At 26.4% G+C, this 109481-nt stretch overlaps 15 protein-coding genes, 1 long non-coding RNA gene and 1 pseudogene across 18 annotated transcripts; 8 read left to right on the top strand and 9 right to left on the bottom strand.

The window, feature by feature from the left end:
- Nucleotides 1–759: 759 nt before the first annotated feature.
- On the bottom strand, nucleotides 760–2064 carry LOC112599937 (annotated as a pseudogene).
- A 1431-nt stretch (nucleotides 2065–3495) lies between these two features.
- LOC112599931 (glutamyl-tRNA(Gln) amidotransferase subunit B, mitochondrial) lies at nucleotides 3496–7669 on the top strand. Its single transcript, XM_025347063.1, has 10 exons — nucleotides 3496–3656; nucleotides 3817–3961; nucleotides 4032–4145; nucleotides 4534–4706; nucleotides 5168–5316; nucleotides 6253–6485; nucleotides 6551–6709; nucleotides 6996–7132; nucleotides 7224–7347; nucleotides 7433–7669. Exons 1-10 carry the CDS (start codon nucleotides 3559–3561, stop codon nucleotides 7649–7651), a joined length of 1551 nt encoding a protein of 516 aa, XP_025202848.1. The 5' UTR covers nucleotides 3496–3558; the 3' UTR covers nucleotides 7652–7669.
- Nucleotides 6024–8432, bottom strand: LOC112599932. The gene is made up of 3 exons (XR_003114977.1): nucleotides 8247–8432; nucleotides 6832–6934; nucleotides 6024–6165 (listed from the first exon to the last, which is right to left on the bottom strand). It is a non-coding gene; the product is annotated as an uncharacterized LOC112599932 (long non-coding RNA).
- A 13134-nt stretch (nucleotides 8433–21566) lies between these two features.
- Nucleotides 21567–43368, top strand: LOC112599940. The gene is made up of 10 exons (XM_025347070.1): nucleotides 21567–22641; nucleotides 35962–36006; nucleotides 36087–36278; nucleotides 36346–36499; nucleotides 36656–36762; nucleotides 37643–37800; nucleotides 39895–40138; nucleotides 41352–41461; nucleotides 41538–41684; nucleotides 42676–43368. The coding sequence occupies exons 1-10, from the start codon at nucleotides 22590–22592 to the stop codon at nucleotides 43264–43266; spliced, it is 1800 nt and encodes a 599-aa protein (XP_025202855.1). The 5' UTR covers nucleotides 21567–22589; the 3' UTR covers nucleotides 43267–43368.
- Nucleotides 43369–43727: 359 nt separating this feature from the next.
- Nucleotides 43728–52310, bottom strand: LOC112599920 (integrator complex subunit 8). Its single transcript, XM_025347042.1, has 16 exons — nucleotides 52193–52310; nucleotides 51370–51583; nucleotides 51023–51244; nucleotides 50677–50878; nucleotides 50385–50609; nucleotides 50042–50299; nucleotides 48427–48673; nucleotides 48225–48364; nucleotides 47872–47982; nucleotides 47562–47712; nucleotides 47216–47458; nucleotides 46910–47153; nucleotides 46681–46799; nucleotides 45156–45310; nucleotides 44900–45082; nucleotides 43728–43921 (listed from the first exon to the last, which is right to left on the bottom strand). The coding sequence occupies exons 1-16, from the start codon at nucleotides 52308–52310 to the stop codon at nucleotides 43799–43801; spliced, it is 2955 nt and encodes a 984-aa protein (XP_025202827.1). The 3' UTR covers nucleotides 43728–43798.
- A 450-nt stretch (nucleotides 52311–52760) lies between these two features.
- On the top strand, nucleotides 52761–58160 carry LOC112599935 (ribonuclease Z, mitochondrial). The gene is made up of 13 exons (XM_025347067.1): nucleotides 52761–53181; nucleotides 53264–53450; nucleotides 53747–53913; nucleotides 53977–54122; nucleotides 54204–54446; nucleotides 55130–55274; nucleotides 55380–55540; nucleotides 56155–56254; nucleotides 56313–56522; nucleotides 56578–56893; nucleotides 56971–57154; nucleotides 57249–57475; nucleotides 57990–58160. Exons 1-13 carry the CDS (start codon nucleotides 52925–52927, stop codon nucleotides 58125–58127), a joined length of 2481 nt encoding a protein of 826 aa, XP_025202852.1. The 5' UTR covers nucleotides 52761–52924; the 3' UTR covers nucleotides 58128–58160.
- Nucleotides 58161–58933: 773 nt separating this feature from the next.
- On the bottom strand, nucleotides 58934–62171 carry LOC112599947 (E3 ubiquitin-protein ligase RING1-like). The gene is made up of 3 exons (XM_025347078.1): nucleotides 61975–62171; nucleotides 61294–61913; nucleotides 58934–60053 (listed from the first exon to the last, which is right to left on the bottom strand). Exons 1-3 carry the CDS (start codon nucleotides 62169–62171, stop codon nucleotides 59848–59850), a joined length of 1023 nt encoding a protein of 340 aa, XP_025202863.1. The 3' UTR covers nucleotides 58934–59847.
- Nucleotides 62172–62177: 6 nt separating this feature from the next.
- LOC112599945 (DNA topoisomerase 3-alpha) lies at nucleotides 62178–71918 on the bottom strand. The gene is made up of 20 exons (XM_025347076.1): nucleotides 71555–71918; nucleotides 71271–71480; nucleotides 70876–71009; nucleotides 70681–70799; nucleotides 70444–70614; nucleotides 70199–70374; nucleotides 69731–69911; nucleotides 69545–69652; nucleotides 68702–68811; nucleotides 68370–68574; nucleotides 67987–68170; nucleotides 67832–67919; nucleotides 67506–67766; nucleotides 67220–67427; nucleotides 67046–67132; nucleotides 66543–66579; nucleotides 66048–66262; nucleotides 65922–65966; nucleotides 65757–65798; nucleotides 62178–62232 (listed from the first exon to the last, which is right to left on the bottom strand). The coding sequence occupies exons 1-19, from the start codon at nucleotides 71732–71734 to the stop codon at nucleotides 65767–65769; spliced, it is 2751 nt and encodes a 916-aa protein (XP_025202861.1). The 5' UTR covers nucleotides 71735–71918; the 3' UTR covers nucleotides 62178–62232; nucleotides 65757–65766.
- LOC112599946 lies at nucleotides 62741–64921 on the top strand. The gene is made up of 7 exons (XM_025347077.1): nucleotides 62741–63185; nucleotides 63279–63473; nucleotides 63548–63751; nucleotides 63828–63981; nucleotides 64052–64193; nucleotides 64251–64417; nucleotides 64483–64921. Exons 1-7 carry the CDS (start codon nucleotides 63107–63109, stop codon nucleotides 64718–64720), a joined length of 1179 nt encoding a protein of 392 aa, XP_025202862.1. The 5' UTR covers nucleotides 62741–63106; the 3' UTR covers nucleotides 64721–64921.
- Nucleotides 71919–72158: 240 nt separating the features above from the next.
- LOC112599925 (developmentally-regulated GTP-binding protein 2) lies at nucleotides 72159–74454 on the top strand. The gene is made up of 7 exons (XM_025347048.1): nucleotides 72159–72373; nucleotides 72475–72632; nucleotides 72814–72984; nucleotides 73063–73206; nucleotides 73267–73532; nucleotides 74041–74242; nucleotides 74304–74454. Exons 1-7 carry the CDS (start codon nucleotides 72310–72312, stop codon nucleotides 74388–74390), a joined length of 1092 nt encoding a protein of 363 aa, XP_025202833.1. The 5' UTR covers nucleotides 72159–72309; the 3' UTR covers nucleotides 74391–74454.
- Nucleotides 74455–74456: 2 nt separating this feature from the next.
- Nucleotides 74457–76147, bottom strand: LOC112599926 (ragulator complex protein LAMTOR2). The gene is made up of 3 exons (XM_025347049.1): nucleotides 75926–76147; nucleotides 75295–75457; nucleotides 74457–74685 (listed from the first exon to the last, which is right to left on the bottom strand). The coding sequence occupies exons 1-3, from the start codon at nucleotides 75991–75993 to the stop codon at nucleotides 74539–74541; spliced, it is 378 nt and encodes a 125-aa protein (XP_025202834.1). The 5' UTR covers nucleotides 75994–76147; the 3' UTR covers nucleotides 74457–74538.
- Nucleotides 76148–77406: 1259 nt separating this feature from the next.
- LOC112599933 (ATP-dependent DNA helicase Q1-like) lies at nucleotides 77407–81389 on the bottom strand. The gene is made up of 12 exons (XM_025347064.1): nucleotides 81248–81389; nucleotides 80796–80960; nucleotides 80528–80707; nucleotides 80073–80203; nucleotides 79397–79571; nucleotides 79174–79340; nucleotides 78981–79114; nucleotides 78642–78837; nucleotides 78340–78494; nucleotides 77877–78055; nucleotides 77627–77809; nucleotides 77407–77549 (listed from the first exon to the last, which is right to left on the bottom strand). Exons 1-12 carry the CDS (start codon nucleotides 81264–81266, stop codon nucleotides 77449–77451), a joined length of 1785 nt encoding a protein of 594 aa, XP_025202849.1. The 5' UTR covers nucleotides 81267–81389; the 3' UTR covers nucleotides 77407–77448.
- A 289-nt stretch (nucleotides 81390–81678) lies between these two features.
- Nucleotides 81679–84213, top strand: LOC112599934 (surfeit locus protein 1). Its single transcript, XM_025347066.1, has 7 exons — nucleotides 81679–81783; nucleotides 82461–82565; nucleotides 82645–82766; nucleotides 82829–83026; nucleotides 83085–83258; nucleotides 83380–83523; nucleotides 84060–84213. The coding sequence occupies exons 1-7, from the start codon at nucleotides 81718–81720 to the stop codon at nucleotides 84133–84135; spliced, it is 885 nt and encodes a 294-aa protein (XP_025202851.1). The 5' UTR covers nucleotides 81679–81717; the 3' UTR covers nucleotides 84136–84213.
- A 375-nt stretch (nucleotides 84214–84588) lies between these two features.
- On the bottom strand, nucleotides 84589–89546 carry LOC112599914 (G-protein-signaling modulator 2). Of its 2 annotated transcripts, none has more exons than XM_025347035.1 (12): nucleotides 89316–89546; nucleotides 88829–89061; nucleotides 88531–88666; nucleotides 88306–88448; nucleotides 87583–87706; nucleotides 87405–87520; nucleotides 87165–87331; nucleotides 86668–86765; nucleotides 86449–86604; nucleotides 86097–86174; nucleotides 85879–86026; nucleotides 84589–85224 (listed from the first exon to the last, which is right to left on the bottom strand). In XM_025347035.1, exons 1-12 carry the CDS (start codon nucleotides 89337–89339, stop codon nucleotides 84875–84877), a joined length of 1773 nt encoding a protein of 590 aa, XP_025202820.1. In that variant the 5' UTR covers nucleotides 89340–89546; the 3' UTR covers nucleotides 84589–84874. The 2 variants fall into 2 exon arrangements, with proteins under 2 accessions (XP_025202820.1, XP_025202819.1); XM_025347034.1 differs by having other exon boundaries at nucleotides 84590–85224; nucleotides 86410–86604.
- A 2965-nt stretch (nucleotides 89547–92511) lies between these two features.
- Nucleotides 92512–94085, top strand: LOC112599916 (ubiquinone biosynthesis protein COQ4 homolog, mitochondrial). The gene is made up of 6 exons (XM_025347036.1): nucleotides 92512–92720; nucleotides 92799–92895; nucleotides 92986–93088; nucleotides 93159–93288; nucleotides 93394–93487; nucleotides 93552–94085. The coding sequence occupies exons 1-6, from the start codon at nucleotides 92561–92563 to the stop codon at nucleotides 93715–93717; spliced, it is 750 nt and encodes a 249-aa protein (XP_025202821.1). The 5' UTR covers nucleotides 92512–92560; the 3' UTR covers nucleotides 93718–94085.
- On the bottom strand, nucleotides 93811–95435 carry LOC112599936 (E3 ubiquitin-protein ligase CCNB1IP1-like). Its single transcript, XM_025347068.1, has 5 exons — nucleotides 95223–95435; nucleotides 94905–95106; nucleotides 94719–94810; nucleotides 93898–94009; nucleotides 93811–93839 (listed from the first exon to the last, which is right to left on the bottom strand). The coding sequence occupies exons 1-5, from the start codon at nucleotides 95433–95435 to the stop codon at nucleotides 93811–93813; spliced, it is 648 nt and encodes a 215-aa protein (XP_025202853.1).
- Nucleotides 95436–95909: 474 nt separating this feature from the next.
- On the top strand, nucleotides 95910–98013 carry LOC112599913 (lipopolysaccharide-induced tumor necrosis factor-alpha factor homolog). 2 transcript variants are annotated; one of them, XM_025347033.1, is made up of 4 exons: nucleotides 95910–96046; nucleotides 96297–96403; nucleotides 96469–96628; nucleotides 97620–98013. In XM_025347033.1, exons 2-4 carry the CDS (start codon nucleotides 96301–96303, stop codon nucleotides 97723–97725), a joined length of 369 nt encoding a protein of 122 aa, XP_025202818.1. In that variant the 5' UTR covers nucleotides 95910–96046; nucleotides 96297–96300; the 3' UTR covers nucleotides 97726–98013. The 2 variants fall into 2 exon arrangements, with proteins under 2 accessions (XP_025202818.1, XP_025202817.1); XM_025347032.1 differs by having other exon boundaries at nucleotides 96288–96403.
- The last annotated feature ends 11468 nt before the right edge of the window (nucleotides 98014–109481 follow it).

Raw genomic sequence — 109481 nt, 5'->3', positions numbered from 1 at the left:
CCCAAATTCTTCTATCATTATTTTCTTTAGAAATTTATTTTCCTTGATCGTTAAAAATAATGGATGTAATCATCATGTTGATGGTGTTGGGATTGTCTTGTTAGCAGCTATAGATGATGATGGTAAAAAGAACATATTATGCCATAAATATTGAGATATCCTGGTAAGTACTAGGTACCTAACTATATCTTTATTTGATTTTAGATTCACAGTAACATTTGAAGAAGCCCAGAAAGAGTCTGGAGAAAATTCAATTCAAAATGTTTTCTTGTATTTGATTTTAATCTAAATTAAAATGTATTTCAGCAAGTATACTTTGTAACATAAAAGTAGGTAGATGTATATAACATAGTAGTTTCCAGCAATACGTAACTGAACGGCATACTGTGTCCTTCATACATACGAGTAGTAGTTAAAGGATGTGGAAATGTAGAAATCAAATATTGTAAGACACATAAAGGGCATAACAATGAAGTAAAATATCTTCCCATTCCTAAAAAAGTACAAGAAACAATTGCTGATAAATAGTGTCTTCTATTAGTATATTAAATAATACATTTAACATATTAACTATATTATTTATCCAGACAAAGTAAAAAGTAGAGTACTATTTCATTAAATAAAAATCGTGATCCAGTCAATAAAAATGTTGAAAAGCAGTTAAGATTTTTTTCAACAAAGAAACTTAATTATATTATTATTCATTTTAAATTTAATATTCATGTTATAATTAATAATTATATATTAATGTGATGGCATTTTGTTAATAAATAGTTACTTTTTGAATTTTTTTTCTAATTATTAATTAGTAGAGTGAAAACTCTTAACATTGTTGTTAGTGCAACAAGGTTGGCCATATACCGAAAAACAATCTGGGCCTTTTCTGGTAAGCCAAAAACTAAATCACCAGTTAAATTACAAGCATTATTTAAATAATAATACTTCAACAAAAACTAGATTTTATAACAATGTAGTTTCTATACAGGTACAATATAATTTACCTAGACATATAAGTGAAGAATCTGGGTAATAATATTCCATTATTTTGAGCATGGTCTTTAATTTCTTGAAATTCCATTTCAATTTGATGTGCAAGTGATAAAGCTAAAACTGCATACATTTTTAAGCACATCTTTGCCTCTCTATCCTGTTCTATATAACGTGAGTAGCCCATTTTCTTTATGTTTTTTTTTTGTAAACTCTAAAATTAAATTTATATTTCATAAATACATCAAGTGAGAACACGAAAATAAATTTATGCAATATGGAATTTCAGAAAAGGTTTTAAATTTTATACCTACACATAATGGAACCAGCACGAATACACGTGTGCTTCTGGATACGTGTCAACAAAAACTTGGCGTAGGGCAGTCTCAAAGTCGATCATTATAGAGACTGGTCTGACCTCTGGATATTTCATTTTGAATCTCTCCAATACTTTTCTGTATGATGCTTCAGTTTTGGCCTCCATTAGCACATAACATACGGGTATGGACTAAAAACACATTGAAATTGACATTACGATTCATTTTTAATATTTAATGCAAAATAACTATTTAATCTTACGTGATTTTGTAGGATCAAGTGAATAATAAACAATTGTCGACATTGAGGCGTTGATGGAACTACTTTAAACGTTCCATCAGCATGTAATTCTGTGGCACCTTGGTTAGCTACAGCACTAATAAGATCATTGCAACAAAACATTACGCTGTACTTGCCATCTCTGTCAACCATCTACTCTTGATAAAATGTAGAATTATTACATTGATATCTATAAATGGAAATACTTAAATTACTATAGTGAGTAATTTTATAATTAATCAATTTTAATCTTACTTGTCAGCATTCAAATCTAAATGTTCGCCCAACTCTTGCAATGTATGTGATAATTCTGGACAAACAATTCTTCTAGACTGTCGCATGGAAAACTGCTGTTGGCCAACTATAATTTAAACCAGCTTCTGGATCTCTATCAGGTTTATTATAATATATTATAATACGTAACATGACTTGATGAAGTGGAAACCCGGCATTTTTAAATCCCGGAGTAACAATGTTCATAGTAATATCAAAATATTTCATATTTAGTACCCGGTGGCGGATCCAAGGGGGGATGGGGTGTAATAGGGTAAATATCCCCTTGAGTTTATTATATAAAAATGTATTACATTGCGACTTGTGAAAAACACTGGTTATATTCAGCGTTACGCATCGTTATAATACAAAAATATAACGAAAATAATGTACCGAATACCTAAAAGAATTACAATAAACTATGAATTATCGATAAAACAATGATGATCAAAATGAAATGAACATAGCTTTCGGTTAGGAAAAATATCAGATTCATTATATTTACAAGCTTCCAACCGTTTTAATCTAATTACTGGATCTTTAGGAAATCTAAATATATTTGAAGACATTTATTTCTTTAGAAATATTCATTAAATGTTTATGCCACTATAAATAAATATTAATTATCTAATGTCTTACACATGCAGAGTTAATCCGGAATTTAATTTAACTGATTTTAAGCAAAAAACACACGCATTAAAGTTACTCATGAATTCATGATTAAAAAAGGAAATTATTTATTCAATAAATAAATAAAAAATAATATGGGTACAGAATAATTTGTTAAGTAAGTACTCAAGTAAAATTTAAGACAGAATTTTTTTTCTACAAAGGTTCTAGATTCACTATTATGAATTATCATAGCCAATAGGATTGTTATATACTCTTTCGGTTAAGGCCAAAAGGTATATGTATGTTGTAAAAGAGTTCGTTCACTTACGGGTTATATTCAAAACACTACACAAAATCTGTTTAACTTTAAGAAATTATTTTATTAATAATTTTATTATAAGAATATTTTAACAACACAGTATTATGCGAATCGGCTACTTATTCACGACTAACTCTTGCTTATTCTACGTTCTTGTTTTGGCGACGCAGTCGCTTGCAAAAAAAATACACATATTGCTTACACTACTATATTATTGTATAATATGCTTATATGCTTACTAATCTAAAGTGTGTATGCAAGGGTTCCTAACGGGATAATAATTATAAATTTTGCTACCGGTGTCTATGACATATTACAATGTGGGCCGCGGCTCGCGGGTTGATGAAATGCTGATTGGCGATTGCTGACCCCTTAGATCATATTATTTAGGTTAGTTATCACTATGATAAACATGCGACGAGTAACTTTACGCATGCGCACATAAAGGACCTCATCAAGAGACTCGTCGCTGATATCGGCAACAACTTTTCGTTTGGATACAATACACCGTGGCTCCATCCATAGTATAATATGATCTAAGATCCATAAACTAGTTATATAAGTTGATAACATTATCAATATACAGATAAGTGATAACGCTAAAATTCACCGCTTTATATTACTTTAAAAATTTAAAAATTAAAAACTATTTATTAATTCAATATTTTAAATGTAATTATTTTTTTTTTATGATACTTATAATAATTTAACATTGATAAGTAATAATAAATGATACAATAAATAACTAAGAATCGTATTAAAATAATAAAATGTATGTCAGAAAATTATCGATGAAACATACTTTACAACAAGTTATAAATCATCTTAAGCTTTCAAGATATAAGAGCACAAAAACTTTTGATAAACAGTAATATTTCATATTTTAGTTCTTTATCTTATAAATCATTATTTTAGTAAACAATAAAAATATTATTTGTTTATTTTTAATTTTTTACCAATATATTTATTTGGAAAAAAATTGAAAACTAATTTCCTACATATCTTTTAAAACAGTTTATATTTTGCAGTAAATGGAAAAGTGTTGTTGGATTGGAAATACATGCTCAAATTTCAAGTGAATCAAAATTGTTTAGTGCAGCCGGCACTAAATTTGATGCAGTGGTAAATTCTCAAGTGGCATTGTTTGATGCTGCAATTCCAGGAACACTTCCCGTAAGGTTTAGTTTAATTATAAATAACTTAAATAAATGTATGATAAAATATAAATATAAATTGTTTGCAGAGAATTAATGAAAAGTGTGTTGAAGCAGCCATATTAACTGCCTTAGTATTAGGATGTAATCTAAATACAGTATCATCATTTGATCGCAAACACTACTTTTATGCAGATATGCCGGTAAAATTATACCTTTTTTACATATTTATTCAAGCATTTTTTTGATCAAAAATCTCTATTATAGTATTGAATTTATGCACAGCTAAACTTATTGTAAAGGATATGTTTTGTTAGAGAAATAGTTTAATGATATTTAGTATTAATTAAAATATGTGATATTTGGTGCTAAATAACATTTAATTTAACTTAAAATGTTAATTACTTAATAAAATACAAAATTATTTGGAATTTATGTTATTCAGGTGTTAAACTGACATAATGTATGAATTTAACTCTGATAAAACGTTTATTTTAATTGCTTCTCTAAGTATAATGTCTAAGTTCTATATAATTCATATTTCTTTAAAACAATTATATTTTAATTACTTATCATTTTTAATATTTTTAGGCAGGTTACCAAATAACTCAACAATTTCATCCATTAGCAGAAAACGGACAAATTAGTTTTCATGTTATAGATCAAAATATAAATAAAATTCCTTACTGTAAAACTTCTTTAATTAAACAAATACAGTTAGAACAGGACAGCGGCCGCACAATTTATGATGATTTTTCTAAGAAGTAATTTCTTTTATTATAATTTTTAATTACATTTTAGGAAATTCATACTATTTCTGTAATTTAAATTCTTTAAGCTAGCTATTTATTTTAAAATTAATCAAATTATGCGAATTAAATCTTTATTATTAAATATTTTAGTTACTTTAATAGTGTATTTTGTAGACCAAAGCATTGAGTCATAATCATTTTTTTCTTTGTTTCAAATTAGTAATAGTAATGAAATATATTATATTGTAATAACTTAATCTAAAATTTTTAGTTTAAAATATAACATGGTGACTGCACATCACTACTTCAGTAATGATTGTCAATTTGAATGTTTTTTTTTTTTTTAATTTTGCATATTTTTTTAGTAAAAAATATATTAATTAAATTTAATTTAAAATGTTTTCAAATAAAAACATTTCATCCTGTTACATTTTATATTAATTTACTTTTAAAAAGCTTAAATGTATTTTTAGTACACTTGTAGATTTAAATCGTGCTGGAACAGGGTTGATGGAGCTTGTGTTTGAACCTGATTTGTGCAATGGTCTTGAAGCTTCTGCTTTAGTCAAAGAATTATTACTGATATTTGAACGTATCAAAACGTGTTCTGGTCAAATGGAAGGTAACTAGTATAATTTTTAAATTATTTCTTACATTTTTATATGTATTATAGTCTTGTAGAATTTAAATCTTTATAAGAAACTATAAAATATATATTTATGTTAAAATTTATCAAAAATAGGAATTTTCAGTAGATAATTTAATAAATTACTTTTGTTTTAAGAAAACCATGACTCTTTATTTTTATATAAATTAAGTAAATAACAAAAAAAAAAAATGTTGAAAATGTATAAACAAAATAAAAATAGTTATTAATTTGTTTCACAAAATATTCTTTAATGAAAAATATTTATCAAAATACATTTGCAAAAATAAAAATGACATAAATACTTCCATAGTTTAATATTTTAAAAATTCTAAGTCAAAATTTTTTTAATATGTAATATTTATAAATTATAATAATTAGTATGTATAGATGTTCTATTTTATTAATAAAATATTACCTAAATAATTATATTAGTAAAATACAATTAATTAGAGAAATATGCAAATGCATAAAATGCATTGCATAGTATAGCCCCCATGGCTAAGTATTGCAATAAATTAATATTATTAATGAAATACATTTATTAGTATCCCTGTGGTAAATAAATTATAGGTACATAATAATAATTTAATTAAAATTATTAAAATGAAAAGTAAAACAACTTTTTTTTTTACTATGATTTTTTATGGTATTGTTTCAAATATTATTCCTATTAAAAACAATCCACGAAGAAACCAAATGCTTTTATAAAAGATTCCACAGCCATATTTCTTCTTACTCAAACCCTTTAATTAAAAACTTTTCCACCTTCATGATTTCAGGTAGCTTAGCTCTAGTTGCTTAAAACACAAATAGTGTAGAGATCTATTAAAAAAAAAAAAAGAATTTTATAATTGTACTTTTTATTTTAATATTTATTATTGTATTAATGTTGTATTCTGTATTAAATAGAGGGTGCTTTAAGAGTTGATGCAAATGTTTCAATTACTGATAGTGATCAACTAGGCACACGGACTGAAATAAAAAATCTGGGAAGTATACGAGCAATACAGTTAGCAGTTGATTATGAAATTTTTCGTCAATTAAACCTAATAAAAGAAGGTAAAGAAGTAGTGAACGAAACAAGAGGATGGGATTCTATTAATAATAAAACTATATCAATGAGGGATAAAGAAGTTTTACAAGTAATTTAGAATTAAATTATACTATTTTATTTAATAATAAAACAATTAAACTTTACTCTTTATAGGATTATCGGTTTATGCCAGAACCAAACTTATTACCACTTAATTTAAATATGTTTGATATTAACAAATTACAAAAAAATATACCTGAATTACCAACTGTAACTCGTAATAATTTAATGAGTAAATATGGTTTAAATATAAGGAAAACTACAACATTAATGGTAATTATATTTAAAACATGTTTAAAAATTATACTTTGTCCAGCAAAAGATTATACTACCCCTCTACGAGAATCTGTTTGTTTTGCACATCTTCGCACATCATCCAGCAATAGCATACTTACCTAGAACACAGGCTGTAACTAGTCTAGTTGTTTAGAAGGGAAAATAAGGTCTTGGAAATAGCTCTGTTGTCAGTTTCATGTACATATTTGGTGTATTCTCTTGCTGGAAAAAGTATAAGTCTTATGTTATTTATAATTTTTACATTAAGTTCAATTTTTTGTAGAATGAACCCGTTTTATTATCAATGTTTATTGATATAATGAATAATGATACATTTAGAAACCCATCAAGGGTTTGGAATGTATTAACCATTGAATTTTTGACTGAATTAAATAAAAGATGTATCAAACCTAAGAAAAGGTGTGTTATACTGTTTTAAATATTTTTCTCAGTAAAATAAAAACTTTAATAACATACAAAATATTAATTTTAAATGGTTTTTTATTTAAAGTGAAATTCCATCTTCTGTCATTGGTGAAATTGTGGATTTACTAGATAATAAAACTGTGAATTTGGTTCATGCAAGAAAAGTTATTTCTAAAATATTTGATGAAAAAAATAAATCTCCATCACAAGTAAGTTTATATTTTTAATGTTATTAATGAAAAAAATAAGCACAGTTTTACTTAAAATTTTAATTCCAATCACTTTGATTTTTAGATTGTTATGGAAAATAACTGGGAACAAATTTCTGATATAGAAGAAATAGAAAAATTATGTAAAGAAGTTATGCTTGAGAATCCAAAGGCTGTTAAAGATTATCGTAGAGGAAAACAACAAGCCATAAAATTTTTAATAAGTCATATTGCAAAAAAAACAAATGACCGTGTAAATTTAGCTCTTGTTTCAAAAAAATTAGAAGAATTCTTAGTAAAATGATTAGTTTGTTTTTAATATATTTTATTATTGTTTTGTATATATTAAATTTATAGTCTGAAATTTGTTTGAATACTCATTAAGAACAATAAATTCAATCAGGGAGTGAATTTTATTTTATTTGCATTTAAATTTTATAAGTTTTACATAATCAAAGTTATCATCATCATTGTGTGTCACTTTTGCTACCTATTTGTTCAAATAACTGAGTTATTACTAGATACTATCCCTTATGGCTTATACCTTAATTTAGGTATATTACTGCTGTTCTGTCCATAGACATATAGGTGCGTATTTTATATTAGAAAAAATTATTGACTGTGTTGCATATACACTACAAATTCTGATAAACAAGTTGTTCGTTTTTGAGTATTATGATCTAAGAGTAGTGATTTATTACAGAACCATCATTGAATCATTTTTTTAGAACTCATTGTGATTCATTTACATAAAAGCACTTAATGCATTTGAATTAAAATATCTGTGGTGATAAATAAATAAAATTAATTTTATGTAAAGCTAAGTTAGGTAGGTTAACCTACAAATATCAATAAATAAACTTAAAAAAATAAAAAAATGAATTTAATATTAACCTTACCTTTCTAATTTGTGGTTATTAATGCTGTAATTAAATATTTCAGACTCTTGTAAGAAAATATTTTAGATGCCTATATAAGTATAATGTAGAGCGTCGGTGTGAATAAGGTGTAATTTTTCCTATAGTCTGTAGGTATTTAATACATAACTTAACATTAATTAATACTGACTGGTTAACGTTGTTATAATCAAAATAATATTAATACAGTGATACTTCCACTAACGGACATTTTATTAGGAAATTTTTAAAATAATGGTAATCCTTAATAATTATTTGAAAATAATACGTATTCACAATATTCACATACGTATGCACTCTCGTAATAATGTAATTACGATAACAAACTCGTTATGGGACGATACGATTACGACAAATTCGGTTATCGGTGAAGCGGTTATGTGTTAATGCGTTATGACAAAAGTATGTCAGTTAGTGACGGTTTTCGACGCGATGACTACGTTAATTGTTAATTATAAACAAAGCTCACCGATTTTTTCAAACAAAAATAATTTAAAAATACATGTACATGATTTTGATTTTGATTGTAAAAATATACTTTAAATAATAATATGTAATTAATAATAATTTGTAAAAATATAAAAATATAATAATTTACAATAAATAATAAGTAATAACATTATATGTATGTATATATACATACATAGTACATTATTATACAAATAGATTTCAAAAATGTATCCCCTCTGAATAACGGACAAAATGTTGGTGACCAAGAGGCAAGAGTGTCCGCTATTCAGAAATTTCACTGTATTTCATATTTATAAAACTAAAAATTACAGATTAGTCATAAGGCATGGCTAATATCGACATTAGCCGGCCAACGTCGACAATGTCTAAATGTTAACATTACCTGTAAGTTGTAACATATTAATACATTCGTCTGATTGCTAATTTTAGTTTATCAGTAAAGTTTTGATATCTTATTGCAATTATTATCTCGTACAAAAAAAGTTATTGTCGTGTCACTTTTTAACAAATAACAATAATACATAATAATTCAAAATTATTACTATTGGGCATTGGCCGAGGAGAAAATCATGTTATTGCATCGTTGAGGATGAACGTAATTGGTATGGGGTGAGGAAGAATACCGAAGATACCGATTGGGTTGAAGCCGTTTCAGACTAATCCTTAAACGTGGGAAATGTTTGACGTTACTGGGCGAATCCCGAATGCTGGTAGTAAAGTATATTCCTGCGATGGCCGCTGTAAACGAGGTAGGCAAAGGAATAAGATGTAACATTTCCATATAACACTATTATAATAATAAATTATTTCATGTTATGAACCACATAAATATAAACCCAAAACGGACATATTATTTAATATTTTAGTTTTATAACATACGTTCTTAAAACACATTAAATAAATTAAATTTTTATTTTTTGGGAAGGACGGTGTAATATTTTAGACATTAGTTTTTGGACATAAGGTTTAAGTTTACTCGATAGCTTTAATCATAGTATGGAATAGTTTTGAATGCAGTTTAGAAACTAGATTCTAATATCAACAACAGCGGTGAATGTATTTCCGTGTAAATAAAATGTGGAGAATTTAACTAAACTTTAAGTGCTGTATTGGTACTTGATATTTCTGGATAATTTTTTCGTACGTGAAATCAGTAATTTTGTTAACGGTCCAATATGCGACCTACACATTAACTTACGTTTCCATACGCAATTTACGTCATAAATTTAAAATACAAATAAATGTCTCCACATTATAATCGACCACGGTTAAACAGTACACTTCCTTTTACCTCGAAAAAGGAATTCGTCAGTTTGAACAGCATAACCATGACCACCCATTTTTTCTCTTCTTGAAAAACAATATACTGACATATTTCTGCAAATATTATACCAATCAATAATGGTGTTTTTGCTTCTACCAATTTACGGTTTGATTTACTGGAACTAAATTAACCCATTTCAAAACTACTTCTATTAGGTATTTCGCAAAATTATAGTTGATTATTACGTTAAGATCCGTGTATGTAAAAAAGTTATTATTTTTACGAATCGATTGGTAAGTAAGACTGAAGACACTGAAGGCATGTATTAATAATTGTAATTATTAAAGAACAAAAATAAAATATAATTAAATTCCCATAACGACAATAACGAATAACCGCAATAAAGAAACCTGTAGAAGTAAAACGTAGATCAACACAATTTTATCGGTAGGTCGCATATTGAACTGTTTAATATAATTTTTATTACTATTTTATAAATGTCTATAATACTCGTATGCTATGTTCTTCCGATAATGTAAATTCTTTTATTCGATGAATATATTTAATAAAATATGTTATATGGACATTGGACATATGATTATCACCGAGAAAGTTTCACGGACTAAATAAGTATTAGATTCGAGGATCCCCAAAATTTTTTGTAATTATCTTGATCGGATTATTTTTTATCAGAATATAGGAAATAAATCGAATATCAAATATTAATTTTCAGTTTTTCTTTATTATCTATAATATGTTTAAGCTAATAAAATAACTGAAAATTATGTTTAAACATTCTTCAAATAACTTTTTGTTTGAATAATAATTATGTCTGAAAATTATTATTCAAATAATTAAAAAATAACGAACTGAATAGTTTTTAACTCGATTAATGTTCTACTCTAATATAAAAGAACATGAACTAAATGATATGAATAATTCATGAAATAAGTATGGTTCCTTAAATTTTACTTAAAAAACAAAAGATAGTTATCGAACAATATACTATAATAAAGTTTTTTAATAAGTAGTTTTTATTTTATTAAATAAAATTTATAAATGAGAATATATTATTTATATAATAATTGAAATAAATAATCTTCATAATAATTATAACCGAATCATCTTAAACAATAAATTATAATAAGTATAAAGTACTTAGCTCATTTCCATTGAAATAAAAAAAAAAAATTCAATAAAATTTAAGGTTATATAATATATACATAATACATATATTTATAATGTTTTGTTTGATTCTCTAAAAGTTCTTTTAGATACTGATTGAAGTGATTTTTTGAAGGTTTTTGTTTGAATTAATATATTTTTATTATTATTTTACATTAATTATACTATTCATTAAAATATAATATATGAATTTCAAAATTTTCTATGATGTCTATAAGTTGAACTTTTTTGATAAGATTTGAATTGAATACATAAAAAAAAAATAATTAAATTTAGAATAGATAGTTTCACAGGCATTAGTGGTTTTTAAAAGGAACTTTGTATTTTGCCCATATACACAAGAAAATTGTTTAGAATTTTCAGATATATATATATTATGTTTATTACCATGGAAATACGAGTAGTTTGTAAATTATTCATTAGTGTAATGAACATAAACTCATAGGCCATAGCCACATATATCATTCACCATTTCTGTGGTAAAAATATGATATTCTAAAAAAGCATATTTATAAGAAATATATACTAATTATTATTATGTTTATAATTAAAATTGTAATTCGGCGCAATAGTTATGCAATTTCATAACACCAGCGAGTAGAAACCCAATAAAATATACATGATTTAATGATGCTTCTTACACTATTATATCGTCTAGCGCAGCGTTTCTCAACCTTTTTACTGTGGCGACCCCCTTTTTGAATTTCAATTTTTTAGCGACCCCCTATATATATTATATTTTTTTGTATACTCGCATAGATTATTATTAATTACTATGATAATAGGTAGTGTACACGATAAAGTGTTTTATATTTATTGATTTTATTTTTCCATTACTTTATTTTATTGTTTGAACTTTAAAATTTTTGTATTTAAATTTTAAATAATACGTTAGCGACTCTAATTAATAAGTTGGCGACCTCTAAGGGGGTCGCGACCCCCAGGTTGAGAAACACTGGTCTAGCGGACTTAATTTAATATGCCTACCAAGGTACCGCGAGTATAAATAAATTACCTGTGACTTTTCATTAAACAGCATCTTCAAAGTTAAAATTTAAAAAATAAATACATTCAACTGTTTATATAGTATTATAACTTAGGGCTAGGGACTTAATGCTCTAAAATAACTAAAAAATGCATGTATTTACGTTCTTATATTATTATGCATTCTCTAAAAATATGTAAAATTGATATAATATGCTCTTAAAAATATTTTATTTTTCATTAAACAATCAAAAATTACAAATTTATTTATTAATAAATAAGACATTTTTAATTTGATTTTTACAAAAAATAAAAATTGTACTTAGTCTAGAGACTAGAATATTATATTAATTATATTAACGCCAGACGAAAACAAATACGATACCAACAGACGAATTGACATTAACTGACTGTACTCAACAGATCTTATGTTTTTTTCCAACACATAAATAATTGGGAAAACACACGGTAGATAGATTATTTAATCATTTATATATTTAATTTAAAAATAGTTTTTCAATTTCTAGAAAATTAATATTAAATTTTGTATTGTACGTTTACGTATGAAATATTATAATCTATGTCATATAATACTCATATATTGTTTTAACTTTTTTTTTTAAATATGTGAAATATGCACTTAAAATACAAAATATAACAAAATATGCACTTAAGGAAAAAAAGAGCTAAATATGCAAAACATGCAAAATAAAAATGATTGCTTTAAACTTTTAGTACTACGAAACAAATTTTTACAAAACTTAGCTATGCTTTGAATAATTATTGAAAAACTTACAGATTCCTATAAGCTCTTAGCTTTAAATTTATAGCATAAGTAAATACTTATAATTTTTAGTACTGTGTCTAGATATTTAAATTTTTATCAAAAGTTTATATTTTTTTAATTATACAAACTTTGTTTGACTACTCAGTATTCATTTACATAATTAATTTTATTAAAGTATCATTGGAGAGTTACACTTTAACAAGACTATTATGTTTTATTTTGACCACTTATATGTACTTAACTGTACTTGTTAACTTACCAATATACTTTAATGTCCTTTATTCTGAATCAAAAACTTGATTTGTATCTATTCTTCATAATTTTTAAGCTGAAAAATCTTATTCATATCAAAAGTTTTCATTGTTTTAGCTAGTATACATACATGCGATTCATTGTTATTTCACAAGTTTATGAGATTTTAAATATTTTAATTGTTAGTTCAAAAACGTGCCATCAATACGAAATCTCATTTGCGTAAGTGTTTTTTTTTTCATCAAGCGACTTTTTAGTAGAGTACAAATATTTAAATCTGCGTGGCCTGAAATTAACACAGTACTTGTTACACTTTAAATTTATTTTCTTTTTACTTGCAATTTTCACAAAATGTAACTATTTTTTAGTCAAGTATAATTTAAAATTTTAGATATCTAACTTAACTCAAATTCTTTAAAATTTGTTTTAAGTTGGCTGGTTAATATCATAACGTTATCCTAAAACTCCAGTACCTTACCAAACGAATTGTAGAATTTGAGCGGAGCAATGAATGTATTGATTTTACAATGATATTTGTTTTTTTGTGATCTGTACATGTTTTATAGTATAAAAAATGATTAGATTTTCAACGTTTAGGGTAGTTTTTGATATAAAATTAAACCTAGTTGGTACTTATAGAAAGCCAAAATGTGCTTTTCAAAATAATTGGGAAAACGGAATGTTTTAAATGAAACTAAATTTTGATAAAATAATTTTTTTTTATCTAACTTTAATTTAAAAACAAATAACTATATGATATAATATGAAATATTAACTATATGTTAATATTAGCGATTATTTTTCTACATTTATTTGTATAATTTTCAAATTCTTTTACCTTTTTTAGTTACTTTTTAGTTATTATTATACTATACTCAACATTTGAAATTCTTGATTTTTTTCTAGGTTCCTCATCAATTCTTACACTGGAATTAAAATAAATTTGAACGTAAATATATAGTAATTTTTTGTGAGCATTTAAGTTTTTAGTTAGGTTAAGTCTTTAGGCACAAACTTATCAATAATATTTAATACAACCGTATAAAATGAGTTAATTACTGTTTTTACACTCATGACATAATCTGAATTTTTGAAGTGCGGATATTTTGTGAGCTATGCTGAAAAAAAGGTTTAACAATAGTTATTAGATCACAATAAATGGTTAATACCGAATAGTAGCTATTAATTGAAAGAAATGTGTCAGATGCAATCGGCACCGAAGTATTTGAGATATTTGAAAAACTTAATATAATTGTGAACCATATTTATTCGATAATATATCGTGTTGATAGAAATCAAAAAATGTAAAACCATTAAACAGGATGTCAGTTTGAGGCGAACGTTCACCAATCACCGGTGTAAACAAAGCCGTTGTTATTATCGTTGCGGAGAAATACATTTCGTAAATTGTAATCGCTTACTATAATTTATGCTGTAAACGTGAATACTGATGATAAAATGAATTCTAATTATTCAACATTGCTTTTATACATATTGGTTGCACTGGATGTTCATAACTTAACTCAAATCCCGTAAAAACTGTTATAAGTTGGCCAGTTGGCCAGGTGCCAGCTTCACATCATACCAACACCTCGATACCCTTTAAAACGATTTTTTTAACTAAATTTAGGTATGTATTAAAATTCATAATTTTTAATATTACTCGAGTATCGTAAAAATGATTTTTAAGTAACATCAACATCGTGGAATCGTGCGTGTACCTACTCCCGCACTCTTTAAATAACTTTTTTAATTTTTAGTTCCACCTATAATTTAATTATTGATTTGTAAAAGTTTTAAAATATAAGTAATTCTTAAGAATATTTATATTTATAATTTATAATTAATTTGACCAATTCTAACAATGTTTATTTCGTATTAAAAATAATATATATATATATATATCGCTTTAAGAAACTTATAGACAATGTGTCAATATGACTACTGTTAACTATGTCAAGTATAAATGTTGTTTATCAATTTTACATGATTACATATTTACCTATACCTATGTCATTTTTTCTGTAAAATCTCATCTTCTTAGTTTATTACTTTATGTCTTTATAAATTGCTCTAGTTTATTTATAAAAAATTAATACCTATTACATACAATTAATATGTAACTCAAAACAAATAATAATAATGTAAAGTCGTTACATTTTAGTTACTTTTTTGTATTAGAAGTAAAACATTTTAAATACATGAAATGTATTTATGTATCTACCAACTCAGTGTGACCTAAAATAGAACTTAAATCGTTGTGCTGTTGTTAAATTATGCACTCATTTTGATAGATAAGTTACAGTTCGTATTGAGGAAATTGATCCTCGTGGAAATGCACATAAAATTTATATTTTAAAATCTTCAAAAGTTCAAAAACACAAAATTTAAGAGTTTTGAAGTATATTATTTAAAAACCGAAAATTTCAAAATATAGGTACGTCAGAATTAATAGATGGAAAACGCGAACTTTAAAATGTGTTTACTATAGACTATAATCTACCAAAGTAAATGTTGCCATGTCAGGTGAAGTAAATTAATACTTATTTACATATTGATTAATCTATAATTTTAATTATTAATATTATAAGAATTAAATTCTAAAAAATATGTACCTATCAATAAATAATACTTTATACGAAATCGATACTACGAGGTCTAATCAAAAAGTATCGAGACTGATACGATTAATCGTAAACCGGTTTGAGTATGAACTTGCACGTTTATAGTATGCTCCTAAAGGACAGACTATAACAAAGGAGTACTACATTGATGTTCTTCGCCGTTTACGAGACGCTGTACGAAGAAAAAGACCCGAGTTTAAAGAGTCTGGTAGTTGGAAATTGCATCACGATAATGCACCAGCCCATTCAGCCCATGTTGTGCAGCAGTTTTTGGCTAAACATGGTATCCCAGTTGTTTCTCAACCCCCCTATTCACCAGACCTAGCTCCATGTGATTTTTTTTTACTCCCAAAAATAAAAATGGCGCTTAAGGGTAAACGTTTTCAAGATGTAGATGAAATAAAACAAAATGCGACGGAGCAGCTACGAAGAGTTTCTAAAAATGACTTCCACAGGTGTTTTCAAAAATGGCAGGAACGTTGGAGAACATGTATGGACTCAGAAGGAGCATACTTTGAAGGAGATTGAATGTAAATAACTTTATCTAATATATTTTTTTTTTTTTTTAACAGTCTCAATACTTTTTGATTAGACCTCGTATTTTATTTGTTTGCATATTAGTTGAAATAGTTCATCACAATAAACTATAGGTTTAGACGTTTTTATTTTTGTAGCCTGATCTTAAAATAAAATTTCAAGAACGTTCTAAATCAGGATTCTTGAAATTTTTAAGTTTCCAGTATTACTATAGGTACCTTAACAAAAACACATCAATGTTCTTTTTATATGGTTTCTTAACATAATATAACAGTCAAATGTTGCTATAATTAAATTTAAATTAGTTTGATTTTTTAATTATTCAGAGTATCAAAACAATACTTTTTTAAATGAATAAAAATTTTATCATCTACATTTAAATAAATGGCAATTAAAATAATTTTGTTTCAAATTTTAACATTTTTATAACGGCTCACATAACCTAACTTAACCTATAATTTATGGGTATGCAGTAAAAAAGATCGTTGAAAAACTCAAATACAGATGGTTGGGAAAATATCGACTGTCGATGGTTGATTTAAAATCGTCCGTTATTTTTTTTGTGTAGACGTGTGAGAAAAATTATAATGCAATAATATATGTATTAAAAAGAAAATAAACTGCACAATATAAATTATAATATTATAAATTACTGTGTACATAGAGTATTAGCGCTTATAATAAATATAACAACGTAAATTGTGGCCTGGTGTGGCGCGGTGATTGGTCTCGATCACTAATGTGTATTGAGTCAAGTATCGGCCGGCGTTGCTAACTCTCGGATGGGTGACCAATCCGGGTTATTAGCAACGGATCCATGTTCGCACCACATGTGTGTTCCTCCAACCTTACAAAATATAAACTGTATACAAAAATGAATGGCCTTAGTTGCCGGACTTTAAAATTAGATCAATAATAAAAAAAATAAATAATAAAATGTTACATATTATAATTAGTGTGTACTATTATTTTTATTTATACATATATATGTTTCTAATATACCAAATAATTTTTCAATGTAATTAATAACATATGATAGTGGTATAACTAGTCAAACTAGCCATCCAATGTTACTTATAATGAAAGAGCCCGGATTGAAGTTTTTTCTCATTTTTGAAAATAAAACTTGAAATCAATAAATTTTTTATTAACTGAAATCCAAATAAATGTTTTTAAATTAAAAAAAAATAAATATATATATATAATTATATCAAAATTTTTTGTTTCTATTTTGTATTAATATAAAATAACTATTTTATATACTACTATTAATAATTAATCAGCACATATTTTATTTACATTCTGAGCTTTTTTTTTTTTAAAGAATTTTTTGATTTATCTAGATCCTGCATAAAAAATGAATTTATTAAATACCCAATGGCGCTTTCAACTTCCAAGAACTAGATATTTCAACAAAAAAAGTATATATTTTATCTTTTTAATTTTGAACCAATGACTAATCTAAGTTAAGAATACAAAACTTTGGTAATAACTAATAACTAGTTTTTACCCGTTTAAAAGATATCATAATATAGATATTCTTATTATCTTACTAATTTTGAAAAATTCAAAGTACATTTTTTAGCATTAGGTTTAGTAAATTCATGTGTAATGAATCTTAAATTTTTATTATTTTTTCGTATAGAATTAAAAACGACCTTCGAAAATTACAAACCATACATTTATTTAATTTGCATAATAAGAGGTAAAATAAAATAATTACTATGAGCAAAGCAATAAAGGTTTTATTTTGTTAAATAATAAGATTTTTTACCCTTGTCACCTATATAATACTTATTATCTATACGGCTATAAGTGAAAAAAGGCCTTGTTAGGATACCGAAAAGCCAGTATCTACGAATTTAATTAAATTTTTTTAATAAACCTTTAGGGGTGACCGGGAAACTAGTCTCACAGATCTTATATTTAATTTATTTTGCAAGACGCAATTGTTTTTTTTTTTTTTTTTAGGTTTCTTTTTCACATTTTTCAAAATACCATCTTGAACAAAAAAAAAAAAAAAATATTAAACACTTATATTAAGTAAGAATACTTTTTTAAGATTTTTTTTAAAAACATAGAATTTGTGATATTTGTATTTGTAAAGTATGTATAAATGATACTTATTCTTTTTTTAATATTACATATTTCAGTGAAAAGTTTTCAAAAACTTTGATAAGTAATAATAATTTTATTTTTAATAAAGTTAACACTAATCAGCTTTTTACAATGGTTTAAGCAAAATATATACAATAACATAGTTTATAGTTAATATATTATACAGTATGCATATACATACTCAAATTTAATGAAAATTAATGTGCTTGTTCTGATTAATATAAGTAATAAAAAATAAAAAGTATAGTAGAATGGCATAGCTTTGTACAACGAAAGTATTAATTTATCAAAGTATATTGTAGTTATGCATTATTTTTGATAGTTTAGCGTTCATAAAAAAGTTATAATTAGTATAGTTAGTATTTGAGAGATAAAACATGTCCTGAAACCCAGTATTAGTAGAAATTTGGATCCTTAGTCGATCAAGACATCAAGTACTCAGAATATCAACCACCTTCAATCAATCCTTGAATGAACCTTTTTCTAATTTCCTTATATCTATAATCTAGAGAATCAAGTTTAAGAATCAGATTAACTGTATTGGCCAATAGCCACGCTATGAATGAGGAATTTTTAGAGAATGGCCAGCATAACTCGAAACAGAAACGATTTTAGACTCAACTGATCCGCTGTAAATCGATGTGATATATATTATATATAAATAGGTATATAACTGAACGAACCAAGAAATTTTATTTGTAGAGCGTAAGAAAGTAATCAAGAAAATCGAAGTTTGTCGAATTTCGTTTATTAAAACCCAGAACACGTACACTGTACTACTAATAAAATCAATATGGAGAAAATAATAAATTAAGTGAAAGAACAAACAATATTCCTAAGTCTTCGACTTTGTTAACACGTTAAAGCCGTTAAAGGGACCATTTAATTTATAATCGAAACTAACTATTGTACGTGTACGATGAAAAGATATCATTTATTCACTTCTCATTAATTATTGGTGATGTTAAGAAATAGACATAGAAGTAGTATTATATCAGATAATGTCATAATGATCGAATCAAAAGTCTTATGAAAGATTTGGCAATCATTATATCGTCATAAGAGGATATTGTATGAAAGATCTTAACCCCCCCCCAATTGATTATTAACTGTTGAAATAATATCATTATAAACATTGTGAATTTAAATGCATCAAACAAGAATAGTGATATAATTTATTTAGTTATTCTACGAAATTGTAACGCAATTGCCCTTTCTCTCTGAACTTTATGTACCTTATAAATATTTTATAGTTTTTGTATATTTGCACATCAAATTTCTCCTGCTATCAGACAAGAAATTCAAAATAGTGCGAAAGGAAGAACATAAGAGATAACATACACATAAAAAAAAAAAAATTATGATCGCAGCGTTTATTGCAATTTTAAGAGTACATAAAGTGACCACATTTTTTACGCATACTAATTATCTGACGTAGGTACGTATTATTATTATTATTATTATTATTATTTATGCATACTCACGCGCACGCGAGCTTGTTGTGTATGTGTATAAATTAACCCTGAATAAATTCAGCCGCCGCTGAATAGGCCGCATAATAATTGTTTTTGGCGAGAACCCGAGCGTCCCGAGTGCACGGCCAAAGATATGAAGGGTAAAAGAAAATTCCGCCGACCCGATAGACGACGATGAGCGACACGTGACGGCGATCTGACCATTTTTGGTTTTTGCGCCGTCGTCGACTTATCACTCACGACCAATGTATTGAGTATATAACAACAGCTATGTATATACATCGTACAATAATATTTATACCCGACAGCATGTTAAGCCCCTTAGTCCTTACTGTGTATTAATGTATAGTATATTTTTATCCTTTTTATATACAAGAACAGGCCTTTTGTATGTTCTCACGTTGTGACGATACTATTTAACATTTTTCCGATTTTTTTCTTTCACAAAGTTATTCAAAATGTCTCCTTAAGTGTTATCGCGATGCCCGATTTTTCATATTTTTTGCCTGTTGAGAGGGGGAAGGATATTGAATTTTAAATGATTCAATTTTGAGACAACACTATTTTAATATTTATCCAATTTTTTTTTCATAGAGTTGTTCAAAATACTTCCCCGAGTGTTACCATGTCTCCCCGATTTTCATTTTTTTTTTTTTTTTTATCTGAATGGAGAGAGAAGGGGAATCGTATTTTCATCCTTATTTATATAAAACGAACTGCAGGTCTTTTTATGTTTCCGTTTTGTGACAACTCCATTTAACATTTTTCCAATTTTTTTTTTCACAAGGTTGTGCCAAATACTCCTACGAGTGATCTGCAATTACACACAATCGAATTTTGTTCGTCATTATACATTCATTTCGAGATTGTCACAAACTACACACGGGCGAAGTCGGAGGTAATTCGGCTAGTATTTTATATATATTATAATATACTATATTATTAAGACCGCATATATTATATAGGCACGTTTTGTGCACATCACCGTGTGCACTATACTGCAGTATAGAGTCGTTTCAATTTTTTTTTTTTTTTTTATTTCTAACACCACACGGGCGAATAATTATTCCGCGTGCGGACGTTTGCACAGACCTCGTCTATAGAATCTATTCAGACCTAATAACCAGCCGCGATTCGCGCGAGATCGAAAAGTGAGCTCGCAAACCGCTGCAAATCCGCAAACGACATTGGATTTCAAGCGCGCCATCGCATAGGTCGTCGCGCGGTCCAAACGGCGCTATATACCGCGGCCGCGGTCGCGTGCAGATCATAATAATAATAATATCATATACGCGCAGGCACCTAGTTTCGACGTGTCACGCGCGCGTCACACAAACGGATTGCGCGCCGAACGTTGATGTATGCATATATAGAGCGAGGCGTCCCATATTAATTGGAACGAGTTAAACGCGCGCCGTGGCTCTTGACCCATATATACACGAGATCGGGCGCACACAAACATAAGGCGGCGGCGGTGGCCACGGCTCATCTCTCTGGGGCGCGCGCAGACTCCCGAGCGCAGCCGCCGCCGTCAGCAGCGTCCGGCGTAGGCGCACGACGACGACGACGACGACGGCGGCAGCGGCGGCCGCTTTACGCGCACAGCTTTAGTGTGTGTGGTGCGCGCGCGTGTGTTCGACGTCTGCGGTGTCCCTTTGCCGCCGTTTTTCCGTCGCTCGTTTATATAAATAGAGAGGCGTCCCGACGTCCGCCGTCGTCGTCGTCGTCGGTCGCTATTGTCGCTTGTCGCTTGGCTATCTGGCGCGCGCGAACGTCTTCCGTAACGCTCGGCGGCGGCCCGGTCGTTTTATTATTAACGCGCGCGGCGTTCTCTACTCGCGTATAATATTATCCGCGTAACCGTCGCGTCCGCACCGCAACAATATCGTAATATATACAGACGCGCGACGCGTCGTTGCGCCCGTACGCGATCGTTTAATTTTTAGTGCACATAATAATAATAATAATAATAATAATACACCTACGCGTAGTGTCGCGTCGCCGCGCCTGCACGACGGCGTGTACAATATCATACCGTTAAGGACGTCGGCAGATACCGTTTTTTCAGAGGACCGGTGCCGCAATTATCGTTGCACTTTGCAGGTTCGCGCTTTCCCGTTAACGCGCCCGACCCGCCGTCGACCGTCTCGACGTTTGTATAACGGTGGTCCGTCGCCGGCCGACCGTGCAGTACACGAGACACGACGACGTCGCGTCGTCATTGCGCGCCGCGTGCCGGGTACCGCCGGCCACGATCGAACAGGAGTCCACGCGGCCGCACGCCGCCGTCGGGGAACATTGGACGCTGCGCTATCGGAGCACAGCGTGCACACACCGCGGGCGGCAAACGGGACGCGCAGCGATCGCGTCGCCGTCGTACCGATTTATGGAGACGAGCCGACGTCACGCGACGACCGTGCGCCGAGCCGGCGATGGTGACGGTGTGATCGCGACCGGCACGACCACCTGCAATCACATCACCGCGTCCACTGCGGCGGCACGGACGTGGACCGCGTACCCAATCGCATACGACCACTGCTGTATAGGTTCGTCCGGTGCAGTCTCGGCGCGGCGGCGGTCATAAAGGCGTTAAATGTCATCGGTTCCGGCGGAACGGGTTTCGGAACTATGTCGCCGCTGGTGGTCGTCGCGGGACAACGTAGTAGTGGTCCGGCGCTGTGTAAGTAAAACGCGACGGCGTGATATATGTATATATATATTATTATTATTATTATTATTATTATTATCATTATTATTATATCGTAGGTATGCGCCGCGTATAAATAAATCAATGCCAAAAATGTTTGCCAAAAAGAAAAAAAGAAAGAGAGCGAGAGCCGAAACATTGTTCGGCGCCGGGGCCCGGCCAATATGTCCCGGTTCGCGCATAATATAACACACACACACACATATACATATATTGTAAATATAAGCACGTATTATAATATAATATATGGTGTGGGTCAGAAATACTAAAAAAGTCTTAACACTTCTCCACGCGCGCGCGTACAGTGTATAGGGTATACATATAATATGATATGATAATATATTATTGTCGATTTCAAAGATAAATAATTACGCATCACAAGTTATCGGGGGTGGATGGGGGTGGGGGTGGAGAGAATTGATTCAAATATATTATATGTTGTTTGGGTATACGCAAAAAAAAAAGGAAAACGTCTAGTTCAGCTCTGCGTGTGTCGTCCCATGTCTTCGTATGTATAGTATATAATAATGGGTTTAACAGTTTCACCCATTGTCGGCGGTACAGAGAGGAAAAAAAATAATATAATAAGGTCTCTCTGTGTCTCGCACTGTGTATGACATATACAGCGTGTGCGTGTACGAGTGTGAGTGACGTGTGTGTACGTAAGAGGGTCATTCGTCATCGCGAGCGGAGTGCGTGACACCGAAAAGATTGCTTTCTCGGAAACCGCACTCGTTTCTTTGCCCGAACTTTTCCGCCACCGCGGCTCACTACGCTCGGTGCTCGTACGTATCGACGTCTAAATTTAGTAGGTGTAGTGGCCTGTAGGTTAGGTGGTAGTTTGAGCAATTATTTTTAATAAGGATGCGAATCTCGAATATTAAGTACCTACAAATGATGCAATAATAACGTGTTAACAATGGTGTATCGAAGATGCATTTATGTGATATTATTACCTAATTATTATGACAGTGTAATATCGTCGGTCTCAAGCGTTCGTTAAAACACGTGGTCCGTGTGGATTATAAACGATTCGGCTAGAATAAACGTCGTTCCTATTCCGAATTTCCATTTTTAGACACGGACTAGTCGAGTTCAAGGTCATTCGTTGCATACTTTAGGCGCGACAATAGTTTCAACAGAATTTCCATCATATACTAGACACTTCGTTTTCGACCAATAAATAACATCGATTAATTCCTTTTCGTATAATTATAAATTTCCCTTAATGTCCTTTCTTTTGATCTGAATCATCTACGATTTGTTCTGGAATTAGTGAGTCATTCGATATTTAAAATTGTTAAATTGTTTAAATTACCGATTCACTTGTAACACATTGGTCGTCGGCCAATTTTTAACACGTCGCATTGAGGAAAACGACCGTTCACATGTAACTGAACTTATAGAAATAATTGTTATTGCAATTTATAATAACTATAAGTTAGGGGCCGTTAGGGAACACGTGCTTTTCAATTATTTGTCAAATGTGTTGTCAAGATCAAAATGACTATGTAAATTAGCCATGACATTATTTTTGCTTTTAAAAACCAATGATATTAATCTTTAAATTTCAATGATTTTTTTTAAAAATTTGTCAAAATTTAATGGTATGAATTTTAACAGATATTTTTATTTATACCCTTGTTAGTTTTGTATATTTTTTTGGAGCACTGGTAAAAATCATTAATATTATGTCATAATCAAATTTAACGATTTATAGAAAGGTATCTGTTAAACTAACCAATCGAGTTGAGATTCTATAAATAATCCATATTATTATTAGGTGATATTAAATTTTTTTTTAATGTTTAGGAGTGTTAGTAATACTGTTGTAAAAATGTCATGTTGAAAATCCCTTTTTTTAATGTTTTCAAAAACAGGATGTTATTTTTGATAAAATATCTGTGATTAAGTGAACAAAATAAAAACTAGAAACTGTACTGTCAATTGTTTTTCCGATATAATATACGGGTATATTACCGACTGGAACACTGAGTAATAACTTTCTTGTTTGTAAAACTTTTAGTTTTATCATTATAGCTCTTATATTAGGTACATGGTTGATCATTAAAGTCCTTGGGTAAATTCTATTACGCATAAATTTAAATAGTTTCAAAAATAGCATAAAAGTTAGCTACCCTAATTAATGAACAGTTCTTATTTGTAAGTAGTAAATTGTATGCTGATTTAGTGATTTTAAATCTAAAAGTATAAATCTTGTAAAAGAGTCGAAAAAAATAACTGTTACAGCTTTGAAGGTTAAGCACACGTCATGATTAGTAAGTTATAGTAATTCATAATTTTACCTATAGGTAATACATGCATCGCAAGCTTTTACAAAAATGTACTGAATATTTTTGATTTAGGTTCATAATAGCCTCAAGATATTGTCGTAATCTGTTATTTAAGTATACTATGTTTTTTTATTTATTTCATTGGAAAAAAAGATTTTTTAACACGAGGTCATGATACGCTCGTAATATATACTACTAAGTACTTTGTGTAGCTTCTCGAAAAATATATTTGATTTGCAGACCGAAACACATGCTAAAAAAAATAAAATGGTGATCTGATAAAGAAGTTTTGTTGCCGTATAAAATAAATGTTTATACCTACGGAAAATTGTAGTTGCCTCATGACCTGCTCCTAATTACACTACTGAAAACTTTTGTGTGATTAAATTAAAATGTTTGTAAATTGTAGCATATAGGTAACAGGACAGTGGTTTCAGCTGATTCAATTAAAACTAGTTAGTAGGCATATACTTTTTTAAAGCAATTATATAAATTATTTTACTGTATGTATGTTTTGGGCAGTTAATCGTTAATTTTTGCTTATTACTAAACTTTACTTAACCTAAAAAGCGGTAATCAGTTTTAAAATTATTTTACATTTTTGTTTAGGGATTATCTTTGTACAAACAATTTCAATTTAAAAATATAGTAATACCTATATTTGAAATAAAAAATATTATTTTTTATCATTAATTACCTATGACTAACTTTTATATGTTTTATTCATTTCTATTATTATTTTTACATCGCCGGATATTAAAGATATCTCATTAGTGTCATTACAATAGAGCTTATACATTATTTTTAAAACTTGAATATTAATAAGTTTCAACTGAAAATTCAATATATATGTAAGAATGAGCATCATAAAAAATAAAGAATTAGATACTAGATAATAATCTAAATATATCTAGACAGTCATTATTGAAATATCATACGTTGGACATAATTATTATCAACGATAAAATAAAATTCGCAGTTTATGGTCTTGTGGATTGCAAATAATTTTAATATACTTAAATGTACAATGGAAACAAATCAATTTTTTTACTAAACCTAATCGACCGTAATATGTAAACAGGAAAAACATTTTGAAAATAATTAATTTTTAGTGTAATATCATGTTGTTCATAAATTATAATCGTATAATTTTACCTGACAAGTATATAGTTGTCCAATGTACACTATAAAATTATAAATTATAATTTTTTTTATAATTTATTATTATTATTATTGCAGAATATGTAATATTTATGCAATTATCCAGAAATACACAATTAATATGCATTTTTATAGAAATTAATATGTAAAAACAAAATGAACCATAGAATCTACAGATTTCGAAACGTCAATATTTAAAATAAAAATTATTCTAGGTGAATTATAGAATAACATGCATTTGCATATAAATCCGGGCCCTAGTTATAATATGAATCAAACATCAAAATTCCAACACCTAATCATGTAGGTATATTGTAAAATAATGCATATGTTTGAAATATTTAATTATGTATTTAATATATAGTATTTATTAATCACAAGTTGCTCAAAAAAATGTATTTTTATATGAATTTGAAAATTTAAAAGTTACCTTGAAAAAAGTACCTATCTAAATAAGAAATATATATATCATCATAAAATAATATTTATTCCGGAGTATATCTAATATTCGATGGCGCCAAACCATATCGTAGGCTTTTTCTGTCAAGTGAAGTTAATAGAACATGTTGCTTTATGTTAAAATCTAAGTATATGTTTTCTGTTACCATCGTTAGGGCATCAACGGTAGATTTGTTCCTTTGAAAACCAAATTGTTGGTTGCTGATAAAATTATTTTGTTTTAGTGTCCAGTATCGTCTTTTGCTCACAATATTTTCAAGTAGATTGTTAAGGGTGCATATTAAAGATATAGGTCGGTAGAAAGTGACTTTGTGTCGATCTTTACTTGGTTTAAGTATAGGTATAATAATGGCCCTTTTCCAAGTTACAGGAAATTTTCTCTTTTTCCAAATTAAGTCGTAGATTTTTAATAGAATACTGATGACTCTGTTAGGGAGTTCCTTAATGAATATGTATGGGATTTCAACATGGCTAGTGCTATGTTTTACACTTGGAGATTGCATCATATAGCTCTTGTAAATTAATTGGTATGTTTATTGTTTGACTGTTCTCGTTTGTTAATATGATTGAATTTTCTGTTTCATTTTTTGATTTTGAGTTTTTGAATTTGGAGTAATAATTATCATTACTGCTGTTTTTTTTCAAAATATTCGCCGAGTGCTTGGGCTTTTTCTGAGAGAGAGTATAATATGTTTTATCTTTTTTTATAAGTGTTTGAGGGGTTTCATTGAATTGAATGCCTTCTACTAGTCGAATTTTTTTCCCATGCTTCTTTAATGGGAGTATTCGGGTTTATATCTTTTATGAGTTTTTTTTTCCAAGATTCAGTTTTTAGGTGTTTGATGATTCTCCTTGATTAAGCTTTGGCTTTTTTTTTTTTAGATTGATGTAGTCTGAAATTGTTTTTGTTTTTTTTTGTATTTATTGAGTGCTTTTTTATAGTTTTTTTATGATAATACTACATTCTTTAGATCATCAAGGGACAGGGATTTTATCGAGATATAAAATTGTTTTTCCAATGGTTTTAAGAGCTGCTTCTGTTATGATTGAAGAGAATTGATTTACGATTATATCAATGTCATCTGGATTTAGTTCGTTATTGAGAATTTGGTTTTCTGACACAAAATTATCTATTGTGTCTGAGTAGAGCGTCCAATTTGGGTTTTTTAAGTTCCATTTGTAAATTTTTATTTTTATTAAATATATTTTAATCATAAATAATTCTTGTATTTTTATGTTAGAAATGAGTATCAATTATTCTAACACTTAAACATACAAGATAATTTTTGTTTTTATTAAAAACGAGAAAAAAAAATTAAATAAAAAGCATAGTGTTTTGTGAGTAGAGCTGTAAAGAGATAAAATTTTTATGAATACATCAACACATAAAAGTTTGTTATGTTTATTTAATAGTTAACACATTCATGAGTGCTTGTGAATATTAATATTAACCCGTGTTTTTGTTATAAAATTACTTTAATCGAATAATTAATATAATTTTAAAACTACCTATTAAAAAAAGTAAAATGTAAAATAAAGATAAGTTTGTAAATACTAAATATTCTATAGGTTAGGTTTATATATAGCTATTATTTTGGTAATATTATACGTATGGTAGCTAATAACTAATAACCAACAAGCAAAATAATTAATATGAGCTTAATGTATCTGTAAATTTTGTATCATAATAAACTTTTACAATCTACAGTAAATATTTGATTGCGATTTAATTAATTATATAGTCACCGTGTACATAATTTCCTCACTAAATACAATTAACGTATACATTGTTATTTTTCATCTATGGCTAGATAAACTTTAGCCATGATAAAAAGTATAGTCTCTTTTTTTATTTCGTTTTTAAATGCGGAGTATATTTTTGGATAATAATATATCGTACATTAAAAAATATAATACCTATATAATATATTATTCACACCAAAATACTTACAGTTATTAAAAATGTGTTATTCATTTACAACCTCAACGGCTGTACTTAAATATAGTAGATAATAATATTGGTTTATTAGGTAAGTACAAATTTATTTGGTCGAGCATTTCGTTTTTAATATCCATCTTCTAAAGTAGCCAAGTATAACTAATTACACTACAATTAAAAGTGGTAATTCGATCAACTCTGCACTTATACATTATTAGTTTCTTTAATTATCTGTTAAAACATTTACGGATTATGAAGTGTTCAATATTTCCTCAAAATAATTGCTTTAAAATAAATTATTTACAAAAAAAAATTGTATATCAAGATTTTTTAAATAATTTTACTATACTCAGAATACGCCAAGTTGTATAAATCTCTTGTAATTTGTATCCAAAACTAAAATTTCTTAAACAAAAATTGCAATTTTATAAAAATAAATTTAAAACAAATTAATTATATTTATTAATAATCAGGTAGACGAATGGCATGTAGTAATTTTAGCAGTACTGAAGAGCGATTGGATACCGAAGTAGATCATGGGTAATTTTAAAATCAACTCATTATTATTATAAACCTATATAAGATTTATTTTAAGTAATTAGTAACCTATATTGATTAACATTGTGAGGAGGGCTTTTATTATATTTATTTTTGTCTCAGGTTTCTTATAAATCAACTTAAACCATTTAATTTTTTACTGTATTTATTGTTCTTTATAGTTTTATATAACAAATGATAATGAGGTTAAAAAAGAGTAGGTGTAAGTGTCCTATGACCTATATATATATATATATATATATATATATATATATATATAGGCAGATTACGTGCCAAATCCACTTTACTTTTAACCAGTATAGTTACTAATTATGTCTGAAAAACAAAATTGTATATAATAAACTATTTTCACATATAATATTTAAAATACTGCTTACTAGTAAGTAAATTAACTGATATACAGTTATAATATTAAACAAATATATTTTATGGGGTGAGTGAAAGAATAATAGTTCCTTAATATTAACTATACCTACCTAACTATATACAGTTTCTGTGTACTGTCTAGTATTTAGATTCCGTAGGTTTTAAGATGATTGAATGATATATGTCAAAAAAGTTATACTTGGCTACTGAAGATTTAAAGATGCTTTTACAACAAAAGTAACGCTTAAAATTTTAATATTAAAGGAGATTTTTGATAACGAATTAGATTTAATAAAAAATTCACAGTAGGAACTTTCTAAAATAATCGTAAAGACTATTAAAAATATAACAGAAAAGCAGAAATATTTATACAACACAACCGTAATTATTTGATTTTTTTTAAATTATATAATTTTCAAAATATTTTGGTTCTGTTTGAAATTTTTTTCGATTTAAGTTAATAACAATTTTTTCTAGATCATAACTCATAAGACTTAAAAGTTTATACAATAAGGTTTTTAAGAGTTTCTTTAAAACAATTTAAAAACATCAAATATACAAGGGCAATATTTTTTTAATAGACATTTTAAATTAAAATTTTAAAAAAATAGTATATCTAAACGAAAAATAACGATTTTAGTTTTTTTTTATGCGGTTCAAAAATATTATTTGTAAGGTCTTTTAATAGACAATAGTTGTAATTCGTTGCTATTATTTACTATACACAATCATATTTTTAAAAAATTAAATTAACTTAACCCTATTTATATCGTGAATCAAGAATGTTGTCAATTCACACCGTTTTATGGTAAGTTTCCAGTGACTTATTAGTTATAAAAAATAAAAACTGCTCTAGTAATACAATATATTTATATAAAATAGTACTATTTCCTATATAGTATATTATGTGACTAGCTTTTGTCGAAAATTAATTTAATTTACTGTAGTACTAATAGAAATTGAAATATTTAAGTATATTACAAAGTATTCTTTAAAGTTTAAAGTGTATAGATTGACAGACTCTCTTCAAAGACTCAGAATCGTTTTTCGTACACAATAATTTAACATATCGCCATAACAGTTACCTATAGAATAATGAGAAACGTTAAGAGAAAGAATCGTTATTTATCAATAATTTGGGAATCATCAGATACCGGTTCCAAAAAGTCGTGCATAGTTTGCAAATTGTCTGTTTTACCTTCATCAAAGTATAATACATCGTTTGCTCACATTATTTTACATAGAAGGATGTCACAAATATTGAAAAGTACATCACATATTTTGAAGAACTTACCAAATTCTAATTAAATTTGAAAATACAAATAATATAATAAATTAATAAGCATATTATTTATAATTAAAAGTTAATAAGCTTATTTAATTAAATTTTAAGCCATAATCAAAATTATAATACATAATATACTACGATAAAAATCTATGGGGTTAGTAGTTGTTATATGACTGACGAACTACAATGAATTGTACACAGTTGTTTTTGTTAATTACGATCGTAATTTACGTTAATATTTTTATACAGAAATACCTCAATATTTAAAAATCGAATACTATAAATAAATTTTAAGTTGAAATAAGTGAACAAAGTGCGATAGTATATTCCTGATCTTTTTCAATCCCATTGCTGAATATTCTAATACGTATACGTATAGTGTATAAAAATTTGACGTAAGGTAAATGGAATGTACAAACATTACAAACGATGCTTAATCCAAAAATAAATAAAACGATGCGCAACTGTCTTATGAAAATAAATTCGAAATTATTAAAAGTGATGCACAAACGATACACAACTAAATACTCAATACTTACAGCAAACCGAATTTCTCATATTTTAGATTTTGAATAGAGCGATAATTGTGTATTGATTTTACTTTACAATGATATATATATATTTTTTTTTTCTGTAAACACTATCATAAATTTTAATACAAAACTGCTCATATTTTGTGAATTATTCAAAAATAAAATATTGAATATCTAGTCACAATAAGCCTTCAAAGTTAGAATTTTGATAAAATTTATAAAAATTGTGAGGATTAGTAAATTTTTTGTAATTAAAATTTATATAAAAATCTGTTTTTATATCTGAGATTTGAAAATTGAATACATGGTTTTTAATAAGTTTTTAAACTGATTTATAAAAAAAAACTCAATTATTTATGAATATTTAAAGTTAAAATTTTTACAATACTGGATAATTCATCAGAAGAATAATTATTTTTTCTCAAACAAATTTAAAATTTTTTTTTCTATAACTGTTGATAAAAAAATTATTCACAGGGTCACATTTTTTGAAAATTTAATACAAGATTCTTCATATGTCCATAGTGAAACCATAAAACCTTATAATTATATATTTGAGGATTATTATTTTTTATATACATTTTAAGTTCAAATTTGAACGAAATTACTTATTTAAAAATAAGTTACAGTGCTAAGTATTTAGTTTTAATTTCAAAACATTGTTGATGTGAACTTATAACTTTAACGTATAATATCTTATTATAAATTTTACTATTCACAATGGCATTTTTAATTTCTTTTAAAATATTATTATAATTTTATGCTATGAATATATGTATACGGGGTTTTACCGTGTTTATGGAAGATTTTATTAAATTTTGAGTTGTATAACTTGGTATAATATCGTATAAATATATATTATTACAATAAATGCAATATTTTTGGAAAAAAATTCTATCAACCAACAATAATATTAAAAGTAAAATAAATGACTTGAATAATTATATTGAAAAAATTATATTATAAAATATACTTAGTGATATAGGCATGACATTACCACTCAGAATTGTTTTTCAAATACAATGATATATCATTGAATTAAAATTTATCACTTCCAAAATAGTGAATCTAATATACTGCATTAAAACAGTGCCATTTGCTTACCTTTATTTTTATTTTGTAAAAATATCGTATCAAACGATATTTTATGTATTATCACATTAAATATATTAATATTTACACGTGTATAATAATAACATTACATTTGATCAAGTTATACATTAACAAATTAATATGTACCTATATAATTATATGTAAATATTATTTAGGTATACCATTTTTTTAAAACAAAAAAAAAAAAATCCATCAACATTCAACATTAGAAAAATAATAGGGGAGAATAAAAATACAACGCCCTTTTATTGCGTGTTTTAATGTTTTAGTAAATTCCTAATATGTAACTATAATATTTTATCTAACATAATATATTTTTTTTAATAGTGAAAGATTTCCCCTTATATGCACATTAGGGAGGTATTAGATCATAAATTTGGTTGGGACAGATTATTAATCATTTATCGCCGTCGTTATGATAAAAATAATACATCCCTAGCTTTTAATTGAATGAATAGTGTATTAATTAAATTTAGTCAAAAGTAATCAAATATTAAAACTGTGTGTTGTCTCTGCAATATGCCGTCTCATGGATAAAATGAACACTATGTCTATGGTTTTAATAGAAATCACTTTGATTAAATATGTTATACTCTTAAAATGGCTTACAGAGGATTTGACTTCGAGTAGAGGATTTCTAGTAGTCGGAGTAGAACTTGACCAAGAGCAAACACTGATCGTTCTGTATTTTATTGAATGCTTTCTCTTAGTTTGTCAGCGGTTTGATTACTTTAGTCAGTTGATTCATTTTAGACTTTTAACTTTTGAGGTCTCAACGTATATTTATCTAGAATTCTAGACAAATTGTTGGAGAAATTATTACTCTACTGGTTTTGATCAAATTAAAATCAGTTAGCAGTGAATTAATTTATGATTAGATTTACTGCCTACATAGATATAAATGTCATCTATCAATATATATCCATCTAACCTACCTTATTAATTTTTTTGTGCTCATTTAAAAATGACTAAGAATTTATTTGAAAAATACCAATAAATGGTACATTGAATCAAAATATTTTTTTCTTTGTTGATATTTTTATTCATAATAATTATTTTTTCTCGTGGTATCACCACGTGGAAGTGAACCGTTTTCACAATACTTAGCCCCCCCTCTCCATATGACATTGTTTATTATTGAAAAAAAAAATTTAAATAACATTACAAATTTGACCCACCCATTTTGCCATAAATAGAGTGATCAGTCGTAGTCTATGGTATCTTAAACGTCTGGTTTGTCCAGTTTCTCGATACTTTTTCAGCCTCGTTAAATATTCGTTATAATATCATTGCGTACATTTTAAACACACGATTTATTATAATACATTAATATGTACATAACTGATTAAACAAAAATATTAAATAAGTACTTTTATATCAAATGTTTTTGTGCACCTGTATTATGATTGCAGTTTTAATAATCTAAATTAAGTTTAATGATGATACGTCGTGTAAAATGTACCTTCGATTAGCATGTGTCCATGTATGTTAAATTGAGCAATTTTATTAAAGCAAATTTTGTAAATAATAAAGACAAAACAACAATAATAAAATAATAACATATTATTATATAATGACAACTAACATTATAAAAAGTCGTAATTTATCGTTTGCATATAAACAGAGTTTTCAATTCAAGTAAACTCAACTATCGACATGCTTAAATATGTAAAACATAAATAAGGTTATGTCCCAAGAGATAAAAATAAAATAAATTATTAATCATCTGTTGAATGATAAAGAAAGAATAATTTATCAGGTATAGATATAAAATGAGAATTTAATGTTACTGTAGGGATAATAAAAATTCAATGTAAAGTATTAAACAGATGGTTTTTTTTCTCTTAGACTTTATACTAACTATTTTATCGAAAAAAAAAAGATAAATTACCATTTTAAATTCTAAAGTGAATATAAGTGTTATTAGTTTATTTTTAATTCTAGTAATTCATACATATATAAATATTTAGATTTTAAGATTATATGCTATTCACTGCAGTATTCAAATTTCTGAGGACTATACTATAAATTATTTAAAAATAAATTAATTTGAAATATAAATTATAATTTATAATCAATAATTATCAAAAAATATAATGTAGATTATTTCACGATGAGCTAACAGATTTCAAGTTTAATTTTTATTCAAAATTATTATATCATTCTGATATGCTTTCGGTATTATCAATTTAAAATTATGGTATCTTTATGATTTTTCTATTGTTTCGCACTATATAAATTATTTAAATAATATTATATAGGTGTGTGTATATAAATATATTCTGCAGTGTATTTGTTTATTGATTTAGTGATTTATTCGTGGGAAATGGAGATGCATATAAAGATTCATATGCTTCATATTCAATTTTTTTTAAGCACGATTTGTTGAATAGTGTTAAAATATATTAAATACCAAACAATATTGATAATAAACGTATTCGGTATTCCAAACCAGTAGTTTTTAGTAGGGTTATATCATTGATTATAGAATAATCAATAGTTATATTATTATTATAATATTATTCCGTTTAATTTTTCGAACATCCCCTTTAATATTCATAATACTTTTTCCTTCTTACTAAAAGAACATTATGTTCCTTATCTGATAATTTTTAAACACATAATAACGTTCATTTTTTAATTTTTAAAAATTTATATTATTCAAATTATTATTGTACATGTAATTACGACTTAATTATTGAAACTAATTATAACGCTAAGTTTAAAAAACAAAACACACTGGAATTCGTTTAAAACAACTTACTTATAAGTTATATAGTTGTATTTTTTTATCTGTAGATTTTAATGTTATAATCATAATTAAGTTCTAAGTATGTGTAATGGACAATTGGCTATTAGAAATTAGAACATTTCAAAAACTGACAAATAAATGAACAATTATAAACATTATTCTAGGTAGGTATCAAAAAAAAAATATATTTTTTTCGTACATTTCTCTATCTAAATGTATGACATATTATTAGATTTTATTTTTTCTAATACAAAAAAATGTTTCATTGCACATTTTTAATTGTCAACAGAAGTATAATACTTCACAATATTCCTTTATAAACTGCGATTATATATCTACATAAGAGTATCAGATTTAAACAAATCTATTTTATATTTGATCCACTCAGACACTAAAACTATATATTATATTTACAAATAAATGTTTTTAACTTTATGTAAGTTGTCCTCTTTATTTAATCTCTCCATTCCAGTACACTGCATCACTTTCAGTCAGTAACAATAGGTTAAAAAAAAAAAATGTAACATAGACTTATCCAATATAATTGTATATGTATAGTTCATACTATTCTATATTTTAATAAATTTTGTATTAATATTAACAGGTGATCGATTTTATAGATTTATTATTTTACCTATCTTTTTTCTTTCTAATACATCGAAACTACTAATTACTCAATAAAATAAATAAAAACATAAATTAATATTTGCATCGCATTTTCGCGCGATCCCAACAGTTATTTTAATGTTGGAAGGCTAATTCACTATTTAAAAATATATTATAATAATATAAGAAATTAAAAATTAGAATATTTTTTTTTCTTTTTTTAGGTATTGCGGTGTTTTTAATTATTTCAAAAAAAGTATTTGGATTGGGTAAATATTATATAATATAAAATATTTAATAATAAAAAAAAAATTGTTCATTATTTTTACTGTAAAAAATAAAATTTTAGAACCGGATACAATCGATGCTAATGTTACGTTAACAACTACTATTGATTATGATATACCAGTTCAGGATATGGCATCTGAAACTTTGATGGCTATTTCACCGTGTCATCAGTTTGAAACAGAATTTGAGTTTTACTCTCCCGGCTATCCTCAACCTTATCCCAATAATACAGAATGCATCAGATTGTTAGAAGGTAAGTGAACAGTAATTCGAATAATTCTGAATAAAACGTTAAAATTGAAATTAATCATTTTCCCTAGCTGGTCCTGGAGAGATAATTGAACTTGACTTTAGAGACTCATTCACTATAGAACCAAGCATTGGGTGTAAACACGATCTTTTGGAAATTCGAGATGGTCCATACGGATATTCAAATCCAGTATATCTCTATTGTGGAAATCAATTCCCACCGAAGTAAGTAGTTTTAATTTTCTAAATTTAAATATAAGTATTATTACATTGTAAACTGCAATACGAATATAATAGTCTTATAGCAATAGTGAAATGTTTTGGATATATAAGTATAATAATAATAATATTATATTATTCGATATCATGCTATTTTTCTAGAATAATTTCATCGGGCAAATACTTATGGTTAAGATTTCGGTCGGATGAAAATATTGAATATGAAGGATTCCACGCAGTTTACAAATTCATTAAAAAACCCCCACCAGGTAATAATACTTATAATAATATATACTCTTTAAGTTGTTACCAATATATTACTATCAATATTCTGTTTAGAAACATAAAATTAAAAATATATACTGTCATTTAAAAGGGTGAAAATATGATTTTTTTCTCTCTAAAAATGTTGTTTTGTGACAACTTGGTGTTATTTAAAATATATGCATATTGCATATTATCAAAAAAATAGTGTCTTTCTAAAATAATGAGTATTTTACGTTAAATGAATGTGTAGTATGATAGTAGGTATCATAAAAATTTTATGTGGAGCATGGTTCGTAATATTTTTCTAAAGGTTTATAAAAAAATCGTTTATAGATCTTTATGCATACCATCGAAAAAGATCATCAAACATAATATAGTAGGTATATATTTTTATATTATGTGTAAAATAAACAAAAAAAATAGCTAATTTCGATGATTTTTGAACTGTCCAAAATATCCTTTAATGACAAGGTGAAATTTGAATAATTCTAGGATTTACAGATAAACTGTAAATTTAGCTTAAAAATATACCTCTAATCATATTCAATCGGATCTAATAAAATTGATTTCACTTTTGCAGTTCAGATATAAATATTTTGATAGGAATGAATAAAATACTAATACATTGAACTATTAATATTTTTTTAAGTCAGGGATATTCAGACATGGAGTACCAAAAAAACCCAACCCAAAAAAATAAAAATAATATACCACTGAACCAAAGCAATAGTCTTACTATATGATTCATTATTTGAACAGACTCTACTAAACAAATTTAATGCAATAAATGTTGGAAAAAATACTATGATTCATATCATAAAATCAAAAATGAAATGTATCTTAAAATCTGTACCTAATTGTTGTATTGATTATATTTTACAGATATAGAGAAATCGGAGCTTCCGCCGTGTCGTAGATATGTGGATGGTTCACAGGGGTACATAAATAGCACTGATGTTGAAGATTTAAAGAATAAAACTCTTGTAAACCAAGTGCCTTTAGATTGCATGTGGATTATACGAGTAAAACCTGGTTGGAAGGTAACTATTCTATTTTGGAAACATCCGTATATATAATTAAACGTGTAGTATATGCTTAGCGCTGTATTTAGCTACATATTGGTATGAAGTGGATTTAGCTGATGATTGGAACTTTAGAGTAACCACTTAAACTTTTTGAATAGAAAAATCCTGCCGTTGTCACATAATCGTAAGACTTCAGCTAGTCTCATTTCTATTCACTTGTATTCTGTATTTCTGTAACTAATACTACAAATCGATATCTTTTCAAAATTTAAGCTAAAATGTTATTCTAAACACGAACTTTTGTCTTATATATTATTATATAAAAGTTAAAATATTTAAAATATGCAAATTTCGTTTAATTAGACATGTACCAAGGTCGAAAACTTGTATACTGAAAAACGGTTTATAGTCGAAAATATTAAAAGGATAAGGATTTTTGTGCACAAAAATAAATAATATCATATTATTATATTAATTACCTACTATTATATTAACTACTTATAATAACTTTAATTTTTAAAAACTAAAGACATCATACCAGAGGAGCATGGGGCTATATGACACACTTTTGGATTTTTTGTATTTTACACAAAACTGTTAAAGTAAATCAATTCCTAATTTTTATGATTGATATGATTATGATAACCAGTAAAAAATATATGTTTGGAAGTTAAAAATGTATTTGAAAAAAATAACAATTTGTATCATGTTACCCTAGGACGAGGCAATTTGTTACAATAGCTGATACAAATGATACAAGTTAGCTAATAAACAATTTTAGGTTATGATAGACCTTACTAAACTTGTTCAATCAGTAAGTAACTATATTAGCTACTAAAAAGTCCATATTGAAGATGAATATTTAACCAAAATGTATAATAATTTAGGTAGGTACGTTTTATATTAAAAGTAGGTATATGCAACATTTAGTTTCTAGTATTATTAAAATTATATTTATCATTGGTTTAACTAAATCACATTTGTACAAAACAAATGATTGTTTAAAACAAATTTTTAATAAAAATAAATAAATAAATAAATGAACACAAACACTAAAACAAATTGATTTAAAATTTAATCGAGTTTTACTATGATGTTAATATTTAACGTTGTAACAGTTTGCCCCGTAACATTAAGCCTCTATCGGCCATATTTAATGATGTTGGTTATAACATATAAGTTATAACGCAGTAATTAATTTGTACAAAAAGATAATTCCAGGAAAGTATCATTCTGCACACAAGGTAAACAGTAAAATTAAATAAAAAAAACTTACCTTTAAGAATAATTGTGGAAAAAAACTTAATCGATAAAATACGTTTTATTTTTTTTAACACATTTTAATTTTTTCAAATTATTTATAAAAATACATTTGTTATTAAACCGGTTTATCAATGATAGTACTACATGGTTATTGGTTGAATTATTCTGTGGTTGAAGCGTAATTATTTTGGTGTTACCAATTACGTAGTAGAATTAATAATTGTTACCGTAACACTTTTCACCGTGTAACACTATGCCTCATGCTCTCCTACCATATTCTTAAAAAATTTATGAGAATGGGAATAAATTAATATCTTATGTTTGAATATTTTTAATTTACGTGTAAAAGATATTCATTGGAGCGTAACGAGAACATTTATTAGGAATTTTGTAATAGGTAGGTACTAAAAAAGCATTTTAAGAGACCGGTAGGTATATACATTTAAGCATCGGAGACCCCTCCTCCACAAAAAAAAATCTCTTATACCATTTGCATCTATAAAAAAAACTTTTGACCAAGTTTTAAAAAAAAATATCAAACAATCTCAGGGCTATTGCGCAATTGAAATTGAAACCACAATTTTTCACAGCAAAAAGTATGATAATTATATTAAACTTAAACTTTTATTCTGAAATCAGTATTGTTGACTATTGTATTTGTTGTACAAATACTCAATAATACTTTATAACTTAATGCTTGATGTTTCTTTTTATTTTGGTTCGGAAAATTGTCTAGTTGTGTTTACAGTGTTGCTAGTAACCAGTTATATAATTATTGAAGATCGACTAGATGTGATCAACATAATCATTAATTACTCACTCAAAACCATTGTACATTTATTTTAGATTCAGCTTAACTTCAAAGAGTTCTCTCTAGAAAAACCTAACGATTGCGGATTGAACGTAGTGGAGATTTTTTCAAACCGCACAGACATGGCTTCGCGGCTCAAAGTGTTTTGTGGATCGATTGCTGAAATGGTACAATCATCGGGGGACACGTTGCACGTTCGATTCTTGGCAGAGGGAAAGGGAGTGAAATCTAAGTTCTCAGCACTTTACACTGCATACCGTACCAAGACTAAAGACGAAGGTATGATATAAGTAATATTAAACTATAGAATAAATTAAGGCAAAAGGAATCAATGCATCATATTGATATGTAGGTAGGTAGTAGGTACAATGTACCTGGTACATGTTGCATTATAATAGTTTTGAGATCAAAAAGTTTCTGTGAATATTATTATAAATCATTACCCAGTACCTTAACTTCATGTCTATATTCTATAGATATCACTTTAAAATACACTCGCAAAGTGATAGTTTTGTAATTTAATATGCTACTGCTTACTGCACTCGGATACTATATATAATAGTCATTGTACCATAGGCGTGTGCACGGGTGCAGCACATGCAGCCTAGGTTGCATCACTTGCATCTGCTCTTTCTGTAACGTTAATTTTTTTTTTTAATTTTTCTGCGTGTTCATGATACGATTATACTATGTATTTAAAATTAAAATAATAATAAAATAGATGTTTTTGGTGTTGACAAATGTACAATATACCCATTATCTAAAAATTTGCTGAATATGTTCCTTAAAATAAAATTTATCAACAGACATCAACAAAATAGAAATAATATGTGTTGCACCTGATCGGAAATTCTGCGCACACTTATGCATTGTACTAATAGTTAGGTTTCGTTCGAAAAATCATGTTAATATACCTATAGAGTATATAGGAACACTCGACATTGAGACATATCTATAGTTATCAAATGGTAGGACCCTATCATTAAATAACTACGTCTAATATACATCAAAGATATTATTTTTCAAAAACAAATTCATACAGAGATTAAACTTTTTACATTACGACTATTTTCACCAAGTTTCCTTAAATAATAATAAAAAAATTAATATTTTGACTATCAACTATGAAGTATCTTTAGCACCTAGTATACGCTTTTCGAATTTCCAAAACCCCCCTCTGACTTCAATTGCGTCGTTTTCTTGACTATAATGATGGAAATTTGTGTCAAAAAGTACTTTATAACACCTACTCGACATTACAACAGTATATTAATATGTATAACGATTAACGGTAAATTTAAATCTAAACATTCTAAATTTGATATTTTAAGTAAGCATTTATAACTTGAAAATATTTACAATGTCTAGCAGTAGTTTTTCAATTAAAATCAAAATAATCCTCCTCTCGATTCATCGCAAATTTTAAAATGTTTTAAGTTTACGTATATATGTTATATATTGTGTCTAACAGATTTTAAACTTTATTTTACAGCGTGCGGTAGTGATCAGTACGATTGTGAAGATTTAACATGCATTGCGTCCGAATTACGTTGCAATAAAGTCGAGAATTGTCGTTTTAGATGGGATGAAGACGGGTGCCCGGTATAAAATATATTAAATCATAATTTAATTTAATTTTGTTTTAAATTTGATTATTATTAATTAAAAATTATTTTAGCAAGAAGACAACCGATTAATGCAATTATTTTCAAGTTTTGACATAATAGTTATTCTGGTAGTATTTTTTTTAATATTATGCGGAATGTGTTCAGCATTCATTACCAATATTGTCCGAAAACTCGTGCACGATCACCGAATCATAAAAGTAAGTTGTATACAATTGTTTAATTATCAGATATAATGTAATTTATACCTTTTACGATTTGACTAGCAAATGTCAAATGGGAATAAATTGTATTATATTTAAATCAAGAGCTACGTTTATTATTATTAATTATTTTGATGTACCTATTTATGATCAAAATATAAATAATATTGAACATTAATTATAAAATCGAACAGTGTGAATAGGTTTATGATATAAATAGCTTAAAATAAGTATTAATATTTTATACGTTTTATTATTATAATGTATAAAAAATAATAATAAACCTATTATACCTAATGCAAAATTTTTTAGGGTCGTCATTTTTTTTTTTTCAATACAAAATAACTTATATGAAGTTCAAGTATAATTGTTATTTTTCGTTTAAATATTCAATTTGGTTCAAATTTCTTTAAGAACAGCTAATGAGAACTGCTTTAGTTATAAAATTGAACATTTCAGTAAATTTTGAGCTATAAAATATTTTAAAAATTATGTCACGACTAGAAAATGTTGAAATATTTTTAAATTTTTATCTTAAGTCTCATTATATATAAATATAAAAATCGATTTTTTTTTAATCACTTTTTGTGTAAATGTACCAATTTTTCCTTAATTTAAAAAAGTATTGAGAAAGTTTTGAGACTTTCCTAAGTACTAACTAGTTTTATTTTAAACTAGACACTATCCTCAAAATTAAAGTATGATAAATTTATACTGTTTCAAAAGGGATAATATAAAATTTAAAAAACATCACTGTAAAGTTACATTCATCGCCTCTATTTAGTCTAAAAACTTTATTTTTATATTCCTAAAACATTTGAGAAAAGTAATGGATTAGAATATCCTTGTGTATAAGGTAATATACATTGTACATTAGAAGCAAACCGTAATTCAAATATGTTTATCAATAATTTTGTATGCTTACATTAGTTTTGCTTTTATCTTTTTACTGTAAACAGTAAAATACTAAAAAACTTTTTTTTATCAGGAACATATGCGCCATTCAAGAGAAGATCATTTGGATCAAATTGGAAGAATGAATGTAACAGATGAACAATCACTTCAGTATTCTGGTCCACATGGACATGACTATCCGCAAAGTGACAACAGTAGTCAAACTACCAATTTAATTCAAAGCAAACATATTAATAACATATCTAGTTCTGATTGTTATGTTCCATCAGGTGACCTTATTCCAGTGTTAATGAAGCACGACCCTCCTCACCTTTATCCTTCAGTTGAAGACGAGGAAGGTGATGGTTTGATGAGTTCCTATCCAATAACAGCTGAAACTAAAGATATCGAATGTCAAACTAGAGAGAGCCTTTTTGACACTTCAGTAGTACCAAAAACTGCTGGCCATTATAGAGTGAGACCATCAGAATCACCTTTCAGACCGCCATTAGGATTTTCTACTTTTGGATATCGAAAAGATTCAGACAGTTCCACTGATGCAAAACCGTCAAAATTTAGGGCTGAGGCTGTTATTGAAATGGATAAGTTTTCATCAGAACTAAGTCAAAGGCCTTATAGTATTGAATCAACTAAATCAGCTCCAGATGTCATAGTTATGCATTGACTAATATACCATTGTAAACAATATTACTATTATTTTAGTTAATTTAAAGTAAGCTTGTTATTAAGAAAAGCCAAAAATTAAACAAAATGCTCAAATAATGAATTGGACTAAAATAAAAATAATAAAATAATAGTCATGAAGGATAATATATACATTAAATCTGAGTACAATCAATATTTTCAATAAATTAAACAAAAATATTTTTAAAAATTATTCTGAGACTTTAAAAAATTAATATAAATATAAATATATTTATCAGTGAAAATATTGTTCAACTTCTAGAAGCCTATATTGTCTAATATATTGAGTGATAATTGGAAACAATTGTATTGTAATAAATTATTCCTAATTAGTAAGTATTAATTTTTTTTTTTTTTTTTTTATCAAATTTACAATGTTTATTAAAATTTAGACATTACATATTTACAATCAATGTCCATTTTTTTTTTTTTTGTTTTTTTTTTTTTAGAAATTTAAATGTATAAAATCATTGTATGTATAATTATTGTAGATAGTCTTTCAGTTATTTTTTTTACGGATGTACATATTGCTGTGATAGTGCTCTTAAGAATTTTAGTTTTCTTATGTTGGCTGCTTCTCTTTTAATTTCTTCATTATTATTTGCATTTAACTCCAACGCACCAATTGTTTTCAACTATATGTGTAAAAATAAAAACACTCCATTTTAAATAGATATACGTATAAAATAAAAATTGTACTTTCAAAATGTATATAGAATTTATATTGCAATATATTATAATGTGTATATTATATATTATACTAAAGTACTTTTTTAGCAGTTAACACTCATTATCTTGAAAATAATTAAAGCTATTGAAAATAATTCAAGTTATGGAATAATATTTTCGAAAACATTTATTTCCACTAATTTTATTATAATCATTCTTTTTTTAATTTTTTAATTTAAGAAATGTCAATTATTTTTAAATTTATATTCTTAATTTAACCTCTGAAGCAGAATACTTAATCGAATATTTTTCTGTGTAAAAATCAAATTTTTGAATAAGTTATTAATAATTTATAACTTGAAAGTATTTAAACTTTCCTCCACTAGTTTTGATTAAATGAACTAAATTCTTATAAACTAATAGAATAATTAAAAGCTGGTTCAAAATTATTTATAATTCAAAATTATTTGAAAAAGTAAGAAACAGATAGTGAGTAAAAAAATGATAATGATAAAAAACTATAAAAATATATTTTTGATAACTTGAAATAATGAAAAAACGTATTATTATGAATGTCCTTAGTTAAAAGAATCATCCTATAAGTGTAAAATATGTACTAAATATTGACAGATAGCTTGTAATAATTTATTGTTTTATCTTGTAGGATAACTAAATAACTTAGAATATCACTAATAATCTCTAATTAGATACAAAATAATAAAGATTATGAAGGTGATACTATTCAAATTATAGATTTTATGTTCTTTTGTGTAATTAAGGAAGCTAAATTAAATGATAATAAAACTATAGGAAAGTTGTTAAGGGATAAGTATTTAAGTTATAAACTTTGAGTTTGAGCGACTGAACTGATATACATATTAATTTAATCTATTACCAATTAACATAGAATAAGCTAAATCAGCAATGAAAATATAATTACTTACAAGTTTTTGTCTGTGTTCCTGATGATTTAATTTAGTATGCCAATATATTAAAAATTCCAACAAATTTATATCCCATATGTAATCATAATATTCATCTAAAGCATCACACGAATTTGTCTCAGAAGCACATTTATATGCAGTTGCATAATCTATTTCTTCTTGAAACAGACATAATATTGCTGCCTAAAAAAAATAAAATAAAACTTTGTATAGTTTGAAACAAATTAAATTTCTTAAAGATTTTTTTTTTAATTACCTGGGTAAAATTTTGCATTTGCATGCAACACTTCATCATTCTTTTATAAACATAATCTTCTATCATTGGCTTTAAAACTGGCCGTGCAAAGTAATCGCTGACTATAACAATAGCTTCCAAATACCATTTCATTGCAGAACTGTAGTGGCCCATAACTATAAATTAATAATTAGTAATTTTATTAACTTTGAATTTTTAGCAAATTATGGATTGTTAATTAAAATGTTTAATTCTTTAATAGTTGAAAATTAAACAGATTAAAATTTCAGTCATAAAATATTGATAAAATTGGATAAATAAATTGTATTCTTAAAATAAGTGGATATCTATTATCAATATTATTATTAATTTTAATTCTAATATATTTAATCAAAATATTCCGATATGACTTCATGTGTTTATCTTAAAACTTTAGGACTCAGTTATATTATAAAAATCTAAAAACAAAATACGAGGAGGAATATAATACTACTAATATTTTTAATAAAATATATCTAAAAATAACATCAATATTTTCTTTCATATATGTATACAGTATAGTATACTATATAACAGTGATTTAGTGTTACACAAAAACACGAGGATATCTATATAAAATTATTTACATATTATTACAACTGATAAGAAAGATATTTTAATATAAAATATATTTTCAAAACAAATTCATAATTTAACAGAATCATTAAAATCAACTTTGATATCACTAGGAGATAGATTTAAATGCTCTAAAAAACAAGAAAAATGCCTTAAAAAATACAATATAATGCATTCACAATAGAATTTTTTTTTAAAATGCACTAAAAATTTTTTTCTAACATTGAAAAAATTTATTTAGTTATATAATTTTTTATTCTTAGATATTATTTATTCATATCATTGTATATACCTAATTTTCTATAAGTATCAACAATAATTTCATCTACCATCACATTTATCTGATCAGTAAAACATAATAAATAATAAAAATATAAGTATGGCATATTATACGATAAATAATATTTAATTATATTCTTTTAAAATGTATGTTCACTAAATTTTTATCAAATTGTATTCATTTCATCATAAAAATGACTTCACAACATAAAAAATGCAAAATAAAAGTTACATTTCATAATTTCTTGATTAATGAAATGAACTTTAAGCTTGAAAAGCAATTTTTTCTGACATTTAGAAAAAAGACAATTTGCATTTAAATCCGTTCCCTAGTTATTACTTTACTATTTTATAAATATTAACATGTAGGCATATTCATGACATATAGAAATCTCATTATTTAAAAGTGTATAAGACTTATTATTTATTGGATGACTATCAGACTACAATAATTGTTCTAAATTTAAAAAGAATATTGTATTTCATAATTTGAATGAACAGATATTCACTTTAACACATAATTAAAACTATGCCATAATTTCTTACTGAAAAAAAAAAGAGGAAAATTGATTGTCTTACATAAAAGTTTAACAACATTTTCAAGAAAAAATTTATACTTAAAATAAAATAAAAAATATGATAATAAAATTACCGTATTGCAGATCGCCTTTTAGTTTCAATAAAATTATATGATTTGGATGATACTTAAGTGATTCGGTTAATACAATTCCTAATACTTCTGTTATATTTCTAAGAGGAATATTCATACCACTAAAAAACAATAAATTTTTTAAATTAAATTCTTTAAATAACTTAATAACTTAAAATTCAACAAAATACTGTGCAATAACATATAATAGATATTAATATATTGAACAAACTTGGGAATAACTGGCCAAATATTCAGAAAAGGCATAATAAGTTCCATTGCAGATTCATCTCTAAGAAAATTTTGAATTTTTGCTAATAATGAAAGAACTATTTGAATGGCATTTTGGTCTCTTAAACTCAAAAATACACGCATCATGTCACTTTGACTTAAAACTCGATTTTGAGTACATTGAGGATCACCATCTAAAGGTCTTTTGTTAGTAGCAGAATAACCATAATCAAACACCGGAAGAACTATAAATATTTAACATAATTAATTACATAATTTTTTATTTTAAACATTTTTCAACACTTACTTAAATCCCATACTTCTTTGGCACTTTTTTTAGTGCCTTTAAATTTATTAACATCAAGACAAGTATAAGCAATAGCTAATGGTAATTTAAAGCAATTATAATGCCTTTTTGTCAAATATTCCCATTCACCGACATTTAATAGAGTTAATATACATTGCTCAGCAATTTCTTGACGAGGTATTAGATTATCATTTTGTACAAATTCTAGGCATTGCTTACAGCGATCTACCAGATCTCCAATGGCTGTAAAAGTATAAACATTTTAACTTTTAATTGACTAAATATAAATACATTATTATATTATTATTAATTTAATTTTTTTAGGTAACCAAAATATAATACTAACCAAAATTTTTGAACTCATGTTGAAACTGAAGCATTTCAGTATACAATCCTTCCCATAAAATCAGTTGTCTAATTTTAGAGTACATAATGTTATTATTAATTTTTGTTTCTGTTTCAGCTTCTCGTAGTAACAATTTTGCTCTTTCAAAGTCCTAATTAAAAAATATTTTATAACCTATTATTATTATTATTAATATTGTTTTTATTTTACACGCCTACACAGACATTCATTTATACATAACGTAAATATTTAAAATTTATCAAATATACAATAATTCTAATAAATTGTAATTAGTAATAACTTGACTTACATTTAACTTTATCATTTCTTTTGATTTGGCTATTAGTATAATAACCAAATATTTAAATAACCCATTAGGTAATCCTATTAATAAACTTTGCAAAGGTAATGGAACTTGCCACTGAAAAAAAAACAATGGTTGATGGTATTAAAAATGATACAATATATTCATATCAAATAATAATGAACTAATAGAAATGTTTATTTGCTATCAATAATGAGCATTAACTTAATTCAGAAGTTAAGTGCATAATAATTTCTTTTAATTTGATTGCTGACAATTAATTAACTTTACATTAACAATTGCATATAAACATAGCAATAGATAAAAGTAACTTTAAAATACTAAAATTAAAAACTTACTTCATAATTAATATCTAAAATACTAAACATTGGATCCATATCCATTTTGTGTAATTGTTGAAGCAAATTACGTAAGTTGCTTGAATCATATTCAATGCTTATTTTGTTTTTTAATAATAATTTTTGTACATTTGTATTATCTATAAACAAAATATAAAACAAATGAAACAATAAAAAAATAAATAAATAAAAGTATACATACTTATTTGAGTGATTTTTAATCGATTCAAACGTTTAGACATATCAATGTTAACAGTCGGTATATCTTCGGGTAACATTAATAATTGGTGTATATCTTCATCGCCAAATAATTCACGTATTTCTTCGTGATCATCTTTTAAGATATCTTTTACCAAGTTCTTAGGACATTTTAATAAAACATTACATACAAACATCTTTATGTTTTTTCTAAATTTTTTATCTTTAATCTGCATACAAAGTTTTAAATCCTATAAATTAAAAATTAAAATTAGGTTCATAATCATTCACTATAAATATACTAAGATATATATTATAATTTACAAGCATTATACACATTATGAAAACAAAGAACACTGGTAGCTCGATATTCTGATCAGTGATCAAAGTCAAGTTAAACATTTTTTTTTATAGATAGTGTTATGATAGAATACATCATAATACATAATCTTCAATAAATTAACTGTTGGTTACCTTCTACATCAATCACATTAAATAATAATTACAATATCCTTAGAAAATATAAAAAAATTGATAAACTTGTGAACTTGGCCAGTATTATTTATGTTTAGAATGATTCAAATATGATATATGTTAAGCTAAAAATACAAGATATTGTATTCCCTCATATATTTAAAATGTTTATACTATTATTGTATTTATTTTAAGGATTTTATAATTTAAAAAATGAAATAACTTGAAAAAAATCATAATTTAAATTTAAACTTGAATAGTTTAAGTATAATTAATTAAGTTCAAAATATTTGAGTATAACAGCAAATTAATTAAAAAAATGTTTTTGTTGGTTTTTATAGTTAATATTTACTGTATAGTATTTTATTTTAAAATTTTTATTATGATTAAATTTAAAAGGTTAAATAAGATTTAAATTTAAGTAAGAAAAATTTGAAAAAAAAAAATTTTTTATTGATCTATTCTTAATTGGTTTTATTTAATAGAAACTATATGCAAAATATTATTTACAAAATACTTGATCATAATTTATTTTTATAAATCATTGCAATCATTAACTATATTTTTTAATGCAATAATTTAATTTAAACTTGAATGGTATGATTACTTTTTCATTGTTATTTAAATTTTATAAAAATTATGTTCTTGTTTATATTATTATTTTAAAAACAGGCAATTTTTTTTTAATTCAATTTCTTAACTGTTAAATATTTTAATATCGGATATTTTTTCCCAGTAAATTGACTCTTACAAATGTATTCCTTGCCTCTCTCTTGTTTGTGCTTCACTACAAAAATTAAAAGCATCTCTTAATTTTCCATTCCCAATTGCTTTAAGTAGGCCAAGAGGTAAAAAATACACATTCACATGTATTATACCATAAATTAATTAAAATTGCAAAATTAGCTATTTAAGCAATACCAAAAAAATAACAAATTTTATTTGATTATAATTTTAAAACTAAATCTGACACACTAAAACAAGACAGAACAATTTTTGTTGTACACAAAATTAAAAATAAGTTAACTGTATAGTAATCAAAAACAATTTACCTATACATATATTTTTTCTGAATTAAGTATACTGAAATTATTAGTATTCTGAATAAATGATACTGTGATTTTAATTAAAAATTTATAAACTACCTTTAAAAATATATCCGGACCTCTCAGATTGAATTTAATTTTAGTAACATAATCTTCAGGAGGTAACAACACAATTTCTCCAGAAGTTACTGATGCTCTTCGAATAGCATTCAATGTATGTATATGAAGTAACATATCTCTTGATGCAGTGAATTTCCCTAAGGATAACATGGAAGCCAAATCAAGTTCCAACGAATCTCTTAAAAACATTGGAATCTCCATAATCTGGTTATCAGTTTCTAAAATTCTGAGAATTCCCTGTTAAACAATAATAATAAATAACTGTAATCAATCATATAAAAATCATGAATATGACGTAATGATAATAATATAATGTATTTACATTATAGTTAGTTTGAGTGGAGTACAAAAATTGCATTAATAAACTAGAATTTTCTGTTATTTCAGATGAACAGGCTGCACAGAATCCATTTAACTCTTCTAATTTTATTTTATAGAAAGAACTTGATGTTAAGTTCATATTTAATTCTTTACATTTTTTAAAATAAATACCAGCTTCTTCGTATTGTGCTTTAAAGAATTTATATTTTGCATAATCATACATAATCTAAATAAAGGTTAAAAATAAAAAATATTTCATACTTAATACAAATAAATATAATTACTATAAATACCTGAGAAAGAAATTCAGCTGATGACACAGTTAGGCCTTTAAACCAATGACAAGATAATGGTTTTAACTCATTAGGAGGATCAAATGTATTTATAGTTGGTATTGTATATGACGATCTTTTTAAATCTAAAAGTCTTAACAACATTTTTTCACTGAGTTCACTTTGCATTTCTAATTTTGATAAAACATCTTCATTTCCATCTCTAATTCAACATTAAAAATAATATGATGATAAGTATATGTAGTATATTTTAGTTTTTTATTTGTGTAAACAAAAGTTATTACAAAAAGGTTTTGGTAATATTTTGAGAATTTTTAAACACTGTAAATAAATAAATAAAACTTACTGTACAGGACCTAAAGTAAATGATGATTTTTTGGACAGTGTATAATTTATAATAACAGTTAATGTCCATCGATGAAATAGTGCAATAGCAAAAATTTGTTCATCTTTTAGCTGTGATAAATCTTCAATCGCACTATGAGACTCAAACTCAATTAAATTAATATCATTTGATACTAAACCTAAAAGATCTTGAACAAATATAACCTGAAGACAAATTGGTACCCTGAATAAATTAAATTAATTTTATTAATAAATAAAATAATAGATATTCGAGTATATAAATGTATGTAAATTTAAAATTTAAACAAGTATTTCCCAAAAAGTATTATCAACCAAAAAAAACATTACCTAGTTTCTAAAATGTTTAGGTCCCATTCCCAAAAACTAACAATTTTCATAGCCAATATTTTTAAACATTCATATTTTTTACGTTTGCGATATTCAAGTTTTTTGTCAATCCTTGAGCTGTCCATTAATTCATCTATATCAATCAGTGGCAAGTCTTTTGGCCTCTCCATGGATGAATAAAGAAATTTTATTAGTAGTTCTGTAGCACTAGGATCTGTATCAAAGAAATGTTATAAGTAACTATGTAAAAAATCATAAAACTTTGCTATTAAAAATATTTATTTTATTTATATTTGCAAAAAAAGTTTCATGTATTGTTCAAAACAAAAACCAAACTTTTCATAAAGTGAATTTTGAATAAAAAAAATAAGATTAATTTTCATGTATGTAGGACATTTGAATACATTGTAGATGCCTATTTAATTTAAAGAATAATTTTATAAACTAAATAGAAATACAACGCTTTATGCGTGTGTCTGTATTTTCTAGATTGGGAGAATTGGAGGTTCTACAGTGTGTCCTACAAAGTGTCAGATGATAGATCTCACTAAGATTAAACTATAATATTTTAAATTTGTGTTAACCACACAAAACACATAAGACTTGGAATGAAATATACCAAAATTCAATATGCATTTAAAAACATGTTTCATCATTGAACATAAATCTAAAACTATGTGAGAATTAACCAATTAAAAACTGATAAGCTTGATGGTTACTTAAATAAAATAGATTTTTATAAACTCATGGATCAATAATTGTAGACATTAGTGATTTGCATCAATTAGAAAATATATAAATAGACACTATTTAAGGCACATACCTGCATGAGATTTGTTCAAATGTTCTTCGAGGAGAGATGGTTCGATGAGAAATTCAAACCAAAGTTTTGTGTTTGGTGCAATGGGTATCATGCCTGGACGTAAAAGATCTACGTCCATGTTTATCGAGTGAATTGTTACACAGTGTATACGAATAATTATGTCCTAGGAACTTTTAATTTAAAAACAAATTCGTTTAAATGTAGTGAACAGTAAGCATTGAACTATGAAAATGTATAACAATTAAATTTGTTACAAGTTGAAAATATTATAGACATTTTGTAAGCATAACACACATTTTGTTTTTTATAAAATAGTATTAATTATTTACATTTTACAATTTATCATAATATCTGTGTTCTGCAATACACAAGAAAATCAAATAAATAACAATTCGTTATCTGGTTATCATCGAAATCGATATTGTTAACATCGCAGCCTCAAACCATAAGTAATGTTAGGTTACGGTAAGGTTTATTACGCAAACACGTTTATGCTCTAGAACCATATCATTCAATGACCATAGGTTAAACACGTCTCCCGTAGTCTTGTGGTTTAACGGAGTTCACGTCCGATTATCAAATGTAGCGAATACCAAATACCAAATTACCTATTATTTTGTAAAACACATTTTTGAAGTTTGAACCCCAATTTTTTTTCTTATCGTTAATACTTAATATAACATTACTTCTTTTTAATTATTTTGATAAATTACAAAGTTAATCTACCGATTAATGTCGTTTAAATTATTTGACAAATTACCATTAAAATTTATATATACGAATTGCCAGTTATTTTATTTCAGCAATCCAAATACAATACTAAAACAAATGGCTAAGAACATCTCACAATCTACTGCTACTGGTAAACAGAACAAATTTAAAATCAAAAGCAAGTCCAAATTTCCACCGGGTATAGTGAAAATTCAAATTCTTGGCAGTGGAGCAAATGGTGCTCCAAGGTGCTTATATTTGTTTACAGATCATTCTAGGTAATATATTTTTATCTTATATTATTCTTAAATAGGTATTATGCATATTGAAATTCAACTTGTTTGCATACCCTCATTTTAGGTACCTTTTTAACTGTGGAGAGGGTACACAAAGATTGGCACATGAACATAAAATGAAACTATCAAAGTTGGAACATGTGTTTATCACACATTCAAATTGGTTAAATATTGGCGGTTTACCAGGATTAGCTTTAACTGTTCAAGATGTTGGTGTACCAAACATAGAACTGCATGGACCACAAGGAATAGTTAGTGTTTATTTGATGTTACCGATTACTATTCTTTCAATATAATAAATAATATATTTGTGGTTGATTAAAATTATGTGATCATGAAAAAAATATGGATAAAAAATACAATTTAAGTTAGCTTATTATTACTATTTTTTTATATTATAAAACTTAATAGATATTTTAACTAATGATCAAATCATGTTATTCAAAAGCTAGTTTCTTATTGCTTTAAAGTGATTATATAATACTTAATATTAATATGTTCATGTTTAAAATGCTGAATTTAATGAAATTTTATTATTTTTTTACAGGAAGAATTATTTGTTGCTACTAAAAGATTTGTAGTATTACGAGATCTAAAAATTACAGCTAGTAAAAGTGATCCTTTTACGCCATATGAAGATAATGCAATAGTTGTCCATTATGTGCCATTGATATCAAACAAACGATGTGACGAACTTCGATCAATGTCCGAAAAGTAACAAATTTTTTATAATAATATTAGCTATTTATGTTTATGACATGTATTTTTATTTTATAGCTCAATTGAAATAAATAATTCACAGGCTCAACATGTTGATGATACTTTAGAAGATGATACTAATTACTATGACTATGAAAATATACAACAATCAGATAAAAAAGAAAAAAATAAACGTAAAAGAAGCAATTCTGAACCTAGAACTGGTTAGCTAGCTAATTATGGTATTTTTATGCCACAAAATTAATTTTTAATAAAATCATAAAATATTTTTTAATTTATTTCAGATGATAAAAAATTTATAACTGATAGTACTTTGAGTAGAATTAGTAATATTGCCATGTCATATGTTTGTCGCCTTAAACCAAAACCAGGAGTTTTAGATTTGGACAAATGTGTTTATCATAATGTTCCTCCTGGACCATTATTGGGATTATTAAAATCTGGTAAAGATATAACCTTATCTGATGGAACCCTAGTTAAATCAAGTGATGTAACATCTCCTGATGATCCAGGACCAGTTTTTATTGGTAAGGTATTGCAGTATAATATAAGAAAATCTATAAGTAATGATTTCATAATATTAAATTAATAAATAAAATTTTAAATAGTGGTTGGTATAGGTACTCTTTGAATCATGAAATAGAGATAATTCTGAATATTTCATTCATAGTTAGAGAAAAACTAAAGGACTAAATAATATTTTATGAATTTTACATTTTTCTTTATTATATCTTACCCATAACTGTTTTCTCAATCATACAAAATAACAAATTGAGTTCAGTAATACAAATTTTATTATTAAAACTTTAAGTAAGAATATTATTTAAAATTTTATTAACTTTTATTTTAATTTTAATTTTTTTTTTTCTGATTATGCTTTGTCAATATAGGCCATTAGTTTTGGGATTTTATGTTTATTACTGTAGGTTTTTGTAATACATGTTTTAATGCTCATATCTTCCTTAAAAATTTAAATATCAATACAAATTAATCAGGTACTTTAGATAATATTCTTACTTTTAAATTTGATAATCTGTCAATATATTCTAATATTTAAGATAACAACATTATATTGATTCTTCAGAACCATAAACTTGTGATTTTGTTCGTTAAATAGATATAAAATAGTTTAGAGTATTATCCTCTTAAAATATTAAGCTTATTTTGTTTATATAATTTACCTAAACATTTTCAGTTTAATTTGTTTTAGTTGTTGAATGTCCAAGTGAAGATTATATTGACTCTTTATTGAATGAGTCAATCTTTTCAAAACACCAACGTGGTGTTATTAATGAAGATGATATTGCATTTATGGTTATTCATTTTACTCCACAGGATGTGAGAAACGATCCAAGGTAACAAGTGTAATAAATTATTAAAATTTAATTAAATTAGAGTTTAAGTCCTATTATTCAAACATGATTGAAAAAAGAAATAACTTTAATAATTATTTTTTTTAGATATATATCATGGATGAAATTATTTCCACCTGAAACATTCCATTTATTGTTAAATAATGAAAATAAATGCCTGGGTAGTACTGCAATACATAGAATACAGTATAAGCTGAATATGTTAGATGAAAATATTTATCCATTATTAAAAGACAATGGCATTCCTAGTAAGAATAATTTAATGATTTAAAATGTATAATACCAATTTCAATTATTTTTATAAAAAGTATCAACTTAAAGTTTAGTCAACTATAGTGGGATTTGGCAAAAGTTATTTTTATTGATTTAAAAACTAATATAATAAAATATAAAGATCTACATTAAATAAATAATAAAGTCTTGGTAACAAACATTTATAAGAAATGTTGTGTTAAAGTTTTAACTACTAAATATTATTTTTAATATTTGTGGACTTGACAGATTTTTTTCAATAATTTTTATCAAAATAAATCATGAATACCTATGTATTTTCAAAAAAATTTAATTATAGCAATAATTTAAATAGAAGCTTGTGTTTAATTTTCTCTTATTTTTACTCACAAACAACATTTTTACAATATATGTCTAATAAAAAACAAAAACAAATAAATTTCAAATATCTATTAACTGCTTAAAAGAACTGAAATATTTTAAAAATTTTATCATGTCTTGATGCATATACAAAGATTTTTTGAAAAATTCAAGTTTACAGCTATTTATTTTTTAAATGGTTATTAAAAAAAATCGATTTTGATAAAAATTGGTTTAGGTTGAAAATTCAAATTGTTATTTTATTTTTTAGATATTAACCAACAAGAAAAAATAATCGACACAAATTCTATAACAATAAATGGACAAACCAATTTATCATTTAATTTGAGACCATGCAAATATATAGACAGGTAATTAAACTTATTACTGATCACCTATTACAAATGTTTATTAATTAATAAACTTTAGGTCTAGCACCTTAATTTTAGATGTCGATGAGTTTATTGCAGAAACATTTAAGGTTGATGGATTTAAAGAAAAATTAGCTCAAGTAAAGCAGGACATTTTAAATGCTTCTCCTACAGATACAAACATTTATCCTAAAATTACATTTCTTGGTACAGGCTCATGTATACCAAGTAAAACGAGAAATACTAGTGGTATTCTAATGTACACTGGGTATGAAATTATTTAATTTTTGTATGAAGAAATATTATTTTTAAATGTTGTCTAGTGAGAACGAATGTGTATTGTTAGACTCTGGAGAAGGAACATACGGACAATTAGTACGACACTTTGGTGTAACTGGTGCTGAAACAGTATTGAGAGACTTAAAAGCTATTTATGTATCTCATTTACACGCGGACCATCATATTGGCTTAATTGGAATATTAAGCGTACGTCAACAAATGAAAGCAAATGGACTGCTTAAACTGGATCAGCCTGTATATTTATTAGCACCTGTACAAATTATGACTTGGTTAAATTTTTATCATAGAAGATTTACAGCACTAAATGAAGAATTTCAAATTGTGTCTAACTCAGATTTGGTAAATAATAATTACTTTATTATATTGTTAAAATAAACATAAAATTAAATTTATTTTATAATATTAAAATTTTTAAGGATTTTGAATCGTCAACAAAGTTAAGAATAAAAGATTTATTAAAACAGACTAATATGTCAGACATAGAAACTACTTTAGTAAGACATTGTCCTAATGCATTTGGTGTATCATTTACTCATACAAATGGTTGGAAAGTAACGTATTCTGGTGATACAATGCCTTGTGATTCATTAGTCAAATTAGGTTTGTAAATAGAAAACAATATTTATAATAACAAAAAAAATTTTACAATAAGTCAAAATGTATAATAACAATATTTTTGTTATTTTTTATTTAGGAAAGAATAGTAATCTTTTAATACATGAAGCTACAATGGAAGATCAGTTAGTGGTTGAAGCTAGACGGAAAATGCATTCAACTATGTCTCAAGCTATAAATATTGGCAAAAAAATGAATGCTAAATTTACAATACTCACACATTTTAGTCAGCGTTATGCAAAAATTCCATACATGCCAAATAATGATCTTCCAAGTAATGTTGGAATTGCTTTTGATAATATGGAGGTATTATTCATATCTTATTAATTTATTTTTGTTTATTTAAATAATAAGATATTGGAACGCAAAAATAACAGAATTTTAAAGTAATAAATATCACTGTTCCTATTTAATGTTCCTAAAATAATAGTTCTCTGATGACGGTAAAACGTTAAGATTAAATTTACCGACAGATACGGAGCTGACATCATAAGTTTTAATCTTATAATTAATTAGGTTATTTTCTAAATATTAAAAATTTAAATATTTATTAAACATACCATATTTATGATTTGGAGCAGCAATATTGTATGTATTGTGTAATCCATATTCAAAAATAAAGTTTATAAAAAAGTAAATCAAAACTAATTAGTAAATCTCTACAATACATAATATTATATGACTTTTAAAAAAAAAAAAATATATTTTTATTATTACTATTACATCTTTACCAAATTTATTAATACTTATTTTATTATATATTTTAATGCACTCAATTAAATAAATATTATATAAAAATTAAATTAATTTAAATTTACAGATTGCACCAAATGTCTTACACAAATTACCATTAATGTATCCTGCACTCAAGATGATATTTGCAGAACATTTTGAAGAAATGGAAGCAAAGTGTTTTAAACTGAAATTAAAAGAAGAAAAAGCTAAAGCTCTGAAATAAAACAAATACAAATATTGTATTGAATATACCTTTTAAAATATAATACTAATTATATACTTTAATATATACTAATCTGATTTGAGTATATATTTATAACACATTAGATTGTTTTATAGTCACTTAAATTTCTGTTTCTATAATTTTAATAACCATTAATTTATTTTAATTAAAAATTATGAATTTTTTTGAAATAATTTAATTTATAAACTAGTGATTACAATTATTTTCGTAAAGTTCAAAATTTGAATTATGAAATACATAAATTAATGAAAATAAGAATAGTTTTAATTGCTGAAGACTGAATTAAAAATAGCTTCTTGTTATAAATAAATTTGAATGATTATGATGAATTTTATTTTGTTATTTTTAATATTTTTATTTAAAAGTTTTTTATTAAACTTTGTAGTATTACCTATGCTAAAAAATACTTACATATTTAAAATGCAAAAGGTTTTAGAGCAGGAAGTCATTATTAAATTAAATAATGTAAAATAAATATTATATAATACATTAATGTATTGATGTGTAGAGTAAAACAAGTCACACTCATAGAATTAAATTTTAAATTAATATACTGATATTTTTCTATGATTCAACATGATGTGTATTAAAAATTCACTCTAAAGTTAAAGCTAAAAAAACAAAATTGGAAATTCCAAATGTATATTTTAGTATGTTACGAGTTAGGAAGACGAAAACAATAAGCTATTCTTTCAAAGCCTTACAATAAATTAAAGCAATTTCTTAAAAATTAATAATCAAACTACCAACTATATGTATGTATTTACAATACTATTACTTATAAAAGAATATCCTCCAAATTTGTGCATTTTTAGTTGATGAGTGCAAAATTTTTAATTGTATTAGTACTAAAGAAGGAAGAGAATGAGTTAAAAATTTATGGCGATATAATTATTCAAACACAATATTAGTAATGTTTTCATGTTACGTATAGTACTTAAGCAAATCACAATTAATCAAACTAACAATTATTCTTGTATCAATTGAAAACTTTGCAATAAAAATTGTATCAGTCTTTTGAGAAACCTGGATTATCCAAAACAATGATATCTCTTTAGAGTTAAAGATTTTTCATATTATGTAGATCTACAAATTTCAAGAAAATTCTGAGTTGTCCACCATTACAAACGGTTTTTTATTTTTTTATAATACTAGTCAAAATTGTAGAAACCGATTAGTCCACGACACATTTTTTAATTCTTACAAAAGTTTGGGTTTTGATACAAATCCGATTGCTTATAAAACTGATTCAATTATAGCTCTACTAAATTAAATCAACCAAAAATCACTAAGCAAATTATTTCTGTACTTTATTCAGGTTAACAATAAACCACTTGACTAACAAAATCTGGCTGTGTCAATGTATAACTACTCATAAACAGTTCCTACCACAATCACCAGTATGTATATGCATAATATAATGATAACAACCTAAAACAAAGCACTTAGTTACCACTTGAGGAATTCAAATGGTTCAGTCTGCGTTAGTGAGTGGTTCACTATTAACTTGAATAATGTATACCACTGTTTTAATCTAAAGCGAATACAAGTAGTATAATAAATATTATATATATATTTAAGTGATAGGCATTAACACTATATTAGACAGTATTTATAAAAACATTCTTAAAAATTAATACTATTTGAAAGGCAGAAAAGAGTAAAAAAAAATTATAGTTAACAAATAGTTAAGCATAACTTAATTAAACGAATAAAACATTTCTAGAGGTTTATTCACTTTCCAATATTTGTCGTGAACCTGTCGCAAAGTCTGATTTCCATTTAACGGAACATATTGATCAGATGTTGGTGATACATAGATTAAAAAGCTTAGAGCCCGTTCTGGAAGCTCCGGAACAAGATCTAATGTAAGTCGCATCGCTAAGTATTTGCTTAAATGATCAACTAAAAAAAAATAATATTTTAAATAAGTTAACAATTATACATTTTTTTTTTTTTTTGATCAAAATATGACTTAAGACAAGTTAATAAGATTTATTTATTATACATTGGAGTAACTAAGTTTCTCAAAATAATATATTATATAATTAAATTTTTCAGATAATTACACTTTTACTTGGTTATATGTCAAAATACTCCATTACAAAATAACTTTAACAAGAAATACCAAAACAATTGTACTCAACCAAAAAGGTTCTACTTTATTAATCACAATAAAGTTAATAAATACTAAAATTAAATTGAATTAAATAAAAATATATTATTCTAGTTCCATTTTCTTAAAATTTTAAGTTGTGTGTATTTTAGCCTATCATCAAATTTCTTCACTATATTCAATATAATTTCACCGTGATTCTTATGGTATACTTTTTTTATGGACTAGGGTCCCCAGAAATTAATTTATTATAACCTTACCAGTAATCATCATAAATATTAATTTTTTATTATAATTAATTTTATACAATATTTTAGTGGAGGTACATTAAAGGCTAGGTTGTTATAAATTGTAATTTAATTGATGAAAGTTAAAAGTACAATCATCATCACCTAGATCAGTCAACATTTATTTTAGAAATGTTTTCAATAACATTTTACCTGAAATATTTTGACGCACCATCCCCTTTTACTATAATTAACAACTATATTTAATTATTATAAAAACATTTTTAGTTTTTTAATATTGTCGCTTTATTATGTATATTATACTAAAATTTATAACAGTAATAATAATAATTAGATCTAAAAAAAAGGGTCAGTAAATAGTTTCTAAAGGTGTACAAATAATTTAAAAAATAAATCAGCATTAAAGTAAAAAATTTTAAGTGTCCACTAATTTTTGTCAATTTAGAGCCGAACGCAGACACCCACAGTCTACTACACTTGGTTTAAATCATATTATTTGTTATTACCTTACACTCTAAATTATATACTATAAAATCTAAAGATAAGAGTATATATTATAAAGAAATGCTCATATTTTAGACACAAAGCTACTAAAGAGAAATTAATTTGGTCTCATAATTCACCTGTTCAATAATAAGTTGTGTTTTATCAAATAATAAAAAATGAATTATCAATATATTTATTAAAATAATATTAAAATAAATTTTTATTATTTTTACTTTTTTAGTTATCCTCATATTTAAAGTTCTTATTATTAAATTAAAAAATAAAATAGATTTACCAGTAGCATTTGCAGTAGTTTTAATATATCGTACAGAATTCTCTTTCAACACTCTTATTAATTGATTATCAGATCCCATTTCAGTTGGGTGAGGTTTAAATACCAATTCAATTTCATCTACTGATACTCCTCTTGAAGAGCCATCACACTCAGTAATATCTGATCTGTCAGCTGACAAAGATGATGCTGGACCATCATTTTCAGAAATCATTACTGTTTTAAGTTTCTTTGCCACTTTTGCTTGAACCACTGTTCTAGTAACATTATCTTTGCCAAGCCCAAAGTTGTTAGATGGGGTTTTTGGTGTAGACGAAGAACTACTTTCATTGAGCTCATCTTGTTGATTCTTTTTGGTACGCTGTAAACGATTTTGTGTTTGAATTTTGATACCTTCATTTATAGATTGCACTAGATTTGCTTGGCTATGGCTTTTATTCAATTGTTCTAACACTCTGGTTTGATGGGCTTCATATTCGTCACGGCTAGGATAGATTTTGGATATTAGTAGATCAAAATTTGGGTCTGGACGTAACGAACGTTTAGATACCAATTTCTTTCGACAGGTAGGACATTCTTTATTACCAGAACGGAGAGCAGTAACAATACAATCTGAACAAAATCTGAAAACCAGTATGATAATTTATTGACAATTTATTTTTAACAGATTAACTTTATTTGTACCTGTGAAGACATTCTTTAGTGGTCATAGTCTTCTTGAGCATATCTAAACATATTGGGCACATCAATTCACTATGTAAGCTCCGGGGGGACACAGCAATCTCTGTGCTATCCGTAATTGCCTCTTGCGGTGTTCTATGAAGTTCATACAACGAAAGTTCCCAAGTCTTATTCAAGCTTATTAGATCTGCCGAAGCCATGATTCGTGTACACACAACGCAGTATCAACGAAAACCTGGGACTCACTTCAAGCGGACATTACTAAAGTGTAACGTATAAAATTAATAATAACCAAACTCTATAGTTAATTCATAAAATTATTGTGTCGGTGTGTGAGGCTGTATCTGGGTAAGTAAACTGACTACCGCAAACCAAAAAATATTAAACGGCATGTTAATGTAACGTGATGAGCTATGTATCGTAATCCTTAAACTAAATTATTGTTTATTAGGACTTGTTAATTAACAGAGTTATACCAATAAAATCATCAAGCTCAAAGCTTAAAGTTTATCAACAACGTCGTCGGCTTATTCGGTTTGTCGTTTGTTGTTGTTTGTTATTATTATCATCTAGCCACTTCGGAGTGCTGGCATAGTGTTACCAACACTGTCGGTAGTGAAACTGAAAAACGGAATCTGGAGATGTGGAAAAACAACAAATCTCTCAATAATAAAATTCTCTTGTACAATAACATTGTGCTTATATATTATATATATATATAAATGTATACAACCGTATATGTATACGAATGATAAATGATAAATTGCATTGCATGTGTCATGTACGCGTATGAAAGAGACGGTCTTGTCATGTAGGCTATTGTAGAATGTAGATAGCGAGATGAATAATAATAATAATAATAATAATATTATATGTAGGATGTGAGTCGGAAACGCTGTGCCTACGTTTATTCTATTTATTTTTTTACGTAACGAAATAATCGTAGACGAGCTATTTGTACACACGACTCATTAGACGTGTTTATTTCTGCGACGGTAGTCGGGAAATCGTTTTAAATCGGCAACAAAATAATTATAGTCGTACAATACTCACGGATAGATGAATGAAGCGTTCGTGTCCACCGACTATGAGTGCTCACCATCCTGATTTCGGGAAATGAAAATGAGCGAAAATTATGAGTTTGATCCGAAGAAAAATAAAACTGGTAATCGTTTCGGTTTTTATTATTGCAGAGGCGGTATATTCATATGCAGGCAAGTAAACCGTACCACTTATGTTTCTTGCCGTTACAATATTAAAATGTACCTAGTCTGTTGTTAATTGTATTTTAAATTATTTATTTTTAGATAATAATAGTGCAATAGAAAAGTGTAACAATACACATTCAGACTGTTTAAAATGTGATACCGATGGACTTTGTAAAAAATGTAGGAAAGTATTGATTGTGGCTACAGGTCAATGTGCTGAAACTTGTCCATCAGGGTATGAATATACATGGTCTACAAATTATCATCAAATGGGCCGCGTGTGCTCAATAACTGGTTTGTATATAGATTATTAAAATAAATACTGTATGGTTATGTGAATATTGATTTAATTTTTAATTTTATTCTAGATAAGACTATATTTGGAAATTTAAAATTGTCGGGTCAAGTTGCGACAATAACCGTTGGAGTTTTTATTGGATTTCTTATAGTTTCAACTATTTTATTGGTTGTAGGAATGGTAATAAAATTTAAAAAATGTTCAAATATTAGATCAAAATCTCGTATGTCACCTAGTTTGGGACCCTTAACTAGCGGTTCTCATCAAAGCCAAGGTATTGTTTTTTATTATTATTATTGTTATTGTTTTTACTTTTTAATTGAATTTTAAATTTTGATGTGGTTTTATAGAAAGTGATGACTGTGACAGATTAGAGTTTTTCAAACAGTTGGAAAAGTTACGACCTGATGCACCAGTTTTCTTATCCATGTTAAATGAAACAAGAAAACAAGTCCGAGAACTTAGGGGTCCTAGCCGACAACATTCTGCTATTCAAGCATATCGGTATGTATATATTAAATTTTTATTTAGTGTAATTTAATTTATATTACAACACTTCAACATTTCATTTTAGACCAGTCTTAAAAGATTTATCTAGAATCTTGATACTATTAAACAAAGAAGACTGTTTTTTGAACCCGCCTTCTGACTGGGAAATTTTATTGGCTTGGGGTGATAGAGTCTTGCGAAGATACAAAAAACAACATCCTATAATGGTATATATTATTATTAAATAGATTTATTCTTTGGTAATTAATTTAAAATATTTACAGATTTCTCAAACAAGTTCAAATGAACATTTTAGTGATAAACCAATTCAGTTGACTACTTTTGCAAACAGTAAAAAACATCGACCATTATCAGCATCTTCATCATCACCATCTCGCATTAAACAACTTGCAATCTCAGTCTTTGATGATAATTATAATGATCATAACAGGTAAATCAACTGCACTATTTACATTCATTTAATTATATTTAAATATTCATTATAATATTCTCTAGACATCCAGATGAGAATGATGAGGTGATAATGCTGCGAGAAAAGACTGTATCAACTTTTGGTCGATCCACTAGTCCTGCTTCTCTTTCATTATTAGAAGCAAATGCATCTAAAAGTATGTTAGTAGCTGAGTGGAATGCTGAAATGCCTCCCTACAATTGTTACTCAACTGCAACTGATGAAGATGATTTTTTCACTCTTGGCTTCAGACCACAAGATGAAATAACAACAGAACTTTAGCGTTTAATAATGGTCTGTACATCACTTTATTTACTTAATTTATAAAAAATATGGTTGTTGATTATACTGGTTCAGGTAACAACTACCAAAACTATTTCTAAATTATGTATAGTTTATGTATATTTATAAAATTGTTTTTGTACCAAAAAGAATATCAAACAAACAATGTATATTTACTTATGCCAATAAATTATTTTTTTTATTTTTTTAATGACTGTTACTGTTTTATTCAAAAATATATGACTTATTAAAAAAAATGTTCTTGATTATTTAGGTGATAAAAATAATAAAATATAAGCATTATTATTTTAAAATCAATTAAAAGCTTCTATATAAAATGTTTATCACCTGTTAATTCTTATTGGTTATTAGGTAATATGTAGTAAGTACTGGTTTAACCTTGAGTTTAATAATAAAAGAAAGGCACATACTTCAACATCTGTTAATAATCAAACATGATTTTTAAATGAGGTTTAGCATCTGGCGTTTAATTAATTTTAATACAATTTTCAGTTTAAAAAACAAAGAGATATACTGTCACTTCATCTTAGATAATTAATAATTAAACACGATTTTAAAGAACATTTGATCCATTATAAACCATCTAAGATAGAAATAAATTATAATTGGTTAATGGCTATAACTTTATAAAATAAATATTAAATTTTATTTATATTTTATAATGCATTGTCGTGTTGTTAATGTTCAGTAATATAATGTGGTTCAACAGAAATATTAAGTAGAAAATTTGATGTGAATGGTCTGGTCTAACTAAAATGTATTATTCATTTAAATTAGTTATTATTTGTATTAAAAATAATTAATCAAATCACCAAAATATACAAGTAAAAATTGTTATTTGAACACATATATGTGTTTAATTAAATTTTCCTTGTTTAAGGAATATAATTATCCAGGGTTTTTAAACTTGGAATTTCAAATTGATTCATAGTTTTATACATAAAAATATATTATATAATATTTATTTGTAAGTATAACAATATGAGCAAATAAAATTTAAAATAAATATACATACATATTTGTTTTTAATTCCGTGGACAGTTTCTTCGTGTATGACCTACAAAAAAGAATGTTTTGTGAACACAAAGCACATAATATACTTAGAATAGGTATTGAAATAATTTAAAAAATTTTCCAATTTACATAATAAGTGAAATAAATACATAAAATTTATATTTACCTGTCTGCTTACAAAGTCCACATTTTCTTTGTCCGCCAGAGTGATCTACAAACATAAATAATGTTCATCAATACTATAATAAGTATTTAACAATATTTTTTAAACAAAAACAAAATAAAAACTAACTGTTTACAGCTCTAGCTCTATATGAATTATTCATTTGTCCATTATTATTTTGACCATTATTTCTATTGTTAAATTGTATATTAGGATGATTGGCAGCAGGCCTAGGTTGGTCGTCTGCCCATAAAAAGAAAGTACATCTATCAGCTACAGAAATTGGTTTTGAGCAACCATAAAATTGACGTCCCTTATTTGGTGTTTCTCTAGTAACTGTTAATCTAATGAAATAAAATAAGTACACATCATAACATAACGCTAATAACTAAAAATTAATAAATTATATTAATAATCAATCTAAACTAACTTAATTTAATTAACAATAACAATTTTTTGTGTTATCATTCTATATATTTTATTTAAAAATATTATTTTTTTAATAAACTATGCGATTGATAATTACATACTGAGTTAAAGTTATTATTTCAAAAATGTTTAACTAAAATAATAGGTACAATTTATCAAAATATATAAATTTTATATTTGTTACAAAACACTCACAGCTTAGCAGCATTTCCACATTGACAGCAAACTTGATCTAGGAAATAATTAAGAAATGCATTGTTCAAATTATTATCAATGTTATTATGAGATAAAACCATTCACAAAAATTAAATGTAGTTGCATAAATACTTGCTCTTAATCCAACATTAAAAAAAAATTATATTTAATTTTAATAGACTGGATTTAATTATATAATTATTAAAAATATTTATGGTACTATATTTTAATGTTAATTCAATGATTTTGTTTTATTTAAATAAAATTATTTTATATTTCTAAAAATTATATTCATAGAATCTAGTCTGTTTCAATTATTTAAATTTTCTAGAATACTCATTAATAAAACATAAAACTTCAATTAATTTGTTTAATAAAAATATTTATACAACTCTAAGCCCAAGTATCAATCTAAAAAAAAATATTTTTATAAGAATTATAATAAATAAAAATTGTTACGTCAACAATTTAATAAATAATTATAAAATTGTGATTATAAATACCATTGTTAAGAGGCTGAGTATTCTGAGAACTCCCAAACCTGGAAATATTATTTGCTGGACGAGGAACATTATTGTCACGGTTAGGACCTGAAATATTTAACAAAATAATTAATGAGTGATTGTGTTCACACATCATTATAAAAATACAAATAATTAATATTGAAATCAACTTACCCCTATTTTGATTGGTTGTAACAATATTTCTACTAGAAGGTTGGGTGCTTGAAGAAGAAGAAGATGAAGGACGAGACATGTTAACTTGAAGTATCTCACTCAATGTAGAATCACACCCATTTATACAACCCTCGTAAGTATCTGGATAATGAGGTCGCATACTTCTAGCAGTGAATTGGAATTTAATTAATTTTATATCTCCTGAACACTAAAATATTACACAACACTCTAATAAAATATCATTTACTGCATCTAATATATATAAAAAATTGTCTTATTAAGGTACCTGGGAACAAACATTCTCGCTGACTTGTGCTTCAATTACACTAGGAGGTAACCAATATGTATTTCTACAAGTTGGAAAGCCAGTACACGTGATAAAAAATCCTTGATTGTTTTGTTTTTTTTTTAATACCAGATTAGTTAGTTTACAAACAGGGCATTTGCGAATATTCTTTATTGTCATTGATTCATGTTGACCATTATTTTGGAAAGCAATAGGCTGTGTTCTTAAATATTTTCCTAAAGATTGATCTAATTTTTCTACCTACAGTTCAAGATATTTTAGCCACATTAAAAATGCAATTTTAAGTAGGTCGATTAATTACATACTTGTTCTGTTGTTTTAATAAATACTTCTTTATATTTAGCTATTTGTTCTCTGAGTACCACTGAAGGTGATTTGGTACCTTCACATATTCTATAAATTTAAATAGGTTCTAAATCTTAAAATAATAAATAACATAGTATTTTTAATAACTTATTACTTTTTTAAATCTGCTTCAAGTTCAGCTCTTAAATGGGGTTTCGACATCTCAAAACCCATATTATCATAACCTTCCACTAGACCAATTCCAAGTTCTCCAGGAACAAAGTATTTATTATTTTCTAGTCCAACATATAAACGTGACTTGATAGTTTCAATATGCTCGGCATGCGTAGCATCAGTACCTATTACAATAGTTCTCAATTAAGTTATGACTACAATCATTTTTAATGAGAGTTAACTTATAAATTAAATTCTTAATAATATTTAAGATAAAATTATTTTGATTAACAAAGCTCTTTACTATAAATAACTATCTTTCTTATAAACTATCAATTAAATAAAAAATAAATATAAAGAATATTAAACTAAGAGTACACGTACCAATGCCGTGTTTATCCATCAAAGAAATTAGATCAGCTTCTGTAAGGAGATTTGGAGGACTAGTTTGTCCATCAATCATTTCTATTTTAGTAGGCATAAATGATTGTCCTTGGTTGTAATTATGGATCTGTTTATTTGACCATTTATCATAAGGATATACTTCTAGGTAATTCAATGCAATAATTCGAAGTCCGTTCGCTAAAAACTATAACAAAAATATTCTACATTTATAATTAGACACTAACTAATAAACTTATGTAAAAAATATAAAATTAAATTAAATAATAACTAATAATATTTCAACATATAAATATATTTAAATACAAAATTACCTTTTCTCCGTTTATTTCAATATTTACAATAGTTTCTTCACCCTCAGCATCTTTGGATAAACAAGCTAAGAAATGTCTCACAACATATTCATAAACTTTACGTTCTCTATCTATAATTATATATACTTAATATTAACATTGTGATTTACTAAAAAAAATAGTATTGTTTTAGAATAATATAAACAAATTCAAAATTCTTTCTGTGACATGATTTACCTCCTTTTAGTAAAGTTATTTGATAAGTGAAAGCCAAAGATTGTGTATGATAAACATAACATACCTAATTATTGTGGTTAAATAAATAAAATTATCATGTCATTTAAAAGTTTAATATTAATCAAAAATAAACAATCACATACAAAAAAGGTGTAGGTATAAAAATAATACAATAGATGATTTTTTTAAATTGATTCTTAATAAACCAAATACCTTACATTAAATTTGAAATTATTATTAAAATTATTGCATATTATGATTGATTGTCTAAAACTGCTTGATCAATTAACTTTAAAATTAATCCTATTAACTCCAGAAATAAACCCATATCTTATCTGTTAAATGCTAAGACTAAATATGAGTTATACAGCCCTGCTAAATTTGTTATGTCTGCAGGTAATATTATAGTAAATGTTGATTTGTTCACTTGATAAGTTTTCTAGTTATCTAAATATTAATTGTATAACATTTTCACTTAAATAGGCATAATTACTTAATATTATATTATATTATTAAAAATAATATGTACATTTGCATTACTTTACAATCGCTATACTTCACAGAATATTTGTAACTGGAATTTATTCCGTTAATAAAGAATTATTATTATGATAGAATATATCAAACCTTGAAGTCCATTTGTGTATTTAGTTGGATGTATTGGAGGATGTGCCTGATCAGATTTTTTACCTTGTCGAGGTGAAGGGCCATTGTTTAAAATATTTTGCGCAAAATCTAAGCAAATTAAATTATTTTTAATTTTATGAGTACCAATGTACTATTTAAATCTTGCTGTAAAAAGAAAGCACTCACCACCCCAATTATTATCTTGTACTTGCAATTGAACTAAATTTGATAAGTTTAATTCTTTAGGAAATATATTAGTTTCAGTTCTAGGATAGCTAATAAAACCTTGACTATACAGTTTTTCAGCAATTTTCATAGTTTCTTTAGCGTTTATTCCAAGTTTACGACTAGCAGCTTTTTCCAACTCCTACAAATATGTAAAAAGTTACATTAATTACTTTAATATACATCCATAAATAGGTAAATATATGTAAAAACTGATTTTTTTTTTTAAACTGTATTTTAAATGGAACTTTACACAATATGATTATATTAAATAGGATAATAAATAATAAAAAATTTGAATTTAATTATTTGTAACACAAAATTGTTATCTATAAAATGAATAGCATTAAACATAACAAATATCATATCTAAAGATATATTTTAATGATGATACAATAGTATTCTATATATTCAGATAGAATTACTTACAATAGTATCTAAAGGTACTGGTCGCCATTTAGATTTAGGCTTTTTAGTTACTTTCAACACCAAAGCAGTTGGATTTTCTTGGCAACGTTCATAAAGTATATTGCAAAGAACTTCATCAAATAACCTTACTCGTTGCCATGAGAATTCTACATCCAAATTTTCAATTTTGTGATGAACTAAAAATATATTGTACACATATATCAATAATAATACATTATAGAAATTATTTTATACATTTTTAACACCTTTTATTTTCCAAAAATTTTCAGGAATAAAATTCTGAATATCTTTATACCGTTCAACCACAAATCCTAATGTTGGAAATTGACAACTACCATAACTTATTAAACTCTTAGCTAATACTTCAGGAAACACTTTTTGTAAACGCATTGTTTGATAACGAGTAAATGCTGCACCTAAAATATTTTGAAAACTATTAGGAAAATGAAAACAAATGAATGCAATAAAAAGTATTTACAAACCAATTCTTAAATCTAATTCACTTCTCACATCAACTGCATCGCTAATATTTTTATTTGGAGGTCCAAGATTACTAATAGCTCTTTGTACTGACGGTTTAGTAATTTCTGATAATGTAGCTCTAAAACAATCAATATTAATTCAAATAAACATAAAATTGGGTTTTAAAAAAAAATTTAGTCAAAAACACAACATACCTATAAACTTGAATTCTTGGATTAACTTCTCTACACACATTAATTATTTCAAATCCAATATTTTCTCCTTCTCGATCAGAATCAGTCCATATCACTAATGCATTACATGATTGGACTTCTCGAACTAATGTTTTCTAGAACCAAATTATAAATATTATTTATTATTTTAAAGATAAACTGCAACATATTGGTTATTGGCACACACGGACATGATTTATAAAGTCTAAATTTTATATTTTAAATTCCAAATGCATTCATTTAATCAAATAACATATTAATTTTCAGTTATTTTTATACTTTTTGTATCGAGTGAATATTATGCATTTATATGTCTTTAACTACTTATGTGTTTAATTTATACAAACATTATAAGAAAAGAGTAAGGTATTACTAACCTTAATATTAAGAAAGTCTTTTGGACATTCTTTTACAACAGGAATATGAAATAATTCAAGAGGAGAACAAGATGTCCATGAACGGTATGAGCCTTGGAATTCATACCCAAGTAAATGACCAGAAACAGATGTCATAATCATAGTGCTTGGCGATCCTTGAAAAGTATGGTTAAACTCATATATTTTGTTAAATTTTGAAAAACCTTCTCTCTGAAATGTAAATAAAATAATTAAGCACTACCTATTTAGTCAATGTGGAAAAAAACTAATTTTAAGTTAATTACTCTTTGAAGATTGCCACTAGACAAATGCCCAGCAATGTTTTTTGCAGCATCATTTTTTTCAGCAACATTTAATACTCTCATTCTACTGATTACTTCTTTATTTGAATAGCCGCAGAAATGTATTTGATACACATTTTTAAATAAAACTGACAAATTAATTTGATTCTTTTTCAGAAACATTCAGCTCACACTTTAAAGATCACTCATTAAAAAAAAAATTATATCATACATAATATTATGTGTACGATTTAAACGTTGAAACTAAGTTACACGTAAAACTAAATTACCTACTGAAATTATGGATTTGTATTACATAATAAGTAATGTTTAAGGTGCTGTTAAACTTTTTTAACATTTTTTTTAAATACAAGTTTTTTTTTACTTATATTCCTGTAGATCTTACAAATTTAAAGTTGGCCATGTTTTGAAGTTCGGTTACTGATTAGTGATAACCAGAACACTCCAGCGATAAGCATGTTGATGTAAGCAAAATAAATGTTATCATTTTATCATGTTTAGAAAGAGTATTATTATGATAAATATTTAATATCAAAGTTTGATAAAATATATTTAAAACGTTTATAGTATCTATACGGAATATAGCAGGTGAGGTTAGGGTTCTAATTCTAAATTTCTAAGTTCTTCATTTTTTTTTTTTTTTGTTACATTTTTAATTTTTTTTTTAAGTTTTTATTTATCAAAGATATAAATTTTGTATTTTTGATTTTGGTTTACGTTAATGAATTTGTTAAACCATGGGTATTCTCGAAAAAATATCGGAAATTGAAAAAGAAATTAACAGAACTCAAAAAAATAAGGGTAAAATAATTTTTACTGTCAAAATTGATTTTGATTAATTTTATTCATTACATAAAAATTTTTTTAGTTACATTTACAATATTACCCTAATTTATTTTTAGCTACTGAGTACCACTTGGGTTTATTAAAAGCCAAACTTGCTAAGTATCGTGCTCAATTATTGGAACCATCTAAAAAACAAGAAAAAGGAGAAGGATTTGATGTTTTGAAGTCTGGTGATGCTAGAGTAGCCTTGATAGGTTTTCCATCTGTCGGTAAAGTATGTATAATTGCAGTATATTTTTGACCTTTTCATCCATCCCCCTCAAAACTTAAACAATCAATTGTAATATTAATACTTTTAAAATGAATATATTATATTTGTTTATTATGTTAGGTACATTATATTAGATATTTTTTCCTTAATTAATTATATCGTGTTTATAATTTTTATTGTTTAGTCTACTCTTTTGAGTACGTTAACACATACAGAAAGTGAAGCAGCTTCTTATGAATTTACTACTTTAACTTGTATTCCTGGAGTAATTGAATACAAAGATGCCAATATTCAATTATTGGATTTACCTGGTATCATTGAAGGTGCATCCCAAGGAAAAGGACGAGGTAGACAGGTAACAAAATTTTAAGACTTAAATATAATATATTTATTATTATTTTTTTAAATAAATGCATATATAATTTAATAATAGGTTATAGCAGTTGCTAGAACTGCTGATTTAGTATTGATGATGTTGGATGCTACAAAGCAAGACATTCAGCGTCAGTTATTAGAAAAAGAACTGGAAAGTGTTGGAATACGTTTAAATAAACGAAAGCCAAATATTTATTTTAAAGTAATATTTTTAAGATAATGCTTTGTTGTCTGTTTATAATAGTTATATATTTTATTATAGATAAAAAAAGGTGGTGGATTAGCATTCAATGCTACTTGCCCATTAACCAGAGTTGATGAAAAACTTGTTCAAGTTATTTTACATGAATATAAAATATTTAATGCAGAAGTTCTATTTCGAGAAGATTGTACACCTGATGAACTAATTGATGTGATTTCTGATAATCGTGTTTATCTACCATGTATGTATGTCTACAACAAAATTGATCAAATATCTATCGAAGAAGTAGACAGGATTGCCAGACAACCTAATAGTGTTGTAGTCAGGTATTAACAAGTATTAATTATTTAGGTCAGTTTAAAATAATATATTAAACATTTGATATTCATTTATTATGCTACTTACAATAGATACCAACATTATTTTTTAGTATACTACTTCGGCAATAACTTTTGTTTTCTTATAAATCTAATTAATTTGAAAATAAAATAGTTTAAATATACCCCAAAATACTTGATAAACATATGTTAGATTATTTAAATTATTTAAATTGATAATTATAATTAAAAATTTACTTCTGCTTATATATTGAACCCATGGGTATAATAAAATCATTTGCTAAACATTTTTCTCTTTATTTACAATTTTCTAATATAATATATATCCTTCTTGACTTAGTTCAAATAAAAATGCATAGGAAGTAATTAAACTACATTTTGTGTAGACAATTACTAAAGTACTAAACAAGTGACAATGTGTAAATGATTTATTTAAATAATAACAATACTTTACTATTTAAAAATATAAAATACACATTAATCAATATATTTTTAGCTGTAATATGAAATTGAACCTTGACTATTTACTGGAAATACTATGGCAATATTTATCATTGATTCGAGTGTATACTAAAAAGCCTGGTCAACCACCTGATTTCGATGATTGTTTAATTTTAAGAAAAGGTGTTACAGTGGAACACGTTTGTCATTCAATTCATCGTACATTAGCAGAACAATTTAAATATGCTTTAGTTTGGGTATGTATTTAATGGATTTATAGTTCTGTAAAAAATGTATTTTTATTTTTTTGATATTTAGGGCACAAGTACAAAATATTCACCTCAAAGAGTGGGTTTGCAGCATATTATGCACGATGAAGATGTTATACAAGTTGTGAAAAAATAAAAAACTTACTAAAAAAAAAAATTGAATTTACTAATATTAAATATATATTACTTTAAAATTTTATGAACATAATATACATTTATATTGGTGATAATTAAAAATTATTAAACAATTAAAGAAATATATTTATAGTATATGATTGTGTGTATTAAGATGCTGAAAGTTGCCTGAGCGGACCGTCTAAGTATGATGATAAAGCAGTTATTTTTTCTTTTAATAAACCAAATTCTACAGATCGATTTGCATACAAACATAATAAGATGTTGGCAACTTGTTTAATTGCAATTCTGCCTTCCTGCAATAATCAAACAGTACTAACATTAATTTAAATTCTGATCAAAACAAAAGTTTTTTAATAAAATAACATTTTTTTATAAATAGTCTAATAAGTTTTGAATAACCTTATAAATAGATAGGGAATTTGATAAAATTAAAATTTAAAAAATGTCATTTAAGGAATTAATCATTTAATTGTAATTTGTAAGAAGTATCAAAAAATTTAATGCAAGATAATTAAAATGTTTTTTTTCTATTTCAGCTTTTAAACTGAAACAACCACACATACTAACACAAACTTTGACAATTATTAAACAATATTTAGGGAATATTAATGTAAAGAATTGTTCATAAATATTAGATATATAACTAATGGTATATTATTTAAATAAATGGCTGACTGCAATTATAAGTAATATACATAAACGTGTGAGATAATAATATTTATAAGAATGATCAAAATACAAGGAAAACTTAGATTAAGTTATGGATGAATTATTGAGTGTGCGAAACATTTTATATATAGGATAGATATGATCATAGGAAGTGGAATGAAAATACTACTTCTGGAAAAATAAAATTTGATTTATAATAAAACATAAGGTTTTATTTTTTTCTATTTTATTACCGTACAATCCATGAGAACTAGTTGTAATTGATCTTCTTTTAGAGTAGCTAAACCATTTTTATGATAAGTATTCCACAAGTTAGCTGCAATTATAGCTGTGATGCTTGAATCTCTATCACCATAACCGCTAAATGCCAATAAACTTCCATCATATGTCAATAGCCTTTGTCATGAGACCAAAAATAGCAATATAAAATATAATTATTAATTATTATATAACAGCACTATTATTCAATTACGATCTCAGAAGATTTCAATACGGATACAAGTCATAAATTTAATTATTTTTGGTAATTCAGTTGAATAGTTCAATATAATATGTAAAATTAATTAATTGTGTTTACACATCAATTAATCAATTTTAAATACATATCATTAGTGTCTATAACTTGTATCCTACAATAGAAGTTCCATTCACATTTTTATCTATACAAAATCAAACATAATTTAATCTTTCTTTAGAATTAAAATATGAAAATTCAAGTAAACCACAAATTTCTACTACTAAAAATACTGTGTTTCCACAACTATTTTAATCTTCAAGTATAAATTATTAAATAATATACTATGATTATATAGTAAATTATTGTTCATATTTATATTATTTTGAATAAGATACATTTCAACTTACATAGTGTTTTCAACACCATTGCTATTGGCTTGACTTAGAACTTGAGACAACACTTTAGGTCTTAACATTTTTTTTTTTTTTACAGTAGAACTATTAAAATTAAGAAATAAACAAACTGACAGAAATTTCGGGTATGTGATTTTAATTTCTTATATTCTATGATTTAAAAATTAATTTATTATTTTAATTTTTATGTAGATATCTTTCATCAGAGATTTGAGTACAGAACTTCTTATCTATTTCATTAACACTAAACATTTTCAATTATCATTTATCAACATTTTATTTATTATGTTTTGCTTCTATCACGGAAAAAAAGGAAATTTAATTACCAGTGATAGTACGTTATCACAAATTCGAGATAAAAAAATCAACATTTTATTTTATTTAAAATAGAATAATCCTAACCCTAAGACATTTTTGTTCTACAGAAGGATGATCCTGTTGCGATTTAAACTTTTTTCAAATAAAAACATCCTTTTTTTTTACTCTAAATTAATAATTTATTTTTGTAGTTGTTAGTTTCATAGATAATTTTAATGTAAGTACCTACTTAATTTAAAAATGTTAATGAATATTTCCAAGTCATTAAAATGTTTACTATAAGAAATGGTTTTACATGGGTCATACTAAAAAGTACTAAGTAGACCTGCAGGCCCATATAGATACCTACTATTGCAGTAAAAGCAGATTTGCATACCCATAATCTAAATATCATCAATAAGCAGTTTTTAAAAATAAATTTTTAATACAAATTACAATAAAAAATGTACCTAGTATTATTACTAAAGCTCAGATCTTAATTTTTTTAAATAACAAAAATGCATTTATAATGTAAAAACTTCAAAAGCTTTAGTTAAAATTATTAATCGATTGGCATGGTCACATGAATCAATTTATATATATGATTAGAAAACATTAGGGACATATTATATTATTATACAAATGGCTAGTGTTAAGAAGATAATCGTTATTTATTTAAAAATCAAATTATCAAATTACCCGACAATTACTATACAAAAGTCAAAATTATGTGTTTCAAAGTTTGAATTAGTTTAATAGAATAATGTATACTTGAAACACAGCAGTTTTTTGGAGATTTTAAAAGTTTTTTTCATTACGACTTATAACTCGATAAAAACCATCATAGGGCAGTTTCAATCCAGTTTTGGGGGCGTCATGACGAATGAATACATATTCCGTGGTTTAGAGATTCTTGAACACAACATTTTTCTTTTCTGACATTCGATGCATGCCTATACCAATTCTCCACAGTCAGTATCAATAAATGGCCACACAAAACACTGTTTGACTAGCTGAGTGTAAAACCCATATTTTTAGTAAGAAAAGTACCATAAGTCAATAACATAAAACTTTTTAAAATTATTAATTTTAGTATTTATAGAACATTCTGTTTATATACTTATTATTATTAATTTTAAACAAATATATTTTATTAAAGAAACTAATATAATATGATTTATTTCAACAAAATTGCGTTTAAATAATCAACTTTAAATAAATTATTTTGATTTAAACTTTTTTAATGCTGGTTCACTGGTCTCTATTTGGGACATTTCCATAAAGATGTTATTTTCTTTTGTTACCTTATAATGATTTGGACCTATAAATAAAAACAGAAGATTTTAACTTAAAATATATAAAATAATCATTGAGTTTATAATAATAATTAGTAATTACCCTTTTTAATGTATGAAATAGTGGAATACGGAGTAAAATGAAAATCTTCCATTAAATATCCTTGTACAATAAGTTCACTAAGAATCATTTCGGCTTGTGTTTTTGGAAATACTGGAGACTGTACATCAAACAGCAATATTTTTTTGTTACCTTTACCATACCAGGTGTCTAAAAGCATTTGTGCTATGGAAAATAAATAATTAAGTTTTAAAGTATACATAAGACATTTTTAGTTAAATTTAAGACATACATGTAAACTTTACATCATTTTCTATAGCCGCATTTAATATGCTATATATATCCATACAATATTTATTTATACAAATAGACTTTACAGTCTTAGAATTACAACAATTATCACACATTGCATTACAATCATTTGATTCCCATGATTCGTCAAAATGAGCTGATATTAATTTGCGTCTACATCTATAAATTAAAAAAAATATATCAATAATTCGACAAGATAGTCAGATCAACAAATAGAGAAAGGCACTAAATATTGATTTCATATTTTTAACTATAACATATTTTATATGAGTGGATATCAGTTTAAGATGGTAAAAACTAAATTTGAAATACTCAAATTAGTAGTATGATAAAGTGGTTATGGGTCCAAGATAGTAAATGTTGATTTTTAGTGTTTGGTTAATGGTTATATATATTTCTAATTACAGTGCGTTCTGGTAATAGTTAAACATTATTGAACTTACTCTTTTACATTTAAGCAATATTTTATCATTGAGTATAAGTTAGGTAACCCAGTTTGTGTTGTAAACACCATTGTGCTTAGTTTAAACACATCACTTAACTTATAATATAATAAGCAAGTAGAACGTTCTCCATCTCTTCCTGCACGACCACTCTCCTATATTAATAAATTTTATGTTTATTTATAACAAATATAATTAATTGTTTTTTATAATGTTAAATTAAATTAAATAACATAGCTAATTGTATACAATATTAGGTTTTGCAATTTTGCATAAAATTATTAATTCTTTATTTCTCTTACTTGGTAAAAATTTTCTATTGATTTTGATAGAGTATGGTGAATAACAAATCTCACATTAGGTTTATCTATACCAAGCCCAAACGCAATAGTAGCTACTACTGCTTGATATTCACCATTCAACCATTTATTATGAACTTTTGATCTTAAAGGTCCTTCTAGTTGGGCATGATAAGCGCCAACTCTACATCCGTGTTCTCTAAATAAAATAAATTTAATCTATGTTAACATTTTAAATATATAAAAAAATAGAATAATTTATGAAATATATTTTTATGACTTATTTAGTTTCTAAGCTAAAAATTTAAAATAAATAAATTTAATTATCTAAAACTATATTACTTCAAATCTTTTCGTAAGCTTTCGCAATCTTTAATAGATGTAGTATAAATAATTCCCGATTGATTTTTAAACTTATTTTTAAGTAATGATGCTAATTCATCTACACATTTTTTACCTTCAGGCTTCCATTTAACCTAACAAATAATTTTAAATTTTAAATAAAAATTGAAGTAAAATTATTAATATTGTTTACTTCATAATAGAGATTTGGTCTGTTAAATGATGCTTTAAGTAAAGCACATCCTTGAATTTGCAGTAGTTTTTGAGTGTCAATAATAACTTTAGAAGATGCTGTTGCTGTGAGACCCAAAATAGGAATGTCAGGAAACATTGGTTTGAAAATTGTTAAATGTGTATAATCTATGATAAAATATATATTAAATTCAACATTACAAAAATGTCTTTAAATAAAATACCAGGTCTAAAATCATGTCCCCAAGTTGTACAGCAATGGACCTCATCTATTGCTATTCTTGATAGATACTTCAAACTATGAGCTTTTTGTAATTTATTCATAAATGTTTTACTTTTAGCTATTCTTTCTGGAGTACAATAAACAAGTTTTAAACCTGATTTAATGTCAATCATCATCTGAAAAACAAAATAATAGATTCTGAGTAGAGCAATAAATGTATTGATTTTACAAATAAATATAATTTTTTTATCTGTCATCATTTGTTACCTTTGGGTATAGTAAAAATACTTTGGTTTTTAACTTTGAAGTTTAAGTTTTTAATAGAAAATTAAATCCAGTTAGATGGTATTTTAAGGGCATCAAAAGTAAAAAATCTCAGTAATTTTTGAAGTGACCAGTAAAAAAAAAAAATGAGAATTTTAATGTAAAACTAGTATTCAAAAACTTTATTTTGTCTTTTTTGAAAAAATAAAAAATATCAAATGACTATAAATTTCTCAAAAAGAAACAATATGTTACAATTATTGTTATTAACTATACAATGTATATATAATACTAACATAAACATTTAGTAAATCTGATGAAAAAAAAGACATCTTTGTAAAATAAAATTAATACATTCATCTATAATTAGATTAAAATCTAAAATATCAATAAATAATAAATAAATATTATACCTGAAATAATAATTTTGAATCTTCTTTTGAAGAATAGGAACTTATCATTTTAGCATTAACATTAAGTTTTTGCATTTGGATTATCTGATCTTCCATAAGTGAAACCATAGGAGAGATCACAAGAGTAAAACCTAGTAAAACATTAAATTAATAAAAAAACATTTTGAATATAAAAAAATTAAATAAGTAATAATTAATATTATTACTTTGACATAGGTGTTATATAAATGAGTATCATTAATATAATGTGATTTTAATAAGTACAAATTAATTTATATTATGTTAAACATGATCGGATATAGCTCAAAATAGAAGTTAAAATTTTTTTATTTTGATAAAATAAATAATTTTTTTCTAAATGTAGTGTTTAAATTAATGAAAAAAAAAAAATAATCAAAAAACTGAAAATTAATCACAGAATGTATTAATATAAATTATAATAATATAATAGATACCTTGATCTATAAGAGCAGGCAACTGATAGCAAAGAGATTTTCCTCCGCCAGTTGGCATAATAAGTATAGCATCATGTTTTGACAATGTAATATTAATAGCTGCTAACTGTTGTGAACGAAATCTATTTAATTTAAAAACAGTTTTTAAGGTGTTTTTTACTCTTTGGTGCCAAGGAAAATCTACAAAAATTAAAATTCATGAATGATTGAGACATTGTGACATTATTATGATATATCATTGCATTTTGTTATGCTATATTTGTAATACCTGTATGAGTCCATTTATTCTGGTCACTAATAGAATTAGTTTGTTTTTGATAAGATAACTGTTTCAATTTCTCTTTCTGTTCCAATAATTCAGTTTTACGTTTTTGAAGTTTGATGATTTTAACATTTATTTCTTTTAATTCTTGTTCTATTTTTGATATTTTATCTAGAATAAAAATTTTTTTAAATATAATATAATACTTTATAATAGAATTTAGATTGTTATAATTTAAAAGTGCTTTAAATGGAAAAAATTAATAAAAGGATATAATTTTGTTCTTAAAATCTGGTTTTGAATAGATTGAAAATAGTTTTGAAAAATTAGAACTAATATATTTTTGAAAAAAAAGTACACTTAGTTTTTTTGATTTCAAGACAAAATTCAACAATTTCAATAAAATAATAATTAATTTAGAGAAATAAAATTAAAAAAATGATTTATATTGCTATTACTTTCTTCTTCTATTTCCATTATTTACTATATACTTGATTGTCTTAATTAACTGACAACTGTTTATTAAATATAATTAACAAATGATAAACAATTAAATTCATTCAATAAACAAACACAAGAAGAATTTATATTCAATGGAACATTGAAGAGTGAATTAACAAATAAACTGAAATTTGAAAATAAAAGGAAAAAAGTAGTTTATATTTTGAAAAATTTAGTGTTTACTATTTACCATGCTTAGATTACAATGATACTAATTTTGCTGATAACACATAACAACAATAACAAATAAAAAAGATAGTAAATTAATAATATAAAAATTTATATTAATTATTATTAAATAGGTTTAAATTATTAAATAATATTTTCCATTTTGTCCTTCTCATTTTTTGTCTCCAGTATCTATTAATATTGAATTAGATATTAATAATATATTTATTAATAAACTTGAAAATTATCAAAGTTCAAAATGATTTATGGAAAATATTTTTCAAATTTTTTAGTGAAACAGAATTTTTCTTCATCCAAACTATATGTAAGTTTATATTTTTAGTGTACAACAACTGTTGACTTATTATAACTTGCTTTATAATATTTTAAGAAAAATGCGTTATTTATTAATAACAATTCTTTTAAAAAAATATTCATGCTACTTTTAAAAATATAGATGAATGTGAAAAATTACTACTTATTATGCAATATTAGCTAATAAATAATAATAATAATAATAATTATTATTATTAATTTAATTTGAAAAAAGGTTCATATTGAAAATCAATCAGTCCTATTATTTTACTCATTGAATTAAAAATGAGTTGAAATAAACTTAATTCTGGATTCAAAAATGGAATTTTCTAAAATATTTGCTTAATGTGTTATGTTTTCATTAATAATAGTAAATTAATTGTGTCTAAATATAAAATTAAAAAGTATAAATACCCTCAAATCTTGATTCTTGCTGGAACTTTATTACACCCGTTTTTATATTTCTTCAAGATTAACACTAAACAATATTATAGGATCATCATATTTTATCAGAAACTGTTAATAATTAAATAATCTCTCAATGTTTTAAAATTAAATATAGAAAGTATTAATATAATACAATTCTATGATACATCTTTTCTATATGTACTACAATTCTTATTAAAACACTGTATACAATGTCTTATGAATTATAAACATTTAACTGATGTATTTTAAATTATTTAGTTAACAAATTTGACTAGAAATTCAAGTATGACAACTAAATCAGTTGAATTAAATTCATTTAGTAGACGGAAAAAAAGTAACACAGATATTGGATGGATTTTACTAGTAAGATTGAAATTTTTTACTTATAATTTAGTTTTATTAAATAAAAAATAGGAAATATTTGAAAATTATAAATGTTCAGGTACTACCAATTTCTGCATTTGGATTGGGTACATGGCAAGTCAAACGAAAAATATGGAAAGAAAATCTAATTGAAGAACTTAAATCTAAAACCAAACTTCCTGCATTGGATTTTCCTGAAAAGTTAGAATCTTTAATATTTTATTAATAGTGAAATATTACATTTAAATTTTTAATTTTTATAGCGAAAAGGAACTTACAAACCTTGAATATCGTAGAATTAAAGTGGTAGGTAAATTTGATCATTCAAAGGAGTTGTACTTGGGTCCTAGATCCTGTTTAATTGATGGTGGAGCTGAGAATAGCAATGGATTGTTTTCTGGATCTGGATCTACTAATAGTGGTTATTATGTTATAACACCTTTTAAATTATCAGATAGACCGTAAGACATTTTTTCATTACTTTTGTTTTAGTTATATTCTAATAGTAATTGTTTTTAGTTACTCAATTTTAGTGAACCGTGGTTGGGTATCTATGAAAAATAAAAATCCCGCATCTCGAGTTTCTGGCCAAGTTGCTGGAGAAATTGAATTGGAGGGTGTCGTTCGGTTGACTGAATCTAGACCTCAATTTGTAACTAAGAATGTTGCAGACTCTCGTTTTTGGGCTTATAGGTATATTTTATGACACAACTGTTTAAATTTACTTGGAAAATATACTTAAAATGTTTGACAAATTAAAGTTCCTTAAACTAAATGTATATAGCAATGATTTAGTACTGGTTTGCTGTTATAGAGATTTAGAGGCAATGTCAAAACTAGTTGACTGCGAACCTATTATGATTGATGCTGTGGCTGAGAGTAGTGTTCCCGGAGGTCCAATTGGTGGTCAAACAAATATTTCTTTGAGAAACGAGCATGTCTCTTACATTATTACATGGTAAGAGGAATTATTTTTCATATATGGTTTACGTTTTAATATTGATAAATATCATAAATAATTATTCTGACTTTTCTAATCTTGATTGAAACCTAGTTTTAATTTTATTTATCAAATTAATTTACATTTGTTCAGGAGGTAACTTAGTGTAACAAGCTTAAAATTGGTTAAATTTTGAAAGTATAAAGCCAATTTTGAAATGTTTAATAAATATGTATTGTAAATTTGACTTAAAAAAAAAAAAAAATTTTCTTAGTAACATATTAATCTATATATTGTTTCTGTTAAAATACTTCTTTCAATCTTGTAGCCGATATCAAATTTTTTATTTATTTTAACACTACGTTGCCATTCTTGAATCTTGACTACTGTTTTATATGTATTCACAGTGAAGAAGTAGACAAAATTGCATACATTTTTTCTTTTAAATGTCTTTTATGATTTAAAATAGATACTAAAATATGAGTAAAATATTAGTATTTATAATTTATGATATGAATATGCAATAAAATATATTGTTTCATAAATTATTACAGGTATGGTTTAGCAATTTCAACAGGATACATGTGGTATGCAAAATATTCACATGCATTAAGATCAATTATTAAATAAATACTGTTAACTTATGTATACCACTATACCAGTCAAAATATACATATTACAAATAAAATAAGTATTATCAATTAACTATTTGTTTCACAATTTATAATTTGTTTTGTTAAAATTAAAAACAATAAATAGAATTTAAAAAAATTAAACTTTATTATGTTTAACTTATGTATTAACCTATTAGAATAATATTGTTTTGTGCAGGTTCAAAAAAAAAAAAATTAATTAATTTAAATAATAAATATAGTTAAAATTTGTATTGTAAAATCTAATTATTTTATACTATGTTTTACTTATACTAATATGGCATAGAATTTGATAAATATATAATTTATAATACTATTATAATATTTAAATATTACTGCTTATTTCCAATTCGTAAATTAACTATAATTTATGAAAAATTCTCATAATAAAAGCTTAATCTAAGGATGATAAAACTATATTATTAAAATAATAATACAACAAATAATACTAGCTCATCTTTAAAATTAATTACTCGTATAAATATGATCGATAGTCATTTAAAAAGATAATTTTAATACTAGAAACTTATAATGGACATTTTAATAAATTATTATTACATTAAAGTATACAACAATACCATTAACAGAGAAGTATAATTATATATATTATATAACCATAATATTCTTAAAGTAAAAAAAAAATCTAATATGAAGACACAAAAATATTTTTATAATGTACATAACCTGATTCTTAATACTTAATAATTAGGTATACATTAATTTCGTTTTGGCATTGGTACACTTGCACGTTGGTCTTCCATTCGACCAGATTGAAGGCGCATAATTAATGTAAAAAAGTCTTCATCTGGAACAGTTGGTCCTCGGTTTGGTGTACGTTGTGACTCTCCATCACTACTAATATTAGACACAGGTAGTTCACTGCGTTGATCTTCTAACCGTTCACCTTGACATCGCATTAAAAGTTCTAAGAAATTATCATCGGGTTCACTATCTGGTTTTGCAATGCCAGGAAGTTGTTCCAATTCTACTCTTTGTTCATCCATACGCTTACTCTGCATACCTACTATCATGTCCAACAAGTCATCTTGACTTTCAACATGTCCGCCTTATGAAAACAAAATATAATTATTAAACGATTAAATTGAAATATGTGTTTTATGGTAAAAATATTTAACTTTAATGAAATTAAATCATAATTAAATTAATTTAATAACATAATGGAAACTCAATGATTACCCAAATTTAACTTATGACTACTAAGTGTATTACTAAATAAATGATGTAATATCAATAGAAGTTTAAAGGAAGTAATTAATTTAGTAAGCAAAATGTCAGTAGAATATTTAAGATTTCTCTTAAAGAAGGAAATATAACCAAAATTTTTGATGCCTAATGTGTCCCAGAATTTTATAACTTATTGATAAAGTGATTAATAGCTCAAAATAGAGTAAATGCGAGAAATACATCTTCCTAATCTCTCCCAGTAAATATACTACTACATGGTATTACGTATAGTACTGACCAGATGTAATTATTTAACTATTTAATACATTTTTCTTTTTAATTTAACTATTATAATTATTGTTACATATGATGTATATTAAAAAATAAATAAATATAGGTTAACGAGAATATGAGTTATTAACCACACGTTAGTTATACATATTTCTGTTACTTCTATTTATATATAATATACATAATCAATAGTCACTTGATAGTTTACATGACACAAGAAAAAGTAAATGAATAATATACTAACCAATTTGGGATATTAATTTGTTGGCATTTTGATTTTCTTTATCTTCTAAATTTCTCGAAGAACCAAGAGTACAACGTTGATCATCCATACGTCCAGCTTGAAATCGTGATAACAAATCAAAGAATGGATCATCTTCAGTTTTTTCAGACTATTTAAAACAATAAAACAAATATTAATAAACATGATAAATGAGAAAAATACATCAATACATCATATACCTTTTTGGATACTGATGAAGTGGACTGATAAATCTTGTCGTTAGAGCTGGGTACTTTACTTTTGTTGTCTGGAGTCAGCTAGAATTATCAATAAATAATATTTCAAATCCTACTTACAATAATCAATTATCAACCAAACTTAAAATAAAAGCATATTTAAAATCTTTGAACTACTTGTTTACTTGCTATAACATCACTGTTTGCCAAAATGTTGTTTTTAAAAGCTGAACACAGTAAACATAATTAATATGTTATGTTACATGAAATACAATGACAAACATAAACTAAACACACATAAACATGCACACACTACCTTAAGTAAATCAAGCTGTTCCATGCTTTGACGTCTCACCCGATAACGTCGCAGTTGAGGTGAAGGCTGTGTATTAGAGATACTATCCAACAATTCTTTACTTTCAGGTGAAAGTTGTCCATTCGACATACCCAATGATTTTTTAATATCAACTATATTTATCTGTGCAGTTGCTTGGCCAACTGTATCACCAATCTAAATTAAAATTAAAATCTCTTATAAAACTGTAATATGTATAATTAAGTTATAAGTATTTACTTCTTTAGATATTTCCAAATGTTTGGAAGCAAAATATAATGCTTTTTCATGATTTCCTAATGCCAAATTTACATTTCCTAAACTCCAACAAGCTCTACCTATAAAATAAAAAATAATTTAATCTTTATAATTACCAAAACATACATTTGAAACACTGTTAAGTTTAATTTATTAAATTATACTCTGTCTCATTTAATAATATCAAGTGATACACAATTTTTGTCTTGTTTGATCAAATCAAGCCTCTAGATAAATCAGGATTTGCTATCAGCTTTGGTTTCTGAAGATTAGCAAGCATTTTTTTTTTTACTCTGTTAATCTAGGCAAATAAAAGTTAATAATTTATAGTCTTATAGGTGGTTTTTGAAATATTTAAGCAACAATTACGAATTTCCAACAATTTCATGTTTAATTTATGACTAATGACAGAACAACCAGGACAAAGTACTTATTTTTATTATTATTATTATTATTGTAACACATTAATAATACTTTACCTTCACCAATCCTATCCTGTAATTTTTGTGCTATATCTAAATGCCTTAAATGATAGTCAACTGCTGTATTATAATCTCTCAGTAATGTATAAGTATTCCCCAAACTATAACATGCTTGTGCTTCAACTGCTCGATCTTCCAATTCTTGAGCAAGGATCAATGTCCTCCTAATTTAATATTATAGTTACTATTTATATTATTTATGATTATTTTAATATTTATATTTTTTTTTAATTTTACTTATAATGATCAGCCGCTTCTTCAAATTCACCAAGAAAAACATGAGAATTTCCTAAATTACTATTAGCTCTTCGCTCAGCTGATTTATCACCAAATTCTCGAGCAATTTTCAATCTCTGTACATAAATAATAATTAGATTATGATACAGTGTAAAAATAACTAAAAAAAATATATTACCTCTTCATGATATTGAATAGCTTCTTTAAAGTTACCTAAAAGATAATAGGTATTTCCCAAATTACCACATGCTCGACCAACAGCTGCGCGATCATTAAGTTCTTTCATTAATTTTAAGTTTTCCCTGCAAAAATTAATTATAGTAACATTAGTATACATTATTTATTATTAATGATCTTTTAGTCTCTCAATGAAAGATTAGACACACTTTATGAACAAAATAAAATACTTATCAATTATTGCAATTACTTATAAAATTTTCCATTAAATCAAATTTTGTTATTGTGACCCCTACAGGTTAACACATGTTATTTTAAGTAAATTTAAGTAATCTACAATAAGAATAATATAAATAGGTTTGCTCAACAAAACAATGAGTAAATCATATGCTAATAAAACAACTTCCTACAATATGTTTAGTTACCTATTTTATTTCAAAAATATCTATTTTTTAAGTATAATTTGAATTTATAAACACCCATAATGGTCTTTTTGATAAAAGGTTATAAATACTATACAAAAAAATAACAACAAATTTATCTTAAATGGTAAATTATAGATTTTTGAGATTTAAAATGTACTTATGCTTTAAGTTTAGTGGACAGCACTATTACATCTTGTAAACTAAATCAGTCACAATTAAAAAAATAAGCCAACCAGAAAATGGTATAGATAATTTTAATAACTAATAAGTATTTAAAATAGTATAAATGTATTATTTACTCATAATATTTAACAGCTTGTTCAATGCAAACTTTTACTTCTTCTGGAAACTCTCCTGGATCTTGCTGTCCAACTCTTCCTATATGTTTACCCTTAGCATGATACACATTTCCCAAATTGTATAACGCTCGTCCTTCACTCAACTATTAAAATTATTAAAACCATTTTTAAATTTAACAAAATAAATAAAAAACTATAAATTATATAATTCAAAATAATACAAACTTTATCTCCCAATTCTCTAGCAATTTCTAAATGACGTTTGCAACAAATCATAGCTTCATCAAAATTGCCCATCACTTTCAAAGTATTTCCCAAGTTTCCACTAGATTTAGCTTCACCAGGTTTATCTCCTAGTGTTCTACATTAATAAACATTAATAAAACAAGTGTTTTAAAGCCAGTTTATTATAATTTCATAAGATATTCATAAAAAATGGCATCAAATCTAACAATAAGGTAAGTAGGAATATAATTTAAATTATTTTTATGAAGACTAGCAATTAAATATAAAATATAAATACCTCGCTAATGCCAAATCAAGCTTATGAAAATGCAATGCTTTTGGATAATCAGCTAAATAAAAATAAGCATTGCCTAGTTGACTATATATGGCGCTAAGAGTACGTAAATCATTAGTTCCTGCTTGAACAGCTGCTTGAAAAAATGCTACCCCAGAACGACAATCTCCAGCTTTACACAATCTTTCGCCTTCCAAAGCCAGTTCCAAACACATGTTACCAGCATCCCTTGGATTCTAGGACAGTACAAACGTTATTAAATAAAATAAAAATTGTAACCCTATTTAATATATGCTTCATTTTGATGCATAAAATAGCTCGAATGAAATGTAGTTGTTTTATTCTAATAAGTGCATGGTATAATAGTGCATTGTAATTATATTATACGTTAAGTCGAAAAATAATAATAAACTCCTGGGTGAACATAAATCTTTCAACTGATAAATATTTAACATAATATTTAAAATTATTTATAACGATGTAGCCTTACTTGATCTTCTGAATTGTCAGACATTATAAGTCTTGGTTCGAATAGGCGTTCACAATACGTTCAAAATACAACACATAAACATTTCATGTAAATTGAAAACAAACTTTTATCACTGCATTACAAACTTAAACTTAAACACAACAGTGGCACAAAGAAGATTTTAAAAAATAAATCATATACTACTAAATGTATTAACAAAATATGAGTAGAACAAATTAATATTTATTGTTATTAATTAACGTATTAAGGTGTTAAGCTATAAAATAATGCATCCATATCACAATATGGAATTTGATAGAAGAAGTAAACAATAATTTTCAACCAATTATGTTAAGACGATAACAACTCGTTGATAATATCAACAAATCGGTATGGATCTAAACAAAAATGCGGATGAGGTCACGGAATCATAGCAGGAAACATTTCTCACTGTCCGTGACGTCATTATGCCGTTAATAATTTTTATCATTTACCTAACAAATGAAATACAGAATATTCAGTGGATGAGATTCGTTGATGTTGATACGTAAATATTCAATTCAATAACAACCTGTGTATCGTAGAACATTTTTTTAAATTCTTAAAAATTAATTTTACGTAGATGCGTTTTGGTTAAAAATTTCAAGTCACTGCAAATAATATTTTTTTGAATAAAATAAGAAATAACTAAAATATAATATAATATTATATTAAATATTAAATTTTATCAACATTTAAATTTTAATCTCTACTTAAAAAATAAAAAACTCGTTATGTATTTTCGATATTTATTAATTTATGAAATAACTTGTATTAAATTTTCAAGCTTTTGACTGAATATGAAATATTCTATCATAATTTATACAAATAAAATACACCAAAAATTATCTACAAATAACAATTGTCTATAAAAAAAACTTTAATTCCTTAAAATTATTCAAAATATTTTGAAAATTTCATTGAGTATAAAAATTATAATTTAAATAACAATTTTAATTTATAATGTTTCGAGTACCTACGATTAATTCTTTTAAATGAGAATAAAAAACAAAATATTATTTGATGATTAGATTAGTCGTTACCATATTATTTAATATTTTACATATGAATAGCTAATTTCGTTAAAATTTTAACTTCAGACGCTCATAAATAATATTTATGGAATAATTGCTCTCAACTCTATTTTTTATTATTGTGGTTTTCTGTAAGTAAAAATTAATATGATGTTTTGTATTAAACTTTTAAATATAAAAATTTAATGATTCATAAAATTTTCAAGCGTATGAATATTAAACATTTTTTGAATTAAAGTATTATACAAATTTTCAGAATCTCAACAAATTAAAATTCTATACCGACAGTATTTTATAATTTATTTTTTTTCACGGATAAAGTCGAGTATAATACAACTATTATAATTATTTTAATAATATAATTCGTTTTATAATATTTAATTTAAATCCTTCATGACTATGATCTTCACATACTGCATAATTTTCAACGTACTATGCTTTTGTTATTTATCCTAACACATATTTATAGGGCTGAACATTTGGTCTAGTAGTTATTCTAAATCAGTATACAAAATAATATTAAGTTATAATTTAGTTAATTTTATTTTTTAGCCATGAGGTATCTAACTATCATATTCTAAAGTAGGTGTAAATGTAAACTAGGTACATAGACACATCGTACTTACTGTAGTATTACTGTACTTGCCTGATTTAGTGAGCCTTAAGTTATAATATCATCTATTTAATTGTATATCAAGGTTTTCTACCATAGTCTACGGAAAAAATAGTTATAGTATAGCGTGTTCTCCACACTCGATCCGTACTTTTGTTCTAGTTCTGCATCAGGAGCGGATCCAGAAATGTATCAAAGGGGGTAATAAATCGTCATACCAAGCCCCGATTGACAGTTTATCGTAATTCTTTAGGGTAGTGGGTAACCTAACCTTAGCTCAAGGGGGGGTATTTAGTATTTACCCTATTGCCCTCGCTTGGATCTGCCACTATTCTGCATAGGTACACCATACTGCCATACTGCTTTGTACATTAGCGTTTCTTAACTTGTATGATACGCAAAAAGCTCAAAGGTGGTATGTGAAAAAAAAATGAATATAGTTCCTAATCAAACCTAATAAAACGTCCCATATATAATCGATAATGTGTACATATTTTATAAACACAAACAGAATTAGATGTTAAATGAAACGTAATCATTTTCAAAATGTATAGGTATCAGGTGATATACTCGGACGTTAAAAGTTTGAGAGCTGCTGATATCTATATCTATAAAATATAGATGAAAATATGAAATATTAATCGTGTGCATAATATAGATCAGGGGTGGGCAATTGGCGAGCCGTGTATCTTTTTTCATCTGATCTGTACTACATTTGAAATTACCTACTTTTTACAATTTTTATGTTTATCTGTAGACTGTATTTTATTTTATTGTGTTTTTTAACATTAAAACACGTTGTAACTTGTAAGCATAAATAAATATAAAAATTAAATATTAATAAATTTTAATTTTAAATTTTATTGACATTTTATTAGCTTTTTTTTAATTTTTACATTCTGGCCCAGTTGGCCCACCATAGATTTTAAAGTTCTAAAAATTGGCTCTTTAGTAACTTTAAATTGCCCATCTCTGGTATAAATGATATATATATATACATGTGACGTCAGCTAGAGGTTGTTGTTAGTTGCCTATACGGTTCCTTAAAAATATGCTTATCATCAAGTTTACTTCTTATACCCATAAACCTTTTAACCATAATTTTATTTTGTTGTATACTATATTGTATACTATAACATCTAAAACAGTACAATCAGTACGTTTATTTTCAATTGTTATTCTTATTTACACTTTTACAGTACTACAAGGAGTAGACCGCGTTTTTTATTTTCATTTTTTGGTCATATAAGTAGTTTCCTACCTAAATAATAAATAGTATCAAAATTAGACCGTGATATTATTTAAAAATAATTTTATTGATCAAAATCGCAAAACTCAGATTTGATAATAATACTATTGACCAATAACCGTCAATATTCAATTAAAATAGTGTCAATAAATCATAATATTATCATATCGTTAATTCATAAATCATAACCAATGATAAATTAAATATTATTTTAATTGAACATTAAGAAATTTGTCATCCTTTAAATTATAGTAATAATATTATTAGTTGCAACAGATAAAATTAATATTATAATTTATAACAAATTTTTCAAAAAATCACATTATTCAAAATGTTGAAAAAAGTAATTTCATCAAATAACCGGATGTATCGACATATGTCTGATTTTGTTACCCAGTATAATGAAAATCATATACCCACCACACCGTTTCAAAAGTTATTATTATCAGTCGGTTCTGCAACTGTTTCATTGTTAGATCCTCAAAGAGCAGGTAATATTTTCAATTAGAAAATTATTAACTTTACTGTATATTAATAAGATTTTTTTTTAACTATATTTTGTACTTTAGATATGATTGCCACTATGGGAGAAACCACTGGAATATATGCGTTGAAGTATATGAGAGATAAAATGATTAATAATCCTGAAGGAAATGAAATATTACAGTATATAGTATAAAATATTAAAAATTATCTAGATATCACTATTCTGTATATTTTATCAAACATAATTACATAAAATAATACTTTTTGAAGGTTACAGCCACGAATTAACACTTCAACAGTTGATCTTGGCAAGTTAAAATGCATGCCAGAAAATACTCTTGGATATGCTTACTTTAAATTTTTGGATCATAATGTAAGTATTTATATATTTTACATCCTATCAATGAAGTTTTCAGTAAAAAAAATGTTTCATTATTATCTAGAAAGTAACTCCAGACTCTCGGGGATCAGTACAATTCGTTGATGATGTTCAATTAGCATATGTGATGCAGAGATATAGAGAAGTACATGATTTATTTCATACAGTGTTGGGAATGCCTACAAACATGTTGGGTAACTTTTTGTTTTAACATTAATTTATGATTATATTAAATATATTATATTAAATGAGTATATTAAATGTATCGTGTAAATTATATATATGCTAATATTATTTAGGAGAAGTAACAGTAAAATGGATTGAAGCATTTCAGACCAAGTTACCAATGACTTTGAGTGGAGGTCTTTTTGGAGCTATAAGACTTAAACCAAAGTAAACTTTGATACACATTTACTCTAATTTGTACTGTTTTAACGTCTGTTTGTATTATTTTTAGGCAAAGAGAACAGTATGTTCAACATTATTTACCATGGGCCATTCAAACAGGATTAAAGAGTAATTTTATGTTAAATATTTATTTTGAAAAAAGATGGGAACAACCAATAGAAGAACTACATAAAGAATTAAATATAAAACCTTTAGAAATAATTAATATAAAATAAGAATTGTTGCTATGCATAAGTAGTGTTATTAACTTCTTGTTTTGTGTTTTCTTTTAGCTGAGTATAATTAGATATTAGATATATACATTTAACTTAATCAAAATTTGGTGCAAATACAAATTCTGTAAAATAAAATTAATATTAATTTAAGTAGAAAAATAATATTGTTGGCACACATACCAGTTTGACCTTCAAATGCTTTAGGTTGAAGTTGGGCCATAGGAATTTGTTCTGTTTTTGTTGATTTAATTGTATTAGAAATAAGTTGAAGTTTGAGAGACTCATACTTGGACTAAAATTTTAAAATGATTCCGTATAAAACTAATATATCCATTATTTAATAGATATTCAATTTGTCTCTTTTATATCATAATGTTATACCATTGATTATATAGTAAACTATATAACAAATAATTAAACCTTACTAAAGAATATGTAATTTTTTATACTTTATTACTAAATTCAAATGTAGAATTGTTTTCCTCTTAACCCCACAAATTGTATTATAACCAATCACAGATTATCCGATAAATATACTGTGTAACCTGTATATAAGCAACCTGTTGAACAAGCAATCCGCTTTATTTTTTTTTTTCTAAAAGTGGTTCTCTCTCTTTATTAAAATATATGTACATAAGTAATGTGAAATGTGAATATTTAATACCTATGTTAATTTAGCAAATTAGTATCTTTCATGGTTTTGGAAAATTTGTGACATTATAAAATATATAATATATAATATTATACTCTATGCGCCGAGAAATAACAAGTCAATAGCAACAATACAACCCATAATCTAATAATAAAAAGAATAATATTATAGTAAAGGTGAATAATATTATAATAAAGGCAACCTAATCTAAAATTAGAATGTTAAAATAATTATGACACTATATCTACAAATATGGTTATTGTGCTTGTGCTATTTTAAAAACTAAAATTTAACAAATATTAAATCTAAATGAGCATATTATGAACTGTTAATATAATTTCATTATCACCTGAACTTTATGCAAGATTCTATTCTTTTCGATTAGTTTCTCTTCTATTTCTTGAGTTTTTTGTCTTTGTAATTCAGCATCTCTCAAAGCTGCTATAAATTTAATTAACACTATTTATAAATAGGCATTTGTGCATATTTATTATTTAATGTCATCTATTTATAAAATTATACTTGCACTCAGATTTTTTTGTTTCAATTAAAATGTGCTTTTGAAATTGATACTCCATGGTTTCTATATTAATTTTAACCTGTTCAAATTTAGCTTGAAGCTTTTTCATATCACTAGTCTGAATAATTTTTTCTTGGGTCATTTGGTAATTCCAAAAAGACACTGCTCGTAATGATATGTCCATTACAACTTCTGGTCTTAAGCCACAAAGTATCATCTAAATTATAAAATTAAATACTACGGAATCTTTGAAATCTGTACGTATTTTAAGCATAATGTAGCCAGTATAGGTACCTACCTACCTACTTAATATATTATGCTTAAAATACGTACAGATTTAAAAGATTCGTCTGGATTTAAGTTAACCTGAACTATGTCCAACCGTCTATTAAGGACTTCGTTACAGCAAGGACATTTTTTTTCACGATTAAATGTTCGACTACCATCATTGTTGCAAAATATATGTGAACAACTCGTTACCCATGCAAATGTGTTTAAAGCCTTACGACATTTTTTATAATTACAGATTAAATTTATTTCGGACATTTTAAAATTTTATTGCAATCTTTTCAAACTTATAATGTCGTTTGCTGTTTGCTCCAATATTCAATATTGTCAACTGAGTACTGACGACTACCAGTGTAGACTCTAAAAGTTTCAAAAGTCCCGCCTGTACGACGAGTACCTATTAAGGCAGTAATGATAGTGAAATACCTATGTACATATACGTACTGATATTAATTAATTAGAAGTTTTTGATCTATATAATAGGTATGTAAGTTAACTCTCATATTATAATTTCAACTTTTGAGTAGTAAAGTAAGACGAGTTAAAATTAGAGTAACGTCAAAAACACACGACTACTATGAGTATTGACATTCACTATTCAATATACGATCGAACAAGAAAGAACTGTACATTTTAAATTATTACAAACGTTGGAAGAAATAGTCATTATGCATATGTTTCCATGAACGTGCCTAGAATATATATTTTTATCATTAGAACATTAATATATTATGATTAGGTGCGTATCGTGAATGTAAATGTGAAATTACTCGTATAAGTTATTAATTTATTTTATGTTTATGTAACAACTAAGTGTCCGACTCCTATTTATTTTGTATATGAATTATTAAATTATAGAACACGTGCAGGTACAGTATTTTAATTCTGTAATTGTGGAATGTTTTTATAGATATTTCATATTACAATTTACAATAATAGAAAGTGTTCAAAATGATTTGGCCTACAAAATTGCTCTAATTCCCCCATATGTTTGACCTTTATGCTCAAAATGGAAAGCCATTAACTGTGTTATGTTTTAAAGTGTATTCGATATATATTTTAAAATTATACACGTAATATTCGTTTACTGATTTTTATACAATACTTAAGTATTTATAGAACCATGAGCGGAGCGTATACACCTGGTACTGTTCCGACAGCACCATATGGATGGAATCAGCAGACTAGTGTTTCACCAGCAAGTCCTTACACCCCACAACCCGAATGTAAGTGATTATTCCCAATTATACTTTTTTCTTTTAATATTTTGAAGTTTTATTATTTGATTTAGTTGTGAAAGCACCGTATGAACTTATTACTACTGTTGTTCCTGTTGGCCCCCATAGTACCCGAATGGTCTGTTCCAATTGCCGGAAAGAGATAACTACAAAAATAAATAAGAAACCCAGTACAATGGCTTACATATCCAGTTTACTTTGTTGTGTGATTGGGTAATAAATAATTCAGTACTCTTATCATTTTGAATTATACTAAAATACACTTAACATGCAAGTTAATTCCTTCTTAATTATGAATAAGTCAAAATCTTTTAATTTAATTTATATTTATTTTATTCTTTGAAACTTAAATGAACATTATACAATACACATCATACCAAAATTTACATTCAGAGTAAACCATTTTACTCTGTCATCTAGCAATAGAAAAAATTGGCCTATTATCAAATATCATCCAAGGTCCCACTTAAGTTGTTATTTTTATTTTAACTGAAGCTAATTTTGAGTACTGTACATTTTCTAAAAACCAACTCATTCTAATGTTAAAAATGTCATTAAAATTAATTATTCTAAACATAAAATTGTTTGTATTGTTTGTTTTGTAAGATTGAATAATACATACAAGTATAAGTACAACCTTCTTTTAACCACAAACAATTCTACTTTTCTTTTTTTTTATTTAACAAACTATTTTTTAATTTTATTTTTTTTAAACAATAACTATTACAGTTAGTTTTTATATTTTTATTATATTTATAACATTTTTAATAAATTGAATAATGAATATTTTAAGGCAGCGGATTCCCAAATTTTTTTGGCTTATGTACCCCCAAAAATAAAAAAATTCTATTGCACCTCCCTTGAATAAATAACTCAAAAATTATTGTTAGTGTATAGTACTAGTACTTATAGTGAATATTTACAATATCAATATTTATATCGCTCCTCCCCTGTTAAGTGCTTATGCTTCTTAAGAGAGCCGAGCCGAGCCATTCCTCACGTTCTGGGAACTGCTTTTTTAAGGTATATCAAGTGATGCTGCTACACATAAATGTTTTATAATGTTTATACATGTATTATTTTTTATTTATAGATACATTCTTCTAAAAACATGGTAAAACTTTAAGTTTTTTTTGTTTAATTTAAGGTTTTGCTATTTGTTTAAATTATTCTAACATAAACTTACTTGCTTATTGTTTTTCAGGTGTTTTTGGGGTCCATGCTTAATACCATTTTGTATGGATCAGTGTTTAAATGTTGAACATAAATGCCCTAAATGTGAAGTTTATTTAGGGCAGTATATACGATAAAATATATATATACTTTACAAAAAGTTTGATAAATGTTCAAAATTAACCGACAGTTAATACTTACAAAACTTGTATACTAATGCTTACTCAATGAGGCAGCTGGTTTTATTATTCAAAAGACATTATGTATACTTTTACTAACAATTATTGTCTTCGGTGACTTGTAATTATGTGCCTTATAGTATTATTGAAAATGTAAAATCTCTAAAACTACTTATAAATTAAACAAATTTTGTAATCACGTTAGAATTTAGTTACCTCATATCAATATTAATTTTAAAAGTTTTAATGTTATCTGTTTATATTTTATATTATTATAATGTGTTGTTTGTTTTTATTTATTTATATTAATTATTCTTGTTATGACTAATAAAAAAATTTTCAAAGACTATTTTATTAATTTTATAGATCTAGTTATTTATAATTTGGCATTAAATAAATAAATTTAGGTATTGCTATTATAGGTAAAATACATTTTAATGTCAAATAAGCCAAAAGATGTTTATACTTGTACGTTTAAAGTACAATAAAAACTTTCAATTATTTATTTTATAATAATTTTATTAAAACAAAGATAATATTATTTAATGAAAGCTATTATTATTTAAAATTTTAATTGTTATATCTTAATTGAATTCTACCCACATGGCCACATCATGAGTCATATTGTCTATTAATAAATTGTAACTTGAGGTTCTGTAGCAAATATTTAAAAAATAAGAATATCTATCTAAAATAGTATATTGGTGTTTTATTGAAAATAAGCGCAATAAATTTTAGGTTTAAAAATTGTTTAACATTAAATTATAAAATGTACAACCAGAAACCAATGTTTACAGTTATTACTTATTAATTTTAATAGAACTATAAAATGTGATGTTCTACAGGTATTCAGTAATATCACTTGTTCTATAATATTCATCAGCTGTAGCTGTATTATGGCTTAACATTTGTTCTAAGTGATCGAACTTAAAATTGATCTTCCCCGAAAGCATTTCGAGTTGTTCCTGTAGCGATTCATACATTTGAGAGAGACTCTTATATTGTAGGCTTAAGTTTTTAACATCGTCTAAACATATTTATTAGTTATAACGTACATTTTTTTTAAATATATATAATATTTAAATTCTTTATCATAAATACTTTCGATGGTTATTAAACGAATATTATTATTGTTCAAATTCAATGACAATCCTTTAAGTTGCATGTCGAACATGAACTTTTGATCTAAAAGAGAAAATTGACGATGTAGACGATGTAGTTATATTTAAATTAGAACAATACAATTATTAATGTAGGTTTCTTTTTGATTCGTGAAAAACTTGGTATTTTAGTGACGTAACCAAGACCATTTTGTATTTTTGTTAGGGGTAATATGGATTTTTTATATCTATCACAAGTTTTAAGGTCATAAGGAATATAACTAATAAATATACTTCATAATTTATAATAATTGAATATTGATGCATTATAATATAAATCTTAATATATATAAATCTCGTGTCACAATGTTTGTCCTCAATGGACTCCTAAACCACTTAACCGATTTTGATGAAATTTTTTACACCGCGTGTAATTTGGTCCAACTTAAAAGATAGGATAGTTTTTATTTCAAATTTTTTAATACATTAAATATTTTAATTAATTTTTTAATAAATTTGTATGATTGCATACAAAAGGTACGTTACCATAGCCACAGTAGGAGCACAGGAACAATAATTTCAATTTATTTTATTTTATTTTATTTATTTATTTTCAATGTGCTATGATAACATGCCACCGAAAAAATCTAACCTCAACAACGCGAGCAGCAAAGGGTCACGACGCAAACGTGTTGAAAGAGCTCAGCAATTACCAGAACAAATCGAAACAAGAAATGCAGCTCAAAGAATCAGGACTGCAGAAAGTCGTGCACGAGAATCTCAAGAACAGCGTGAGTATTGCGTGATGAAAAAAAAAAAAAAAATATTACTTTATATTTATAAAGCAGTGGCGGCTCGTGTGCTTTGAAAGTGGGAGGGCGATATAAAATTGCTTATTTATGGAAAGTAGGTATCGAGCACAAATAATATTAATAATGGTTGTTTAATAAAATTTTTATGTGTGGATGAATCCATGATTAAAATCTTAATAATTCCAGTAAATATTTTTGGAAAAAAATATCGAATTGAAATAATTGATTGCGAGTTATGGACTGCACAAAGTAAATAATAAATATACGCAAGTCCGGAATCCATGTATATCGGGCGATTAAAAATTTAAAATCATCGCCCCGGCGGCAGTATTATTATTGTGTTCCCCCTTCTTAGTTTTTGTATTCCGATCATAGTTATGACGAGCGACTTTTAACATCGCCCAAGCATGGCATGCGCTACTCGCGGATATTGGTAAATCGTTATCGGTTATCGATTTTCAGAAGCTACAGTGTTGAATGATTTATTTTTAAACACCATTATCTGATAATGTTTTCATAATACTTAATAATATAAATATTATAGAAAACACAATTTTTATTTTTGATAATATTATACTACAATATAAAATTAAAAATTGATAATAAACTTATAAATTTGTAATAAATGATAATTTTAGAAGGGGGGCGATCGCCCCATCGCCCCTATCTACGAGCCGCCACTGTTATAAAGTAATATTTTATTAAACACCTACGTGTGGAATTCAAAATTATTAAATAAATAAATACTATACTAGATTATTACAATTGCTAATTGGTATTAATATTACCTTCTAGTTCCTTTACGGTATTTTGTAAACAATTATATAATTCTGAACAATGTGGAATTTGGTATGTAATAGCTGGATTAGTATCTTTCGATTTGTCTTTGATGTCTAAACGCAAATAATTTATTATATACTTGTTAGTTTTTTAGTTATTTTAAATAAAAATATATTACAAATTAAACTTGTCTAATCGTACGAAGGTCATACACACACCTACTTACCATTTTTACGATCTTTTAAAAATGTATTTTCAATATCTTGAACTTTTTCTACTAAAGAGTTTAATTGTAATTGAAAATTTTCAGCTATAAAAAACAGAATAGGTTTATGAATCTCATATACTAACATAATTAAATTACAATCATCGTACTTATAATGAAAATAGCGCAACGTGGAGAATTAGGGATTATATGAAAAATATTTGAGAACGCTGCTTTATATTATTCATAACCGCCTCCTCCCAAAAACAAGTCTTAGTAACGCCATTGCATATCCATTTAAATTATTTCCTACCTTTGATAAATAAATGAAGGACAATAAAGTATATATATACATATATATACTAGCTGACCCGGCCACGCGTTGCTGTGGCTAAAGTTTTTGTTATATTACATTAAGAGGAACAATAAGAGAACATCAGTTACGGAGTCCACTATGCTTTTTCACACAGATGCAGATGGTATTTGTAAAAAAATATGGTACAAATTAAAAGTGCTTATAATTTACTTAAAAATTAATGTATCAGAAAAAAATGATTACTAACGCCTTTTAGACAATGTTCTTATTACGACAATGTTTCTAACAAAGTTATACAAAATAACACACCCCAGCATGACATTTTCTAAAAAGTTTTTTGATTTTTGTTAAAATTATATTTGTACAAATTATTAATTTTTGAATTTGACCATGACTTCTGAGTTCAGAGGATGTCACCCACACACGAGACACACCTATTGACCTATAATTATTTCTAAAAACTAATCCAACAAAAAAAAATATTTATGTCGTTGTACCTACCTGTCCTACTTTTATTTAAATATATTAGTCAAGAAACCACATTTTTACATTATTAACATCTCTAGACTATTAGAGATAGTTGAATAATAATATTTATATGTCAAATCAAATTAGGTGAAAAAGAAAAAAAAACTTAAGCTTAGATATAAGTTATATAACTACCAACACACGCAATTCCATACAGATAGGTAGGTACTATAGTTGAACGGTGCGTAAATAGGAAGGTAGTGAATAGTTTTTCTGAAAATTTTGACGTATCAAAATCAAAATTATTATTAAGATTAATTTTTGAGTTATTTAACTTTAGGTACTAAAGATAATGTGTCTATGGTAATTGATAATAGACTTGAAAGATGTACATTAATATAATTTGTAAAAATAAGTAAAAATGATCTGAGTGACCAAGTATTACATAAGTAGATATACCATATACCTACTAGATCGTCTAGATCTAATTAAATTACAGTAGAACTTCGATTAACCGTCACTGTCGGGACCGGGGCTATGACGGTTAATCGAATAGACGGTTAACGGAAATTTTGCAAAAAAAAAAAACGTGTACATACATATACACACATTTATTTTATTTTTACGTGTGTGTACTTTAAAAATAATACATATAAAAAAAATATAACATATAAATAAATTATTATAAATTTATAACACATATAAATTATAAACATCTCATACATACCACACTTATTATAAAAAAAAATCGTCTAATCGCCTAATTATTTTTTTTTTCGGCGATGACCGATGACGGATAACAGAGAGTGACGGTTAATCGAAGTTCTACTGTACATCTATTTTATATTTTTATGACATCATTTTTAAGAATTATTATTCATAATATAAAAATTTTAATAACTGAAAAACTATTTGTACTAATTTTGAATTAAGTAAATTACAATTTTCAAAAAATTATTCATTAAGTAATTTATGGATTTACATTATTTACAATAAAAATAGGAATTTCATTAGAAAAACAAGTTTGTAACACCGCGGGATACTCCTAAGTAGTACAAGTGTACAAACAATTTCAAGAATTCGAAAATATATTTAAAAATTTTAAAAAACAGAATTTGAATATTTTTTTTATTTTTAAGAAAAAAAATAAGAGTGAGCATCCTTAGTGGTGAATCACTCTGTACTTGTGGAATTTGTATAACGATAAAAAATATTTTAATTCATATTCACTTTTCATAATAAATAATGTTACGGTGAAAGATGAATATTGGTGAATGTCGTCATTCTCCGGTGAATGACGTCTTTTACCAGAATGATTCGATTTTGTAGGTAAATGATGTAAAAAAACAGATTTTAAAATCAAATATACATCTTTCACCGGTCATTGTTGTCATTTACCAAAACTAGTGGTAAATGATGATAAATCTCAAATAATACACTGACTTTTTTACTATAGGTACTATTTATAATAATGACTTAGTGTTGGTGGATGTTTAATTTTTTATTTTAGGCATTTATTTGAAGGAATACATATTAAAAATTATTTATTTGTATAATTTAATTACCATGACATTTTAAACTGAACAACATTTCCGCTGCATTTCAAGCACATTTTTTAGTACCACAACTAGTATACACATTTTTACAAATAATATTAACATATATTTGTAGCAAATACAACTTGTTATAATAATATGCCCGTCAATACTAACTAATAAATTAAAAGAATCGACGTTATTTCATGATGTTATATTAAACCATTAAAAAAATAATAATTTAACAACTTACAGATTCACATTAATAACATTTAATGAATTTATCGTAATGTCAAACACATTAAAATGTATTTGCTAAATTGATACCTAATAACATTAAATATTTTTTTGTAATAATAAAATAAATGATAATTTTCTCGTTAAAATTATTTATCTTCTCTAAGATTTTAAGTTTTTTGATAATAATTTCAATTATACTATAATTTTACACCATTTATTATACAGTTATATAGCATTACCACAATATCACTTTATACTTAAATATATGAATATCTGTATTTTTTTTTAAAAACAAAATTATAATTTCTTGTTGTATTTTTATATTTCGGCAGTGTCTATGCGCATTAAATACATAATTGTATATTATACGTAATTAATAGTTATTTCAAATACTTTGGTAATTGTGAACTATATATAACATCTTAAAAAAAAAAGACCCATAATTAAATAATTTTAATCATAGTAAGTTATTATGTCGTTTTTCCTTATGAATCTGAACACCTAGAACTTACAAGTGGAGAAAGCATGCATTTCATCTCGATTAAGATGCATCTCATTTGAATTTTTCGAATTCGTTGATTTTATTGTAGATGTTGAAATCGAATTCCACTCATCCGTCGTATTGCTCTAATAATAATAATAATATACGCATAATATGTTTTCATTAAATCGTAATTTTTGACTTTTTGTACACAATTTATTGTGAATTCATATACCAAAGAATCAATAGCATGGTCTTCAGGTTTGGAAATCTGCTGGCTCTCCCCGAAAAAATATTGGTATAAATTAAAAATGAAAGAATCCATTTTTTTCAAAAATTTAAAAATCAACTATCGTCGACCAAATTCGATATAACATATTGTATTGTTTAACAGATAATTATTTACTACAACTGCTTCGAGCAATACCTAGATAAAAATGTTTTTGAGCCAGTTATAAAATAAATAAATATAACTTTAATAAAATTGGAACATAATCACAGAGACTCCTCATGACGTATTCACGTATACCGGGTATATAACTGGTATACCAATAAGTTTTAATGTATAATAAAATTAATTAATGCTTACAAATAATCTAGCAGTTGTTTAAAGAAATACTTCTAAATATTATTTTTATTATGGTATCTACTGTAAAAATTGTTCACCGTTTTTACAATGTGGTATTAATAACAATAATGTGCCTGTCGCCTTACTCGGCTTTAATAATAATAATATTAAGGTGCCTTTAAAAGACAGGGAAGGCAGGCCACCCTAAGTGCTGCAAATGCCAACCACAAATATAATAATAATAAAGACAAAATATAATAATAGTTAGTGGTAATTGTTTTATAAAAATCAAAATGAGAAATATTCAATAATATAATATAATATAATAAATTTAATATGTGGCCATGTATAATAATAATAATAATTTAATAATATTGACTACGGACCGTCGGTCTAGTAAAAGGAATACAAATATTTGGTCGATCAATACTCACAATGTGGCTATGTCAGGTAATGCGCGCACCGGTTACGTAAACAATAATTAATACAACATAAAAATGACAGCCGCGTGCGCGATTAGCTAGCCACAGCCCAACGATGAACTCAAAACAAGATGAAACACTGAATGCAGCCGGGACGGATCAGAGAAACGCTACTGTCCCGTGCCACAAGCACCAAACACGTAGAATCACTACAAATCGCTGGTAATATGACCACCTACAACTGGAAAACAAATTAATAAGCAATGAACTTGCAAATGAACGATAATTACCAGACGATTAATCACAAATTCAACAACAACGTGGTTTGGGACGACACAACATATAAAACCGATGAACTGAAATGAACAAGAAAAGACACGATGCTGACTGTACAGCGAAAGAAAAGAATGATTTGAATTCACAACTGACACGCAAAAAAACTAAATGAATGGACTTTCAGTGTCACCACACAAACAATAAAACTGGAAACTAAGAACTTTGTGACACTGAAAGCCGACCAGACGACAGGTAACGGCAGAGTTTTGAACATGTAACGAATCTTTGAAAGCATGAACTGTCCAGAAGATTCCACAGATGGCCGGTCAACCTTTGAATGCTTGATAAACATCGCCGACGAAGGCTGCAACTATGGAACGCACCGGGGTTACGTGCAAGAAAATGATAACAAAACACAAAGAAAAATAACCCTATGCAAAATTGAATACAACATACTCCCCCTTGAAAGGACTTAGCCTTTCAAATATATATACATACAATGGTTTCAAATGATAAAGTCTAAGTAAAATAGAATAATAATAAACAATAAAATAGTTAAATAGTGTCATCCTCCCTCGTGCTGAATACGCAAATTTTGTTTGGACGCAAAATTCTTACTTCCTGCAGTTAATGATGGTGACCACACGAAGCTCTCCACGTTTCCTGGATGGACCTGGTAACTCTAACCATTTTCCACTGGTGGTGGCAGGTTGTCTTCTAGATAGCCAATAGAACCGACCTTCTTGTAAGTCGCTTCGATAGCCAGCACTCGTTCTATGGAGTTGTGGAAGATATTCGGCTTCCACCTTTCCAAGGTTTGAGACTTACATTTACCATTCTCCACCTTTAATCTTTTAAGAGGTATTCAAGTAGAATCAGGCTCAGCGGGTGTGTTAAACTTCCTACCAACTAAGAAGTGGCTCGGGTTAATCATTGAGATCAGAGTGATCATGATATATGAGAGATAGCGGACGCAAGTTATACAGCTTCTATTCTGCAAAGCAGATTGTCATTCTTCCCGTGAGAAGACATTGATTACGTTAGCAAGCAAATGTTTTGCCTGTTACATGCCTCTCCAAACCACAAAGTGGAGTTGCAAGGCATGGATAATGCCATTGAATCTGAGGTCTGAGAGAGAGTCTCAATGGAGCGTTTTCCTGGTTGGTGAAAATATAGATAAACATTTGTTGGCGCAAACAAGTTTGTGCCATTGTCACTATGATATGGCTGTCGCCTCGACGAGATAAGGAATCGCATGAGAACGCTAAGAAGGCTTCAGTAGTAAGTCCACTAACAAAGCTCTAAGTGGACAGCGCGAGTTACAAAGCAGACAAATGCAACATAACTTAATGTTCGATACTCTGCATACCACTTTCATTAAGTGGTCCCAAATCAACGCAGATCTGGCAAATGGACGCTCAATGTTAACTCTTTCCCGAGAGTGGGTATGACGGAACAGCTAAAGATGGAAGTGGGTGGAAACAAATCACAGCGCCCTGACAGTTGTCTTGCAATAATTGGCTAGGTGTAATATAACGAAAGATAGATGTTAACTAACAATAATCCTTGAGTGTGTAAGATGGCGATTTATGTTCATATTTAAAATTAGTTGGGTGGATCTTTGGACTTAGCTGGTATAAAATTGGGCATTTGCTGGTGTGAAGCCATCATCAGCATTTATAAGTCGACCACCAACCACAGTAGACCATCAGCACATCAATAAAAGTTCAATGTCCGCAATGCCTTCTGACGTCAACAGCTGTTAGCCTTAGCTCTAATAAGTCTGGGGCAAATGAAGTATGGACTGCACCTTTTCATAATAATACCTTTTCGGCATTAGCTAATTCAAGTTACGCAAAGATGTAGATCGCCAGTCAGGAAACCACCCAGTATGAGCCATTGTAACAGAATCTTAAGATATATGCTGTTATGCGAATCATTGTGGACCAAGATAAAGACACTCTTCTAAATCATTATCTGGTGAGCAATTTACTATATGAGAACCGGTTGAACTATTTGATCTCAGGTAGTTCAGTGATGATAACATTATTGGATGGCCAAGGTCTTTGGTCTGACTCAACCACTCAGGACCAGTGCAAACCTTGTTGTTGATAATGATTCCACCGACACCCGCAGTACATCAGCAAGTTGCTGTTGTTGGTACATGATAAGTGAGAGGGATGAGTTAGGTCAGTATTTGTTCTATTCTGGCCTGATGCATAAAGGCTTGAAGTGGTTTGTCACTATTGTGATCCAGATATGATAGATGAATCGGTCCATAAGAACTTGATGGCTAGATTTACAATGAATGTTGATACGATCCAGTTCTCTCGCAACCCGCCATTGTGAATTCTGCCAATGAAAGTGCTCCACCGAAATACAAGCGCGGAATTGTGCCAGCCTTTAGTGGAGCTACTCCTAGATTTAGAACAGTATAATTGGCATTATAATGCGACGACCTAAGATAAATACAAGCACCAAAGCGTCTGCGTGATGCATCACGAAACCATGGAGTTCCATTGCTGCGGTACTATCAAATGGAACACAGCGTGGGATTGACAGCTGCTCTAACCTTGGTACTTGATAAAAATTTGTCCATTTGCTGCATCTCAGTGGATAGTGGTGTGTCCCAATTTAATTTGATGACCACAGTTGTTGCATGAACATTTACCTCTTATTAGAGACGCGGGAGTTAGGAAGCCTACTGGATCATACACTGTTTATGTTGGAAAGTAGTGTTCAGCATCCATCATCCGCCAAGTGCTGCTCGTCTTAATACAAATTTGCGTATAGAATAGTGCTCGATTTGCCAAAGTAGGACAAGTGTGCTAATAGTTCATCGCGTAATTGATAATAAATAAGTGGATCATTTTCGGGAATCGACCTTTTGTGTGACTGAACTTGGTTGAACACCACTTTTCAGGAGGGTAGGCCAGCCTTGTTAAGTTCGTCAGATAAAATTTGAAAAAGTTCATGGCGTCAGTTTCATTTTGAGCCACCACTGAGCAAAGTCGTCAACATAAAAATCTTGTTGGATATGGCGCGGCGGGCTGCCCATGATTCTTAACGTTTGTGGCAATTCAAGTAGACAGCGGTGGCAGATATGAAGCTGCTCTGGTACTAAATGAATCACTGTAAAAGTCCTATAATCCTTCAACGGTTCCAGCAGGACTGTCTCGATAGCCTATTCTCTGGTCGCAATCCTCAGATGACACACGATCCTGTCTGTACATTTGGCTATGTCTGCAGTAAGTGCAATTTTATGTACCTTCTAAATCTCAAAAATTATAAAGAGATTAACTCGGGTTGTACAGTAGATTTTAACAGTATGTCCATTGAGACTGTGACCAGACTTAGATGTAGCAGAACCATCAAAGGCTACACGCATTTTGTGGGTGGGCTGCTATGTTTGAATGCGAATGATGCGGTAAAGTAACTAAGTGGGACCAGTATCTTGAGCAACCTCCATGTGGCCCAGAACCTTCATGAATTTCTTATAATCCGAAGCAAGTGTTGGGTTTTCAATAGTTTACATTTCTAAATTGTAAAGCGCTGCTGAGCCATAAACTTCAGTCGCCCAGTATTGATGGTCTCGAATAAGCAGTAAATCGCCACTACAAAACACCGAGCTATCGTGATACGTTAAGATTTGAAATGATCTTCAGCCTTGTTATCCAGAAATTTGTTTAGTATGGATGGCCAATAAATTAAAACAAGCTGATTGGTTGGGTAACGCCAGAAGACTTGCTAAAGTTGGTAACATGTCATTGATTTGAACTACTCCAGTAAATGCCAACCAAAACTAGTGTTGTATAACTTAACAGATGGATTGATTTTAAAACTTTCATAGCAATAGTTCAAAAATATCTCTGCTCAAGCAAGATATAACTAAACCGGTTAAATTGATGGGGTCTGCTAGACAGCTACTGATAGTATGCGAATGTTCAATGGGTCAATGTTAATGTAATGAGTGGGCAAACTGTTAGTAATTAGGTCAATTATATGAAAATGTAAATAATTCAAACTTAAGTGAACCTTAGAAAGATAGTGTAAGTAGTAATAATCCATGAACACTGTTTTAGCAGTTACAGATTAATACACTATCGATAATGAGCTTTAACGTGTATTCAACCTTGTAGCACACTTTCGTAATCAAACACACTTGAGATCCTGAGTCTAGTATTGCGCGGCACTAAGATTTGATGACCCTCAGCATTTGTTACATTAACTAATGCAGTAGCTATCTATAATTTGTCTTTTGTACATAAATTGATGTTGCCCTGTTCAACACGTTACACCCAGCAAATTGGTTTTGACGATGGCTGTTCACCTGTTAAGAAGGATGGTTGGAAGATGCATCATTGTGCAATTAGTGTTGTAATGGTTTCCACATTAAACTAATTTTTATATTGTTAAAATAAAAATGTGAATCTTTATTAAACATAATTAATAGTTGCCATTTTGTTTTAATGGCTATAAGTAGTTTAATGGTAACCTAACATAAACACCTG

The sequence above is a fragment of the Melanaphis sacchari genome, unplaced genomic scaffold (genome assembly GCF_002803265.2).
Source record: "Melanaphis sacchari strain LSU unplaced genomic scaffold, SCAv2.0 Contig56_pilon_pilon, whole genome shotgun sequence".
Lineage (NCBI taxonomy): Eukaryota > Metazoa > Arthropoda > Insecta > Hemiptera > Aphididae > Melanaphis > Melanaphis sacchari.
Note: the sequence above shows the minus strand (reverse complement) of the source record. Positions and strands in the feature narration are given on the sequence as shown.

Bases quoted from the DNA above. Each gene is read 5' to 3' on its own strand.
- LOC112599931 (XM_025347063.1), top strand. From the start codon at position 3,559: ATGTATGTCAGAAAATTATCGATGAAACATACTTTACAACAAGTTATA. The intron at 5,317-6,252 runs GTAACTAGTATA...TGTATTAAATAG, and splicing joins GTGTTCTGGTCAAATGGAAG to AGGGTGCTTTAAGAGTTGAT. The intron at 7,133-7,223 runs GTGTGTTATACT...TTTTATTTAAAG, and splicing joins TGTATCAAACCTAAGAAAAG to TGAAATTCCATCTTCTGTCA.
- LOC112599940 (XM_025347070.1), top strand. From the start codon at position 22,590: ATGTCGCCGCTGGTGGTCGTCGCGGGACAACGTAGTAGTGGTCCGGCG. The intron at 22,642-35,961 runs GTAAGTAAAACG...TTCTTTTTTTAG, and splicing joins TAGTAGTGGTCCGGCGCTGT to GTATTGCGGTGTTTTTAATT. The intron at 37,801-39,894 runs GTAACTATTCTA...CATTTATTTTAG, and splicing joins GAGTAAAACCTGGTTGGAAG to ATTCAGCTTAACTTCAAAGA.
- LOC112599920 (XM_025347042.1), bottom strand. From the start codon at position 52,310: ATGGACGTAGATCTTTTACGTCCAGGCATGATACCCATTGCACCAAAC. The intron at 47,154-47,215 runs GTAAGTGTTGAA...AAATATTTATAG, and splicing joins CAAAGAAGTATGGGATTTAA to TTCTTCCGGTGTTTGATTAT. The intron at 46,800-46,909 runs GTTTGTTCAATA...ATTGTTTTTTAG, and splicing joins ATTTGGCCAGTTATTCCCAA to TGGTATGAATATTCCTCTTA.
- LOC112599935 (XM_025347067.1), top strand. From the start codon at position 52,925: ATGTCGTTTAAATTATTTGACAAATTACCATTAAAATTTATATATACG. The intron at 53,451-53,746 runs GTTAGTGTTTAT...ATTTTTTTACAG, and splicing joins TGCATGGACCACAAGGAATA to GAAGAATTATTTGTTGCTAC. The intron at 54,123-54,203 runs GTTAGCTAGCTA...AATTTATTTCAG, and splicing joins CAATTCTGAACCTAGAACTG to ATGATAAAAAATTTATAACT.
- LOC112599947 (XM_025347078.1), bottom strand. From the start codon at position 62,171: ATGGCTTCGGCAGATCTAATAAGCTTGAATAAGACTTGGGAACTTTCG. The intron at 61,914-61,974 runs GTACAAATAAAG...ACTGGTTTTCAG, and splicing joins ACTAAAGAATGTCTTCACAG to ATTTTGTTCAGATTGTATTG. The intron at 60,054-61,293 runs GTAAATCTATTT...ATTTTTTTTTAG, and splicing joins AACTACTGCAAATGCTACTG to TTGATCATTTAAGCAAATAC.
- LOC112599946 (XM_025347077.1), top strand. From the start codon at position 63,107: ATGAGTTTGATCCGAAGAAAAATAAAACTGGTAATCGTTTCGGTTTTT. The intron at 63,752-63,827 runs GTATTGTTTTTT...GTGGTTTTATAG, and splicing joins CGGTTCTCATCAAAGCCAAG to AAAGTGATGACTGTGACAGA. The intron at 64,418-64,482 runs GTAAATCAACTG...AATATTCTCTAG, and splicing joins AATTATAATGATCATAACAG to ACATCCAGATGAGAATGATG.
- LOC112599945 (XM_025347076.1), bottom strand. From the start codon at position 71,734: ATGTTTCTGAAAAAGAATCAAATTAATTTGTCAGTTTTATTTAAAAAT. The intron at 70,375-70,443 runs GTGTTAAAAATG...ATATATTTTTAG, and splicing joins AAATTTTTGGAAAATAAAAG to TTCATCACAAAATTGAAAAT. The intron at 65,967-66,047 runs GTTAGTTTTTAT...TTATGTTTGTAG, and splicing joins TAGAGCTAGAGCTGTAAACA to ATCACTCTGGCGGACAAAGA.
- LOC112599925 (XM_025347048.1), top strand. From the start codon at position 72,310: ATGGGTATTCTCGAAAAAATATCGGAAATTGAAAAAGAAATTAACAGA. The intron at 72,374-72,474 runs GTAAAATAATTT...ATTTATTTTTAG, and splicing joins CAGAACTCAAAAAAATAAGG to CTACTGAGTACCACTTGGGT. The intron at 72,633-72,813 runs GTATGTATAATT...TTTATTGTTTAG, and splicing joins GTTTTCCATCTGTCGGTAAA to TCTACTCTTTTGAGTACGTT.
- LOC112599926 (XM_025347049.1), bottom strand. From the start codon at position 75,993: ATGTTAAGACCTAAAGTGTTGTCTCAAGTTCTAAGTCAAGCCAATAGC. The intron at 75,458-75,925 runs GTAAGTTGAAAT...CTCATGACAAAG, and splicing joins AATGGTGTTGAAAACACTAT to GCTATTGACATATGATGGAA. The intron at 74,686-75,294 runs GTAATAAAATAG...TGATTATTGCAG, and splicing joins TAGTTCTCATGGATTGTACG to GAAGGCAGAATTGCAATTAA.
- LOC112599933 (XM_025347064.1), bottom strand. The intron at 78,495-78,641 runs GTAAGAGAAATA...TTATTAATATAG, and splicing joins CAATAGAAAATTTTTACCAA to GAGAGTGGTCGTGCAGGAAG. The intron at 77,810-77,876 runs GTATGTCTTAAA...TATTTTCCATAG, and splicing joins AAATGATGTAAAGTTTACAT to CACAAATGCTTTTAGACACC.
- LOC112599934 (XM_025347066.1), top strand. From the start codon at position 81,718: ATGATTTATGGAAAATATTTTTCAAATTTTTTAGTGAAACAGAATTTT. The intron at 81,784-82,460 runs GTAAGTTTATAT...TAAATTATTTAG, and splicing joins TTTCTTCATCCAAACTATAT to TTAACAAATTTGACTAGAAA. The intron at 83,027-83,084 runs GTAAGACATTTT...AATTGTTTTTAG, and splicing joins TTTAAATTATCAGATAGACC to TTACTCAATTTTAGTGAACC.
- LOC112599914 (XM_025347034.1), bottom strand. From the start codon at position 89,339: ATGTCTGACAATTCAGAAGATCAA. The intron at 89,062-89,315 runs GTAAGGCTACAT...GTACTGTCCTAG, and splicing joins CTGACAATTCAGAAGATCAA to AATCCAAGGGATGCTGGTAA. The intron at 86,175-86,409 runs GTAGTGTGTGCA...TGATAATTCTAG, and splicing joins AACAGCTTGATTTACTTAAG to CTGACTCCAGACAACAAAAG.
- LOC112599916 (XM_025347036.1), top strand. From the start codon at position 92,561: ATGTTGAAAAAAGTAATTTCATCAAATAACCGGATGTATCGACATATG. The intron at 93,089-93,158 runs GTAAGTATTTAT...ATTATTATCTAG, and splicing joins TTAAATTTTTGGATCATAAT to AAAGTAACTCCAGACTCTCG. The intron at 93,289-93,393 runs GTAACTTTTTGT...AATATTATTTAG, and splicing joins AATGCCTACAAACATGTTGG to GAGAAGTAACAGTAAAATGG.
- LOC112599936 (XM_025347068.1), bottom strand. From the start codon at position 95,435: ATGTCCGAAATAAATTTAATCTGTAATTATAAAAAATGTCGTAAGGCT. The intron at 95,107-95,222 runs GTACGTATTTTA...TTTATAATTTAG, and splicing joins CAGACGAATCTTTTAAATCT to ATGATACTTTGTGGCTTAAG. The intron at 94,811-94,904 runs AATCTGAGTGCA...TTAAATTTATAG, and splicing joins CATTTTAATTGAAACAAAAA to CAGCTTTGAGAGATGCTGAA.
- LOC112599913 (XM_025347033.1), top strand. From the start codon at position 96,301: ATGAGCGGAGCGTATACACCTGGTACTGTTCCGACAGCACCATATGGA. The intron at 96,404-96,468 runs GTAAGTGATTAT...TATTTGATTTAG, and splicing joins TTACACCCCACAACCCGAAT to TTGTGAAAGCACCGTATGAA. The intron at 96,629-97,619 runs GTAATAAATAAT...ATTGTTTTTCAG, and splicing joins TTACTTTGTTGTGTGATTGG to GTGTTTTTGGGGTCCATGCT.